Consider the following 144179-nt stretch of genomic DNA (forward strand, 5'->3'; position numbering starts at 1 on the left):
TGTTGAGGTTTGAGCATGGTTCCTGTGTTACTCCCTGGTCCTCAGGGTGGAAGTGTTGAGGTGGTGTCTGTGGTGGAATATTCCTTTACACTGTGTGAAGCTATGTCACTGTGATTGGTTTAACAAAAAACTAAATGATTGATAGCTAGGCAAGATTATCAGGGCAGAAAGAACTCTGGGAAGAAGAAGTGTGGAGATGTGAGGAGACACTGAAGAAGCAAAAAAGCAGGATGGACAGTACACAGTGTTGAGATGGCACATAGATTAATAGAAATGGGTTAATTTATGTCATAAAAGCTAATTAGAAACAACCCTAAGCTGTTGGCTGAGATTTCATAATTAATAATAAATCACTGTGTGGTTATTTGGGAGCTGGCTGGCCAGACAGAGAATGACTCACTACAAGTGTCCTGTGCAGGAGGTACAGCATAGATCAGTGGAACATTCCTGGAACATAAGGAAATAATGCTAGCCTGAGCATTCCTGGGAAGGAATTAATGCTGGCCTCAAGGACCGTGTTAGTCCTGGGAGTGAATTGTTAAAATGAGGCCAGTCTCTGTGGTTGGCTTTTTGCATGCAGCCATCTCACATTGAGCTCTTCATCTTGTAATGTGACCAAGAGCCCCTCGTCAGAGCTGGGCTGATGTCAGCACTATGCTCATGAGGCAGCACGATGAGTCAAATTAACCTCTTTTCTCTGTAAATGACCCAACCTTGGGTGTTTGTGATAGCAACAGAGGAGGAATAAGGCAGCCAGGTTTGAGCAGAGGACAGAATAGCCAGAGAAGAGACTAAGAGAAGTAATGAAGATGCCCATCAAGTAAGACCTCTGTGACATGTGACAGCTTTGATTTTTGCTAAATGCAAAATGGAGTGCTTTGAGCAAATGAATGTCATGATTTCCTTTGGCTTTGAAACCGCACTGCTGAAATACGGTTGCACACTGGTTGAGAGAGGCCATGTGGTTGCAGAAAAGCCATTAGGAGTATAATGCAGCCCTTCTAGTGGATGGTGATGACTCCGTGGATAGCCATGGAAAGTAGGAATTTCTGGCCATGTTTTCAATGAGCAGAATGTGGAAAATAAGGAAAGAAAGGAGTAAAGGAAAATTACAAGATTTTGGACTTAGCAATTGTAATTTTCACTAAGTGACACTGCTTAATACAGTTGTGAATGCAAACACCAGCAGGGACCTGCAGCCAAGGTATTAGAACTCACGTGAAATTGAATATATTGCCAGGGACAAGTCAACCCATGAAAGTCACTCATCAAAACTAAACAGAAAATGAACTTCAAAAATGTCATAATGGTTGCATTCTGAGCTGGGATTAAGTCTAGATTAAATTTGGTCAACAGCTAGAATTAAATCTACATAATAAAGCTTGTATATAATTGCATTAAGTCTAATACCTCCAAGAATACTATAGAGATAAATTAAAATATCACTGAAGATAAATTAAAAGTGACTTAAATAAATGATGTTCCATACTTCTAATATGAAACTCATCTCCCAGATCTGTGTATTCAATGAAACCGAAATCAAAATGTAAGCAGAATTGTTTTATACAAATCGCTAGTCTCCTTCAAACTTCTCATGGTAAACAAAGAAGAAGGAACAGCAAAAATAAACTTGAAGAAGGTCAAATGGAAAAAACTAGAGACTAGGTAACTAGTCTTTCACAAAGCTGTCTTTATAGACAATCATACTTGTTAGCACATGACTCGATGGAGACCCACAGAGCCCGTGGAAAGAAAAGCAGGGACAGCCCACACATTCAGACATGACTTGGGATGAAAGGAGCTCTGCCTGCAAAGCCATGAAGAAAGGCGCATTTCCAGTATCATTTGGATACTGATGTGGACAATTACTTCACAAGATAAAGGAAATTAGTCCTGTTTACACCATAGACATGACAGAGAAAGGTGAAAACTAATGTCGACTAGAAAAGTTAATTCCATGGCTATCTTTATGGTGCTGGGCTTAACAAAAAAAGAATATAAACATTGTAACTGCCAAGGATGAGGTTTTTGTTTGTTTATGTTTCAGCTTATTAGAATTAAGAACCTCTGTTTAAAAGCTTGATTAAATTCCATTTGGCTTTTTACTGCTTCTGTCTTCTGTGCCCTTGGGGTCTTATCAGAAACTTCTCGCCCTTACCAATGACCAAAATTCTTTCCTTACATTTTCTTCAGATCGTTTCATACTGTCTTGTTTTCACATTTAAGTTTTCATCCCATTTTTAGTTGAGTTTTGTAGCGATGAGGTAGGGTTCAGTTTCTTTGTCCTGTGTGTAGATATGCTATCTAGAATTATTTATTGAAAGAACTATTTCTTCTCCAGTGTACACTTAGTGCTATTGCTGAAAACAAGTTGACCATATGTGTTTGAGTTGGCTTCCATATTCTCTGTTCAGTTACAGTGCAGTCTGTTTCTGTTGTTAAGTTAATACTATGGAGTTTAGTGATCCTAGCTTTGCATATATTTTGAAGTTAATTGGTATGATACCTCTTGGTTTGTTCTTTTGTTCAAGATGTCTTGGCCAGTGTGTGTGTGTGTGTGTGTGTGTGTGTGTGTGTGTGTGTGTGTGTGTGTGAAGAATATGAGTCTCAGGATTTGTTTGTTTTTCTAACTCGGTGGTCAATACTGTAAGCATTATAATAGAGATTGCATTGAACCTTGAGATCACTTGGAGTGTTTAAATATTTTATTGTTTTTTAATCCATGAACACAGGCTATCCTTCTATTTTTTGTAGTTGCTTTGATGTCTCTCATCAATGTGTTATGTTCTTCATTATAGACTTTTGCCTCTTGTTTAGTGAAATTCATAGATATTTAATTTTATATTTTAGCTGTTATAAGTGGATTCAGATAATTGTTGTTGGTATTAACACAGCTAAGCGGTAGAACAACTTATGCAATCTGTAGAATTTGATTTATAGGGAGTTGTAGACAGGCAAAGAATATTTATGGTGCTAGAAATAAGACATAATTATTTTCAGTATACTGAGAAAACTGCTGACTCACAAGGGGTATCCAAAAGGCTTCTGGGTCATGATATCTATTTCTTATATATCCACTTTGCATATTTATTCACTGGGTGCTAATTATTTATGCTCTGCTTGTAAAATAAATTCTCTTTTTAATATTCAGACAAATTTAACATTCAAAAAAATTAAAAGCATCTGATCTGAGGTTTTCACACTTCCTATAATGTTGTCTGTCTGTCTAAATGTGTATTAAGTAGACAGAAGTAATTGATGGTCCTTGGATGCTCAGTAAAATGATAATACATTCAATGACATTTGTGCTTGAAGGTTAAATTTGAATTGAGACCTGCATCACAAGCCCCAAAAGCACAGAGTGTGTGCAGGTTTTCCATGTGTTTCCATTATTTATGCTATTCTTTTTGACTTCTTTTAATCAATAATTTTATGAAATGATTGACGCAAGAGCCTAGAAAATCTTCATGTAAACTGAATTGATGATTCTTTCCTTGCTGTAATGGAGGACATCATTCTTCTTTTATAATGCTAAATGCCAGTCAAAGACAGGAATATTTATACTTCGGAACACAGCAGTCAGTGCTGTTACAGGTTCAGATAATTCCTCTCATCTTTTAAAGGTTATAGTCTGGACATGAGGCTGTTTTTCAAGACATACATCTTGGTGGACTGTCTGAAGCAATTGCTAAATCAAATCATCATTTTGCAGCAAACACACCGAGGTCTTAAGGACATGCTTGTTATTGCTAAGACACATCTAATTGTTAATTACAAAGCTGGGGTAGAATTAGGGGGGCAAAACCCACATTTCCACATCTGAAGATTTTGCTGTACATTTTTTCTTTATGATATTTGATCCTGATGGAGTATATTTTTCTCTATTGAACTGTTTCTTTGGTTACAGGACTTTTTATCCAATTATAATATATTATACAAGCATTATAAACATTGCATATCCTGTGAACAATTAACAAAATGCTCACTGGCTGAATGACCACAGACATCAGAACTGTATTTCCTCATGGTCTCTACACATTTAAAAAAAAAATGTGTTCCTTGATTTCTTTGTATGCTGTAATTTTAGAGAATTAGACCTTATGAAAAAGGGCTAGACGAAAGAGACAACGGTTATGTACTGTGATTTAAAGAGTGTTAGCGACATTCTCATACAAAGAAAAACTCAGAATTCCAACAAGCTATCACTTTAAAACAGAACATATACAAACAAGGCCATTGTTCAAATGAGAATATTTTATCTATTAGGGGTTAGCATAGCTATATATTTTGCTTGTCTCATGATTTCAATCCAGATTAGAATGAGCTAGAAAGAACCTGAAACGAGGACTGTATAGGCATTCAGGACACAGAGCTGTCTGCAGTGGTTCCAGGCACCTTATTTATCTGTTTTCTTTACTGTCTTGGCTACTTTTTGCCTTATAGTGACCAAAGACCTGGTGCGAGGCAAACTGAAGGAGGACAGGTTCATTTTAGCTCAAAGTTTGTGGATCCTGGCAGGGAAATCATCCTGGCGGAGAACTCATGGCAGCAACTGTGGCTCGACACTGTGACAGTGGGTGCTCACTCACATCTAGGTAGATGGCACAAAAGTCATGATGCACAAGAAACTTCCAAGGCAGAATTGTCATGAGGCCCCTCCCTCCCTTCTCTGGGGATACATGGACAACAGTCTTCAGGGCAAGGGGAGACTTGTTCAGTAGTATAGGCACAAGAAAGCCGCTCATTGCCGCAGCAAGCCAGACCAGTAAGGTTGTTCCTTTGGTCTGTTGTCTTCCCTTTCTGTGGTGACTAGATTTACATCCCCTAGGAGAAACCACATAACACTCACCCAGAGCCTGGGTCCCAAACATCTGCTGCCTCTTCTGTTCTTTCTTTAGCACTTATTTTTTTTTTCCTCAACCAGAGTTTATTTAATGGCATCTGCTTTGATTTCTTTCTTTATATATCTAGATCCCAACTTAGTGCTTGACACTGGTCATGGTAAGCAAGTGACAGATGAAATGGGATCTTCTAGAAGTCTTGAAGCTGTCTATGAAAAAGTCGTTTATTATAATTATCAATCATATTCTGTGGTTGCTATGATTGTCCTAATTTAGGAAAATATTTTACCTATGAAATCCCTCATTACCTAGGGCATGTCATAATGGTTCACAAACACCAAATAAAAGCTGCTCCATTTTCCCAGACCATACCAATACATGGCCATGGAGGTCTGCAGAAGGACACGAATTCAGACTCCTTCCTCTCTTGTGCCTTTACAATGTGGCAGTGTGAAAAGATATGTGGAGTAGATGAAATAAATGTTAGCACCCATAATGCCACGTGACCCTTGTTCTTCAGGGTGGAGAAAGGAGGTCATTCCCAGAGCATCACATAGCAGTCTCCCTGGCAACCAGAATCAGTTGATCCGGTGTGATTAAAGGCAAGTTATTTAAACAGTCCACAGTTCCTTAAGTGCTAAGTGATCTGGAGACAGTCTATTGATGGCTTTTCTACTGTGTGCCTTCGCAAGTAGGTGAGCTCAGGAAGGGGAATTCGGGAGTACTTATATGTTACACATACCTGGCTTCACAGTGGGGTGGAAATCAACCTGTGAACTGCACCTTAATCTCTTTAACCTCCCTTTTCTCTTGGTTGCACAAAACCATGCCCATGGGAAGGATGCTCCAAGGGATTCCCCTTCATCTCTCCGCTGTACTATCCTCAAACATCTTCCTGTCAGTCTTTGAACTGGACCTCTCACTCAGCCTTGCAGACTTTGCTTGGCAAACAAAAGTTTAGCCTCTGCTTAGGCAAAGTCTTGTGGGAAATCAGAGGGGAAGATTCAGTCAAATCCAGTAGACAAATCCACTGGCATATGCATCAGAGCAATTTTAACCTATATGGTTTAATTCTATCTTTGAGGTTTCCCTGTAATGACCAGTTACTCACAGAATCCAGTTGACTGTCAAATTTAGTAAATTCAATAGAGTAGGGGGCTCATTATCATAAATGTGATTGTATACATTTATAGAGACATGCATGCACTTTGTATACACACACACACACACACACACACACACACACACACACACACACACTTATTTCTTGAAGAAAAAAATGATATCCACATTGTGTCATATGGTACCTGGGGCAACTACAGATCCAGCACCACATTATTAAAAAAATCTTACAGGAAGGATTGTTGGCAGTGAAGAGGCCTCATAATTTTGGAGACATTTTAGATAAAAGCCATAATTGAAGCAATCGTGATGTTTTAGGTGACCAGGACCTTGCACTCTGCTAGACTTCAATCACTTCCACTGACATTGTTAGGTTTCCTTCTTCCCTAACATCTCAGGTTCCTCAAAAAGTAGACCATAACAGAGAAAGATACAGGAAGTTGACTGAGGCATGTTTACCTATGGCACCTGGGGAGGGAGCATTGAACAGAGATCTGAAATGTGATGCATGTGTCTGAAGGCTTCAAACCACCATCCATGAGTGTTCTAAAATGAGATAGATGGTCCTTCTAAGCTGCTCTGGAAAGATGTTGGCAATCTACTGTGAGGAACTTAACCTCCACAAAGGAAGCTTTCTTTTCCTTCCTGTGGTGTGATTCAGGTAGAAGACTCTTTAGCACTACCCGAATAGTCAGAGACATGAGTTCTGGATTCTCAAGGGATCTTCTACAGAGTGCTATATGATGATATGTGATTGGAACTCAAGTTTTCCTGTGTCTGCTGCTGTGTGGTATAGTCTTTGGTCTGATGCATTCTTATGCAAGATCTCACATAGATGGATTAACGACTCCCTAAGTCCTCATTAGTTTTGGTTGACATCTTATGGGTAAGAAATCAAAATTAACACCTGGAGTATGTGTGGCCTCCAGGCGAGTGTCTATGCTTTCCAGAATAAATGGATTACAGTGTAAGCCATTTGCTACCCTATGGGTGTTTGCTGTCTTTGATTAGTTTTTCTAATCAGGATCCCAGTATGGGTGTTCCTTGCTAGCAAGTTGAACATTCAGTTGCAGTAGCTAGCCCAGATTTTTTTTTTTTAGTTACTATTCACGTTTGTTGCACCATGTATAATTTTCATCCCTTTCCACAATTCTTGCAATCATTTTTCCGTTTGCTATCACTGGAATGGTATCAGAAGAATCTAACCAAAACCATTTGGCTAAAGCATTGTGCCTATGAAATGGTTCATAAACAGCCTTTCCTGCAACATTTGGAAGGTGAATGGATACAGAGAAGAAAAGTCTCTAAAATTGGGGTACATTTTTTCAAAGCCTTGTTCATATGTCTTTCCTTGGATCTTTCTGCTTTGATCCTTTAGTCAAAGGGGCTTTCTATCTGGACCATTGATGGGGGAATGTCTTTCTGTATACTGTGAAAATATGTTGCTCTGGTTGGTTGATAAATAAAGCTGTTTGGCCAATGGTGAGGCAGAATAAGGTTAGGCAGGACATTCTAAAGAGAGAGAGAGGAGGGAAGAAGACAGAGCAGGGAGACACTGCCAGCCACCACCATAAGAAGCATGATATAAAGATACCAGTAAGCCACCAGCCACATGACAAAGTATAGATTTATAGAAATGGGTTAATTTAAGATATAAGAACTAGTTAACAAGAATCCTGCCATGGCCATAGTTTAAAAATAATATTAGCCTGTGTGTGTTTATTTGGGTCCTAGTGGCTGCAGGACTGGCTGGTGAGAGAGATTTGTCCTGACCACGGGCCAGGCAGGACATAGGAAAACTTCCAGCTACAGACCCTTAGATATTATGAGCATAATTGCTTTCCTTTCCTCTTGCTCCTATGTTGAAGTTTTAGTTCATCATGATTAATAATATACTTGCATTTGGATATAGAGCTTTCAAAAAAAAAAAGTTAAACTGAAAATACTTGGGTGGGTTCTCCAATGTGTCTGGGGTCTTCTTAGGAAACACAAAGAAACACCAAGGGTGTGTAGGTACAAACTGATCAACTGTCATTTGTCAGCAAAAGAATGGTCATCTGTAAGCTATAGACAGACATCTCAAGGGAAAAAAACAGCTCTGCTGGCACCTTCACCTCTGACTTATAGCATGTAGAACATTAACAAAGGTGTATTGTTTAAAGCTAGTCTATGATATTTTTGTATGACAGTTCTAGAAAAACTAAGAAGGAAGCTAGACAAACAGCATAGGTCATTGAGCACATTATCTAAAAGTTTATGTGTGGTGATATTCTGTCCCCCAATATATTGTGCACCCTGATAAACTTATCTGGGGTCAGAGAACAGAACAGTCACTAGATAGACATAGAAGTCAGAAAATGGTGGCACACATACCTTTAATCCTATCACTTGGGAGGCAGAAATCCATCTGGATCTCTGTGAATTCAAGGCCACACTGGAAACAGCCAGGCATGCTGACACATGCTTTTTTTTTTTTTTTTTTTTTTTTTGGTTTTTCGAGACAGGGTTTCTCTGTGTAGCTTTGCGCCTTTCCTGGAACTCACTTGGTAGTCCAGGCTGGCCTCGAACTCACAGAGATCCGCCTGGCTCTGCCTCCCGAGTGCTGGGATTAAAGGCGTGCGCCACCACCGCCCGGCCTGACACACGCTTTTAATCCCAGGAAGTGATGGCAGGAAGCAGAAAGGTATATAAGGTGTAAGGACCAGAATCTAGAGGCTTTAAGCTTTTAGGTTTTTAGCAGCAGTTCAGCTGAGATCCATTTGGTTGAGGACTCAGAGGCTTCCAGTTTGTGGAAACAGGATCGGCTGAGAAGTAGGCAAGGTGAGGTTAGCTGTGGCTTGTTCTGCTTCTCTGATCTTTCAGCATTCACCCCAATATCTGGCTCCTGGGTTTTTTATTAATAAAACCATTTAGCAATTCGTCTACATCTGGCGCCCAATATGAGGCTTGAACCCACGACCATGGGATTAAGAGTCTCATGTCCTACCAACTGAGCTTGCCAGGCAATAAAATATCACCACATCCACATACATCTCAGGCTACTTGTGTCTCCAAACTGATGATCAAGTATACCATCAAAAGTAGATGAAAGGCAGGACTTTCCCTCATTGCTATAATTCAAAGCCACTTCTGGTTAGTTCTGTCTCACTTCTCACTTGCATTCTGAGCCAACTTACTTCTCACCTAAACTCACTCAGCTCTGGTTCCTCTCTCATTGCTTAATCATAAAGTATCACCCATTTGGTGACATATAAGTGTGTGAGAAGAAGTCTCAGTGGGTGACGTAGGAGTCTGAGAACCTACACGTTGGTCCACTGGCTTACCTTACTCTCTAGACATGCTCATGCCAACCACAGATAAATCACTGGATGTATAATTTCAATGAATATACTTGCCAATTGCCTTTGTTCCCATATTGTTGCTTTTAATCTGAAGGACTAAGACATATTTTGAGGAGCAGGCCTGATGAAGGAGCCCTTCCTTTCCCTGCATTGCACTTACAGCCATCAGTCTTCTGCATTACTTAATGAATGGATCAAGAATTGTCAAGTGTGGGATATGTTGCCTTAAGAACTCAGACTGGCCTATCAGATAATGTGCTTCCTTTCTGCTGGTGAAAGAATGCAATAAACAATTTTGTCTTTTCCTTTGGAGTGAATGGATATCCTGCTATGATTAAATCTTTAAAATCTTCACTAATATGTTTGATTCTGAATCTCCATAGTTTATTTTCTACTATCCAACATATAACTTACTGAAGATTTGAGTGCAGTTGACATGATCTCACTGAATTAGTGGACCCTGTGATATTTTCTTATGAAAAAAGAATGATCCAAATCCCTTCAGACTGTGTTATGACAGAGATCTATAAGGTTACCAGTCTTGAGATTACATTATAAATCTTGTTAATGAAAGCTGCTTCCAGTCTTCCTTCTTGATATGGATATGAAAAAGTAAGTTTCTCAAATCTGTGCATTGTATATCATGTTAATGTCTTTAAACAATGATGTTACATATAGCATGACAGATATAGTTGATAATTTTACTTAAGTATGCATATAAGAGACTTCTATTGTCACTCAATTTTAGGGGAAGTATGCTAGTGAATTAAATTAGGATACAACAGGAATTATTCCCTTAGCCTTCCTTAGGTCCTTAAATTATCTGTGAAGTCTGATATTTTTATTGACTAGAGTGAGTTTATTTTGGGTATGACCTTGCCATGACAATGGTCTAATCCTTCAGATAAAAAGAAGCATGTGCCTCTGCATGGTGAGACAGTTGTGTAGCTTGATCTGCCTGGGGGCCCCCCCTGGCAATAGGATTGGAATCCATCCCTAGTTCATGAATGGGCTTTTTGGAGCCCACTACCTATGATGGGACACCTCATGCAGTCTTGAGACAGGAGGAAGAGCTTGGACTTGCCTCTACTGGATGTGCCTCCTTATGGGAAGCCCTTGCCTTCTTGTGGGGGGGGAGAGTTGGGGGTAGGTTAGGAGGGGGAGGCTGGTGGGTGGGAGGAGGAAAGAGTGGGGTCTTTGATTGGTGTGTAAAATGAATGAAAAAAATTCTTAATTAAAAAAATCCTGTAAAAAATAAAATAAAATATTTAAGTTTTTACAGTGAAAAAAAAAGAAGCATGTGAGGAGATGCTAGCTGCCAAGTGAGCACCTAGTTATGCAAGACAGGGCCTGAGCAATCATCACCAGAGTGGGCATGGGGTCTGTTGACCCAGTAGATGGCTGTGAGCAGGAGCTAATGCTAAGATTTACTTATTACTTGGCTCCTCTGAGCTCCAATTTCATGACAAGGGAAGGATCATGATAGTTCTTGTCTCTAGGTATCAAAGCTGGTAAGAATCTCCCCGATAGTCCTTCCGATGTTTGAGTATTCCCTTTAACCATTCCAAGCTTATTCAAATAAATAACCCAAATCCTTCGAGGAAAGTGGGAGATGCCAATCTGATTAAGAAGAGTCCTTCTACTCAATGGCTGACCAGTTAGTGCAGTCTATGGAGCTGAGCATTGGTTGGGATTTGGAGACTATGTAAGCAATCACTACTTTTTGTTAGCTTGACTGATTTCAGATTTTTGTTCATCTACATTTGATTTCTTTTACATTCACTCTTTTGGGTATGGATATGTCTTAACCAACAATGTCTCATTTACATACCATGTCCACAGCTCTCTGCAGCTCAGAGTTCATTAGACATCACCCTTGCTTGCCAGTAATTTATGACAAAAGCACCCATCTTCTCTCAGTTAAATAATAGCACTTAAATTCTATTATTTTATATCATTTAATCCAAACTACTACTTGCTGGAACCATCTGGAAAGTTTTTGTTAACAATCCTTATGCTGCACTTGCAGCCCACTGAAATGACATAATAATGTCTAGGATGGGAGCCAGGCATCAATAATGTTTGAAGATCTCCAGGTATGGAAGACACCTGTGATAATTGAAATTGCTATCATGCAGCTTACTTCTACAACAACATCTCTACAAACAGCCACAGACTGCTCCCCTATGGTGTAGAGTACCTCCAGGGTATTCTGCTTGCAGACACTTTTCTTGTCCTTTTGTTAAATGAGTCTCTATCAGAACCTCTGAAGAAATTTCATCATTGATTGGTTTTTAGGACTTAGAAGATCCACTTATCACATCCATGCCCTTGGACCATTTGATTCCTGTTTACCATCTGTGGTAGCTTCTTTATAGTTTCTACTTTACAAAATGTGGGCTATCACTTTCTCTAGACTTCTGAGATTTATTTCAACAGCATGTCATCCTAATTTTCTAAGGTCCTTGTTAGAGTATTGTGACATGATCCAAATTATTGATGAAGCATTAATGCAAGGAGTGGTTGGTTGAGCCTACTGAGAAAGGAAGAGGAAGAAGAAGGTTATGTTGCTACTAAGAGGTTTGTATGTTGTCATTGGCCAACAGGGAAGTGCTGGAGAAGCTGGGCTATCTGACAGGCTCAAGAACCTCGACATTGACGTTTGTTACCTGTAGTGAGCCAGCTATTCCCATTGCAGTCTCACACACCTGTCGCTTCCTAGCCGCTGCTCATAGGTTGGTAAGTAGCCCCTAGCCTAGCAGATTAATGGGGACTCAACCTCCCAAGTTCTCCACTATACCTAATAATTCCTAGTCCAGTGACTGACAGATTTAGGCCCTTTGGGAGATCTGAGTCTTCATGTGCTGCCTAGTTCAATGGTATTTATATTTTGCTAAATTGGTTATAAATCAAGCTCAAACTTCCTTTTTGTCATTCTAATATATAGATGACATCCAGTAAAAGTGTTTATATTCAACTGTCCTCATAATTACTACATTTTTATGCCTTTTCAAAATTATGAAATGGCACCTATCACCATATCCTTTTTCAAAGATATACTATCCTTGTTTATAGTCCATGAAAGTTGGAGTAATAATGTCACTGTAGAATGGCTTAGGTGGCATGAAATAACTACCAGTACTCTTGTTTGTCACATCACTGGGTCTCACTTAACATTCATAACTGAATCCACCTTCAGCATCACATCTTAGAATTTCTCATTTGAATGGTTTTTGGCACCAAACGTCACATATGTTATGAAACAGTGAGGAAACAGAAACAAATGTAGAAGTACCTTAGCTCCTGCCACTGTTAGGTACGATCTTGTTTAGGAAGTGAACACATTTCTGCAACATCTAAGCAAGATGCACATTCTGAAGCAACCATCTCTACTTGTTGGGGCACAAAGGTCCTTACACCCACATAGGAATATTAAACATGCAGGGTCCTTTTGGAATTAATTTTCCCACCCAGAAGGCTGGGAATGAATATTGTCAATGACCTGGTGACCGTTTCGCTATCTGAGGACAGACCTCACCCATGTTGTGCTACAGAGGCAGACTTTACTCAGAATGTTTGTCTCAGGCTCTTCAGTCTCTAGACTGTTTTCCTTAGCTCCCAGATAACAGGAGCTCCCATCCTTAGGGGGAATGTCACATATACTACTGACCTCTCTGTTATCTTTGCCAGAGACCATATTAGATTCTAGGTCTTTTAGCTACAGAACCCACCCTCTTGGTCAAATGTACTTTGTAAAGGAGTTTGTAAAGAGCTGCACCTAGGTTTTACTGTGTACCTGGAATTAGAATGATTGTTGCCTGGAAACTTTTGCCCAAATTGTTCTTTGCTTTAAATATGCTGACAGTGAACCACCTGGCATCAGATTCCCCAAGTTTGATCCAGGTTGAAGTCTATCTGAAACAAGTTTTCCTTCTCACCTCTTCACAGTTCACTTCCTGGAAAATTTTCTCAATTTTCCCTCACCGCTCCTTTCTAAAAATGTCTCCATTCACACTTTTGAATATTAACAGAAAAGTTTACTCAGTTGAAACTTTATGTCATTGAAATGGGGTTGGAAGTATTTAAATACTGTTTTAAAAGGGGAAATACTCATGGAGAGAATGACAGGGTTGGTAATTGTTCCCACCTACACTGAGAGGATGAGATTTGCTTATGATCACACTTCATAGCAAAGAGAACAGAAAATGTCTCGCCATAGAGACGGGGATCCCACACTTTGGCAGAAGTTAGAACCTGAGTCGACAGACAGCTAGTGAAAATTTCCAGGATGAGAAAGCTGTGGTGTGTCACCAGGGAATGTCTAAGACATAACTGTAAACATTTTTCCTTTCTCCCTAATTGTAAGGTGGACCCGTGTGCTTTGCAGTGGTCAAGTTCTTAGAGAAATGTCAATGATGGCGAGGACAGAGGTTCTAGGAGATGAACCCAGGAAAGAAACTTGCCACCAGTAGTAATCAGAATGTCGACTCTTTAAAATGCTGGGGGAAAAAAATTTCAAGACACCAGCCATCCTGCAGGACATAGAATAATATCTTGAATGGCACTGAAGGAAATCAGAGAGACACGAATTAAGGTAAAATGAAATTCTAATTTTTCTCTATTAAACTAGAACTTTAAAAATTATAAAGAACTAATGGTGATATCAGGTAAAGACAACAGATAAAATGATCACTCAAAATGTTGGTGGACATAGAAATTGCTGCAACTGTTCTGGGAGGGGATTTTGTCACATTAATCAAGTCTTGAGAAAAACTGTGTATCATGTAACCCAGGAAGTCCACTTGTGTGAATTTCTCCTCCCATCTAAGCAAGCTATATAAGGGCCCATTGCAGCACTGTTTAATTCAAAGTCAGAAATGTCCTAATTGATTTTTGTTAAAATGAATTTTTATAAATTACATAGGGTTTAGTAGAACAAAATAAAGCTACTTCTTTTAATAAGCAAAGCTTAAAAGCGAGCTGATAACTCAATGCCAGCTAACATAACTTGTGTTCCTTGGTTAAACAGTAACAACTGAGTGGTTCTCACTAGTGCAGTCTCCTTTTTGAATACCTTGTAGCCTGCTGAGGACATTGCAAGCAGAAGGAAGGCAGCCAGTTTGCTCTGAGGTCTGCCTCTCCATTCTGTACAAATACCTCATTATCAGCCCCGTACTTCCATGGGGAAGGCAATCCAGGAAGAGACTCTGGTTTCATTGCCTGTGATGGGTTCCTGTGTAATGCTGTCATTGACAGGAAATGGAGAGAAAATCTTTAAGATTAAAAGGAGGGCCAGTTGCTTGGAATTTAATCTTCCCAGCAGGGCCTTGCTCATGCCCAGCAGCAGAGGCATGCTTTCGTGAACTTCACTGAGTCCTAAACTCAGACTCCACCAATGCCAAGATTTCACAAAGACCTGATGTTGCTACAAAGGGGATCACAGGGCACTCTAAATGTGGGTTCAAAACTGCATGCTTAGCCAAAGTGATAATTTTCTATCTATTGGAAGAGGTAAGAAAAAAATACTCAGCATTTTACAGCTCAGAAGTCCTCAATACATCTGATTTACAGCTGAACTGTTTGCTGAAATGGAAAAGCTGACACCAAAGGCATAAATTGAGTAGTTTCCAGGAAAATGGCTTAATGTAGACAGTATTATGGATGATTTAATTTTTTGATGTGATGACTTAACTGTACTATGAAAGAATTTAATAAAGGCAGTCTTAAGGTAGCATAACATTAAAAATGATTTTTATTTTTTATTTGGATTTTATTCATGTTTCTAGGATATTGGCAATTAGCTTTGTATGCAAACCAAATACTTTTTGTATGCCACAAAACTCAATATTTATGCAAAATTATTTTGTAAGTTAGCCAATTCTGTGTGTCAATAAGAATTTGTGTTAATTTTTAAGTGTGAAGAATTAATTCCAATTACTTTTACACAGCCATGCTTCCCTGATGAGCAAATTTGTTTTAGAAATGCCTAGACTTTTTTTTATCTGAAATCCTACAGGACAGAAAACATTTGCTAAGTAAATGTTCAAACAATATCTGATATTTGATATTTGATATATGCATCAGATAGTAATACACATATATAATATATATGTATATATTACACACACACACACACACACACACACACACACACACACACACACACACACACACGACATATAGTAAACCGTGCTCTTAGGAAAGCCCAGGGACCAAAACCACAAAATGAAACCTGTTTTGTTTTGTTTGTTTGTTTTGTGGAAGGGGTCTCACATGTAAGTACATGTGCAGGTGTCTGTATTTGTCCTTGCATTTGGAGGACACAGGAGGATCTATCTATCGGGCACCTTGCCGTATTATCCTCTATTACCTTATGCCTTTGAAACTGGGTTTCTCACTGAACTTGGACCTAGGCTGGAGGCCAGCAAGTCGCAGAAATCCTCCTGTATCTGCCCCCAACTGCATTTCAGGTGCATGTAGTCTTGCCTGGCTTTCTTGGTGGGTGTTGTGATCCAAACTCACATCCTCATCCTATGCACCAAGAGATTTTATCCATTGAACCATCTCCTCACTCACTTATATTTAACTTAAGAACTGTGTTTGAGACAAACTTATTTATTACTTTTATCCTAACACCAATACGTCCTCCTCAATGAGTATGTGCACAAATGCACACATTTGGAGGTCAAAGGCCAACCTTGGATGTCATTTCTCAAGCATTATCTATTTTGGTTTTGAGACACTGCTCTGGAACATGTTGAACAGGCTAGGCTGCCATCAAGCCCAGGGATGTACTTAAAAGAAGCCTTTGTATTTGTTGAAGGGAAGTATTGTGATAGGTGATTAAATAAAAACTGACTTGGTAAATTCTGCTTTGAAAAAGATTATATTGTGGTCTATGTCATAGACTTAACAATGACTACAAACTTTTAAATTAATAAAATGAATATAAAGAAATTTCAAACTACCCTAGTTCTGTAGAATGTATAACTGAATTTTTTCTCCTGTGCTGAAAGTGTTCAGGTGACCTTGACTGGCCTTTTTGACTTGTGCACTGATTTCCAACCCTCTGGGTCCTTTTGTTTATAGTACATGCAGTTCCTTTGTTTGGAAGAAAACGTTGATAATGATTTATAGGAAACACGTTTGAATTTCTAGATCAGGCCACAGGGCTACTTTCATGGAAATAAACAAACAGAATTTTCAGTGAAAATTAACAGAGAGGAAAAGGGAGGAGGGAATAGCCAGAAGAAAATAGTTTGGATTGTCTTGATGCATGTAATTCTTTGAAAATGATTAATAACTTGATAAGATCCAAATATAGTGAGTTGTTTACGCCTTGGCTCAGACCACATTTCCATTAGCTATGTAATCAACAGGATGTTTTTCTTTTCGTCTTTTCCTCTTGTGTGCATCGCCATCAGAAATTTTGTTAAAATAGGCCAGAGATAAGCTGAACAATGCAGCGTCTCCTCTAAGAAAATTGGCTTTGTCTTAGCAGGACACCACCATTTTTGGATTGGCTATGTCAAGGTCATTATGGTTTTGCAAACTGGGCATGATGTTTTACACTGTTCTTTCCACCAAGTTTTAGAAGCCTTTCCCCTGGGGTGGGGGTGGGGTGTCATTCTGGATCAGTCCATGAGCTAATTGGCTGGAGAGAGTGGAAGAAAGATCCCAGGGGGAAAGATTCTTATTTTCTGAACATTGTAGCCACCTGGATGATCATTGCATTTTCAAATCACCAAGAGGAAGTAGTGGGCAGTGGGTTTTATCTGGGTGCAGCCCTAGCTGAAACTGCTGCTCTGATGCCATGATGGAGTGAGGGAAGGACCTGGCTTGTTGCTGGCAAGTGTTATGAAAACCTTGTTCTTCATAAAAGCAAACACAAAGGTTGTTTTTTTTTTTCTGGGCAATTGCAAATTAGCAATGATTTAATAGTTTCCCCGTGTGGTTTACAGGTAGACTATTCTCAACGTAAGTTTTCTATCTTGTTAAGGGCCTGATGAATCTCTCTGGCTTATATTTCTCCAGACCCTTTACCCCTAGCAACCAAGCATCTATTAGACATCTCCCTTATTGTTGGTAGGTTCCCAAGACAATTGGCCTATGGTGTTCATCCTAGAAATAATTCACAATTCAGATGGAGATATCTGGCACCGTGAAAGGGGTCCCCAGAACACTGTTTATGCGATATGATGAAGACTCGGGGACCCTATATGTCATCAGACTCATTGATGTGATTTCTTACAATGACAGCATACAGAGTAGATAGCAAAAACAAAACTCTCAGGTAGCCAAACAGAGAAAAAACCATGCACAGGTTTCCCAAGCTTCTGTCACCCTGGATGTTCTTAGTTACTCCAGTCACCATGAGGGGCCTCCCAGGGAAGCTCCCCCAGTGATTCACTGGTGACCAGCCATAGAACACTAGTCACATAGACTCTCTCTGCCTACTACATATCCAAACCCCAGAATGTCAGAAGGAAATGGTGTTCAGTATCCGCTACAACATTTGAAGAAATAGTCTGGGCACAGTGGGTCAACCTTGTAGACCAGGTGTGCTGGAAACACTCTTGGAATTCACTGTAAGATACCCTGAAGAGTTGTAACTCTGAAGCAGAATTTTCTAAAGATATTAACATTGGGCCTGCAGTATTATTTTTTCCCCTAGAAAAACACAGTATTTTTTTTAAGTGTGAGGATTAAACAGAAGATAAATGCGTGACAAAGTTGGCATAAGGAGAGAGATGTAGATTAATGTAGCAGGATAATGAATCTAAAAATAGACTCATATTCAGTCACCTGGAGGATTTTTTAGAGCACTGGAATAACTAAGGGTTCATACATAAAATGATGAATCTCTCCTCTTACCTAGCATGACATTTGAAGACAAACTCAAAAAGTTTCACAGGCCTAATATAAGAACTAAAATTATAACATTTCCTGAACATACGGAAGAGAAAAGTTTTGTGAAAAAAGTTTTAGACAAACACCTTCAACACCCAAAACTTGAACTGCTAATAACAAATGATAAATTGGGCTTTATCAAAATTTAAACTTCTTTGAGAGACACTGGGGTGCTCAAAGAGTGAGTTACCAGGGTAGAGAGTGTTTGTATATACAATTAGTAATGTGTGTAACTATTTGATTTTAAATTTACAACTTAATAAAACAGTGCAATTTACATTTGATCAGAGCAAAGGAGTTGGGAAGAGACTGCCAGTGGTACTTAAAATATGCAAAATATTTGGCTTCACAGAAGATATAAAAATATCTTTAACCACATGAAAAATTCTTAATGTTAAATTAAATCATTAACTCATTTAATCATCAAAAAACTACGGTTACAAAGAAATTGAATGAGTGCTTCTTTATGTCTAGTAGATTAGCTACGACTAAACAGACATTACTAAGTGATGCTAAGAATCAAGAGCAACCGGGACTTCCAGACATTAGTGGTGGAGCCACAAAGTGATAACGGTGAGCAGAAACAGGTGACAGCTTCTAATCAGTTTAAACACAGACAAGCCATCTAATCCAGAAGTGCCATTTTCTGTTTTAAAGAATTATTTACTTAAAAGGATTGACAACTGTCCTGGCCAGCGGGATCTTCAGCAGAGACCCTAGAAGGGGGAATGGCGAATGAAAGGGACAAGAGACACAAAGAATTGACGGCAAGACCGTATTCTGATCAAGCTGCAAAATTTTCTTTTTCTCAGTGGGTTTTATAGTAAGCAGACCAGGAAACTTTCTTTGGGAAAAGATCAGGGGACTGTTGAGTTGCCAAGCAACCCAACCAAGCAACCTAACCACAAAACATTGTTTCTAATGGTCACTGTAGCAGAAAAATAAGGAAATGTTAAGTTATTTTCTAATAACTCAGGACTTGTCCAGGCATGTCAAAAGTCTCTGGTTAGTGGCTCAATACTGGACAACAGAGACTTAACTCAGGCAGGCACTATGGCATGGCTCTGAAAATGTCCTCGGCAGACAACCACATAAGGACTTGTATGCAAGGGCTGAGATGAATGGAGCTCAGTGGTAAAACACTTCCTAGGATATGAGAAGTCCTAGATGCAATCCCTACCATAGACCTACAAAAGAATTTTTGGCCAGGCGGTGGTGGTGCAGGCAGATCTCTGTGAGTTCGAGGCCAACCTGGTCTACAGAGTGAGTTCCAAGACAGGCACCAAAACTACAAAGAGAAACCCTGTCTCAAAAAAAAAAAATAGAAAAAAAAAAGAATTTTCAAGTAGGAAACAAAGCCAATTATTGCTTAGAGACAGGGCTGAAGGGCTTGACTGCAAGAAGGCATAAGGCAATTTGGGGAGGTGTTAGAAATATGTTCTCTGTTTGTGGTGGTGATTATGTAAGAGTACTCAGACGACCACATATATAACAACCAGATAATTATTTATACAATTGATGATTCTGGACAATTAGATATATATTTGTGAAAATTCTTCATATATTAATTTACATCATACAAACACCTATCAGAAGAATGATATTTTATTGTGGAGAATTTTGGGGTGTCTTTGGAGCTACAGAACTTTCTAGGTTCTTGGTGAGTTTAGCTCATGAGTCATGATGCCTGACACTTAGGATCACACAAAACTTCTAATGAGCCTGCGAATTTCTGGCTTTTGTCTGACAAATTCAAAGAATGAAATTCATGATATTTTAATTTTTTAGGAGTCTGAGAAGTCTTAATTGCTACTAAATCTTTTTTAATTCTTTTATTAAACAAATTCTTTTCTCATACAATACAATTGATTTGATAATTTGATTACAGTTTCCGCTCCCTCTACTCCTCCCCGTTCTTCCCCAACTCCCTTCCCATCCAGATCCACTCCCCTTTTCTGTCACTCTAGAAAAGAATAGGCTTCTAAGAGAAAACAAAAACCATCACGTTGAAGTTGGATAAGATAAGCCAAGAGAAAAATAAAAGAGCCCCAAGGGAGGGCACAAAAATCAGAGACTTACATTCAGGAGTCTCGTAAAAGTACTAATCTGAAAGTTATAGTAGTTATACAGAGTACCTGGTGCATTCCTGTGCAGGCCTAGAAGAAATTCATATTTTAAAAAGAAGTATTTTACCATGAGGAGCTTAAGAGAAAGCAAGAGACCTCTTGCACAGGAGTTGGTTCTGTCATTTTTTGGGGGGTGGGGGTGGGGGGAGCCACTGCCTTGGAGCTAACTAGATGGAGACATGGGGTGAGAGCATGTGTCCGTCAGTTTCTACTCCCCAGGCGTCCAGGCACCTTTTGGTTACAGTCATGTCATCCATCACATCTGGTTTCTGGGAAAGGGTTGCTTGCTCATTTTGAGGTGCGGGGAAGAGAGAAAGAAAAACCACATCCCCATCTTTTGACATCCCCAGCCTCTGGTCAGGGCAGAAACAGACATTTTGATCTACACATTGCTGGCTTCCAGTAAAGACAAAGCTGTCAATAGGTCAAGAGTATTTCAGCTTTTAGTTTAGGTGTGTGTGGGGGGCAGGGGTCCACTTTTGGGGTTCTGTATTCTAAACAGCCCAGATCTCCTATTCTCAACTTCTTGAATGCAAGTTGCAGGTACGAGTTGTTATGTGGTCACATTACCGCATGTGGTTAATTTACAAATTAGTTTTTAGAGCCCTTGAAGGAGGTCTCAGTACTTGGCTTCACTATGGCCTCTGTGAGAGAGAATGCTGGTTCTGGAAAACAGCTTGATTTCTCTGAAGACTGTGAAAAAAAAAAAAAGGCAGGGAAGAGCTAGGCTACCCTGCTTCCTTCACATATCACCCGCACCTCCAGAGACATCTTCCCACTTCTGATAATGCTGCAAACTCAAGCCTGTCATACTGCTGCTGACATATGAACAGTCAGTCCCAGACTCCTTGAGGCCAGAGAGGACTCTTTCACATGACATGCACATCATCAGTGGTCTGGGCCCCCTATTGTGAGTCCTGCTTCTCGAAGCATTTTTCTTTACTTCTCAAACTAGCAGTAAATTGATGTGCTCAGCCAGTGGCTCTTCAGGGCAGAAGTGTGCCAATCTCCAGGCTATGAGCCACAGCAGGCAAACAGGCCAAAATGCCAAGCCAGGATCTTGCTTGGGAACAAGGAGTGTAGTCTAGGTTGGAATTCAGAAGCACCATCAGGGGAGACAATACATCTTATCAAGTTGGATGCCCAGGGAGGACTTTGGCTTCTGTTGGGAAGAGCCTCTAATAAAATGAGCACACTGGAGGAGAAACTGTGAGCCCAGAGGTCAGCTCATAACCTTCTGGTGTAGGGTTAGCACAGGGGAGCCAGCAAAACCCAGAGAAAGAGGCTGAGAGAACGGCCCCTAAGACTGCACTCCCTGTCCACCTGAAGGGCTGGGGCTCTGCGGTCATGCAAATAACCTTTGGAAGCCTAAGTACTCCCCTTTTATCAGTAAACAATTAAATCTGATAATGTGGGAGCGATTAGCCATTAGTACATAGAGAGTCTGGAGTAAATGGTATCATAAGGTTGAAGCAGGACTTCCTAGCAACCCTGGTACCCTTTTATGCAGCAGAAGCAATCTGAAAGGTACCAGTCCCCACCCCGGCCTGTGAGAGCACAAGAATATAGCAGTCAGTCAATCAGATGTTACATTTAGATCTGGGAAAGCTATAGAGAATGGACAAGGGGCTAAAAAAGCCTAACACGAGTTGCTTCACCTCTCTGAGCATCAGTTTTCTTATCTATATATAAATCTGGATTTGATACCATTTTACAAACCTTTCAGCTCTTACACGTTATGACTCTATAAAACGGGATGGATTGTTGAGTTATGACAGGAATACTCTCTCACTTTATATGACCTTGGAAAAAGATGATACCCTCAGATGATTTGACATTTTCCAGTTCTAACTTGCCTCATTAATTTAGGATGGAAGCAATAACAGATGGGAATGACAGTAAAACTGAAAGAGAAATTAGCACATAAACTGCACAGGAAATCATTAATGTGATGTAGCAATCCCACAGACATTCGCAAAGTTTGGAATAGTGGTTTGTGGGGAAAACTGTGCAGTAGTTAAAAGTGTATCGGATTAGTGCTAGGGAGGACGTTTTCTGTAGGGAAAGGTGTCTGGGAAGTACTGTCAATGAGATGGTGGGACTAAAGCTTTTTACCTTCATCAAGTTTGACAACCACTCACACAGGAGAGGAGCTCTGTGGCACCCCAGTGGAATAGTTTCAGAAAGAAAAAAACAAAGATATATTGAAGAGGGTGAGAAGAACAGCTTGGACTTTATCCAGATGATACATCTCCGGGTCTTGAGAGGCCAGTTTCCCCACAACTTCTCCCCCAGAGTAAGTGAGACAAGAGTGGGTGAGCACCCGGGTCACCTGCCCACAAGCCCCGTTTCTTTGTCTTTCCACAGAGATTACTGAGATAAACAGCACGAGTGAGAGGTTTGCCTACCAGGGACAAGGAAGAGAGAACACAATGCTCGTGACATTGGCACAGACTCCACCAGGACGCCAGGAACACCAGGCAGGTGAATGCTTCCCACCTGGTCCATGGGAACCTCAGATAGTTCCCATCCTTTGCCTTTCCCCCTGTTTAACTCCTCCAGGATGCTCCCATTCACAGTGAGTAAAAGAGTCTGACATAGATCAATGCTACGGGATGGGGGACCCAACTTGAGCATGTGTGACTGGATAAAAGCACACACTAAAGAACTCACCAAGAAGGAACATGACATGTATGGTTATGTCTATAGAGACGATCAGGAAAGAGCTTCAGGTACCTTACTGGTGCCCATTAATGAAATGTTTGCCTTCTAGTTCAGTCAGTAAAGACTAGAGGAGGTATCTGCTTTCCAATGTGTGGACAGCAATGCAAGAGTTTATGGAACATGAGAAGTCAAGCAATGCTTACAGCACCAGTAATATGTAGTAATGTTCCAGTCCTTCACCCTCAAGAAATGGACCTCAACAGTCTGACAAAGAATTCAACATAACCAACTTTAAGGGAGCTCAGAATACTACTAGCGAGTATAAATCAACTCAACAAAGCATTGGAAAAACAACACATGAGCAGAAAAGTCAAAAGAATAGGAAGAGCTACTAAATGTGATCAAAACACATTATATATGTGTCATATCATAATGAAACTCATTTTATACAACTATCATGGGCTATAAACTTATTGCCAACTGAAAACATGAACCAAAGTAATTACTCATTAATTCATTATAAGAGAACTAGGGTGATAGCTTTATTTCATTAACATGTCCATTTATTTATTTAAATTTTAAATTTTATCTTATTTAATTTGCATGGGTATTTTGTCTGGAGGCATATTTTTGGATAGTTTGTGTCCTGGTGCCCACAGAGGCCAAAGGGGGCATCAGATCCCCTGGACCCATAGTAACAGATGGTTGTGAGTTGTGATGTCTGTGTGTGTGGGGGAAGGTATTTCTAGAAACATAATTCAAGAGGGAGATTTCTGCATGCGGTTGCAGAAATTCCTGAATATGTGCCTTAAAGTTTTATGAAGAAGATTGAGTAATACTCTAAAAATGGTCTCAAGTTTTGCAAAATCAGATTTGTGAATTTTGAGGGAGATGTGTTTCAAGGACAACAGAAAACTGGCAAGAGCAGGGATTTCCCCTCTGTTTCTGTCTTTATGCTAAATAAAGGATTAAAAAATATTTTTAGGAATATCTAAGGAATACAGAAATTCACTAGTCTGTCACATGAAACCAGAGAAGAAAAGTTGAGCATAGGGCAAGAAACACAATAAGAGTCAGACTCATGAGAACATAAGCAAGGGACAATGAACACCTGTGTTTAAAATCTCACTAGCCATCCCTGTACCCCGTAACACAAAATGGCAGGCAACAAGCTCAACGTTTGAGGAAGTTGGGAAGCCAAACAGCATGGTCTTAGGAACCAGCAGCACTGTGGGTGTTGAGGGAAAGCTAGGAGGGAGAAGGCTGAAAATTGGGGCTAGTATACAAAGAAGAAACTGGAAAACTGATCTTTCCCCAACAGTCAATTCTGAGACAGACAGTTGTCACGACCAGCACACAGAGCAAATGAGGTCTGGGAGCCAAGATCTAGACTATTGTAGCCTCTCTAGAGACTGTTCATCTCCTTATGAGCTGGAGACCTGACATCTAACATCAGAAAGTCAATGTTTAGGAGCAAAACAGGGCATGCTCCTAAGGAATCCTCAGGGGTGATCCTCTGTACCTATGACTAGAAACTTGAGAGCTTAGAAAACATTGAGCAAAGTCCCTAGGCCTCTCCATTCTTAAACTTTTAAGAAAAGTGGCTGGGCAGTGGTGGCACACACCTTTAATCCCAGTACTTGGGAGGCAGAGTCAGGAGGATCTCTGTGAGTTCGAGGCCAACCTGGGCTACAGAGCAAGTTCCAGGAAACGCACTAAAATTACACAGGGAAACCCTGTCTTGAAAAACAAACAAACAAACAAAAATTTTAAGAAAGGAAGGGTAAGGATGTCTGAACAAGAAATAGTTAGGCTGGCTGATGCTACACACTGATAGTGAGAAACATTACACTTTCTGCCATTTCAGATAACTCAGGGGCCACTCAAACTCAGTGGTCAGACAAAGGAAAATAACTCAAACCAACAACAGCAAATCAAAACTGTCAAAAATAAAAACTCTCAGGATAAGTCTCTAGTGAATCCTGGCTGCCAGAGGCAGTTCGTAACTCAAAGAAAAACAGGGTAATTTAAGGGAGTTCAGATCAGTAAAAGACAATAACAATCTTCTAGGCCTGAAAAAGAAATCAAAACAGCTATATTTTAATAGCTAATAATTAAGACAACAGCTCTTGTCATGACTTCAATTATTAATTACTGGTCTCAAGTTGGAAGAAATGTTTTAGTACACAGAGAAAAGATAAAAAGCTGACAGTCAAGGGGGATTTGGAAGTTATCATCAGTAACCAGAGGGATACACAAACAAGAATCTAGAAGACAAGGAGCTGGAAGACAGGAGCTAGTGATGGAGACAACAACTGAACCGAAAATAGAAGAAAGCTGTCACCAGAGTGACCCTTGCTGACAATCTGAAGTTTCAGATCAAAGGTTATTGTATAGGATAAGCTGCTAAAATAGAGATGGGAATACAGTCCACTCAGAAAGCAGTATTATTGAAACACTTAGAAAAACTTAGCAAGATGCCTATAAAATCGTAGGCTCTTTATGCGACAAGCTTGGAAAACCTAAACACATGACGGAAATAAATTGGACTGTCTACCTTTTTTTGGAAAAGATGCTGCAGTATCATAATAACTTAACTGTAAAATGAACACGCAAGTTAATAAGATTTTAATAAGAGTATTGATAGTATTACTTTTTTAGAAGTAAAGATTTATTTTGGTCTATTGTTTGAAAGGATGCAGTCCATCACTGGAAAGTTGTGGTTAGAAGACTGTCAGGTAGCTGGTGACAGTGCATCCTTAGTCAGAAGGCAGAGAGAGGGATGCTGATGCTCTATAAGTATCTCTTTTTTTCTTCAGTCTGGACCTCCTCCCACGGCATGGTGAAGCTCACATTCATAGTTGTTCTTTGGGGTTGGGGATTTAGCTCAATGGTAGAGCGCTTTCCTAGCAAGCACAAGGTCCTTGGTTCGATCCTCAGCTCAAAAAAAAGATGTGCACCATAGTGGTTCTTCGCTCCTCAGTTAAACCTTTCCTGAAATACCTGCATAGACACACTCAGGAATGTGTTTCCATGGTGATACTATAACCAGTCAAGTTGATGAAGATGAGTAATTGTGGCAGACTCTTAGGTTATGTGTCTTCATGACTACCTGGACCACAAGAAGGTTCTGATTTATAATAGAACTGCCCTGGCATAGAAAAAGAGGCTGTGATTCTACGCATATTTGAGGCCAGATCACTCAGGAAGGAGAAGGAACTGTTTCTAGTAGGGGTTCTTAAGCTGCACCCTGAACCTCTGTCCACTAGCTTCTACAAGCCCTGCAGGTATGACAGATGTAGATGTCTCCAGATACTGTTATTTGCCACTAGAGCCAAAATCATGCTTCATGGAGAACGACTACTCTAGGTTGCTTTCGACTTTCAGGTATTAATTATTTTGTAAATCAGCTCAATTTACTTCTTAGTAAAGATATCTCCTTTCGGTTGTCAGTTATAAAAGCCTAGATTCAGCTGCTAGTTCTGCTCCTGGCTATCTCTAAGATCTTCATCTTCTCCCAAACTTAGCCTATGCATCTGCAAGATGATAAATTTCAAATTCATGGGATTGTTGTAGAGAATGACTGAGATACCAAATATATATACATAACCCAGTGCTTGACCCATTACTCGTCTTCCAGGATTGTTGTGGAAAGAATGACATACCAAACATACACAAATCACCTAGGAGTCCTCCAGAAAATGTGGCTTTTATTTTTGCATTGTTGTTTTGGGTTGTTATTGGGCCAATGTAGTGATAATATTCTCTTTAAAGATTTGTTTTCATTTTATGTGTGTGAATATTTTGTGTGCATCCATGTCTGCTGTGGAATAATCCTTCTGTACACTGTGAAAATGTGTTGCTCTCATTGTTAAGAAATTCTATGCTTCCAGGTGTATGGTAGTGTGGATATGCAGCAGATAGTGGCTTTTGATGAGGATCTGCTGTTTGAGTTTGTAATTTATACAGCCATGCAGAGTATCCCTGAGTGGAGAGGGAAAGAGAAATAGACAAAATGTTAACAGAAAGAGTACAAAATATATCCCTATAAAGTCCTGGTTGTGTTCAATTATGTGAGCATGTACCAGTATTTGGGAAAAATTAAGAGGAAATTAGACAGTGTGGTATGAATGCCTACATCAATTTATGGTCACACAAACCATCAGACTGAAATCCAAGCACACGACAATGAGCTCTTGGGCCCCATAGTCTTAAGTTCTCTACAGCACAAATGCTCTGCTTTGACAAGCAGATGCCTAGGTTTGTATATGATAATTTTCTGGGGACTTGACCCACATGGGAAAGATTTGGTGACATTTCAGATGAGGTGTCATACAACACGGTGGCTCCATTATATGCAATTGTCTTTGATGAGATCTGCTGCATTAAATAGCATTCTTCTGTGGGCTGCTCAGGTTGGCCCTCATGCTCACCACCCTCATGTTTTCCCTGTCATTTTCCTGTCATTAAAGACACTTGCAATCTAGGACCGATGTCATTCAAAGAGGCTGTCATTTGCTTTATCCTTCCAAGTCTAATGGTGATTGAACTGAGAATTTTTTGATTAGTTTGAATTCCTTGGGTTTGGAAAAGCTAATGATTCATTTTGATTCATTGCTATTTCTTATTTATCACCCTTGAAAGCACTTCCTGAATAGGCTGCTCACTTAATTCTTCTTTTACAAAAGAATTAGCATTTTCTTACCCTTTTACAAAGGATCTTGAAATGACATTTTGTATCAAAGCAATTCTAGGAAAATCACAGGAGGGAAAAAAAAAACTGAGACTACATAAAATGAATTATTTCTTGAAACATATTTTTTCTAACTTTTGTGTTTACAGATCACTGGGTTTGCAATCATGGCTTCTCATTGGAAAAGAAAAAGGAATTTTCATGTTATTTTTAACAAGGAAGGAAAAATAAAGATATGATTTTTCAATGACCTTGAAATGATATTTGTGTATCAGAATGTATACTCACATCATACCCACTGGTTTCATCACATCTTTACAATCATATGTTTTTGAAATAATATAATCAATGTATATACAGCTTGTAACCAATGTGAACATCAGTTCAAGATGTTTCTAGTTGTAGATCTATGGGGAATCATTCAATCATTTATTTAGCAGTGCTAAGGAACACTGAATTAATTGGAATTTCTGTGACAGTAAATGCACACAGTTTAGAGGTAGAGAAACACTTTTAAGAGCTTATGAAATTAAACTGTAAGGAATGTCATATATGCTTTTAAGAAGTCTCTGTTTCTCTAAGCCTCTATACCATGCTGAAGATGTTTAGGAAAGTCGGGTTTCTTGATGTCCTGGTTACAATTACTATTGCTGTGATGAAACATCACTACCAAAAGTAGGGGAGGAAAAGGTTTATTTGGCTTACACATCTACACTGTAGTCCAAAACTGAAGGAAGTCAGGACAGGAACTCAAACAGGGCAGGAACCTGGAGGTAGGAGTTGATGAGAGGCCATGAAGGACTGCTGTTTACTGGCTTGCTCATTATGGTTTGCTTAGCCTGCTTTCTTATAGATCCCAGGACAACCACCCCAGGGATGGCACCACCCAAAGTGGGTTGGGCTCTTCTTCATCAATCACTAATTAAGAAAGCTCCCTGGAAAGTTTTCCTTGAGAGAGTGAGTCTCCATTTAAAAAACTGAAGTCTAATGTGCTTGAGTAACCAAATAATTGACAGCAGCAAGAAAGAAGAGAAAGACAAAGACTAAGAGAAAGTTGAGGAGGAGAAGGAAGAGCAGTGAGGAGAAGGAAGAGTAGCGGGGAGGAGAGGGAAGATGGAAGGAGGGATAGACGGCAAACAGAAGCCAGCACACAGCTGAAAAGACTCAAGCTTGCATGTCTTGCTCTTCTTACCACATTTTCTTCCATCTGGGCTCCTGGTTGTACAATACAGGCTTGCTCACAGCCAGAGCAGGTGCCTTCCCAGACTACAGACTCACATTCTGTCTGGAGAAACTCCTTCAGAGACACACCCAGAAGTGTGCTTTATCAAGTGCTTAAGTGTTTCACAGTATAATGAAGTATAACAAAACTAAGATTCACTCACCATGGAACCAAGAATTCTGAAGCCCAGCTAGTGTTCTGAGAGACAGGATAGACCAGGTGACCTAAAGCTATGGTAAGATAATAGTCATTTTCCCCAAAATGATGTGTCCTGAGGAGACCAGTTCAGGTCTAGGTTGATAACAACTTGTAAAGTTGAGATATGCTGGTGCTAGCTGATTGTGTTATCTCTACAGAAATGTTCAGATTCTTCTCTTATTTGTGGTTTCAAATCATATTCTACTGAACTTGTGTGAAGTTTTAAATCTTAGTCTGTGTAACATTTTTCTGTCTGTCCTGTTTGGCATATTGTGTGCCTATGCAACAGAGTGCTCATGAGTCTTTCTTTAATTCTAAGATGTTCTAGTTAATGATTCTTCAAACTTTTCTGACCTATATGCATATTTCCCCCTTTCCAAAAGCCAAATAATGCAAGCAAGACTTCTAACCCTAAACCCACTGCATCCATCTATGTGTGTGTATATATATATATATATGTAATATATATATATGTACATGCATGTATTTCTATTTAACATTTCCTTCATTTTCTCCATCTTTTATCCTGTGTTGAAGCATTGTAAGAGTTCTTCATCTTAAACATCTAGCTCACTAGCTCATGCTCACTGTTTTATAATCTTCCATTTAACCCATTTAGTCCTGTCTAAATAATGATGCTTCATTCTAATATCTCCCATGGACCCCTCTCCAAAACTAGTATTACATTATGCTTTTTACATCTCTTCCTATCTCTCTGGGAATGATGCTGTATTTTGAATACCTGTTTTTTACATTGGATTTGTTAGTTTCTGGATATAAGTTTTTATCTGTAGTGGGATTTTTAGTTCTTTTCTGTGCTCAGCCTTCACAAGTGTGTTAAGTGGCAATATTGAATATGAAAGGAAAGAAAAAGAGCCTGGGTCTTGCTTTTTGTTCCAACAGTCACTCAGGTTGTGTGGAGGAGGTGTGTGTTTAATGCCTATAATACTGCATTCTGAGTTCACATGTCCTGTTCCTCCATCCACCTCCACTCCATTTCTCCCTTCTCAGCCAATTCAGGGAAAGACTGAGGCTACTTAGAGCCAAATAGGTAAGCAGTCCTTCTTGTAGATGACTCTACACCGAGGTCAGTTAACTGTCTGTTCTGGTGCGACCTGTCTCTGCCTGATGTTGCTACTGCACTTCCTGCCCAGCCAGAATAAATAGGAACAGTCCAGAACTTTGGATCTCAAGGCCACGGTACAGAACAGGTGCAACCACAAGACTCTTCCCCCACTTCACCTGGAGAGACAAGGCCACAATTCCCCATTAAGTACCACAGTGAGTCAGTCTTCTTGTGGCTTCCTCTTGGTGGTTTATAGAGCAGGACTTTGAGACCGAGTCTCCACGGTCAGGTGGGTGAAGAGAAAAGCCATCAGTACTGTTTCAACTCTATGGAATCAACTCCAGCCATTAAAAATCTATCTGTATCTGTGATCAAGGCTCCTGTCCACAGACAAATGTGAGTAATTTATCTGTAATCTCCTCCAACAATTAAGTTTAACTCTCAGAAACCTCCCCGTCCTTCTCGGAATTGTTTCTAAATACCTGCTCCCAGACTGTTTAACTCGTAAATGTGAATTCTGTGAGTTTTCCAAGGAACAGGCACACCACATTTCATAGGAAACAACGTGATATTAATTTTCCCTTATAGTTCCTGTTTTCCTTCATATGATTCAGATGTTCTGACGTGCCTTGCACAAATGTTCATGAGTTTACTGGGCATTTAAAATATGCATATATGCATATACAAATATATTCACTTGAACTTAGCAATGTCATTTTATATGTAATTTTTTAATAAATCATTTCCCATTTGCCTTTATGAAATATTTTGACTTGACTTAAAGCTATCTCTCAATATTTTCAGATTTTTTTTAAGAAGTGAGATAACCACTCACTTTCACATAAGAATTTAAAACCTTAATAACCACAAAGGTCTGATACACATAGTTTTACTTTGGCTTTAAGTTTTTTTTTCTTATGTTTCATTTGACAATGTTCTGTTCTCTGTCTTTTGCCATATGGTCTTTTGATTTGCTAGCAGCTGTGGTTTTAAGTTCACCATTAATTTTTCAAGAAATATTTCTATTATTCAAAGGTGAAAAGAGTAAGATGAGGCACCCATGTATTGTGACTTCTCACTCTCCCACTTTTTAATTATTTGTTTATTTTGAGATATAGAGAGGTTTTGAGTGTACCTCATGATCCGGCTGCCTGAGACTCAAGATCTCATGACCCTTTCTCTGCCTCCCAAGTGGGAGATTATGGGCAGGGGCTACCATGCTTCCATTCTCCCAGGATTTTTAATGTGATGTGAATTTTTAGACTCAGACTGTTATTATTTGCTGCATTTTATTTATTCATAAGGAATCATTTTATTGATAATAATACACTTAGATCCAGAATTATAACAGCTGTTAGATTCTGCCAGTTCTCAGCTCATAGAAAGGTTGATCATCATTTGTTTTGGGCATAATGTTTCCATTCTCATTAAACTGAGAGAACAGCATACATTTTCAGGGATGTTAAAATTAAGGATTAGTCATTTCAAGTATAAACACTCTGCTTGACAGAATCATCACTTAATAAAAGTAATCATATTTATTTTCACTTGGTAGAGAGTGAATGTTAAGTTGGAAAATCGTATATAAAACTACTATTGCCTTTACTTATAATTTAACACATCAAAATGCATATCTACTTAAGTTTTTGTAATAAAACACATAGAGTATAATTCCCATATCTTGCATGTTTAAAATATGTTTGTCATTTTAATGTACAAACTTGATTATGTGCACAACCTTGGTAACACTTTTTATAATACTGCACACTCTTATCTCGGATTTGCTTTGCATCTCTTTTGCAGTGGGGAAAGGCAAGGTGACCTATGTTAGTAGCCGAGTCGTCTGCCTTCTCATTTCATCTTCCGCCTCCTTCTTCTGATTTCCTCCACGTTGTACATGGTCCACGTCTTCACCTTGGTGTAAATGTATTTCTGTTCATTTTGTCTGAGATATGGTTGGCCAACTTTGATAAAACTCTGACACATAATAATAATGATTCAATTTTGTTCCGGAAACCTCGGGTCAGCTGGGTAGTTGTGCTGATCTGTCCTATGCCTGGCTGCTCCCTTCTCGAATTGCTTGTGTTGGGAATTTGTGTGTTAAGGTTATTACAGTCAGCTCCGTGTAAGATGATTCTTCTCTGCTGCATGTCCCTGGGTGAGCTACCACAAGCTTGTTTTCGTGATCGCAGTGAGGGGAGAGGACAGGAAGCACAGATGCCTCTTGTGACCTGGCACAGTGCCATTCGCACCTGTCCTACGGGCCAAAGCCTGTCACGGGAGCGCTTTGCATCTCGGGGAGTGGGGATAAAATCTACCTCATGAAAGGGGATCTGTAAAGTCACACTGGAATGTTCATGGAGATGAGGAAGAAAAGGCTGGAAAATGCCTTTACAACATACCAGGATGTCCACATGTTGAAAATGTCCTCAGTTTTGCCTTTGAAACATATTTGTTTTCAATGATTGTTTTTGTGATTCTTCCAAAATTGGAAATCTTAACCACAACTCAGCAAGAAGTTCAGACTTTCATCTATATTTTGTAAATCATTATTTTTTTTCTCTAAGCCCACCCTTCAGTTTTCCTTCCTGATTCCTGCTTAGTCTTTCTGTTCTGTCAGTAGGTGAGTATCTTTCATTTGTTTGTAACAAGGTGCTCAAGCCTGGGCATCTTATAGAGAGAAGTTCATTTAGTTCAAAGTTTGGGAAGGTGAAGAGCCAAGATTGGGGAGCCCCATGTGTTCAGCCAATGTTGAGCACTTGTGGTACATAAGGTCACAATGTCAAGAGCAGATGGACAATAGATCACGGAATAGGAGAGATCGCTAAAGAGGTTCTGGGCTAGGTAGGCCTGTCTTCTTTTGACCACTTACTCTGGCAAGACCTAATATACTCAGGGAGGCAAGTATTAACTCATCCTTTGCTGATGTCCTTATGGTGTAATTAACTTGCATTGGTCCACATATCCAAAAGGTTTCACTGCCTCTCAACACTGCCACTCTGGGGACCAGAGCTCCAGCATATGAGGGAACATGCCCAGCCATATCCAAACCTCAATAGGCAGCAACGTCCTTACACAATCAAAGGAATTATTTCATTCCTTTGCAAGTCTTTCTTTACTACTCTTCTTTTATTTGATTTTTGTTGCTTCTCACTCATATCAATGCCCCTATCCCAGTTTACAGATCTTAAGTTTTAATTCATCTACTAAGGGGAACACTCAAGGAATTTACTAGAAATCCTACATCTATTCTAACTTGAAATAAGAGCTTGCCAGGCATGATGGCACACACCTTTAACCCCAGTACTCTTGTGAAGCAGAGGCAGGCCGATCTCCAGGAGTTGATGTCATCCCAGTCTGCACAGTCAGTTCCAGGACAGCCTGGGGTATGGAGAGAGACCCTGTCCTCAAGAAAACAACAACAACAACAACAACAAACAAATAACAACAAAAAACAAAAGAGAGAGAAAGGAAGGAAGGAAATGAAAAGAGAAGTGTTTAGGCAGCATTGTACTTCAGATCCTGCATATAAGTTTTGGCTGTGCCTGCTCTCTCTCTCTCTCTCTCTCTCTCTCTCTCTCTCTCTCTCTCTCTCTCTCTCTCTCTGTGTGTGTGTGTGTGTGTGTGTGTGTGTGTGTGTGTGTGTCTGTGTGCATGCATGCATGGTGTGTTGGTACATGGTGTGTTTGTACAGGTACACATGTCAGTGTGGGTGCATGTACTCATGCATGTGGAGGTCAGAGGACAACCTCTGACATCTTTCCCGAAGCACTGCTTACGTCATTTGCTTTTGCAATTCAGGGTCTCTCTTCAGCCTGGAACTCACTGGGGAGGATGGATTGGCTACTTATGGAGTCACAGACATCCACCTGGCTCCAGCCCTGGTGTGTGCCACCAACTGTGACTGGTACTTCTGTGGGGATTCCAGGGATCAGATTAAATTCCTAGTGCTTCTGAGTCAAGCATTTTACTGGCTGAGCCATTGCCCCAGCCTGCTTCCCTCTTTACATGGAGCAAGTCTTTCTTCAGCTTGTTAGTTTGTCACGACGTCCTACAATGACACTGAATTTCAGTTGTAGTTTGTCATTTCATGTGTGATTCATGTAATATATACATTATATATCATCTATAATATATTACTTAATATATTATACATTATATTATATATATTAAACTTTGCTGCATATGCCATGGTGTATGTATGGACATCAGAGGACAATTTGTAAGAATCACCTTTCTCCTTCTACCACCTGAGTTCCTGTGAGTGAATTTAGGTCATCTGGCTTGGTAACAAGTGCCCTTCTCCACTGAGCTGTCTTCCTGGCCATACTAGTGGGTTTTTCAAGTACCGGCAATAAATGGGAAATAAAATATTCTTGATGACCATTGTTAAAATTTTTTTATCTAAAATCTTGGAGAGTGCATCCTAAGCAAAAGGAGATAGCATTTCTAGAAAAAGAAAATGTGGTACATATACACAATGGAGTACTACTTAGCAGAGAAAAACAATGACATCATGAAATTTGCAAGCAAATGGATAGAACTAGAAAGTATCAATCCTGAGTGAGGTAACCCAGACTCAGAAAGACAAACGTGGTATGTACTCACTCATAAGTGGATACTAGAAGTAAAGCAAAGGATAACCAGACAACAACCCACAACTCCAGAGAAGCTAGCTAACAAAGAAGACCCAAAAAGGAACGTATGGATTGCCCTGGGAAGGGGAAATAGATGAGATCTCCATGAGTGAACTGGGGGTAAGGGGTGGGAAATGGAGGGTAGAGGATGGGAAATGAGAACATAAGGGAATGGGATGGTCGAGCTGGAACAGGGATGGAGTGGGAAAGCAATGAGAGAGATACCATGATGGAGGAAGATATCATGGGGACAGAGAGAAATCCAGTGCTAGGGAAGTTGCCAGGAATCCCCAAGGATGACCCCAGCTTGGACTACTAGAAATAGTGGAGAGGGTGTCTTAACTGAACTGGCTTGCCCCAGTGATCAGATCAGTGAATACCCTAACTGTCGTCACAGAGCTTTTCTCCAATGATAGAGGAGGCAGATGCAGAGATCCACAGCCAAACATCAGGCAGAGCTCCAGGAGTCCAGTCAGAAAGAGAGAGAGGAGGGATTCCACGTGCAAGTGTATCAGGATCATGATGGGGAAACCTGCAGAGACAACCATACCAAACTAGTGCTAACTCATGGAAGTTGGATCAATGGCTGTGGAATCTGCATGGGACTGGACTAGGCCCTGTGCATGGTGAGACAATTGTGTAGCCTGATCTGCTTGAGAGGCCCCCTGGCAGTACAATCAGAATCCATCCCTGGTGCATGAGGTGGCTTTTTGAAGCCCACTATCTATGATGGGACACCTTGTGCAGCCTTGAGGCAGAGGGAAGGGCTTGGACTTTCCTCTACTAGATGTGCTTCCCCAATGGGAGGCCTCGTCTTCTTATGGGGGGAGTGGGAGGTGGGTTGGGGATGGAGACTGAGGGTGGGTGGGATGAGGGAAGAGGGAGATCTTGGACTGGTGTGTAAAATGAATGAAAAAAATTTTCTTAATAAAAAAAAGAAAAGCAATGTGTTTTTCTTGTAAACACTATTTTAGCTACTTGTTTCTGTAACAAAATATGCCCGATAATATCAACCTAAAGAAGGGAGGGTGTATTTTGGCTCAGAGTTTGAGGGTACAGTCCATTGTGGCTATAAAGTCACAGCAGCAGGAGCCCAAGGCAGCTGGCCACACTCTAGCAGTAGTCTGGAAGCAGAAAGCAATAAATGCTAATGCTTACCATTCTTTCTCTTCCATATGCGGTCTTGGAACCCAGCACATGGATAGGGGCCACCCACATTTAGAGTCTGTGTAAGTGTCTTAATTAATCTGATCTAGAAAGTCCCTTATAACAGTGCCCAGAGCCTTGTCTCCGAGGCACTTCTGATCTTGTTGGCAATCAAATCTATTACTTTGAAGCTAATTCCTCTATCTCTTGTCTCCATAAGTTCATGGGCAACTCATAAAGCCAAATGCATTCAGTTCAACTTCAAGAGTTCCTATCATTCCCAACAGTTCCAACGTTGTGTAAAAGTCCAAAGTCTGGCCGGGCGGTGGTGGCGCACGCCTTTAATCCCAGCACTCGGGAGGCAGAGCCAGGCGGATCTCTGTGAGTTCGAGGCCAGCCTGGTCTCCAAAGCGAGTTCCAGGAAAGGCGCAAAGCTACACAGAGAAACCCTGTCTCGAAAAACCAAAAAAAAAAAAAAAAAAAAAAAAAAAAAAAAAAGTCCAAAGTCTGAAGTCTCTTCTGATGCTCAAGGCAATCTTTTAATGCAGTGGCATAGATTAAATATTTCCATTCCTAAGTGGAAGAATAAGAGCATGACAAAAAATGATCAGATCCAAGCAAGACCTCAATCCAGCATGGTAGATACCACCTGTGGCTTGTGGTGGGGCTCCACAAGGCCCCACTCTACCCTACCTCTGCTCCCTGGAGCACATCTCACTTCTTTCTACGCATGTACTTTGCTGTAGTCAATGTCCCATGGTTCCGGCATTAACATCTTGGGCTCTTTATTGTAACTTAAGCTTCATCTTTCTGGATGCAATGGCCATCCAAGGTCTCTGTAGAGTCCTCAGTCCTGGCAGGCATTGCCATGTGTTGCCTGGCCTCAGCAGCCCTCTGAGAAAGGCACAGCATCATGTGACTCTTTCATGGTCTAATCTTTTTAATGATTATAGCTATTTCTGCACATCTGTCTTGTATATAATTTAAAGCTTCTGTACAGTCCTTTCCTTGCCCAAGTTCATGTTTCCACATCTTTCTGCTGTCTTTGTAGACCTGAATAAGAGCAGGGAGCAGCAACCATTCAACAGCCTAGCTGCTATCTTGTCTTGTCATTCTTTCTACCAAACACATCACTCTGTTATTTCTAATGCTGCCCATTCGAGTTGTCTGGACATGCACAGAGTGCATGCAGGTTCTTTGCCAAAATGTAACGTAAATGACATCCACCCTGGTTCTCTATAGAGTCCTTGCTCCCATCTGAAACCTTGAGCCAGTTCTCCTTTGTGCCCATGTCTCTCAGCTCAGTGATCTTCTGAACTTCCCCAGAGTGGCTTATTAAGCTCTGCTTACAATATTCTGTGAGTTCTTTAGACTGCAACTTGGAACTCACCCACAGTCCTTCCCCAAACCTTTCCTTACATCCCTTCATGTGCGCATGTACACACTAACACTGATGCCGAAAGTCTATGAAGCACAAGGTCAGGTTTACCCCAGCAGGGATCCATTTCTCACAACCAATTTTCTGTATTAGTCACTTTCCCATTGCTGTGACAGAAGAGACTTAAGTAATAAAGGGTTTATTCGGACTTGCAATTTGAGGGTATGGTCCACCATGGTAAGAAAGTCTTGGTGGCAAAAATATGAGGCTGCTGGTTACATTGTTTCTGCAATCCAGAGGCAGGAAGAAATAAATACAAGTGCTCAGCTCACTTTTTCCTTTTTATTCAGCTCACCTTTTCCAAGCCCATGGAACGTGCCACCCACATTTACAGTATATCTTACCACCTCAGTATATTCACTCTAGAAAATCCCTATCATGGCCAGAGTCTTATCTCCTAGGTCATTCTAGATTTTCTTAAATTGATAATATTAACCATTATAGATGGGAAGAACATTCTTTCCTATATCACATGCAAAAAAATTATCTGTGCCTGAAGAATAAAGTTTTCTCTATAAAGTAAACTTTAAAGAGAGGGGATACAAAATACTCATCACTTCAACTATACAAGGGCTTAAGAGGAAGTAGTCTCTGAGAGGAAGGGGACGCTCAAGAGATATCCAGTCTTCCAGGAACTTGATCATGGTCCTCTAGCATTAAGAGCAGAGGGAAATAAATTTACGGTGTTTATAAACCTCTCTGTCTTGAGTAATGCTTGCATAGATGTCTGGACAGATTATCAACACTGGTGAGCTACATGACCACACCTAAAAGCCATCTGCTTGTTATCATAAGATGAAATGTAATTTAGTCATCAGCTTCTGCAATTCCTCTATGTCACCTAAGAACAATGAGGAAAGGTTAACATTTCCTCTTCCATTAAACAAACAAACAAAATAATGACTAAAGCCTGAATCATAAATTTTATAGGAAGTATGTCCAGTGGCTTCATAGAAAGCAAAATCAGTAAAGGTGCAAAGAACTGATGGATGTCTTAAGGCCTATGTACTTTTTAAAAAGTTAGCCTAGAGCATAGAATCAAATGGCAAAATTTTGAACCAAGAACTGGCTTTTGAAAAATCAAGATGTGTCAGAATGAAGTAATTGTGATCTCAGACTAATAGAGGCTGCTGAGGTCTGATTGGTAAGTTACTTCTATTGCTAGCCTATGTCCTCCTGGCTTTAGGAGATCACAAGTATAGTCAATCTTTTTTTTTAAAAAAAAAAAGAAGGAAAATACATATTTAAAACTACAACATGAGCATAGACTCCCAGAATAACACAAGAATTCCCCAAAGAAAATAATTGTTAAGCTGTGGAGCCTCCATGGGACTGGACTAGGCCCTCTGCATAAGTGAGACAGTTGTGTAGCTTGATCTGCTTAAGGGAACCTCTGGCAGTAGAATCAGGATCCATCCCTGGTGCATGAGCTGGCATTTTGGAGCCCATTACTTATGGTGAGACATCTAGCACAGCTTGATTCAAGGGGGAGGGGCTTAGGCCTGTCTCAACTGAATGTACCAGTCTCTGCTGACTCCCCATGAGAGGACATACCTTTTTGGAGAAGGGAATGTGGGGTGGTTTGCGGGGTGGAGGTGGGGGCTGGGGAGGCAGTGAGAGGAGGGAAGAGAGGGGTATCTGTGGTTGGTATGTAAAAGGAATAAAAAATTTCTTAATAAAGAAAAAAACTACCCCAAAACAAAAACAAAACCAAAAAAACTCACTGAGAACAAGTTATAGGCAGCACACTAGGTTTCCAGAGTGGGGTGGGCTCTGGGATTCTCCTCAGAAAGTTCTTGTCTGTGCCCGAGGCATGGACTGATTTCCTTTAACAATTCAGGTTTGAGATTTTTAAGTAAGGCCTTTGAGTCATCTTGAGGGTTGCTTCTACGTAAATTTTCTATTTTTTCCCCCAATAATATGAAGAATTCTGTTAGAAATTTCTTGGGAGTTATGTGGAAACTCTAGGTTACTTTTGGTAATACAGCCTTCTTGACTATAGTAAATACAAAGGAGTGGACACTCTGGGGAGAGATTATACCATGCTAGGCAAATGTTTTGTCTTATTTATTTCATTTTTATTTTGAGCTAGGCCTCATTGTGTAATCCTGGCTGGACTTGAAATTCGAGGCAATTCTCCTGCCTTAGCTTCCCAAGAGCTAAGATGACAGGTGTGCATCATAATGTCTGGCCTTGAGGAAAGAACCTGTGAAAAGCAAACTGGTAGAACATAGGAAGAAAGGAATAAAATGAAAGCATACAGAGTTTGAAATAATCGAAAATTGTATAGCTGTCGGGGTTATTTAAAACAATATGAATAGAACAAATGTGATTTTAAATGTTTTGAATGATTGTATTCCAGACATTGAATTACAATTTTTTCCTTTTCATCATTTTTCATTTTGTATTGAGTAATTTTTGAAATAAAAAATCAGCTTTACTTTCAAAGCAAGGCCCATGATTTTTTTTTCAGAAGGCTTAATGTCAATTGCTCGTTTACACTTATAATTCAAACATAAAGGGTGTACGCTTATATGTGTTACAGCAGCCTCAGTCAGGACTCTTATCTAGCCCATTAGGGAAAAGCTATGTTTTCCTGGTCAATAGAATGACATCTACCTGGGGTCCTGGGGGAAGAGAAGGAACGCAAGATTGTTTCTTCCCTTGAGAATTAATTCAGCTAGACCTGTCAATCACCTGCCTTAAGCAACACCTCTTAAAAAGGCAGACACATTTAAAGCCATGCTAAAAAGATGAAACAATTATTCATTTAATGAGAAAGCACACTTTTCCTTCCCAGAATCCCCACTACCAGGTTCTGGTCTGTCTGCCCAGCGGCCATAATTCTACCTTTTTCTTTTGTTTTCTCTTTCTTTGGAATTCCAGCCAAAGTGCAAGTCCGGCAGCTTTCTCTGGTACTCCGGGCTTTTTAACTCGTTCTCTGAACCTGCCTCCTTTTTGCTGTGAGGTTGTTTGTCAAACCTCTCTGTGCCTAAATCAAGAATATATGTCTTTCTTCCTCTTTTCCATGTCCCTCCTCCAGACAGCTGCTGAGATCTCCCACTTGCCTGCCCTGGGTTGGCTAGGGTGGGGGTGGGGGTGGGGGATGTCTTTTAAATTCCCGTAAGATTGTTCCCAAGCTTCCTCCTAAATCTGTTCTTAATTTTTTTTTTTTTTAATTTTAAGGAGACTAAAAACCCAGAGAGGAAACCACAATTTCCCCAGTAACAAGGAGGTTTTCTAGGTGGGATGCCTCAAAATTTCTGGTAACATATGTCTGTATTATTATATACACATATGAGGGTGTGTGTCTACATGTGTGTGATTGTATTTCACCATTTCATTTCATGGCACAGATGGAATTTGGGAGCAAGCAAATGAAAATAGTAGTTACAATGTGCTCTCTTTGGAGTTATTTCATGGCCTCTTACGTAAGGGGTTATATCTACATGTTGGTTCTTTGTATAGGTAGACACTAAAGTTACTTGAAAGATTATCAGGATGTTCTGTGATTTTTGGTGTTGAATTGTAGACCATTTTTTTCTTATCTGATTTTCTATATTTTTAAGCTAATAGGAATTTTTTGAGGGGATTGAGGTAGTTGAATAGACAACTCCTCTTCCATTGCTGAACAAATGGAGATAGCTATTGATGGTTCTTAAGAAACGCTCATCTCTTACTTTGTTTGTACATGAAAATTTGCTAAGGTGAATTAGGTCATTTATCTGGTTCCCTGGTATCCTAAAAGAATGCTCTTATATAGGGTGAAACAAAGAATCATACAACAAATAAATCCATTAGAACTCTGCACAATAACTTTCCACTTTCCTTAATTTTTTTGTTTGTTCTTAAAAAATACATATAACAAGAAATGCTTTAATGGATGTGAATAGACTAGAGGATTTTCTAGTTATACAACGCCAAAATTTTTATGAAATCTCCTCAGGCCAACCAATTTGTTCTTTTCACTTACATTGTGCCCGGGTTTGCATTATTATTTACTAACTAGATTACAGCCTACTGCTCTTTCCAATAAGTCCCCAGCCCCTTCCTTTATTTTCTTTATTTCACATGTGGATTTCTTTTCTTCTAGCATGCTAGTGACTCATTCATTCAGATTTCAGTGTGGAGAAGAATAGCCACAAAGCAATCTGAAAGCCACAGGCAAATGTCAAAGGTGTTTCTTAATCTGTTTCACAAATGATTATAACTATTGAGAAGTAAGTCACAGGCAAGAAATCGCCTTTCCAAGGAGGAATTTATTGTCCATTTGGATCCAAGAAAAATCCAGCTCAGTGGGAATGATTACATATTTTTTAAAGTCTAGAAGATTAAAAGAGACACACAAAAGAAAAATGCTTAGCATTGTTCTGTGAATATTTCAATGTGGCCTGGTTTAGAGAACTTAGGTTTGCAACGGACTGTAGTCACAAGACACAGAGAAATATTGATATGGACATACACCCAGCTTGACTCAGGTTATGCTTCTTCTCTTGTGTTTTATTTGTGTCCTTGTTATTATTTTATTTTAGGTAATACTGTTTGGAGTTAGATAGTCCTACTCAATGAGGCTTTAGTTTCCTGACTTAGGAGTAGAAGAAATAATACAGAACTTCATCACACAAGTATGGGAAGAAATATTTTATTCCTATGACATCGCTTTTTATGGATAAGAGATATTCTTAAAGAATGACATATAGTTAAATATGAGCATGCCTAAAGAGCAACTGCATCTTAATACTGAAAAATTGGTCTAATTTGAGTATTGCTTTTCACACAATCAAAATGGAACTTGTGTGATGTTCACATCTTCATTGACTTTTATCTTTTCCTCCAGCCATTACTGCAATTCTGAACCTGGTTTGACCAATCCAGCCCCTGTGCCTCACAAAGCCTCCTTGAGCTTCCACAGGATATGTACTTGTTGCTTTCTGCCCTAAGGCTTCTCCAATACAGTGAGGTGTGGGTACTTGTGGGAACTCACATGGTACTCATTCATAATATGGATATTTTCAAACAACGGAGGATGTACTCTAAGGTCACAAGTTATTGCCTTTCTTCCTACAAACGAAAACGTCAGGAACTCATTTACTAATGTCCCTTACAAAGTGTGGTGGTTTGAATGTAATTGGCCCCCATAAGCTTTCATAGGGAATGATGCTATTGAGAGGTGGGCCTTTATTGGAGTAGGTATGGTCTTATTACAGGAAGTGTGTCACTATGGGGGTGGGCTTTGAGGTCTCATATATGCTCAAGCCACGCCCAGTGTCTCGGTTTTCTTCCTGTTCCTTGTAGATCAAGATGTAGGATTCTTAGCTCCTTCTCCAGCACCATGTCTACCTGCACACCTCTATATCCCACCATGATGATAATGGACTAAATCTCTGAATCTGTAAGCCACCCCAGTTAAATGCTTTCCTTTAAAACAGTTGCTGTGGTCATGGTGTCTCTTCAAAGTGATAGACACCCTAACTAAAACACAAAGATTATCCTCACCAGCACCTGTAACTTGTAATATATCTCCTCCTTCTCTTCCCTACTTTCCTGTTCTCTTAGGAATCATTTTCTAACCAAAATATCAGAAACAAACCTTCCTTTCACTATGTTCAGGGAACCACAAGTTAAAACATATATCGCAAGGGCAGTCCCAGAAAACCAGCTAGTGATGATGATTGAGGGAAGCAAGCTTAGCCCTGTGGGAACATCACAGGAACCAGGACTTTATCCCAAGCTGGACACGTGTCTGTGACTTAATTACAAAGACAGAAAAATTGCAGAGAGCAGTCATTATCTCTAAAGTCACCACTAGTGAGGACACCCTCTGAACGGAAAGGAGTGAGACTCTCGGCGTGGTGCTGACAGGGGGAGGGTTTTAGATGGACATGCTAGAGGTCCACAGCAGCCCATCTGTATTCTCTAGGCTCACATGACATGTCTCCTTTCTTTTCCCCCAGTAATTGTAATTGGGTAGCAGCTTCACCTGAGCCACGTCCTCACAGGAGGACCAGTGCCCTTCCAGGGATCTGCTCCTGGTTCCCTGAATTGCTGCTATATGCTGAGATAATTGACTATGCTCTTAAGGATATTTCCTTATGTGATTTACTGTTCTATGCATGAATAGTCAAGTGATGAACAGTCATCTCCATGTTGAAAGGACTTCTCTGAACACTTGCTGTCCACTGTGTTACAACACAAAGTCATGATGCAAAGGTGCAGGAATGAAGCTTGAACTGTGACGTGAAAGTGGCTTGTAGCAACAGCATCATGTAGGTGGCAGAAAAGAAATGCAAAATTGGATGAGTGGTGTCTAGATGATAAATCCAAATGCAGGTAGCATGTTTCCATGCTCTTTTCCATGAGCTTCATGTGGGAAGTTCATGTCTACTTTTATTTTTAAATTTTTATCTTCAGTAGCTGTTCCAATGTTGAACATGGTGAAAATATTACTTAATATTACTCAACAGGGAATACTACTCAACAGAACATATGAATAATCAAATTCATATAAATATGAAAAACCTGAATCTTATAATTGTTCTCTAAGTACAAGTCAGCAGGTATGTATGTTTGCAGATACATGTATGACTAGATATGTTTTGTGTATACATATATATGATACATATTTTATTTCTCTCTCTCCCTCTCTCTTTTCTCTCTCTATCTCTCTCTTTGTGTGTGTGTATGTGTGTGTGTGTATGTGTGTGCTCTCTCACACTACATTGAACACATGGAGTACAGATTTACTTATGTATTAGACACATGTAGCAGCCACAGCATCAAAAAATTTCTTCCGAACTTCACATAATTTGAGTTGGAGTAACTGAAAGAAAAAGAGAAATGTATACTATGAGTGCATTCCAGGAACTCTATTTTAAGTTTAACCATTTTATAAATTACATCAAAGGGCTGGAGAGATGGCTCAGGGGCTAAGAGCACTGAGGGCTCTTCCAGAGGACATAGATTCAATAACCAGCACCCACATGGCCACTTACAACTATCTATAAGTCCATTCCCAGGAGATCCAATGCCCTCTTCTGGCCTCCACAGGTACTGCACACATGTGGTGCACAGACAAACATGCAGGCAAAACACTCAGGCACATAAAAATAAATTAATTAACAAAACAAAACAAACTATATTGAAATGCTTAAGTTGGCATTTCACTAATGATAAGGTTATCTAGATTCTCGATATCAAGAATAAATCACCAAAGAATCAATAGTAAAGACACTCAAAATGAAGTAAAATGGACTTTCCTGACAATCATGGAGATCATGGGAGTAAGATAATTTAGAAAGAAAAGCTAACTATTACAACTTTATAAAAGTTCAATGACTTCCCCCCTAAAACATGCAAAATCTTGAATCCTGAAGTAAAATTATCAGTGGCAGTGGGCACAAGTCAGTCACACAGCTCCATACTACCACACGCAGCAGCATCAGGTTCTTCACTGACGTGAACGTGGAATTCTTAACTATCACAGAGAAGAATTACAAGCCAAGTCAATGTGAAGCAGAGTTAAACTTGACCAGATTGGAAGTTTAACAAACACTTCTGCATGAGGGTTAGTAGAAAGGTACTCTGGGAAAAGATAAGATAGACTTATCCCACTGAATGTGGGCTCTCAAGGGAGAGCCATGGTTACATGTCACACTAATATATGTAATTTTGGTGACTCTCAAGCAAGTTACATCTCAGTTGCTAAGAAACATCTTCTCCTTTTGATAGGTCAGCCTCTAACGGTGCCTCAGATAGGATTTCAACCTGATAAGATAAAAACAGTGCACATTAAGACTCATTTTTTTTATTGTGAATGCAGATTCTTGTGAGATTCCTGGAAAAGTGTAGGTTTATAGCTAAAAATCATAAAAGCTTTAAGCATAATTTATTGCTACTTAATGTTCTTAAAAACATCTCCATATGAAAGGAATCAGGTTTCTGTGTTGGCAATTTTCGAGCAAACATTAATTGTACTGGAATTCTCTTTTAATATTCTTCATTTATTCTTTAAGATTTTCATTTATATGTATTTAAATCATACTCAGCCCTTACTCCCTGTCCAACTCTTCCCAGATTGCCCCATGTCCTCATCCCGACTTTATGTCCTCCTTTTTTCTTTCTTGTAGCCCACTGAGTTCAATTACTGTTGCCTATATAGGCATGGGCACAGGCCCATCCACTAGAACATGGTTAACCTACTGTGGATCACACTCCTAAGGAAACTAACTCTTCCCCTGTCAGCCACCATCTACAGTCAATAGTTCCTCAGCCAGAGTGAGGCTTCATGAGCTGTCCTATCCATGCTGGAGTGTTTTCTGGCTTGATCTTGTCAGTCAATGGCAGCTGCTGTGGGTTCCTGGGTACATCCATCCTGCCATAGCATAGGATGCTGTTTGACCCCAGTTTTCACTAACTGCTGGCTCTTATGGTTTTTCCTTGGGGTTCAGTATGTATCAATATCTGGTTTATGGCTGAGCATTCCATAGACAGTTATTCTCTGCCTTTTGACCAGCTGGGAGTGTTAGATCCCAAAGAAACTCAGGACAAGTGGCTAACCAAGGTGCCTATCAATATGTCAAAGTGGACACTGGCTGCCAGGCTCTGACACAGGGTAACCTAATACTTGAATGAGGAGCATTTATGTATGTAACTTATGTATATGAGTTTATATATACTCAAGATTTAGAAATAGGACAAAGGAGAATATGGCATATTCTTTTCTAGACACAGTGGGGTATCTTGTTAACAAGTCTATCCTGGGAGATTACTTCTTTTTTTTCCCAGAATACACTTATGCTAGACTTCATTATTTACTGCTCAATGGAAACCCAGAAGCCCTGAAATACTATTATTTGGATTTCCCCCCAGAAAATATTTCCATAAAGGTGGAAGCATTTCTGCCCTGTTGAACCCCATCTTTATGTCTTACCTAGACAACCACTTCTGTGCTTTCAAATGTCCATATAACTGGTTCCTGACACATTTTTTGATTTGACTTTGTCATTCTTCTGGTGACATAAATAAAGAGTTAGGCCAGATGTGACTTGTGTGTCTTTAATTTCAGAATCAAGGACACAGACATAGGAGAATCACTGTGAGTCCAAGACCACTCTGGTCTACATAGAGAGTTCTGGGCCAACCATAACTGCATAGGGAAATTCTGTTAAAAAAGGGGGTGGAGGGTAACACCTGTACTTTATATATTTATCTTACACTTGTGTAAAAGATTTATCTTCATTTTTTAAAAAAATACTTCAACAGAAACTATAAATTCTTATTTATCTCACCCAACAGCTTTGGCAACTGAAAAGGCTCAGGTGAGCCAAGGAACTCAGGACAGGAAAGCTGGCAAGCTGATGACATCTTTTGCAGGAAGTCAGGATGTGGACCCTCCTGATAAGATCAACATACCAACAGCCTCCACTGGTATTTATGACTCTGAGACTGCAGGAGAACAGAACTGCAGACCCAATCTTCCACCCCAAGAGCTCCCTTTCCTGCCCCATAAAACCCGGAGCCCACTACCCGAGCCCAGGAGACTTGGGAACAGTCTCCACTGTACTTTATTTTCTGATTGAAGGGCAATCTGCTGCTGGAGAGGCTGCTCTCCTCTTTTCTGGCTTTTATTTTCATGTCGCCTCCATCAATCCTGATCTAACACAAGACACATATGAATACATTTTACAATGAGTGTCTCCTAGAGCACACCCCCTCCCCCACTGTTTTCCTTGCTTATAGCTGTTTGTGTGGTGCTACGGATCCAATCCCGGGCTTGTTTTAATCACAGGTATGCAATCTGAGTTACACCCCAACCTTAAAGACCAGCTTCCCTACATTAACAGAGACACTCGCTCCCCCTCCCCTGCATGGAGAGAATGCCTTAGCTTCACAGCCAGCCACTTTCATCTTGTTCATTTAGCAGTCAGATGACCCTGGTGGTCCTCTGGCACATACTGTGGGTGTTGGCTGCTTCAATTGCTTGGATAGTCTCAGGCTTTCTTTCCTCTCCATTGGTATTCTTCTGAAAAAGTGTACCAGCATTTGAAAGACCGGAATCCAACAGGCAGCCCACTGAAAGGACGCAGTAAGCTCTTGGAACTGCTTATTTCTTGAAAACGTAAAATCTATGTTCAATGTGACAGGGTCACCAACACTAGTGAGTTCTTACCAAGGCAAGAGACCCAAAGGGGTGGTAGTAACAATGTCTTCTAAAGCCATCTTTTGGCGCCTCTGTCCCTGTGAAGCCAGCACACCATCTGGAAGGTAGGCACAGTGCCACTAAACAGATGGAACCAAGAGGAAGAGGGTCTGCCACCACACAAGGCTTTCCACCCTGGGCTGCATGGGGTTTTCAGCGGAAATATGCAGCCAGCCCTTTTCAACTCACCCCCTAGTTCCTCAGAAAGAGAGATTCTGTCCTTTTTCTTGAGGAAAAGGTAGGAAGAGTCTTCCTCTTTGGAAGCTGGTGTGGTCTCTGCAAGTTCTCACACGCGCTATTCCCACAGTTACAATAAACTGACTTTTTATTAATTCTCTTCCAAAACAGTTTACAACAGCCCAGTTTTTAGGATCATAATTTGGTACACATATAGAAGCTTTTGATTTAAGAGCAAAATAGTCTGACAAATTTTTCTCCGTTTGATGTCTTAGAATGTGCTTGAATTGAAGGCAAAAAAAACTTAGCAGTCATTTGTTGCTTGCAAAATTTTTAGTGGGCATTTTAATTTATGGATAATAGTATATGTTATGATCCAAAGAAGTAAGTTTAGTAATTCTTGCCCTCCAGAAACTTATCAGCTTGTTGGGGAAATAGAACATATACCTAAAGTGACAATAGTCTTCTCCCATTACAAAATGTTAGAATCAACATTTCTTCTTCTATCATCATAATAATAGCCAAAATAAAGTGTTTTGAAAATACAGGGGCATAGAAGGAAAATACCATAATTTTGTGACTGATAAATCATTCCCAGTAATACTGTGGCATGCTAACCTCGTGTATGTCTATGGATGTGTGAATGTGAATGTGTATGTGAGTCACCCTTTGACTACTCTGTTCACCTGGAAACCTGAGCTCAAAGCGCATTGGCTGATGGTGGCGGCAGGGCTGAGGACCCAGCACTCCCTTCCCGGGCTGATGGCAAGTGAATGAGTGTGGTTTAGAGCTAAGTGAAGGAGGCCAGGTTCTTCCAATCTTGCCCGATGGCTTCTGGCCACAGCAAGTCTTGGGTGGTGATGGGCAACAAGGGAGCTGAAGAGAAGGAGAAAGCAGTACCCCTTGATAAAGGTGGAGAGGTGTGCAGCCCCGAATTCCTCATCCAAGGCCAATTTCAGAGAGAGGGAAGCTTTACAATCTAAGCTTTGGCCAAGGGTGAGAGAGGAGGGATGGGGCGGGGAGATGGTGGCTTGGATAAGGCATTACTTAAGACTGAAGAAAGCAGGGGTACAGCCAAAGCACCCCCAAGCCTAGCAGTAGTTCCACGGTTGCTACTTGAAGGCTTCCCATCTATTCCAAGGGCCACCATGCAGCTGCGGCAGGACAGCAGGGTGGACAAAGGCAGATTCAGGCCAGGTATCAGCAGCAGGTGATTGTGCTTGTTCACAGTTGTGTTAGCTGTGTTCAACGCTCCCAAAGGAAACCGATTTCGATACACCTCCATGATCCCAGACATTCAACTAGGCAGACAGTGGTTACACCCCTGAAGTTGTGACACAGCACAACTTAGGTGTTTCAAACGGGCAAGACATTAGTATCAGGTCAGTGTCTCAGGATGATGTCCAAGTGAAGCTTCCTCTCCGGTACTTTGAGGTCTACAAGATATATCTATAAAATTCACTACTGTGGAAAATGAAGACTTGGGTTGGATGGGGGAGGGGAGGTCAGGGCCTTGATGACCAATTGGTGTAAATGTCCTACTGGCAGCAGTGGCAGTTTCACGTTCTCTGTTGTCAAGCGCCGAAGCTTCTGTGTGACGACTTTGACACTGTGGGAATTCGCCACTTTGCCCGCGCTATTGTGGTGCTTGGTTCAAACTACTCGAGGGGCTCATATTGACTTTTGTTACAAATCTTACAGGTTGGGGGCTGCTTCTTGATATTTGGGCCCACGTTCTATTTCAAGGCTGTATATTAGGTTTTAATAAATTATTCTTGGAGGCCCAATTATCATCCCTGCCCATCTTGTATCATGTGATGTCCTAGACCCCAGCTAACGATGCTGTTGCCCACTCCCTTCTGGCCTTCGTCCAGCTTTTCCAAAAGTAGGAAATTTAGAGGGACTTTTACTCCCAAGTCTGTAGTCTCTGCCATCTTGCATCACTGTCCTACAATTTTCTTAGAAAATATTCTTAGAGGTGTAGTTTCAGTATCAGAGTGAGTAAAATTTGATTTTTTAAAAAAAATTATTGATACAGGGGATAGAGAAATGGTTCAGTGTTCAAGCATACTGACTTTTCTTCCAGAGGACTTGGGTCCCAGTCCCAGCACCCACATGGTGGCTCACAGCCATCTGTAACTCTAATTCCAGGGAATCCAGTATCCTATTCTGGTCTCTGCAGACACCAGGCACTCAGGTAGTACACAAACATACATGCAGATAAAACATCGATATTAATGAAATAATAAAATTATTTTAAAAAGATTCTTGCTACATGACAAAATATCTTGTTACATACTTATTAAGTGTAAAATTTAATTCCATATTTTGTGAGACATTTATATTCTCAAATCTTCCCTTAACATTCACAGCCTCCATCATAGATCTGATATTTTAAACTCAAATTTAATTGACAAGACAAGTAAGAGTCACGATTAAAATTCAAGGATCATATCTTGTCTCTGGCTTTTACTTCAGATTTTCTTACATTACCTTTTCACTGTCTCCTTTAGATTAATGTATTTGAAGAGGACAATACTTATTTTTCATCTACTTTAAAAAATTCAGCAGCATAATTTACTCATAGATAAATAATTTACTTCCAATTGGTCCTGGTGCCTTCCTACATCTCTATGTGAACCATAGTCTTGTATAGCCTATGTTAGTTTTTCTTACAACTTCCTATGGAAGTAGCCTATGGTTAGGGCTATATAATCTTGATGGAGGAAAGAAAAATTACTGCTGCTTGTAGTAATTTGCATACTGGATGTCACTGGAGGTAGTAATTTGCATGCTGGTTAGCAAGCTTCCCGGAGAAGGGAGTTGTAAGTTTACTATCATAAATAATGCTATCTTTCAACCTGGTAGCTTTGAAGCAGAAATCCATTAAGAGGCTGGGGAACTGACAGTAAGAACTCTTGAATATTCTAACTCAAGCCTGAGTTTTATTTTCTGTATTTCAGGGTTTTCAACAAACAAAATTGGGAAAATGCATTTGATTCCCTGGTTTCATTGTCACGTTTCTGTATGTGCTGTGAGTATATGTGACTTGTTTCCTCTCCTAGTGGTATGATCTTGAAGAAGGAGTAAGAACTCACTCGCTGCAGTTGCCAAATTGTAAGAGGCACTATGTTCCGGGAGTGGGTTAGATGACTTACATCTGACGATTTTCTTTTCTGAGGACAGAAGGGGAACAACTGTCTCACCATGATTCAGGTTCCAAAGACAAGTATTCTTTTGTTGTTGCTTTTTGATTTTAGTCTTAAAATACCACCAGGCTACAAAAATATTCAGATAGCTTTTTATAGAGAAGTATTACAGATAACGTGTTTATAATAATTTTTTTTTCTTGCTAGATGAGACTTGCACTGTTCTTTGATTTCTTCTAGCAAAGCCTGATATTTTGTTAACTCTCAGAAGGGCAACTCTCTCAGGCTTCCCCCACTTCTGCCTGGAGCCATATAATGTGCATATGTCATTTGTTCTGGAGATTAACCTGTTGAAATATATACAATTGGTGATTTAAAAAAATATTTTGGTAATACCAAACCCCATCATGTTACAAAATGATTTGGTGACTAAAATATACATTTGATGTTTTGTTTTAATTATAGGAGCATATAAACTGAAAATGATCTATAAATGATCATTAATAGACTGTAAAATCTTTGGGGAATGGAATAAAATATAAGACATTGCTTATTTCTCCAGTGGGCTGAGTTTATTCTGGCCATTACTCTCCCATGACAGCAACAGCCACCAGCTTTCATTTTTAATCACCCAGACAGAATAGCTCCCCAAAGCTCCATTCCTGAAATTTGTCAAACATACACTTTTGCTAGTGGGAAAGAAGATGTTTGCTCACATTCTTGTATTTGCTCACATCTTGTATTGCAAGAATGGTTTTAGAATGCATCCCAAATGACTCAGAATATTGAATTAAAAACCTCTTAGAAAGTACAGTAGGATATCTCCAAGAAGAGATGAGAAACTGAAACCCAGGTTAATAAGGACGTGCACACAACCAGTGCCATCAACTTCCTCTCCAGCAGGATGCTGCCAGTGATGAGTGCAGAGGAATGGGAAGAGGGTCTTGCTTGAACAGTAATGTGTCTTCTGTTACAGAATTGTTGAAAGTTCCTCTTCAAGGACCTGTTCACATCTCTATAAAGACTGACTTCATCCCCTTATGAAGGCTATTTAAACAAACAAACAAACAAACAAACAAACAAGCTTTGGTGAAAGCTTTGAATTGTGTCTTTAAGTGCCAGTATTCACATCCCAGGGAAGCTCTTCTGCAAGTTTGTACTGTTACTTCACAGTTCCTGATAGAAAACAAGCAGACCAACAATGAAACTTACAACAAAAATGCTTTCTAAGTACTAGATTAAAAACAATTAAAATTTAAGTTTATGATGAAAATAAATAAGTGTAAGTTATATTTGTTTCAGAGAAAATTAAACAGCCAAGAAAAAGAAGGATCTATAGCAGGAATAAATCTCAAAAGTGAATGCTTCATAAAAAGCACACCACACATGATGTGAATCCACTTGTATGAAGTTGGAAAATAGTAACATTGAATGAGTGGTAAAAATATAAATAATAAGTATGAAATACTAACTCAAAATTAGGTATTTCTGGATCATAATATTACCACGGTAGTCAAAATTTTTTATTTCTTTGTATGTTTGGGTGTGCATATATTTGCACTGGTATATGCATGTGTGCGTATGTGTGTGTGTGTATGTGTGTGTGTGTGAATGTGTGTGTGTGTGCATATGTGCATAGCGTGGGATGAGATGTGTTCTGCTACTATATCCATACCAAAACATTTAAGCACTGGCTGCTCTTCTAGAGGACCTGGGTTCAATTCCCAGCACCCACATGGCACCTCAGAACTGTCTGAAACTCCAGTTCCGGGGGACCTGACACCCATGCCAAAACACCAATGCATATAAAATAAAAATAAATAAATTGTAAACAAAGTTCAGTAAAAACAACAACAAAATAGTATCTTATTGAATAACTTAAAATAATGTGTATCATGATGACATGTGAATCCTGGAAAATTCTCTAGAGAGCTAGACTTAGAAGTCAAGTAGAATTCACTATTGCTACAGACCAAAAGAGCTCTGGGCTCTTCTGACATAAATATCAGAAGTGTGATATATTATATAAAATACAATATCAGAATATTATATATGAACTACATATACATGTAATTACATACATAATCAGAAAATTGCTCTTACTGAATATTATGATCATATATGTACAGATAGATAGATAGAGATATACTTTTCTTTTGAAATGGAATCTCACTATAGCTCTGGCTTTCCTGGAACTTATTATTTAAACCAGGCCAGCCTCAAACTCACAGAGATCTGCCTGGCCCTGCCTCCCAAGTGCTAGGATTAGATTGCATACTTGGCAATATTCTGATATTCAATTTAAGAATAATTTCATAGCTTTTCCTGTGTGACAGAATTACTGTTAGGTTCAGGTAAGCTCTTGAATCTAGTGGGAACATGTGTAGCACAAATGCAGAGTTAATATTTTTTGTTGTTAATTGACATACAAAACCCTAAAACTATTCATTTTAATGAGGTGCCGTGTTGGGTGCATGAATACATGGTACAATGTTTAACTGGATTAAACATATACATACTCTCAAATATTCTCATTTCCTTATTATTAATTGATCAATATTCATTGATTCCTCATTATGAATCTGTAAATATGGATTTATAGGACATGCTTGTACAGTATATTGGAAAAGGAGTATATCTGAAACTTTTAAGTATGCTGTGAACTTTGTGCAGCTGAATTTATAACTAACTTTTTATGGGTCAAACACAAGTGAGTTTTTGCTTGTTGTTTAGGGAAAAAATGATTGCTCACTATATGGCTTATGCAATATTGATTATAATGCTTCTGGAAAAGCAGACACCCCAGAAATATAACTAATAAATGTATTGAATGGCTAATTTTCTGAAAAATCAATTTTGTGAAAACTACTCTGCTAAGTAATCAATTTTTAAACTGGAAAATACATTTGAACTAGGCAAATATCCTAATCTCTTAGTTTGTTTCAGAAAATGTTAGTGTTTTCCTCAGATGATTAAATGAAAGAGTATTATAATAAGATTTTAAGGACTATATAATTTATTAAAAATTACTCAACATTGAGTACTTTAATCTGATTTTAAATTATGGCCTATTCTTATTTATTTCTTTTCACTGATGCATAAAATAGTAAAAATTATGGGGTAGTATGCAATGTTTGGATGCATGAGTATATTGAATAAAATTCAAATCTGAGTAAAATAGTTATTTTTTAAATAATTGTTCTTTATGATATCAAATGCATCTAATACACACACACACACACACACACACACACACATATATATATATACATATATATATATATATATATATATATATATATATATATATATATATATATATATATATATATATATTTGAATAAAAACATTCAGGACAGTCAGTAGAAACAGAATTTTAAATATTTTTGAAAATGAAGTGTTAGGAAATCTGCCAGGTTGGTTATTTACTGAGTTGATGCTTTGGAGACTGACATTTTGATGGATCAGCATGCTTCTCTTTGGCAGGACCAGACAGGTCCCACTCTGCTTTATAGCAGGACAGAGTGCTGGAAAAGAAGTCTGTGTGGGAAGAGAAAAGTTCCAGACAAAGGAAGTTAAATCTTCCAAAGCCAACACGGGAGAGACTGACTCACACTAACTAGAAATTTTAGCTAGGATCAACTTTCCTAATGAATGCAAGGATATAGGCAGCCACACAAACTCAAGATGAATATCATGTCCTTCCTTTGATGGTGGTCATGTATTGTTGACCCAGCATAGTGGGCATAGTAGAGAAGTTTAGATTGCAAAGTATCTACATGCTATACCCCAGAGAACTGATTTGTTGATACAATGTACTTCATAGAGCTATATTTCAAAATCTGCAGATCTTGAGCTACTGTAAGTAATGCCTTGACTTGGGATGTCTTGCAAATAGCATTTTATAGATATGATCTTTTCATACTGTGAGTCTTGTTCATGTATTTGCATATACCTTGTTGGAAAAGCCTTTGGCCATATTTCTGGCTATCTTTCTTTCAGATCAATGATCTCATACTAGAAAGGATGAAGGGAAAAAAAGAAAGAAAAACCAACCTGTGGTAAATTTAAAGTGAATGAAATGCAAATAGAATCTGGTACATGTAATTAATGCCTGTAATCCTAGCCTTTGAGAGGCAGAAGGAACATGAGTCTGAGGCTGTCTTGGACAATTCAAGGAAATCTGGTCTCAAAAAAGATGGAAAATTCACTACAATTAGAAACCTGGGCACAAACTAAACTGGTGCATGCAAAGTAGGTAGTGAGAAAAGACAAAGAAAAATCAGAAGAAACCAATAAATCCCTTAAAGAAAGCCAAGAAAAAACAATCAAACAGGTGAAAGAAACAGTCCATGACATGAAATTGAAATAAAAGCAATAAAGAAAACACAAACTGGGAGAATTCTGGAAATGCAAAATCCGGGTAAATGAACAGGAACTACAGATGCAAGTATCACCAACAGAATACAAGAGATAGAAGAGAGAACCTCAGGCATTGAAGATACAATAGAGGAAATAGATTCATTGGACAAAGAAAATGTTAAATCCAACAAATTCTTAAGATGAAACATCCAGGAAATCTAGGAAACCATGAAAAGATGAAAGCTAAGAATAATAGGGATAAAAGAAGGAGAAGAATTCCAGCTCAAAGGCACAGAAAATATATTCAACAATCATAGAAGTAAACTTTTCCAATCTAAAGAAGGACATGCCTATAAAGGTACAAGAAGCTTACAGAACATCAAATAGATTGGACTTTAAAAAAAAGTCCACTCACCACATAATAATCAAAACACTAAACATACAGAATAAAGAAAGAATATTAAAAACAGCAAAGGAAAAAGGTCAAGTAATACATAAAGGCAGACCTATCATAATTATACCTGACTTCTCAATGGAGACTCGAAAGCCAGAAGGTTCTAGACAGGCATTTTGCAGACACTAAGAGATAATGAATACCAGCCTAGACTACTATACCCAGCAAAACTTTCAATCACCGTAGACAGAGAAAACAAAGTATTTTCGTGACAGGACCAGATTTAAACAATACCTATCTACAAATCCAGTATACAAAGTAATAGAAGGAAAATTCCAACCCAAGGAAGCAGCTGCACCCACAAAAACATATTCAATAGATAATCTCACACCAGCAAAACCCAAAGAAGGAAAACACATAGATACTACTACCACTGCCAAACCCCCAAAATAATAGGAATAAACAATCACTGGTCATTAATATCCCTTAATATCAGTGGACCACATGTGCCTATAAAGACACAGGCTAACAGAATGGATATATAGCAAGGTGACAGCCAACATCAAATTAAATGGAGAGAAACTCAAAGTGATTTCACTAAAATCAGGAACAAAACAAGGCTGTCCACTCTTCCCGTATCTATTCAATATCGTACTTGAAATTCTAGCAAGAGCAATAAGACCACAAAAGGAAATCAGGGGATAGAAGTTGAAAAGGAAGAAGTCAAACTTTCACTAGTTGCAGACTATATGATGGTATAATAAATGACCCCAAAATTCTACCAGGGAACTCCTACAGCTGATAAACATCTTCAGTAATGTGGCGAGATACAAGATTAACCAAAAAAAAAAAATCAGTAGCCCTCCTATATACAAATGATAAACAAGATGAGAAAGAAATTAGAGAAACAACACCCTTTATAATAGCCACAAATAATATAAAATATCTTAGAGTGACTCTAATCAAACAAGTGAAAGATCTGTATGACAAGAACTTTAAGCCTCTGAAGAAAGAAATTGAAGAAGATATCAGAAAATGGAAAGATCTCCAATGCTCATGGATAAGTAGGATTAACATAGTGAAAATGGCAATTTTACCAAAAGCAAGCTACAGATTCAATGCATTCCCCATCAAAATCCCAACACAATCCTTCACAAACCTTGAAAGAACAATACTCAACTTCATATGGAAAAACAAAAGCCCAGATAACTAAAACAGTCCTGTATAATAAAGGAACTTCCAGAGGTATCACCATGCCTGACTTCAAGTTCTACCATAGAGTTATTAGCAGCAAAACCAGCTTGGTATTGACATAAAAACAAACACTTGGATCAATGGAATTGAATTGACGACAAGACCCTGACATAAATCCACATGTCTATGAACACCTAAATTTTGAAAAAGAAGCCAAAATTATAAAATGGGAAAAAGAAAACATCTTCAACAAATGGCACTGGCATAACTGGATGTCAACATGTAGAAGATTGCAAATACATCCATATCTGTCACCATTCACAAAACTCAAGTCCAAGTGGATTAAAGACCTCAACATAAATCTAGTTATACTGAACCTGATAGAAGAGAAAGTGGGAACTAGCCTTGAATACATTGGCACAGGAGAATGCTTCCTGAATATAACACAGGTAGCACAGTCATTGAATGCAACAACTAATAAATGGGACCTCCTGGAACTAAAAACCTGTAAAGCAAAGGATTCTGTTAATAAGACAAAATGGCAGCCTACAGAATGGGAAAAGATCTTCACTAAGCCCACATCTGACAGAGGGCTGATCTCCAAAATATATAAAGAACTCAAGAAACTAAACATCAAAAAACCAAGTAATTAAATTAAAAAATGGAGGGCAGATCTAAACAGAGAATTCTCAACAGAATCTCAAATGCCTAAATACCCTTAAAGAATTGTTCAACATCCTTAGTCATCAGGGAAATACAAATCAAAACAAATATGAAGTTTCATCGTACACCTGTCAGAATGGCTAAGAGCAAAAACACTGATGACAGCCTATGTTGGAGAGAATGTGGAGTAAGGGGAACACTATTCTACTGCTGGTAAGAGTACAAGCTGGTACAGCCACTTTGGAAATCAATATGGTGGTTTCTCAGAAAAAAATGGGAATCACTCTACCTTAAGACCAGCTAGCTATACCAAATATTGGGCATATTTCTAAAGGATGCTCAATCATACCACAAGGACACATGCTCAGCTATGTTCATAGCAGCATTATTTGTCAAAGCCAGAACCTAGAAACAACCTAGATGCCCTTCAACTGAAGAATGGATAAAGAAAATGTGGTACATTTACACAGCAGAGTATTACTCAGCTCTAAAAAACAATGACCTAATGAAATTTGCAGGCAAATGGATGGAAATTGAAAAAATAATTCTGAGTGAGGTAACCCAGACCCAGAAAGACAAACTTGGTATGTATTCACTCATAAGTGGATATTAGGAGTAAACTATAGGATAACCAACCTATAATCCACAGTCCCAAAGAGGCTAGATAACAAAGAGGGCCCAAAGAGGGATGCATGGATTTTCCTGGGAAGGGTAAATAGAAGAGATCTCCTGGATAAACTGGGGGTGAGGGGGATGGAGGAGTGGGAACTTGAGGGAGCAGCAGGTTGGGCAGGCTGGGCAATGGAGGTGAATTAGGAGAGAGACAGAGGGGGAGAGTAAGGAAAGAGGTGTCGTGATGGGGGGGTGCATTTCAGGGTTAGGGAGAAACCTGGTACCAGGGAAACTCCCAGAAATCCACAAGGATGACCCCAGCTAAGACTCCTAGCAATAGTGGAGAGGGTGCCTAAAGTGGCCATCTATTATAATCAGATTGGTGACTACCCTCATTGTCATCAGAGAGCCTTTATCCAGTAACTGATGAAGCAGATGCAGAGATCCACAGCCAAGCACTGGGCTGAGCTCTGGAAGTCCTCCTGATGAAAGGGAGGAGGGAATTGTATGAACCAGGGGGGTCAAGGTGACCTCAGCCTGTAAGAACACATGGATTCTGTACCAACTTAGGGAGCATGTACAGGACTGACCTAGACCCTTTGAATGTGGGTGACAGTTGTATAGCTTGGTCTGTTTGTAAGGCTCCTAGCAGTGAGATCAGGATCTGTCCCTGGAACTTAACTGGTTTTGGGGAACCTGCTCCTCATGTTGGATTACCTGGTTTCAATTTAAAATATAGTTTCAATAAAATACTGCTGACTTTGACAAAAAGAACTGTAACAGTGGTGCAGTCTTAGTTACTGTTTTACTGCTGTGAAGAGACACCATGATCAAGGAAGCTTATAGCATTAACTGGGAGCTTGCTTACTGTTTCAGATCATCATGGCAGGAAGCATGGCAGCCAGCAGGTAGGTATTGTGCTGGAGCAGTAGTTGAAAGTTTATATCCTGACTTGAAGGCAGGAGTCAGAAAAAATACAAGACTTGGCCTGGAGTGGGATTTTGAAACTTCAAAGCCCACCCTCAGTGACACACCTCCTCCAACAAGGCCACACCTCCTGATCCTTCCCAAACAGTTCCACCAACTGGGAACCAAACATTTAAATATATGAGCCTATGGGAGCCATTCTCATTCAAAACACCACAAGTGATAAATACTGAAGAGGAAACATGTTTGTATTAACTATTCAAATATAGACTGAAATTATTGCAAACAGATGAATTTTTTTACATTCAAAGTTAAGTATAATTGTGCTCAGAATTCAGATTCTGGCTGTAACAGAAGTTATGTTAAAAACGTGAACTTAACATACACAGTGTCTGACACTTTTTCTGTTCTCTGAAGATCTTGCTAGTATCTTGGGCGATATCTCAAATCAGTCCTTTCACCTCTAGTAACCAGAAAACATTTGAAGATTCCTAGGTTACAGTTCAATATGCAGATAAGCTTGGATAATCCTCATCTAGTATTTGTGGAAAAGGATCCAATATAAAGTACTTTCCAGGACAATAGGCTTGGGAACTTTCTCTAGAGAAACATGAAAAGATAGAATCAATTAAGTAAGGCTAAGTCTCATCAATCAGTGATCTATTTGGCAAACAGATTTGTTCATGTATTTTTGACGATGCTCTAGTGCACAAGGGTTCATTGATTTCAGCTTTGTAGATGAGCACAGCAGATTTGGTTTTTTGCTGTTCTGGGCTGGCTCTTCCACTCAAGACAATTGTGACAGAAACTGGCTGAAGATGGATGGGTAAAAGATCGGGAGCTCCTTAATCAACAAATATGCTTTGTCTCAGTGAGTAGTAGATATTAAAACATAGTGAGCAACTCAAAACTCTGTCCATTGCAACTAGCAGTCCTCACTGCGTTCTGGAAGCAGAGGAGACAATAAAGGTTCACGGCCAAAGCTGATTGTGTGACACGATGTGCTACAACACTCACCAGAAGTGGAGCTTTACAAATGAGGTAGCACTGAAAATGTGGAAATAATAAAATCCAGCCAGAGCTAAGCAACAGCTATTCATTTTTTCTTTCCTCTTTTAAATTTGTTTTTGCCACAGACTTCCAGAGAAATGCCCTTTCATAAGTTTCGATAAAGAACCCAATGGAACAAAAATGGTACCGGGGAGGAAGGAGGCTGCCTCCACTCAAAACCCCAGCACTCAAGTTTCTCATAATGTGAGAGGACTTGCAAACAGCCTCTTTGAAGAGTTAATTTAGAAAGAAGGCACTAGGTAGGGTTCTAAACGCAACTGGACTTTTGTCCTCATAAGCAGATTAGAGCGTGCAAAGAGCTGTCAGAGGCATATGACACACCCCAAATGACTAAGCCAAGACACAAGAACCGTAGCTGTAGCCACGTCATCTTGAAGAGAAGCCTCCACTGAAACCACCCTTGCTGGCACCTTGAGCTTGGATTTGCAGCCCTGTGGAAAAATGCAGTTTTCTTGGTTATGCCTGCTGGTCAGTGTCATTTTTGTTATGGCAACCTAAGCAATTGGAGATAGAGAGCTTTCAGGGGCCTTGAGAACAATGCCAGGTCAGGGCCCAAAGGAAAGCTGAACTTCTTTGTAAGCCCTTAAGGAAAAAAAAAATGTGCACAAGAGAATTTTTCTAAGCCTGACTAGATACCTGACTAGGGACATCTTGAAGGAAGAAGGAAGAGATTCAGTGTGTGGAACCAAACGTGCACTTGCTTTCTGTGTAGGGAGGGAGCATGCACATCTATGCCAGTACTAGCTACAGAGACAAAGCTAAGCCAACCACTTTCACAGAAAAGGCCAAAGCCAGTAAGCGTACATGCCAAAGGGCATAAACGTAAAAATCAGCACGCAAAAGCAACTTATCACAATACTTTCTAGTTACATTTTCCAACACGAAACCTGCCCATAATGCTAAGGTCTGAGGCTTGATATTCACAGAAAACATCTGCCAAATGAATGGCATGCTTTCCCATCTAGCCTGTCCCTAAGCAGCTTAGATTTTGCTAACATTCTCAAGTTCAAAGCTGAAACCAGATCAAATTTTTCATTGTAATAAATGACCTCAATCATCACATAATCCTGGCAGATTTTAAATACTGTATCAATCCTTTTGGAATAGCTCCTCTCCCCACCACTAGAACCTTACTCATCTATGAAATAAAGCTAAGCTTGCAAAAAAAAAAAAAGTCTTAGAAATGAGACTGTAAAGAAAGCCTAGAGGGGAAGCCAGCCATCTGTTTAATCCACGAAGCAACACTGTGCAGCAGGATACCGTCAGCTGCTGAAGAAGTTATGTGTAAAATTCATGGGCCAGTTTGTCTCTAAGCCCCTGTGAGAAGAAGACATATCCTTCAAAGGTTTGTAAATGGTGACCTGTTTCAGAGATCTGGACTGGGTTCCGAGTAGGGAAGGAATGATGAAATCAGAAATGATGACAAATTCCTTTCAGAGTCACGTGGTAATGTGTGACTTAAGCCAAGGCCCTTCTGTCTATCAAGAGGAATGTGCATTATCTGTCTTTAGACAACTCTCCAAGGCACAGTAAGCACAGAGCAGGAGGAGCAGGAACCCCCTCTGACATCAGATATCTGGCATCAGGAAGAATCATCCTGTGACAGTAGTTGAGAAATGATTCAGGACTCTTAGCCTGCTTGGGCAATACCTACCAGACTCTTTCAGGAAGTCTAAAATCTGATTTTATTGAGTGCTTAGCCCATGCCAAAGCTGCTGATAAGGGCTTTATGTGGATTCCCTATTTGTCATTGAATGAGGAAATAAGCTCAGAGAATTAAATCATTTGACCAAAATGTGGTACTTGAAAGGTACAGCTAGAGGACTGGACTGCACCCGTTTCTGTTCTAAAGCTGTCTCCAAGTCTTGCCACTGTAGCTTTGTCTTCCTGATAGGCTAATTTTTTTTTAAAGTTCCTTTTCAACATTTCTATACATTCTAATTTAAGTACACATTAAATTACATATTCTAATTTGTATATATTATGACTAATATCTCCTAAACAGAAGCGACAGACATAGATTCAAGCATCTTTATGTTATTTTAGTTGTCTTCCTATTCTTCTGCTTAGATTCCAGCCATTTACTTGGGAAACAAATAGATAATGAAAAGCCTTGTTTAACTGACAGCTGAAATGTGTCTTCACCAGTGATAGGCAACTTTGTGTGATCTAAACAGTACTAGACACAGTTCTCAGCTAGTATGAGGCTAGAGGAAAGCCAGAACGAGCATTCACAGCACACAGTTATATTTTGCAAGGGGTAGGGACTTCAAGGAAGGAGTGATGGCGTAGAAAGAAAGAGGTGGAGCCATGAAAGGATGAGGTGTGGTGCCGTCTGCCACGATGCTTGACTGTGGGTCAGTCCTGCAGGGAAATGCTCAAACTTGACCTCCAATGTCCCTCTACAAATGGCCACAGAGCTGGGGCACTTGCACTTTGTATGACAGCTCTGGAAACCTGGCTGGTCACAGGGAATTAGCTCCTAGTAGCTGTGTGTGTACACAGTGTCTTTGAATTTCTGGGTGGGAGGTGCCCTCTGACACTGAGGGGAACCACAAGTTCCAAAAGATGAAGGTGGAGCTAGGGCAGCTTCCTTTACCCAAGAAAACCTTTGTTCATGTGCTAAATTCAGAGAGTCCTGTCTGACTGCAAGACTGTAACTATGAAAACGGTAGTCGGATGAAATTGGAGGGCTAAAGAACAAAGGAAACTTTCACTGGTAAGGAACATGGGTGAAATATTGAGTATTTAAATTCTGGAGGGAACCAAGCTTTGTCAAGAGACTACTTCCCGTGTTTTTTGCGTTGCAGAGCCCTCTTCCTCCAAACCACTGTTCTCTGCTGTAGTGTGGAGGGAACCATGGACTAAGAGGGTCCTCACAAGCCTGCAACTTCCCATAGAGTAGAAACACTCGTCAGTAGCTGCTTCACAAATATAAAAGTTCATTGAGCCTTAAGAGGTTGAGTGTGTGTGTGTGTGTGTGTGTGTGTGTGTGTGTGTGTGTGTGTGTGTGTGTGTTGGAATTGTGTGTATGGAAGCTGTTACAAAACCACAGTGGTTCAGGTGTCTAGTGGGGTAGAAACAAATCAAACACCACGGGCAGAGAAAGGGACATGCACACGTCTAGAATGATGATGCTACCACTGTGATGCTGGCAGATGGACACAGATAGTTCAGAAGAATAATGAGAGAGATGGGGCAGAAGAAAGATGAGTCATCAAGACAGATGTCGAACAGGGAAGAAGGGCAACTGACCACTTTGCCCATCTCCTTGGCTGGTGCCTTCTACGTGCTCAACCCTAGGCATCTGGCCTCCCAGTTCTGAGTCAACTATGTGAGTCATGCCCCATCTCTGGGCCTTGGCCCCTGTTTCCACCACCTAGACCACTCTTCCTTATATCCTCAGTGTTCTCCTCCTTGCTTCCTACAAGTCTCTGTGCACATGACAGCGTCTCCAGAGCCCCAGCACCCTCTGTGCCTTGTGTCTGCCATAATATATAACTTGCAAATCTCTGTCCATCCTGTCATGACTGAATCCTCCATGAGGGCAAGAAAGGTTGCCTGGTGTGCTTGATGTTGCTTTCTTAGCACTTAGCGCATTGCCTGACATATGGCAGGCCCTTGGTAAATACTTTGGAAATGAATGTGTACCTATCAGCAAATGTCTGCCATTTGGTTGTGAACTTCTGTTAGCAGATGCTTCTTCCCAGGACAGTACTTGGGTCTAAGTAAGAGTCAGTCCTCAGCTCACAGGCAACACATCTCAGCTCTTGGAGCCGGCAGACCTGGGTTAAATCAAATGCAGTCTAAGGCCAAGAAATCAATCTCCTTCTGTGAAATGAATGTGATCATTCTTACTTCATGGGTTATTGATTCCTTTTAAAACTGACATTTACTTACTCACTTATATGTGTGCACATGAACACATGTCTAAACTCCTGGGGGTTCAGAGGACATCTTGTGGGAATCAGTTCTCTCCTTCTATAATGAGGCTTCCTGAGCTTGAACTCAGGTCATCAGGATTGGTGGCAAGCCTCTTTACCCACTGGGCCAGCATACTGGCCCCTTGAGAAAATTGGCTATTGAGAACACTGAGGTAACTAAAGTACTATTGGTAATGGTGTGCATAGGACTCAAAGTTAGAGGTTGTTGTTAATACCAGTACTGGATCTAGAACTGATGAAAATCATCCAGTTATTATCTATTTATGATATTATGCTGGCGCCTATTATACAGTTTCATTCACTAGTGCTTGAAGGATGATGCCATGGGGCTATTTTATTCTCCAAAGTGGAATTGTGCCATGACTGTGGTATCTCCTTCTAGAACCTAGTCAAGGGCCACTGAGACAATAAGGACTCCAGACAAAAGATTCCTTGGCAGGCACTGTCCCACGTGAATGTCTTCAGCATTGAAAAACCTTAAAATATCTTGCCAACTAATTTATGCCTTTCTATCCACCCTCTGGTTTATAGGGAAGAGAGAAACCCTTTCTTCTACACTCTCAGTTTCTAGAACTGATCTCTCACACTGTCAAAGGCAGATTGATAACAACAGTTATTGCCTGCTAAATGAACATACACTCAGGGGAATTGTTAGAATTGGGGCCTTATACATTTAGTTAGGGTTTCTATTGCTGTGACAAAACACCATGACCAAAACACAAGTTGGGAAGAAAAGGGTTATTTGGTTTACACTTCCATGTTGCTGTTCATCACTGAAGGAAGTCAGGACAGGAACCCAAAGGGCCAGAACCTGGAGGCAGGAGCTGATGCAGAGGCCAGGGAGGAGTGCTGTTACTGGCTTGCTTCACATGGCTTGCTAAACCTGTTTTCTCATAGAACCCAGAACCAACAGTCCAGGAATGGCCCCACCCATAATGGGCTGGGCCCTCCCCTTGTCAATCACTAATTAAGAAAATGCTCTACAGGCTTGCATACAGCCCCATCTTATGGAGGCATTTTCTCACTGGAGGTTCTCTCATCTCTGATGGCTCAAGAATGTGTCCAGTTGACATAAAATTAGCCAGCACACACACACCATCCAAGCACAGGATGGTAAATGGAACTGAGCAGACAGAGCAAAGGGAAGGCCTGGTTTTTTTAGGGTGAGGATTTTAGAAAGCTGGCTGAGAAATATGTGGTAGAGACAGATTGTTTAGTGAGGTCTATCAGATGCCACCTTCCTTCTGTTCCCTGTGATGAGGACTGTGCTGGTACAGAAGACAGGATTGGGAACACACTCAGAAAGATAAGTTCCTGTTACTTTTTCAAAGGGAGTTTATCCCTTGTGGTGAAGGGAGAGAACAAGAAGTTATTACGTTATTTTCGATTACTAGCAGACAAAAATAGTGATTGGTGCCAGGGCGCCATATTTGGCAGTGGCATTTTCTGCTCCCTTTCAGACTCTTACCCCATGTCAGCAGGGATCGCTTCTCCTGCTCCCTCACAGAATGAAGGGGCTGCCTTGCTGTAAGTCCGCAGAGGCAGCTTCCTCCCTCTGCTAGGGTGGAAGTCATTTGGAAGACTGCCAAGTCTTTGAGCTGGGGAGAAGTTGTTTTGGTCTCCAAGTATTGCTTGGCTACTTTAGACAAATACCTGGCTTATTGTCAATAATGTTTTTAGGCAAATCAGTGACAAAGTCAGGAGGAATTCAAAATATATGTACGGTGAGAAAACTCTGCTTTTAGAAACACAATCACTATCTAAGAGGCTCTAAATTATTCGGGCCACCTGGGGCATTGTGTGCCACTGCACTGATGTTGCCCTTGGACAGAACAAGCCCTGGCAGCTAACGTTCTAGTTTGAAATGCATGCCAATCTCTTGATCTCCAGAAAACATTTCCCGATATTCAGGACCTTTCCCATTGTTCCTTGCAGTTTTCCCTAAAGGACCCACCAGGTTTTCCTAGACCCCTCGACGCCCATGTAACCTTCACATTCTAGGTGAAGGCAGATCACAAATCAGCCACAGTCATGGCAGACTGGGATTTAAAAATTATTCCATAGACTTTTCTCCAAGTTTGGACATGAAGAAAGGTTCTTAAAATTTTTGTATCAAGGGGAACCTTGTGTGCAGTTATAGCACTGGTGAAATGACATTGTCACAAAGACATTCTGAGTGGAAAGCTACTGCCACAAGAGAGGCTCCAATTTCATGTAAAGCCAGAGTAAGCATGTGGCCTACGGCTATCACCCTTTCCAAGTTGACCAGCTGCCGCTGCTTGAGGTTGAGCCCCCTTAAAGATGTATCATCCGGCCCACCAGCTCTGTACTGGAAGCTTTCCCCATTCTCTAGTAAAAAGGGAGGTGATTTAGTGGCAGGCCTCCAAACTTCCTTCTGGAGGTTAAGACCTTGAGGTGCTTAGAAGGAAACACACAGTCAGTGCTAGAGTATAACCTGGGGTTACGTCAGCCAAGCCCGGCTGCAAAATCAACAGTGTCCATTATGCACAAGGAAGAGACACTGACAACGTTTACACACACACAACCTACAAGAAAGGAGACCACAAACCTGTGGGGGCTGAAGCTCTGGCAGGCCTGGCTTGCCGTGTTTAAGGAAGTAATTATCCACAGATACAAAATGGGGTCACTATCTCATGTCAATGAGCTGGCATTGGTTTTTGTTTATCAATGCTTTATTTTTGTGTGACTCTTAAAACAAACAAACACACAAAAATAACTTTGATTAGAATTCTGTTGTCCTGAGTAGGGTGCAGGGAGGGATTCAGAGGAAAGGGTATAAAAATCTTTTACAAAGCCTTTTTATTAGTGTAATGATAGTTTCAGTCCCAGAAGCAATCTAAAAGTTTCCAGTCTACCTATATTAAAGAGGTCGGTTGGGCATCTTGTCCAGGACACCAGCTGATCAGTCACTACTCCATGAAAACAGGCTGGTTTTGAGTCAGGCTGCAAGCTGGTCAGAAGAGGAATCTGAGAGTGGCCATCTAGACTTCCGGAAGGTTCATTGTCAGGGTTCTGCTTGAGCTTCTATCCCAGCATGACTGACAGGCATACTTCTAAGATGAGTACTGTTAGTGATCACCTCAACCACATTTATTCCTGCTCTGTTGTAAATTACTTGCCCCTCTGAAAACAGCTAGCGTTTGGGTCCCAGGATATTTGCCTTTGCCAGTGGCGGGGTTACCTGGGCAAAGTCTGAGCTGGGAAGGACAGTAGGGAGGTTCCTGCCTAGCTTACAGCCTCCAAGCCTCAAGTGTGAGCTGCTATGCAGGTGAGGACTAGGTGCTGTTGAAGGCTTTGAAGATTAACTTTGGGCAGTAGTTCTATAAGGTAGAAGCTAGAAGTGGACATGTCCTCTTTAGTCACAGACTCCTGGGGCTTTCGGCACACGGAGGTCAATTTTTACCACAAAGCCTCCAGGGAAAGGGCTCCAAATAGGGCTGGGAGGAGGTCCAAGAACGGAGGAGAAGATGAACCCTCTTTCGTTTTACCTTCAAGGCAGAAAGCCAAGGAAGCCTGGTGCAGTTGGCCACCTTGAGGTTTGTAAAGGTTGCACAGCCCAAAGATAATAACCGAGCTGATGTTTTTAGAAGTGTTGGCGGGTCGGTGGTGTTCACTCACATAAGCTGATGTGGAAGGAGAAACAACCATAGTCCCCCATCTTGGTTCATGGATTAGGTCCCTGTATGGAGAGACAGATCAACAAGGGGAAAAAAAAAAAACAACAAAAACATACTCAGTCTTTTTGTGTATGTTTTACATGAAACAAGAGCCTCCTGAAATGAAGATCCAAAAAAGCAGGGTTACCTCTGCAGTTTTATTGAAATTTAAGTTTGATGTGTAATAGACAATCTCACAGAATGTCACTACAGAACAAGGGTTGTCTCAGGGTAATGAATGGCAGGGTGGCCTTGCCAAGGCTTTTTGGATAAAGTTCTCTGAGTCCCTTGAGAGATATGACTGTTCTTTTTCTCAGGAGGGTGGGAACTCCCTCACATGTAAGTTTATGACCTATTTCAAAGAAGAACTTGAGACGCTCAAAGAAAGACCCCCTGCTTTATAGCCCCCTGCAGAGATGCCCAATAATTGGAAGATGCCAGTTCATCTTTCTGCTTCTGTGGTCCTCCCACGGGCCTGGTGCCACACTTAGGGGTACATATCCTATATCTCACAGGGAGCAAGCACCCATGCTTTAGATTGTTCCTGTGACATTATGAGATCAAACAATGAAGACAGAACTCCCAAGGTTCTGCTAAAATCTTAGTAATAGAAGCCAGTCAGGTGGGACAGCAGTATCAAGGGATTCCTATTTTCCCACAGGTCCAGTAGTTTGGGAAGGTTGGATTAGACTTGGGGATGCTAACATGTAAACCTTCCCCAAGGAATTTTAAAGTGCCTTCCCAAATGAAATAAGAACTTCATTTTTTCTCATATGACCACTCACTCACATTGTGGCTGAACAAACACCTCAAAAAAGTTTTAATAAACCATCCACCTCTAATTCTGCTTCATTGTTTATATTGTAAGATGTATTTGAAGTTAACACTCTTCTCTCCACACATGAAGTCTGTACTAAGGGCCAGTCCAAGCAATTAATTAAAATATAAAGAATATATTTCTAACCAATGCCAGAATGTTAAATTTCCCTACTTTCAATTGAGAATATTTACTACAGCTAATTTATGCAAATAAATGTTATGTATATTGCTTTTGATTGAAATCGAGAGTATTATGAGGTTAATTTTGCTTATGCATTTTTTTTGTTGTTTTTGGAGACAGGGCTAGACTCAGACTCACCTCAGACTCTGAGGATAACCTTAAATTCTAGATCCTCCTGCCTCCACCATCCAAGTTCTGAGTACCACCACATCCAGCTTAAAGGAAGGAATCTGTGAAATGTTTAAGAATGTGTCTTTTCAAAGAACCCCTTTCCCATGCCATTGGGTGCATTCCCTGGTATATCTCCTTACTCACTCAGTGCCCCACCTTATTGGCATGGCTCTCTCTCTGAACCTTAATGGCCCCTCTGAGACACTGAAAGGTCAGAGCCTCCTTGGCTTTTCTCCTAGATAGAAAATTTTCCCAGCTAAAGGGCTTGAGCTATAGCAGCACTGCCCCTGCCTGCAATGTGGCTGACTAGCATTTATCATGTGACAGATCTGAAAGATTCAGCCCTGATCCATCTTTCTCTCAGCTAGGCTTAACTTTCACCTTTGAGGCTCAGGTTTCAAAGGCAGAGGCCCTGGGTGTGCCTATGACACCACCACAGTTCCCATGCTGCCAGAAACCTGGGCTTGCCTGAGCCCTCAATCCTGACAGCCATGCAGATGCCACACATTCCAAGGCCTGCCCTCACTACTGGCTTCTGACTGTGTTGTTGCCGCCCAAGGCCATAAGTGCAAGCATCATTGAAGGTGCTCTCTCCTCTACTTTGGGTGTCCTTATCACTTCAACAGCAATACATCCAGATTTCATTGTCCCTTGATGTCCCAATTCCTGTGACTCAGTGAGTCCATTATGAAACACACCACCATCCTGCGATGTCTTGTCACATACTATATCCCCATTCTGGGTTGGGGCTCATTTTGCCGTGGCATTTGCTCATTTGTCATTGCTGTTCTTTCGTGGGGCAAACCTTTCTTGAGTTTATGGTTTATGTGCAGGTCAGCTAATTTGTGAAACTCTTCATTGACATGTTATTCACAGTATTAGGGACGTTCCTTAAATAGCAATCTTGGCTACTGAGTGATGTGAACCCCTGTCACTGTATTTCACAGCACTAGGCTAGCTGAAGCCATTCCAGATGTTCCCCGCTGTAAAACCATGCGACTCCTCAGAATTAAATGCTACTTTACTATCTCCTGATGTAAATGGAATGAGGTCATTTAATCCTAAGCTGGTTCGTAATTCTTTCCCAAACTGTGTGCTGAATCATGGCTGACTTAGTCTTTGCCAGCGGTCCTGACAGAGCTTACAGACAAGTTTGACTTCCTTCCGTCACCCGGGGCCGGTGTTTCATATAGTCCCACCATAGCCTGTCGCCCCCCTCTGGTTGTCAGTATCCACACCCGCCCCTGGCTCGCCCAGCACCCTGACAACGCCATTTTACGTAAAGTCCTCTTTAAGAGAAACCCTCCTTAGTGCTCTGTGCTTCTTCCATCTGCTGTCATGGTTGCAGTGAGCTCTCGGCCTCCGCTGCTTCCCTTTCTCATTCCTGACCGCTGCAAGGTGCCCCCGGGTCTTCGCTTAGCTGTATTTCTCTTTTCTGTCCACTGTCATCTTCTCACTTGCAGCCCTTTTCCTGGTAACCAAGAATGTTCTGGGGACCTCAGCCTTGAGCAGTGCCATGAGGTGTTGAATTGTCTCTTACCAAAACTGGCTGACACCAATATAACCACACGATTGAAGTGATTGGTGGTCCTTCAGCAATCATGGGATAGACACATCTCATGTGTCTCCAGAGATGGTGCTCTGAGGATGAAACACCACTAGTGTGACAGTCTTGCTATGTAAATGCACAAGGGGAGTCTCCTTGTGAACAGCATCGGATGAATCCTCACTGAGACACTGCCCTCAAAAAGGTCAATGTTGTGAAAGAGAAGGAAGGACGGAAGAACTCTTCCAGGGAAAGAGGCTGAATGAAGGGGCACCTATGAATGATCTTTAATCGGGTTGGGAACGCAGGAAAAGAAAAACATCTATGAAGGACTCTGTTGAGATAATAGATAGAATCTGAGTATGGATGGCATAGTAACAGTGCTTTGTAGGACTAGTTTCTGGTATGTGATAATTAGATTGTGATTGTGTGAGGGTGTAAGCTTGTTCTTAGGGAATATTTACTGAAACGCCCTCAGAAAATCTTCATGATACATTCAGCTTACAGTGAAATGGTTTGGGAGAAGAATGGATAGAGAGAGACATGATAGATGATAGATGTGGCAAAATTATAACCACTGATGAATTTTGGGTGAAGGTACAGGAGTTTAAGGGGCAACCCATTCTACACTTTTAAAGGTTGCTGTTATTTCAAAGCCAGTTAAAAATACAGTCCTCAAGTCCTTCTCAAATTTCTGAGGATGGGAAGGCGTAAAATTTGAAAAATCTTAAATTTCTGCCCACCTACTAGCAATAATCTGCCCCATGATGATTCCTGTTCCTGGAGGCTGAACATCGGGCAGCTCCTTGCCAAGTCTCCCAACAGTCCGTGCACGCCCCACAAGAAAATGGTTAGTAGCTGCCTTCTGACTGCTCTAGTACTTATCCTCATGCCAAGATGCTCTTTCTAAACTTCCAATGTCTTTTTGCTTTGGTAAATTACAGCTCGGTCCTTCCTGCACTGGCCTTGCTTCTCGGAATTTCCCAGCATGCCCTATAAGGGCTCAAACACTTCCACCACCCTCCTCTCTCATAGCCACAGAGTCTGAGGGACAGGCTACCTTTCCTAGTCCCTTCCTGCTTTCCTTCTCTAGAAATTTGTGTTTCCCGTGAAGCAGTTACAGGCACAGTACACCCCACTTCCTTTCCCTTCATTCAAATCACCTCAACTTCCCCTTTGTCCCTCACTCAGCCCAGATTCTCAACTTTTGCTTTGGTGACTTGATATCAGGAGCTCCTTAACTTGGTGCATGAGAGGTGGTACCAAATTAATTATCATTTTTGCTTGTAGAGTAGAAACAGTATTAGTACCATTCAACCAACAAAGTAGTAAAAGTAGCCCCACTTTACTACTTCTGTACTAGTCATTTCTCACAATTCCTAGATATTCTTATGTATGTGTGTGTGTGTGTTCTTTTTCTTCCCTTTTATCCTGTCTGTCTGTCTGTCTATCCTTTTCTTCCCATACATCATCTCTATCTACATATGAATATCTACATTTGTGCTCTTTTCTTCCCTTATACCAAAGCATATCTGGCTCAGCAATGCCTATAAAACTTAGATGTGTTTTCCAAGAATCTTATGAAAAGGAGGCAGTGATATTTTGGAGAAGGGGTTTGGGGCCTCCTCCTGGAATTCTGGTAGCAACATGACCAGTAAGGAGGTGACTCATCCAGACATAGGCTTCCAGCTCAAGCTGTCCCAGAGGTGGGGATGCATTGTAATGGCTGTGTGTGGTGTCCGGTGTAGCTGGAGTTTTCTCCAGTCCCACCCAGCACCACAGACCCTGCAACCACTTATAAAATAATCACTCAGAAACTTACATTAATTAAACTGCTGGGCCATTAGCTCCAGCCTACTGCCGACTAGTCCTTACACTTAACTCAGCCCATTTCTGTTAATCTATATGTCGCCACATGTTACGTGGCTTTTCCTGCTGCCTTTCTTTACATGCTGCTCCCTGGACGGCAGGCTGGCGTCTCTTCCGGGCTTCTACCTCCCAGCCTATCCTCTCTGTCCTGCCCATCCCATACTTTCTGCCTGGCTACTGGCCAATCAGTGTTTTATCTATCAATCATAGCAACATATACTCACAACATACAGGACATCCCACAGCAGTCCAGCACACGGAGGCAGTGGTGATTCTGTTGGGCCTCTAACAGAGAGCTCCCCAGGTTCTCACAGATCGTGTCTCTTGCTCCCGTCATATCTGAGCATGAGTCTTGACTCAGCTGATTCTCTGAAGTCCCATCCTTCTAGAAATACAGATTTGGCTAAGGTCACTGAATTTTATTTGTATCATTTATTTAATAGATCCAGCTTGTATGAAATTTTTAATGGCGAGTATGATGTCCACAGATACAATCTGGTCACTACTTCATATCAGGTGCATGTCCCAGTCAGAATTTTAATTCCAGTATATATGCTTCAAAACTGTTCTGTGTTACAAAGTTATTGTTTACATTTTTGTTTCTGTTTTATTAGTATTGTGGAGTTTGTGGGCTACTTGGCCATTATACTGAGTGTAAAAGTGCATAGGGTGCTCTGTAGCTAAAATCCAGCCACCACATTCTTTGTGTGCATTTTAGCATGCTCTGTAGCTAAAATCCAACAGCCACATTACCTCTCAGTAAACTGAACTGACTGTTGTTTGGACACATGTTATTCTGATTTCTCTACACTCTTAAAGTTAATTCATTCCCTCTGCTTTCCCCCAGGTGACCTTGGAGCGATTGTGTAACTGCAAATCCTTCTGTGAGGAGATAAAGATGTTTCCTGGTGGAGTTTTTTCTGTTTGGCAGTCCACCTTGATATTTCGACATTGACCTTTGTGAGAATGAGTCTTTTTCTCCCAGTACAGAAAATGAGTCATTAGAAGGAATGAAAAGGTGCTTTATAATATGTTTGATCAAGGAGCAGGGGCATGAGTGTTTGTCTCTTTCCTTGAGTGCTTGTGTAGGTGTTTCTGGCCCAAACAGTTCTGACATTCTGCTATCCTGAAGAATTGGACACGTTACTTCCAAAAACATTGCATTGTGGAGCTGTGGAGGAGGAGCTATTCAGGTCTCAGGGGCACCATCTGTGCATCTCTTCAAGCGTCGGCACCCTGGAAAGCTTTGTCCCACCCTCTGCTAACTGGGAGGATGTGTGAGGTGCTTTTCCTCTGTCCCTCAATGACATGGCCCTTTGAGAGGCAGACTTAACGGTAGGAGAAGGCTCTGTCCGTGTGCAGAATCCCTGAGAATAATAACATACTTCTTGACAGGGGGGAAAAATGCAAATCCTAGCTGTCAAAGGCAGAGTTCCAAATTAAAGTGGACAAGCTCTCCTTCGTTTGTACACAAATAGGTCAAAGTAACTATCGAGAGGCGGAAGAGCGCCCAGTGACCACGGTGAGGATTTTTTTTCTCAGTTTTAGCTAGTTTGTCTTCTTTATTCCTTTCAGATGTGATAAGGGTCAGAGGAGACCTGATTGGGGAAAAAAAAAGTGATTTAAGAAACTGTTCTAAATCTTCTGTGGATGGTTCTGCTACTGCCTCACTCTAATTCCTTTTCATTTGCGGTGTAAATTTTTAAAAATAAGTATATTTTAAGAAATCATATATTACAGCCAAATATCTCAATGGAATATATCCAAGGTTTGCTATCCTAAAATATTATGTGTCTAAACATAAACAAAATTTTATTGTAACTAATAGTTTTTTTTTTTACTTCAGCCTTCAAACACCAATTTTCTTTGTTGAAACAATGTGGCCAGGCATCACTGTACAATATTTATTGAGCTAATTCCACTTAGCATATTTGAAAATCCATACATATTCCCAGAATATATTTATCAGCAACAACTGAAACAATATAACCACTCCTAATGAAGACAGCAAGTCACTCTCGCTTCTGAGTAAGATACTTGGCAGAATTTATTTGTAAAATTAGAAATTCTGGCTTTGATATTAAGATATAATAAACTTCCTCCCGGTTTTGGTTGGAGCCATTGAGAACACATGATTAACGCTGAAAGCCCTGGGTCTCTCTTCTACCCTGGGATGAAGTCCCTCAGCAAGGTCTGCTCATAGCCTTGAACTGCCCTGTCAATTAGAGCACTGTGCTCTCCAGGACATGGAGGCTGCATTGTCTGTGTCTTTTGGAGCATGGCACAGTGTTTAGCATGGCACTTAGCACACAGCAGGCATGCCATGCTGCCAATGACCAGCATTTACACACTTCCTGCGCCACTGACAAACGGGTTCTTGTCATGTAGCCTTTCTCTACACTTCTGGCTCATTTGTGCTGTTTTCATGTCAAAATCTACCCTTAATATCACTCTCTAAATATCTATCGACAGATTTCTGCCAGATTATCTTTCTAAGCTTATAAATAAACCTTATAAGGTTTATTCAATTCAGACAAAGCACTTAGGATAGTTCTCCTGTTTCCAAAATGGAGGAGTCATACAGAATGATCTCTGAACACTCCCCCAGACAGGAATTGTAGGGGTATCCAGTGATATCAATCACCAAATAGCTGTCTCTATCTCAGTGTCTCATGGGCACATTTAACTTAGCAAGTTCCAAATTTAAACTCCAACATCCCATTCTTGTCTTATTTCCTTTGATGGAGTTGAAAACTCACTCTTCTTTCCATCTCTTTTCTACTGGGTGTTTTTACCCAATCAGCTGCGTGGTCTTCCAGCCTGTCTGACAGCTTTATCTTTCTATTCACAACCAACTGTTCAGTGGGACTGGCAAAGGCATTATGGCTTATTTAATTAGACCATTGGTTTTCCTATATGGAGTTCCCTTCCTGCCCAAATCTACCCTATGCATTGCTGCTGACCACACCTCTGAATGATGACAAAATCTCCACCGATCACATGTCTATCTGCTGTCCTTTGGAGCATGATTCCAAAGCAAGCACCTCCCCAGGCACTTGTCCCCACTCTTCAGTGGGGTTCCACCTTCAGTCAAGTAGTATGCTATGCTTTCCTGTGACACATTTCAATTTTCCTTCTTCCAGGCACTTCAGTTGACACCTTCTGTCACTCCTTCCTTTGAATTTTTATTCTTCTTTTTAACTTTTTCTCAACTTTGCTGCACCTTCTTTTTGATGAATTTCTCAATAGTTCATTCAGATTTACATGGTTTCAGTATTTTATGTCATTATAGGTTTATCTTCACATGGAATTTGTCTACTTACCTTTCAATAAGCTTTTAAATACTATCATTCCCTCCATTGTGTCTTATTCATATCTTTATTCTTTGAGAATTCTTTAATAGTATCATGCACACAGAAATCTAGGAAGAATTTTTATGGCAAATAAAGTTTAAAAGGGTTTTATCAATGATCATACAATTACAAACTACAGAAATCCATATCAAACATAAGAAGCAGAGAGCTTTCTGAATCAGAATGCGTCATAGAGTTCACAGGCAGGCCGACATCTCTCTTTGCAGTGGGATAAATGCTACTTACATCTTTGTTCCTTGGCTTTCCAGACTCTCAGCTTCTGTGTGCTCTTCTCTATGCCATCATGACCCTGGGCATCTACCAACCTAAGTAACATCCTCCTTGTCCAAATCCCCAGCAGAAACCAAATAAAGTCTGAGCACCACACCACCTCTCAGAAAACTGCGGCTGAATGCCTCAGTTCCTTCAACTTCAGCTGGCCCCAAAGCGCTGAGTGGAGCTCAAAGTCTTGTCCACATTTGGTCTCTTAGAACAGATAGTTGAAACAAACTTCCTGAGAGAAAAGGAAACTAAGATAGTAGGCAGATATTAGACATCAGAGAAAAGGATACAGGCCAGCATATATCCTAAGAAGAATCACTATTATTGTGACTACTTAGGATTTAAAATAAATTTGTTCTTTCCTCCTTTAAAAACAGGAAATAATCCGAGGAAGCTATGTAACCCTCAAGAAGGTATATTTCCAATACTGTCTTCATGTGTGATCAATAATGATCATGGGAAAGGAAGGACTTTCTTGCATGTGCCTGTAGTCAAGAGCCCCTCCAGGGTACACACTCTGTGGAACAACTCTAGGAACAAAGTTGGGTGAAATTACTGAACTGTTAAGAAGAGTATGGTAGTGCTCATCTGTGAATCCAGGACTCGGTAGGTGCAGGCAACAGCAGAGCAAGATCAAGTGTAGGCTGGGCTACATAACAAAATCCTACCTCCGATACCCAAACTGTTGTGTCAAGTAGCAATAAAACAAAAGAGGAAAGATGCTGGGATGTGGTGGTGCACTCCTTTAATCCCAGCACTTGGGAAGGAGAGGCAAGGGATCTCTGCGAGTTTGACAGCCAGAGCTATACAGAGTAAACTTGTGTAGAAAAAGAAAGAAAGAAAGAAAGAAAGAAAGAAAGAAAGGAAGGAAGGAAGGAAGGAAGGAAGGAAGGAAGAAAGAAAGAAAGAAAGAAAGAAAGAAAGAAAGAAAGAAAGAAAGAAAGAAAGAAAAAGAAAGAAAGAAAGAAAGAAAGAAAAAAGAAAGGGAGGGAGGAAGAGGAGAGGGAGAGAGGCAGGCAGGCTGGGGCTCTAGTTCATTTGGCAAGGTTCTTGTTGAACATGCTAGAGCTGCTGGATTTGATGGCCAGCAACACACCACATCAACTTGGCATGGTAGCACATGCCCATAATCTCAGAAGTCAAGCTATAGAGGCAGGAGGATCCAATGTGCAAGGTTATCCTCAGCTACACCTAGAGGTTGAGGCCAGCCTGGGCTACATGCAACCCTGTCTCAAAAGGAAAAAAGTTCCGAAGTGCTGTGGCCCGGTGACTGGTGTGTGCCTCTCTTCCTTTCTCTTACTGATTATCTCAGTGTGTTTATCTTGCCATCTTACCCATTATCCACCTACCAAAGGTATGTGACAGTGGACACAAACAACTTTTGCCTTAACTCTAGAGGCTTCTACATCTAAAGCACCTCCATAGGACCCTGCTGTATAGAATATTACAAGAATCTAAGCTTGGTGTTGTGATTGAATTGAAAAGGAGTTTGGAGTCTTGAGTGGAGAGAGAGAATGTGTGTGTTGGTATCAGAAGAAAGGGGAAAAACATATCATCAGAGTGCAGAATGGGTAAGTGTTGAAGGTATGTCCTTACCTCTCTAATACTTTTTCAGAAGTCTTAGACATGCATGTAGGAAGTAGTTCTCACTGTGCTCAAAGGTCACAATGGCTGTATGACTTGATTTAGTCAATGAAATGAGAGGGGGTTAACATAAGTCACTACATACATAAGCATCGACTTCTGTCTCAAGGATTTTCTCCTTATGTAATAGCATGTGGGTACTGGCTTCTTCGGTTTGGGTCATAAAATGAAGACAGCATGATGGATTGCCATCGCTTAGTTTGTGTAGGATATGGAATGCAAGAACAAATAAATACACGTTATAGTTACTACAGGCCACTGAAATTACAATAGGAAGCATGAGACTTGGTGATTTATGCACCCTGGCTTATGAAGCGCCTTGTAAAGTAGTTTATAAATGTCCAATCTCTTCTGGACTTACCCCCATGAAGGAGAATTAAAGCTCTTCACATCTAAAGAGATGAAATAATAAAGTCACAATGGTGCTTTTCAAATTTATTTCTTTATATTTTCTCTTTCCTTTATACTTGTTTCTTCTGTCTTTCTGCTTATTAAACACTGGCGTAAGTTCCTCAAAAATCATTTTTTAAAAAAGATTATTTGTAGATAAGATACATGAGAATTGAATTTCTTTGGAGGTAGAATGGGGAAGGGAGGGGAATGAGAGATGGGCACTTTCTCCTTCACTTCATCACAGCCTTACTGCATGCTTTGATATGCCAGAGGTGAGCCTTTGAAGCCGCTCCTTTGGAATAAACTGCAGACATGGTTTAATTTCAAATGGAGGAGGAAACATGCCTACAAACTCACATCTTGTTTACCAGCTCAGCAGGAGGCTTTAAATGCAAGGAGTTTCAGAATGAGACAGACATGGGCTTGACTCTTGCTCTCCCAAGGGTCAAATGTGACTTTGGGCTGCTTTCTCAGCATCTCCAAGGCTAGTTCTCATCAGTAAAGTGGGCACATGGAGCTCCACCTCCTGGAACCACTGAAAGGGTAGAGCGAAACAGTGTGCTTGTGTGACGGCATGATTATCCTGTTCCCTTATACACACAAGACTTCACTTGAAACCTGGAAATTTTACTAAAAATAATATTTTTGAAGTGGTTTGTTCCTCTGTCCCTTTATTTAATAAGGTGGACTCTAGCTTGCCTATAGTGGCACGGCTAGAAAGACCTCGTCTCCTGCCCTGTGAGAGGGTCAAGCTGCAGCTGAGTCTGTGAAGGTCTTTGTGTTTGGAGTTGCAGGAAATCCTTTCGGATTTGCGAGAAGTTCCTCCTTACACTGGACTGAGCAGCTGGAGGGGTTCATTTTTCTTTCTTTGACATTCCAAGACGGAAATGTTTCCGCTTAGCTCAGCAAAACCCAGCAAAGCATATCAAACACTAGAAAACTGTACTTTGGGGTTTACTCTGCAATTGATTAGGGAGTAGTGTAAATCACTGGTATAAAAGAATCGGGACCCCATTTCGCTGAAGGCTTTTCCTTCCCCAGTGGCAGTGGCCCGGAATGAGGGACATGAGGGACCTGAGTCCAGCCATTTCAAGAACATTTCCACATCTCTTCGATAGGGTAAGAAGTGTGGATGTGACCCTAACATCAAAGAGTTTCCCACCATCAGTGAGAGGGCCCTGGAAAGAAAGCCACTGAGCATGTCAGGTGTCAGTGCTTTGAATGGGTACAGGACTCACAGGGTTTGAAACCCATGTGCACCTGACCTGCGAGCCTTTTTAGTCTTGTAACAGCAATATTTACTTTCAAGCCAGCAAGCAACAGCATTTGGGTGTGACCAAGCAGCCATGGCATCAGCGTTTCCCAGTTCGCTTTTTCAGATAGTGTAACCCTGTAACTTTGGGGTATGAGCAGGCTTCTGGAAAGGAAATCCCTGAAATTACGATTGCTAGAGGAAGCCCCGCTCCTTTTGCTTTATCTTTGCTCTCTCTGAGACTTTTCTCTCTCTGAGAGTTAGCAAAGTGCCTAGAAAATCAAGGAGCTCTGAGCTAAGTGTGCTCCTGAAGTCTCATATCCAAGTCTATCACTGATAGATAGACGGATTTATGTGGCTCTGCCCACTTATACTTCAGCCTTTTCCAGAATAAAACAAAATTGAGAATCCAGCATAAAAGGACATATCAAATTAATGGGGGGTGGTGTTTCCAGTGGTTATGAATAGTGAGTGATCTAGTCCCATAACTAGGGACATTTCACCAGCACATTTAGGCTGCGGTAATGTGTTTGCACCTCTTGCTATTGAAACAGGTCAAGCATGTCGGACACGGAGTGAGGTGGCAGAGGGAGGTTGTAACGACTAATTTTCTCTGTTGACTGGATTTAGAATCACCATGGAGACACACCTTTGGGCATGTCTGTGAGCGCGTTTCAAGAAAGGTTGAACTGAAACAGATATATGCATTCCAAATATGAGATGGGGGCCCAGACTGCATAAAAAAGAGACCACGAGCTTAGCACCAGATTTCTTCTCCCTCCCATTCTGACTGTGGATGCAAGTGATCATCCACTTCACATTCCAACTACCATGGGGTGGTGGTTTAATGAGATTGGCTTTCACAGGCTCATGTATTTGAATACTTGGTCCCCATTGGTGGAACGGTTTGGAAGGAATAGGGGGTGGACTTTGAGGTTTCAAAAGCCCACAACACTTCCAGGTAGTTCAATTTCTCTCTGCCTCCTACTTGTGATAAGGATATAAGCTCCCAGCGACTGCCCCAGTGTCTGCCTGCCTGCTGCCATGCTCCCCACCTTGGTGATGGTCACGACTCTTAATTTTCTGCAACCCTGAGTCCCAAACTGAATGCTTCCTTTATAGGTTGCCTTGGTTATGAAGTTTTGTCACAGCAATTGAAAGGTAGCTTAAGAGACGTGCCTTCCCCACCAAGCTGGACTGTATCTTCAAATTGTGTGCCAAAATGAACCCTCACTGTGCTGTGTTGCTTGTATCAGGTATTTCATAAGAAAAGTAACTAATGCGGAGGTTCCAATGGCTTCACACCCCCGTTTAGGCCATTTAAATCAAGCTAAAAAGTGGTAGGATGTCTTTATTTTCCAAGATCTTACTAGCATAAGTCACAGATGACCCTGCATGTTATCTTACATCTATTTTTGAAATCTAAAGGAGAGATGACTCAACCTGAGTGTTCTGAATGATGCTTAAGAATTTCAACCCATTTGTCCCCAAAGGAAGTAGATGTCACTAGGTTCAGAATTACAAGCTGTTTTTATTCCTGTGCACAAAGCCTAATAATAAGCCTGGAAGAGGTCCAACACAATTTCATTCAACTCTATATTTACTTACTTCAATAAGCCTTTGTATTTTCTTTGGAAAACCGGGGGAAATATTCATACCTCATTACTGGGTCTGTCTGATAGATAGTGAACATTTTTAAAAACCACCAGTTCAACCCCTTGGCTCTTTAAATGGATGATCAAAATGAGTCCAGCAGGGCACGCAGTCTGGAAGATTTTTAGAGATATGCCATAGTAATTTACTTTTAGTTTATTCTACTCTTTTACCTTCTTTCTCATTTTATATCGGAACATGATTTTTATAATATACTTAGGCTTTTGTATGGTTCTACAATGTTCTTTCTTACAGTATAATTTGCTTTTTTAGTGTACTGGGCATCCAGTCTCCAGTGGCTATGGTCTGGTTTCATTAATATAGTGTACAGCATAGGAAATCCTGGCTGCTTTACGTGGTGTATGAGTTGGGGTTCTCTAGAGGAGCAGAACCAATGAGATGACTACAAAGATATACATTTAGGTACACATACATATGTATACATATATATATAATTCACAGGCACACATGCTTGTGTGTGTGTGTGTGTGTGTGTGTGTGTGTGTGTGTGTGTGTGAATTAATTAAGCCAACTTTAGAATAGTAACCACAACAGAAATCACATTTGAGAGGCTGAGAACCTTGTAGTTAACTTCCTGGAGGATGAAAACCTCAGTAGTTGGAGTAGTCCCACAATAGGTGTTTCTCATTGAAGAGGGCAACAATCAGCATTTATTCATTCAGAAGGCTGGGTTCCTCAGTAGTCCCAGTCTGCCACTGAAAGGCTGGGAGGTTCCTGGAGAGCTCTGGTCCCTAGTCAATGATGAAAGCTTGGAAATACTGGTTCTGCTATCAACAAGGAGATGGCAGCAGCAGCAGCAGCAGCAGGGCAAATTAATTCACCATTGGAGCAAAGGCCAAGCCAGCAAAGGTCAAGATAATGTTCCTTCCACCACATCCTTCTTCTCTGGGGTGTTACCAGAAAGTGCACCCACAATTGGAGTAGGCCTCCCACATCAACCAAGGCAATAAAGACAGTTCTTCAGGTGAGGCTGTCTACTGAGATGATTCTAATTTGTGGCCAGGTGGCATAAAAATCAACCACAGTACTTGGAATACAGGCCATTCATGTTGCATCCAGGCAGCTGCAGAATTAGTGTGCTATGTAGTGTGAAAAGAGTGTTAGCCAAGGGGTACTGTCCAGAGTCTAGGGTTTCACTGAGCTTCTCAATAGAAAGGGAAAATGATTTATGCTCATTTTTAATAAATATCAATTCCAGAATTCCTTAAATTAAAACTGTTTCAACAGAGAAATCCTGGAATCTGATTTAAAGAAATAAAACTAACCTTTGAGGAGATTGCTTATGATTATTATTATTATTGACATAATAGTTGATGATCTATTTGTTAACTGTCTGAACTACAGGACCACCTTTTCTGTGTCTAACAGCATGGGATAGAACCAGAGACGGTCAATGCAGTCAGTAACTTATCCTTGGTGTTATCCCAGGGAAGAAACAAGACTTTACCTGAGAAACATGGGGCATTTGCCTGTGTCAGAGGTACTTTTCTGGTGCTGTGATACAACACCACGACCCAAGGCAACATGGAGGAGCTGTTCATTTGGCTTCTAGCTTACAGTCCATCATGGAGGGAAAGCAAGGTTGGAACTCAAGGCAGGAACTGAAACAGAGCTCATGGAGGAACATCACTTACCAGCTTGTATCTCATGGCTGCCTCTGCTTGTTTTCTTAGGCAACCCAGGACCACCTGCCCAAAGGTGGCCCCACTCAGGGGCTGGTCCTCCCACAGCAATCATTAACCAATGATTAACCAAGTGCTGCCTCACAGACTTTGTCCCCAGGCTGATTTGATGGACAGCCATTCCTCTGCTGAGGTTCCCATTCCCCAGGTAGCTCTAGATTGCATCAAGTTGACATAAACCAACCAGCACATGCCAGCATTTCAAATATACACAAGCTTTTGAAAACAGAAATGAAGGGCTTTGCAATAGTATTGTCATAATTGTTAAGATGGAGTTATTAGGGAGCAAAATATGAGATTCACATTACTTAGTAAAAATACCTTCAAATCAGTACCAGCTAGTGACAAGAGTTTTTAGACTTCCTAGCAGAAATCCCACACAGCTCCTCACCCCTCCTGTCGGGACAATTTGCAGCTGGACAGTAGACTCCCCTTCTGCAGGGTCATGAAATCAACAGCAGCTGACCCTTCCAAAATGCTTGGTAGCTCTTTCCTATCAAAAATATTGAATTTTTCAGCACTCCTTTATATTGCAAAGGTGAAGATCAGTTACCTAAATTAATAGGTAGTTTTAAAAATAGCTTTTCAAGTTTGGCTGGGAGACAATGAGATTCAATCCAGTATCATCTGTCTTCTGCACTTGTGACATTTTCCAAAGGTGGCTGAAGGCAAACAATGTCATCACCTGGCGCACCCTCTACAAGACTTTCAAAGTGGATTAGTTACTTCCTTCCTTGCTGTGATGTAATACCGGCAAGACGAAATGTTAGGAAAGAAACGTTTGTTTGGGTCCACAGTTCAAGAGCTTGCAATCCAGCATGGCAAGGGAAAGTATGGCAGCAGAATCAGGGGAAGTGTGGGTGGGCAGAAGTGGGAGGCTTCCCATTGTGTCCGCAGGCAGGAAGCAGGGAGTGGGCAGTGCCGGAAGACCTCCAGGTCCCCAGTGACTCGCTCCGTCTGGCAAGGCTCCATCTCCAAAAAGATCCTCAGCCTTCTTAGGCAGTGCTGCCAGCTAAGGATCAAGAGTTTAAACATATGAGCCTCCAGGGGACACTTCACATTCCAATCATGATAGAAACCGACACCTGTTTGGGGACTCTCTGCCCTGAGTACATAGCACTTTCTTCCATTTCGAAGAGATCATTTTAAAACACAAATGCGATGCCTCCCTTTTTGTCAGTGTCAGTCACCACCATAGTATGTGAGAACTGGTACTCCGTGTGTGAGATGGTTCTGTCCCCTCACTCATCCTAAGTGGCTTTTCTATCGGGATGCCTCTGCTCCCTTTATAACTCATTATTAATGATCACTTGCAGCATCTCAGCCTTGTCCTGAGCTTTCATGTCTCTTTGCCTGCACATGTGTGGCTTGCCCAGAAGTTGTCCCCCCACGCCTTATGGATGAGCTATTTAAATTGCCTTCTCACCAAAGCTTGTTTTGATAGCATCTTTCTTCCCACACCCAGCTATTAGTGGAAGTTTCTGCTATCTAGTCCCCAAGGTACTGTCAAAGTGACTGTTGCATGGAAACAAACACTGTGTGATCCAAGCGTTTAGTACTAATGAGTCACTGTTTTGCTGGAAATATCTTGAAGGCATTATTACACAGAATTATTATTATTTTTCTATCTTTACAGTGAGCCCAGAGGTGAGCATTTAACAATTGCTCAAAACTGTTGATTTGATAAAAATTCACAGCTGTCAGTTTACTTTACATCTATACATAGAGGCAGCAGTAGTTTGTGTCATACAAATATTAGATGAATGGGATGTGGTGACACACGCTTATAGTCCCAACAGTGGAAGGGGGCACCCAGCCTGAGGTACACAACAAGTTCAAGGGCAGCGTGGGTTATGATAATAAATAAGACATGCAAAATCAAACAAGATATGGCCGTTTGGAGGGAGACCGATGAGTTTTAATTTCATTTCCCACACACTTTGTAGTTCTGCCGAGCTCACTATGCCCTTCTTCTCCCCTATAAAAAGTGTGAAAATAATATATATGTCATCAGGCTGTACTGAAAATAAATAATACTTAAGACATTTAGCGAATTTGCCTGTATAGTCAATAACTCCTACTTTCTTTTTTCCAAAGTTCTGAATAAATAGTGCATTTTGTTTTTCTTTGATTAATCCATAGTCAACCAGAAGTAAATGGAAGCTGTTACCCAACCCGCTCTGAGCATGGTGGCTAACATTGCTATGTGTGTTCCGATAAACCCAGAGGTGAAAGGCCTGTGCTTGTGCTGACATGGAGCTGGGCCTGTCAGATCTCAGAGCTGACAGTGCTTTATGGCCCATGGGAGCATCCTTATCCACCAGCCAGCAAACTTCCTGTGTTTTCCCTACCCTGGCCCAGGTCCCAGAGCTCACAAGATACGATCCGAGTTAAGTCTGTAATGTCTCAACTATGTCAGTGTAAAAGTGACTTTGCACACAGCTGGCTGGGGGACGTTTCCTCACTCAAAATGCTTCCAAGCTCACTTCCACCCATGGGGACTGGAGCGACCATCAGAAGGAAGCAGCATTAATCTTGACCATGTGAGAACATTGGGTGTTTCAGGAGCTGAACTTCTCCATACAGTCATTTAGATTATTTTGCTTACGGGTTAGTGTAGCCCAGGTCTTGGTCTGTTTCATTTTAAAACAGAAACAGTTTACTTTTCTGAAACATAAATTTCCAAGGATTTGCTGACCATGTCAATTGTTTAATGCAGTTGGAAACTTGGGTGAGAACATCAGACAAGTAGGACCTGCATGGAACAGATGCATTTAGCTGGAAAACAATTTGGTGGGACTGGAGTTAGTGAGCTTTTATCTTAAGGGAGGAACTGAGGGCTAACTTTCGAATGAAGATTTTGGAGCAATCTAGATGAACTCTAAACTTCGAAAGAACTTGCTGAGCTAGTGTTTGGCTGTGGGAAATGAACGCAACCGGAACAAGAAGATAAACAGAGACATACTGACATGCTATTTGAGCCCTAACATTTTGACAATGGCATTTGGGCATCGTGGCCATGTTGGACTGAGTGAGATGGCTCACTTGTTTCTTATGCATTAGTTTAGAAGTGAGTCCCTTGGGAGCTGGAGCTGCTACAAAGTCCTAGGGAATGGCAGAGACAGCTTCAAATGTCATAAACTTCAGTGGTCACAGATGCCTGGTTCTGACGATGTGGCGGAGGCTGGGATTTCATTTCTAATACCTCTCTGCAAGTGAGATCTTTCACCCAAACTCATTAGACTTAATTAGAAGTCACAGAAGAGCTATCAAAATGATTTGTCCCTTAATGTAAAACTGAAGTATCTTCTTGAACATATATGTGGTTCTATCTTCACAACTGTATGCCATGCATTTACTTTTTATCTGTGTGTATATGCGGGTGTGTTTGTCTGTTCATGTGTGTGCAAGGCAGACAGTCAGTTTCATTGCTTCCCTGGGGAAATGTCCATCATGTTTTTAGAGACAGGATCTTTAACTGGGTGGGGCCTGGGGATCTGAGTAGGCTAGGCTAGCTCCGTCAAGCTCCAGGGCCTTGCCTCTGTCAGCCTCCTCAGTACCTGGGTTACTCAGATGCTGTCAGAACATGCTTTTAAATGTGGTTTCTGGAGATAAAATTCAGGTCTCCCTGTTTATACTCATACACTTTACCAACGAATCTACCTCCCCAGCGCCTGGTCTTCATCATTGTAACTTACCTCATCAATTGTCTACCTTGAAGATTTTACTGACAAATATGAGAGATGATGAATGTAGCCCACATTGGCCTCTTCTTGTACTCTCATTCTGTTCATCAAGTTCATTCATCAAGTTCATGTGGAAGCCAACTGGACAGATGTTATATGCACTGATTTCTCCACTGTCAATGTCTTAGCCATCCTAGATGAGAAAGTAAAAGCATCTTCTCCAACTTCTCTGCCTCCCCAGCTGCAGCTGGGCACAGTTTCTCTTTTCCCACGACAGCATTTATCCCATGAATTATTTGTTATTACAGCTATTTGTTTGTTTAGTGTGAGTATGCATGTATGTGTCCATGTCTGGGTTCATGTGTTCCACAGCACACCTGTGGAAGTCAGGGGACAATTTGAAGAGCTGTTTCCTTCCCACCATGTGGGTCTGGGACCACTCAGGTGATCAGGCTAAGTGGCAAGCTCTCTCACTGCCTGAGGCAGCTCACCCACCCTGTTCCTGAGTTCTGTTTTACAACTAGAAAGACCTTTTCTACTTTCAATCGATTGAGAAATTAATGAGCACTATTCACAGTATGTTTGCATTTGCAGGAACTAAACAGTGTGATTATCCTTGTAGAAAAGAATGTGTGATCCAGTGTTAAAGCTTCTGCCTGAACAGGAGTGTTGTATGCTTCAAAGTCAAATAAAGAATTTCTTTCTTTTTTTTTTTTTTTGGTTTTTCGAGACAGGGTTTCTCTGTGTAGCTTTGGAGCCTTTCCTGGAACTTACTCTGTAGCCCAGGCTGGCCTCGAGTTCACAGAGATCCACCTGCCTCTGCCTCCCGAGTGCTGGGATTAAAGGTGTGTGCCACCACTGCCAGACTTAAAGAATTTCTTGTAACAGACTACATATATGGCATAAATTATGACAGATTTCATTTTGTGCTGCGTCTTTCTTGAACAATATCTCGTTTTCATTTACGCAGGAGTTAGGGAAGAATAAGTTACATGGCGACTCCACAGGCACACCATTGGCAAATGTCTTGATGTCTGCTCATTCCTGCTTTCTGACTTTGGCATCAGCTGAACCCGCTGGGTCTCCCTAGGAAAAAGTTCTCCGTGTGGATGACACCTGTGTGTCTTCAGAATAGTCTGTCGTGGGGTCCAGTCATCAATTTGATTTTATATGCATTCTTTCCCCTAAGAAGTTACCAACTTCCCAATCTGCTGATGGACCCTGCAAGACACACACACACACACACACACACACACACACACACACCTCACATCACACATAGCTTTTTAGACATATTAGGCAACTTATGGAAAATTAAATACATAAACTGCTAGCTGTTATTCAAGACAGCAATATTTTTCATATATAACAGCTATAACTTATCTATGTGGTAAATACGCATGTAGATATATCAGATATCTGTGTGATGAGGCGCTGACTCACATAGGGAATTACAGGATGTGCAGTCAGGAAGTTTGAGACCTAGGAAAACTGAAGTAAAAAGTCTTCATTTTAGCCCTGTTCAGAACAGAAGAACGTCGAAGCTAAAAGACAGTCAGCTGTGGTGCGAGTCTCCTTACTCAGACATGTATTTTGTGTAGGCTCTTTCTAAATTGAGGGACAGACACCTACAGCCAGGAAGACAACCTGCTTTATTCAGTCTACAGATTCTAATGGAAATCTAATTCCCAAACATGTTAATGGACACCTAGATTATCACATAGCCAAATATTTGAGCACTGTGTGGCCCAGTCATTTGACATACAGTCCCCTTTCTCCTTTCCTCCACTACAGCATCTTCTGTGACAATCTCGTGAGGTTTTGGAAGTCAGAAGAAGTAAACAGAGTTCAAGCTTGAAACCGAATTGGGATAGGAAGATGGCTCAGTGGTAAAACAAACAAAAAAACAAACCACCCATACCACAACAAAAAAACCAAACAAACAAACAAATAAACAGAACGCTGCTTCCTCTGCAAGCCTTAAGACCCGAGTTCTATTCCCAGAACCCACATAAGTGCAGAAGGAGATAAGTGACTCTATAGATTTGTTCTCTGACCATCACACACGCACAGTGGTGCATGCCCCCACCCACCCACACATTAAATAAAATTTAAATGGTGAAAAGAAACAGAATTGCTCTTGGTGTTGGAGTGACAAGGATGTGGTTGCTTTTCTTTCTGAATGTTCCTTGCTATTGCTGTTTGCTCTCTTCTCCTGTGTTTTCTTTTGGATTAAGGGGCTGGAAGCACAGAAACTGCATTCCTCAAATTCTCTCTGTGGCTGGTTCCTGCTCAATTGGGCCTGCAGGAATCCTGTGTGAGTATGTGGCCTCAGAGGGCAGACAGATCCCTGTTTCTGGCTCCAGTAGAGGCAGTGGCCAACAGTTTTGGGTGATGGTGGGTGGCTGCAGCCTTCACCTGCCTTCAGTTGTGTCTGCAGATCTGAGAATGTCAAGAAACACGAGTGGGTATGTCAGGTGACTGTGGGTTCCAATGGTGCCCATAGCAGCCTCAACAGTGAATACATATATCAGAACTTGGAGAGGGCATGAGGTCCTTGTACTCACAGATAAACACTAGGGACACCTAGTTAATGTTTAACAGGAATGTCAAACATGCAGGGTTGTCTCTTCAACTGAAGAGATATATAACATGTTTTTTGCCCAGAAGGCTGGGAATGGATGTAGTTAATAGCCTAGTGACCTGTGCTATCTGTAAGGCCAGGCCACACCTGACTTGTTCAGATTTTTATGTTTATTCTAGATTCTTCCTCACTAGACCTTTATCGTGAGTGTCATTTCTCAGTCAATAGAACCCATCCTTATGGGAGATGTCACATGTGCTTTACAAATGGAGCAGAACCTAGGTGACCTCTGTGCTCTCTGTAGGGCCAGGTCACCCCTGACTCCCTCAGACTTTTGTTTATCTCAGTCATTCTCCTAGACCCTTGACCATTGTTTTCCAGTCAATAGAACCCATCTTTATGGAAGAGGTCTTATGTACTTTGAAGAGTTTCAAGGTAAACTTGTCTTAAGCTTTGTTGTTCACAGGGGATTGAGTGAATTATCATTAGGAAACTTTTTTCCAAAATTGTGCTGTTTCAATACGCCTAAAACAAACTGCCCAGTGTCAGATTCTAGAAGCTTGAACCAACACCAGCTATTGAGTCGTGTTTAACCATATTTCCTTCTTACCTCACATGGATCATTACTCATTACTCTGCCAGCCTTGGTGTTTACAGAGATCACATCCTCCAAGAACTCTGTTTACTGTCTGTAGTAACCTAGGATTTTTAAATATACAGAACCGAGTAGTTAACATTAAAATAACAATATCTGGATCACACCTGAGGGGCTGAGAACCAGGTATGTGCTCTGTCCTTGAGATTAGGTGCCTCAGCGGTTGGAGTAGTCCCCCAGTAGGTGTCTCTCACTGAGGAGGCCAACCCGTAGTTGCTCCGTCCAAGAAACTGGGCACCTCAGCGGCCCCAGTTCGGCAGCGACAACCTCCAAGATTCCTGGAGAACTGTTGGTCCTTCGTCCATGACAGAAGCCTAGAAACACTGAGCTTGTCTTGTTACAAGGGAAGGAATCAGCAGCCACAACAGGCCAAATCAACTCAGCAGCAACAGGAAGTCAAGAGAGTTCTCCTGCCACGCCATTTTCAGGTGGGTTGCTACCAGAGGGTCCCACAATCCGGGTGGGTCTCCCCACATCAGGCTCCCTACTGAGCTGATTCTAACTTGTGGAAATAATACTGTCTCTTCTCTTCCAAAATTTTGTAACTTGCCTTAAATTCATCTCTATTTAAAAGATTCGATCATTTTGGTTTCTGTATCTGGCCCAGAATTGACATGCTTTCAACGTTTGTGTTGCTTGCCTTTGTGTGAAATTATGTGATATATCTTTAAACTACAGTCTCTATGCAAAGGAAAGATTAAAAGTAAGAAGTGGTCACTGACTGGGATTTAACGCTCATGTTTTTTATTCATATTAACTCTGAAATGAGCTTTTGCCTCATTTTATTCAGGACAACAGTGTTGGATATATTTATTTGATCCAAAGCTACAGTACAAATTGACTTCCAAATCAGTTCTATGTTCTCACCTGAGTAAACCATGATGTTTGAAATGAATTCGAGTAGCTTGACATCTTCCTCCAGAAGCTTCCTTCAGTGAGAAGCTGCCCAGTCACTTTATATTTGGAGACTTTGGAAAGATACTGGCCTTTGATGAAAACATCCCAGACGAAGAGCTCTCAGACAGATCATTCAAATGGAAGGTGATGGTGGCTGCTTTCATAATTTCCAGTTATTATTGTGCTTTACTATCATCATTTCTAATTTTAGGTCATAATACTATTGAAAAAGATAAACTTTTCTTAGCAGAGTTTTCTCTTTTGGTTCAAATGTAGGGAACAGAGAGGGAAAGCCTCATGTGCGGCCTCACAAAGTAGCCCCGTTCTATGAAGCTGAATGGGGCAAACAGATGTTCACCTGCTTGTAGGTTTCAGGTGTGAAAGACAGGCCCGAGATCTAAGCTAGGGTGGCATTCCCTAGCTGGATCCCCCCTCACCAATGATAAGGGGAAGAAATCAACTTAGGCAAGTTTTATCCTTCAGGAGATGTTCTCAGAATTGCATTCTAGGGAATTTTTAAGCATTTCTTCTAGTTGCCAGCACTTGGTGTGGTAGATTTTATAGGACTTGGTTACCTTTGGTGGAACAGGAAAATGATCTTTCTTAAAGAGATCTTTTAGTATGGATGTTCCTCAAAATGTTTAAAATAAAACTGCCCTGTGGATGAACAACACTATCCCCAGGCAGACATCCAAAGGAAATGAAACCGGTATGTGGAACAGACAGCTGTCCTCATGCCTCTTGAAGCACTATACACAACTTGAAGATGGAAACAAGCTGTGAGTTGCGGGATTGAGAAAAATGTGATATATGCTATATTATAAATATAAGTAAATACTACTCTCCTGCAAAAAAGTCAATTGCCTCAGTTGGGCCAGTTGTATGGGATTAAAGACCATTATGTCTAGTGAAATAAGCCAAATATAACAAGAGCACCCATGATTTTACTAGTCTGAGGAATTTAAAATGGGTGAGAGGAGAATGGTCATTGCCAAAGGCTGGCGATACTTGTGTGGACAGCAGATGGAACAGGGTAATCATGGGGCACTAAGTTATGGTTGGACAGGAGCAGGAAGTTCTGCTGTGCTGTTGCACACTCGGGGAATTTTTAATTAGCCATAACATACTTTACATTTCAAAATCCAGGAGAAATAGCTGGGCGGCAGTGGCGCACACCTTTAATCCTAGCACTCAGAGGCAGAGCCAGGCAGATCTCTGTGAGTTTGAGGCTAGCCTGGTCTACAGAGCGAGATCCAGAGAAACCCTGTCTCCAAAAACAAAAAACAAACAAACAAAAAAAATTCCAGGGGAAATAAGTTGAATGCTTTTACTATAACGAAGCAATAGTTATTTGTGGAGACATATATAACTTGATTTAAGCATTAAATAATGCGTACATATATTGAACCATTGCTTGGTACCCCACTAGCATGCATTACTTTCATGTTTCCATGGACCATTATGTAAAAATTTAATTTTAAAAAAGGCACCCTTGCAAAAATAACACATTCTTGACTTTCCTGCCTGTGTTTGCTTTCCTCTTCAGGCAGCCCCAGGTGTAGGGGGAGCCAAATTTTGCTCTGAGATGCAGTGGTTTTCATTTGCATGGCAGCTGTTTGACCAGCTTCCCCTCTGAGAGCTGAGAAATTCCAGGATAACTAACTGAAATGTAGCACTGTACAGTCTATGGTTTCAGCTACCAAAGGGTACCCATGGTGCAAAGCTATCAAATAGAAAATTCTAGACATAAGAAATTTGTAATTTTAAATGGTACCTTTATTGTCAATAAGCATGACAAAGTCTCACACCATATCTCTGTCCTTTCCAAATCACATGTTAGTTTGTCTAATTTCTATATGCTACCCTCCCAGTAGTCACTTGTTAGACACCTCAGTTTATTACAGAATTGTAATTCATATGTTAAGATATATTTATTTTGCTTAATAATGGCTTCAAAGTATCAGGACCATGATGTTAGAAGGAATCAGTGTATAAAACATGAAAGAACAGATGCAATCTGGTGCTAATGGACATGCTTTTGACCCTTATGCTGACCAGATTTGAGTGACTACGACACAACGCTTGAGACAAACAATTTAAAGTGAGGAAAGGTTCAATTTTGCTTTTAGTCTCAGGAGTTTCGATCTGTGGTAGAAGAAGCTGGTGGGGCATAACATTATAATAAATAGTTGGAATACCTGCACGATCCCGTAAGACAAGTAGAATGGGTGAGCTGAATAGTTTCTGAAAGTTTATTTATGGCAATTTCATTTTGCAGAGGTTGTGACCATGGTCTGCTGGGGTTACATGGCAACTATTGAGCACTTTTAGTGACAAAATTGTTTCTTTTCAAACACGGGTTCATTATGTCATTTTCTTACATGTCTATCATTGTACTTTGGTTATAACAGCCCCCCTCTCATTCCCTCTCTGGTTCTTTTCTGGTAATTATCATCTCTCTTATTGTGGAATATTAGTTAAAGATGTGTTACATTCTTTTATGTTGCATTTATTTAACACTGTAAAGCTGTGTTACTTTGCCTGTCTAAAACACCTGATTGATCTAATAAAGAACTGAACAGCCAATAGCAAGGCAGGAGAGAGAAACAGGTGGGGCTGGCAGGCAGAGAGAAGAAAGAGAGAAGAAGAGAAGAAGGAAGAGTGAGAAGAAGAGGAGAGAGCCATGGGGGCCAGCCACCCAACCACACAACTAGCCATGGAGTAAGAAGGCAAGGAAGGAATAGAGACTAGAGAAAGGAAAAAGCACAGAGGCAAAAGGTAGATGGGATAATTTCAGTTAAGAAAAGCTGGCTAGAAACAAGCCAAATTAAGGCCGGGCATTCATCAGTAAGAATAAATCCCCATGTGTTTATTTGGAAGCTGGGTGGTAGCCTCCCAAAAGCATTATAAAAAAGCAACAACAACACCCTCTCTTCCTCCCAACTGGTTCTCTTCTGGTCATAATCACTCCCCTTTTATCCCTGTCACTGATTCTTTTCCTTGTTCCAAATTGTCCCCTTTACATTCTCCTCTTTAAATTTAGAACTCTTTTAGATTAAAGCTGATTTTTGTTGTAATTCCACATATGAGAGAAAATGTGATCATTATCTTTTCATATGGTCTCCAATTCTCTTCATTTTCCTGTAAACAGCATAGACGTGGCTGCCTGTGAAGTTAGTGCATTAGTACAATATTGATGTTGATGTTGATATGGTTATAAACTTGGCTCCAGGGGGAAAAAATCTCACAGTTTTGGAAGGAGAAGCATGGGAAGCTAAATGGACTCACGACAGAGAGAGAGAGAGAGACAGAGACAGAGAGACAGAGAGACAGAGAGACAGAGAGACAGAGAGAGAGACAGAGACAGAGAGAGAGAGACAGAGAGAGAGACAGAGAGAGGAATACCTGTCTGTTTCTGGCCACTTCAGGTCACCCAAGTGAAAGTACAGGTATAACCTGTAGGATTAAGATCTAATCTAATCTAATCTATCTGCCTATCATCTATCTATCTATCTATCTATCTATCTATCTATCTATCATCTATTTCATATCTCTACCTCTCTATCGTCTGTATCTATGTACACATAGATAATCCCAATGAGTCTTGTGTACTAGAAGATAGCAATACTTGTACTGCACGTTTTTCTAATCCAAAATCAAGACACATTTTATGGAGGATTTGAGTACATTTAAGACTACAAAAAGGAAAAAAAAAAAAAAGCCTCCTATCTCAAACCAGAAGTTTTCTCTGCAGTTTTGGACAGGGAAGTTGCTTGATATAGCATTGGTCTTTCCAGTCCATGCTGTACTTATCAATGTGCTCCAAATGTGTCTGATCATATGAGGGGCAAAACAGGGTCAGGGTGGTTAGTGCTTTGGGAGAGGGGTGTAGACAGTCTTTCCTTAACTTTAAGTTTGGCCTGAAGACTTCACAAGGTGGCTGAGAACAGGAAAAGTGGATGAAAGTCCTCTCAGGCTTGTGCTTTCCAGCAGTGACTTGCAGTGTTTTACAGAGGGGAGACTCATTGTTTACCACCAGGCCACTGTTACAGAAGCTAGAAGAGATACTTAAGAAAGGATTCTGCACTAGGATGAAGGAGAGAAAGAGTGAAAGCAAGCTGAAGAGCGGGCCCCGATCTCACGAATCAAGATAAATATTTTGATGTGATATTTAAGAAGAGTAAACTTAGTCCTAAGATTTATCTATCGGGGGCTGGTAAGATGGCTCAGGAGGAAAAGCACTTGCCATGTAAGTCTACTGAATTCAACCCCCAGAACGCACATTCCATCATGCTACCGACAGCTGTAAGGAGAGAGTCAAAGCCACAAAGTTGTTCCCTGACCTCCACACATGTGCTGTGGTACATGTGCCCACACATACACAACATGGATGCACACGTGATAATATAATTGTAATAATAACAACAATAAACAATGAATAATAACAATAACAGCAACAGTGAACATTTTAAGTGAATGAACAATCTAGGACCGCAATTCCACATATCGCTCTCCCTGTTTCACTCTGAGTCTGACTTTACTGTCGTGATTTGAAAGTTGGATGTTTTATTTATCAGGATTTCTTATATTAAAATTTAAATTGCTGCATTGCAGATTTACTTATCGTGGTTCTCTGTTTTGAGTTTGGGGTGCCTCTGTAAATTGTGAGCTGTGGTGACGGTCTAACCACGACACCTTTTCCCCTGGGTCCTGACTAACAGGGTGACCTAGAACAGACTTCTGAAACACAGCTGTTCAGTCAATGGCTGTGTGGTGAACAAATTAATGGATCAATTAAACCACCATGGAAAGTGTCTTCTACGGCTCTCTCTAATCCTCCTCCCCACGCTCCTCACTGGAAGAGACAGAATGCACCATGTGCTCCTGCCTCCTGATTTCAGCAGTTCCATCACTTTCGATGTTCTGAAGTAATAAAATACATAATAGGAACTTTGTGTTTTCTCTTGCTAAAATCTTCTCGTTATAATTGATTAGTTGTTGTCAGGTTATTATCAGCACGTGTGGGAATTTTTGCTTAAAAGACAACACCTTAGCGTATTTCTCCTTTACTCTCAAGATAATCATCTCTTCAACTGAAGCATATGGGGGCTGTCAGCGGGATGGTATGAGGAAGCCTGGTTCCTCACTCATATTCAAATAAGAGTCGGCCAATAATGAAAGGCCAGAAAGCAGAGCAAGAAAACAAATAAGCAAACAAATAAGAGTCATGAGGGAATTGAGGCCATTTTGACAAGTGCTTGGACGAATGTCTATGTGCACATGAGGTGCATTTACTCACTCAGCAACCACCCCCATGGAAGAGTGGAAACTTGGAAACATTAGCTTTAGAGCTGAAATCTTTTTCTGCTCTTGTTTGAATTACTCAGCTAAACCCCCTGAGATCAGCTTCCATGTGAGATAGGGAGGTCGATATGGCCAAATTAAAAATAAAACAAAAGAACAGAAATGCACTCTCTGTGTGCCCCAACAGGATGCAGGAGTCTTGTTCACTGTGACCCAAGTTCTCATCAAGTGGGGGGGGCATGAGGGGTGAGTTCCAATCCAAATGCCAAATCCTTTGTCCTGCATTGAGTCCTAGAATGCAGGGGGAGTCCCATCACAGTTAGAAGATGTATTTGTCATCAATGTCACATTCCCAGCCTCAGAAAACCACTCAAAATATGATTTCTTGAAGGGAAGGACCAGGTCCCTTGATGACTCAAGGGATGGAGTGGGTTTATCTCTTTGGACTTGCCTCTGAATATGTGGCCTTAGAACTGTTTTCATCTCCTCATCCTCTTGTTTGCTCTGAAAGTAAGTGGTTCCCTTTAGCTAAGATTCAGAGATGTTTCTAGACTATGACTACATGCCAATGGAAGGAAGAAGTTATAAGGCTACTGTGGTGGTTTGAATAAAAATGACTCCCCCTCCCCACATAGTCCCATAGGGAGTGTCACTATTAGGAGATGTGGCCTTGTTGGAGTAGGTGTGGCGTTATTGAAGGAAGTGTGTCACTGGTGGCAGGTTTTGAGGTTTCAGAAGCTCAAGCCAGGCCTAGGGTCTCATTTTCTCTTCCTGCTGCCTGCTGACCCAGATGTAGAGCTCTCAGCATCTTGTCTAGCTGCATGCTGCCATGCTTCCTGCCATGATAATGGACTTAAACCTCTGAACTGTAAGGCAACCCCAATTAAATGTTTTCTTTTTTAAGAGTTGCTATGGTCATGGTGTCTCTTCACAGCAATAGAAACCCTAAGACAGAAGTTGGTACCAGGAATTGAGGTATTGCTGTGATAGGTTACCATGTTTTTATTTGGAGGAATGTGGACTTTGAGATTTTGAGTTAGGAAAGCAGCTGAATACTCTAAGTGGAGCTCAATGGGCCTTACTGTTAGGAACACAGAAAACAGTGGTGCTGAGTGTGATTTGAGCTGTGGGGAACAGAGGAAAATATTTGTATGTAGCCTAGAGATCATTTTTGTGATATTTTGGCTAAGAACATAGCTATTTTTTTGCCCTTCTCTGAAAAACTGCCTGAGGCTAAATTGAAGAGTTTTGGATTAATTATGTTGGCAAAGAAAAATCTCAAAACAGCCTAGTATTGACTCTGATATGTGGTAATTAGCGTTCACTCTTACGCATATCTATAATGAAAAGGAGCAAGCTAAGCAAAGAAAAATAAAAAATGTACAGATTAAGGAGAAAAGGAGCACCAGGAAGTGGGATGAAACTAAATTCTGTGTTCAAGGAGAAAAGCATGGCATTAAATGGAATAAAGGGAGTGGTGACCTGGCAAGATCCCACCCAGCTAAACTTCCAACTTGTGAAAGGAATTAAAGAAAAGTTTAGGGCCTGGTGCGGTGGTCTACACCTTTAATCCCAGTGCTCTGGAAGCAGAGGCTGGCAGATCTCTGGTCTACAGAGTGAGTTCTAGGATAGCTAAGCTTAGACAGTCAAGGAAATCACTGAAAACAGAAAGCTGGTGAAAGTGTGTTTGAACAAGGGGGCCATGTTCTAGTCCCAGCAAGCAACAGAACTTGTCAGCTTTGGCCTCATGATTCTGGCTTTAGGATCAAGGATAGAAGAAAAGGGTTATAGAATCTCCTCACTGACTAAGGAAAGCTACTGAGACCAGGCATGTGTCAGTGTTGACCTGCAGGGAGGCCTAGAGAGGCCATTGTGTGAAACTGTGAAGGTGAAGCCTGGATTGCCTAGGAGACTCCAAGATGTTGGAGATGCCAGAGTTGTGGGATACCTGCTGAGGAAAGCTGCTAACAGGGAGTGAAACTAGTCCAAGAGAGAGAAGTGTGTTTTACCTGAAAGGAGCCGGAGATCTGCAGAGTGCTTTGACGTCAGACATGGAGATGCAGAGTTTGGAGTTTGCCTAGCTGGTTTTTGGTCTTGCTTTGGTCCAGTGTTTCCTCACTATGCTCCCTTTCCTCTCTTTTGGAATGACAATGTATATCCTGTGCCATTGTTGCAAGTATGTGATCTGCTATTTTATTTTATTTATAGGGGATTACACTTAAGAGATTACATGAATCTCAGAAAAGACTTGAACTTTGGGCTTTCGAATATATTTAAGACTGATAGACTATGGGCTTTTGAAGTTGGACTAAATGAATTTTGCTTTACAAAATGGCTACCAGCCTGTGGAGGCCAGGGAATGGAATGTGGTGGTTTGAATAAAAATGACTTCTAAAGGGAGTGGCATTAATAGGAGGTATGTCCTTGTTGGAGTAGGTGTGGTGTTGCTGGAAGAAGTGTGTCACTAGTGGCAGGCTTTGAGGTTTCAGAAGCTCAAGCCAGACCTAATGTCTCATTTTCTCTTCCTGCTGCCTGCTGACCCAGGTGTAGAGCTCTCAGCTCCTTGTCTGGCTGCATGCTGCCTTGCTTCCTGCATTGATGATAATGGATTAAACTCTCAAACTGCAAGGCAACTTCAATTAAATGTTTTCTTTTATAAGAGTTGCTGTAGTCATGGTGTCTCTTCACAGCAATAGAAACCCTAACTGAGACAGCTACCAAAAAAAAAAAAAATAGGACAAAGACTGAAAAAGTCTCTGGAGCCTTCATGCAAAGTATCTCTTGAATTAGTATAGCTGCAAACCGGTCAGGTGTCTATATTTTTCGGTCAGCTCCTCTTGCTCATTTGGGCTTAGGCAGAAGAAAGCATACATCATGGCATTTGTGCTTCCTCCTGTCACAGACAAGTGGAAGCAATGAGTTCAGACTTATATTGGAAAGTGCTTCCAATAGAGAGGTGGTGCAAAAGTGAATCAATCAATTCATCTGTCAGCTAATCGCCTGAAGCCCAAGATGAAAAACAGCTGGATTTCTAAGAACCCTTAACATGTAAGCTAATTTTGCCAAGCTATTTTGTGAAGCATGTATGACCAGAGATTAATGTGATGAGTTTTTCTCTAGTTATGATTGTATTATAAGGCTAAGAACAAAGATAGTTAAAGGCGTCACACACTGCCTATAGCAAGGCAATTCCTCACTGTCAGTCTGCAGGAACAGGGTCACTTATTAAACTCAGAGGCAAATCTAGGCAATTAATTTAAGGTCATCGGCCTTCCCATGTGTTGTTTGGAGTTTTAAACCAGTAAAACTGAAATGATGAAGGAGGTTATAAAATAACTTTTAATTTTTACTTGTAAAATCCCCCCCCTTCCCTTCCCCCACCCTTCTTCTACCTGCTCTGTCATTCTCCTAATTATTAGGCACATGCATTTTGGTCTTTACTATTCCTTTCCTTTTAATTCTTTGAGTAAGTGATTTTGGTTTTATTACCCTACACTTTGTATTCTCCCCAAATTGCCTAAATGTATGTTAGTAAGATCTTGCAGCTGTTCAGTGAACAACAGGTTTCTGATGAACTACTTGATACTTTTTCCTTATGAATTACCTCCTGGAATGGAGCCTTAGTTTTATTCAATGGAGTTTATACAGTTGAGAACACGTGTGAGGTCTTTGAGGTCAGTCACTCAGCAAGACAAAGCCATCAAAAATGTTCACTGGGCATTGACTTTGTTGCTAATATAAGGTACTTGAATTGGTGCTGGAATATATGGCTATTCTCCAAAGAAGGCATTTTAGCTTAATCACTTTCAATAATCATCAGTTCTTCTATGTGAATATTTAGGAGATATTCAGAGGAGGTGATGTATAGTGAACAGGTTTCGGTGAAATAGATTTAGCATGTCTTACTGAGTATCAACACAAAGATAAAAAACATGCTCTCCAGTATCAGAAACTCCTCCCTCCCCCAAGTAGAGCAAAACTGAGCAAGCAACAGAGCAGATAAGAACATCAAAAGCTTCTCTTTGGAAGTGGAGTGGTGTCTTTCAGTGAGTTCAGCTTCTTGATGGACGCAAGGGACAGGGTTGTTTCACTAACGTAGAACCAACAGAAGGAAAAGGCAAAACAAGACAGCTATTTGAAACTGACAGTGCAGGAGTCAAGTCACAAACTCCATGAACGTCCATGAGAAGGTCCCAGGTGTCTCTGCAGCCTGTGGTGTGAGGGACATCTTTTGGCTCTTGCTATGCAGTCGGAGCATTAAACAAATCCATTCCTGTCATAATTACAGCCACCTTGTAGTGCTGGCCCAGCAGCTGACATTCCCAGTAGATTTAGCAAGTTTCCCAGTGGCAACCAGGTATAAAGTGGTAAAGTCAGAATTCCAGTCTTTGTTTAACTACATGTCTGTGCTCATACCCACAACACACAATGTAATCAGTGTGTCAGCTTACCCTATTCAAAGCCAAGTGTGGTTCTATGGGCAAACTCTTCAGATTTATGTAATGTCTGGGGGAAGCATTTAAGAATATCACACTTCTATTCTGTGTTCTTCCACAGCACATTTTATTTCTGTGTGGTTATTACTTTATAGCTGTCACTACGCACTTTGATCCCACTTCCTGTATGGAAATATTCCAATAAACACATGTTTACTAAAAAGAGGATGAATGAATATTTCCCAAAACACTCTTCAGAGCTAGATACTGATACATCATCATTAATATGACTTTTTTGCTCTCTACTTAGCGCTTGGCTATGAGACAAGTTAAAAAATGATTCAATTCCTTGCAATTTCTAATTTAATATCCATATAATGCCAAAGTGTCTGCGACTGGGCAGAGAACTGTACAGTTATTCTTAAATGTATTTTCCAGCACATCTTAGCATTTGACAAACAGCATACTCAGCTATTATTTCCTGAATGACCTCATCATAATTATCTGAAAAATAACGAGCATGTCTTTAGTTAAAAATACATGTGAAACATGGGGGCATTAGTGGCATTCAGGCAAGCACAGTGGTGGTTGGGATTCCATATGCTGGGCCTTATGCCTGGCACTTTTTTTTATGCAATATTGCATCAATTCTTCCCCACCATTTTCCCAGCAGTGTCTTCAATATTCTACATTTGGGAGCCAGACTGAGCTCCCAGAGGAGTTAAATAAGTTATGCTGTTAGTTTCCCAAAGTTTCCTACTAAGCAACAAACCCTGGATTTCAATGTATGCTCCAAATTCCAATTTTTAGGACCCTTCTTCAGTATCTGTTAATTTCATTCTGTAAGTTATCATAACAAACAGGGGCATTTGATTTTCTTCTGTTAAGCCACATTTGCTTATTCCTTTACAATAATTTCCTGTATGTTGCTGTATTTCTGACTTCCAGGCTCTGGAACGTTAAGGTAGGCCTCCTGTGGTAGACTACTAGCAGGCCAGAGAAGCACAAAGACACCACCCACCCCCAGCATGTCTTCTAGCAGTACCTCAGCCCTTATATTCAGTGCCCATGGATTCTATACAGTGATCCTCACAACAACCTGAGATCACAGTTCAGATCACAGGGCTCCTCCCATCTCCTCATCAAATTAATCATTGCAATCTCTGGCAAACATCTGACTTTCTGTGCTCCAGGAATGGTGGCTACGGTCTTCAATTCTGGGCTTGTAAGAAAGGAAATGGATTCGAATTCCCAGAAGTCTCTGACAGTGACTTACTCCCTTGGAAGCTGGTTTTGGGCCACTGGTTTTAGTAATTTGTATCAAGGAAAACCATATTGCATTGAAAAACTAAATTTATAATTATTTAACTATGGAATATACACACACCTTAAGTATCAGAAATACTATATTTCTGTAAGAGATCTTCCTTTTAACTCGATCCTCTGCTACCAAGCCCCTCTCAGGGAACCATTCACAATTTCCTGTTACAAGGAATGATTCAAAATGTATATGTAAATGGTCTGACTTCACTCACCAGTTAGGTGAATAACCACGAATACTGAGGACAAATATTTGATACTATTTGAGCTGAAATGTTACTTCAAAAGATCTGGTTTTCTGGAATCCTAAAATCTGTCAACCTAGGTTTGAAAAAATAAAGAGTGCTAACATAAGAAGAAGGACATAGTCCAACATTTGAATCCCAAGAGATGTACTCAGGTGTATTTTCATCATAATTAATTGGCCTTAGGTAGCAGTAGTGTCATAAGATGACACAACTAAAATATAATACTTTAGGCTAGCTTTTAAAAACAGGTTAAATTTTTATATCTTTATTCAATTGTAAATTAATAAGGAATCTTTTTTAAAAAATTGTGATTATTATTTTATTCTATGTATATGGATATTTGGCCTACATGTATGTCTGAGTACCAAGTGTGTACTTGGTGCCTGTGGAGCCAGAAGAGGGCATCAGATCTTCTGGGACTGGAGTTACAGAAGGTTGTGAACCACTGTGAGGGTGCTGGGAATTTTACCCAGGTTGTTTGGAAAAACAGCCAGTGCTGTTAATTGCTGAGCCATCTCTTTATCCCATCAGAAGGTTCAGATATTTTGAAAGATCACAAAAACCCAGTGAATGTTAACTGGATAAGGAAGGAACAAAAGATGGCCCAAAATGGTATAATAAGGAAAATCCCTATAGATGAGGCCTTCGCTTCCCAAGAATAACATCCCAACCACATGTGATGTACTATCAAGGCACTTTATTATACTTAAAGGCAATGCCACACGCAAAGCCCTACAACCTCTCAATATTCCAGAAATCAATATGAGTACAGATAATTGAACAGGATCCCATTAAAAATCCATGTTGCAAGTCTTTGGGAATAATGATGTATCCTTTCATATGAATTTTATATGCACTTTAAAATAAAACGTAATTGGTTAATTGTTGTGGAAGTTCAGAACCAAAACTTCTATGCATAATTAGAAAACATGACTGGGGAGCCTAGTTCTAAAACATTCTGAGAGCAGCAGTCATTTTTAATATTTGATGCATGTTGTTGAAGAGTCAAGGAATCTCTGGGAGGCATAAGAGAAAAATGACAAGCAGCTCTTTTAAGAGGTCGTATACGAACATTTTAGCACCAATTTCCAAGGAAAGAATGTGCCCGTAAGCACTTTCAACTAATATCGCAGTGCTTTGCATATATTATGAGTTTTGTTGAAGCATCTATGTATTATCATTAGGTAAGAGAAAGAATGCAAGGACTTACATCTAATTTTAACCTGATAGCTCTCATGTGAATCTCAAGATTCCCATGCATGCGTTAAGTGGAAAGCTTTGCTTTTTAATAAGCAATATGGGAACACAAATTATTTTGCCTGTGCCCTTGGCAGGTGTCCCCCCGGGGGGGGGGGGGCGCTGATTCTGCTTAGTTCTTGGGCAGACTTTGTCCTACTTCGAATCAGAAATGTCTCCCCAAAGGCCCATGTGTTAGAGGCTTTTTTCCCCAGCCAGGTGTCTCAGGAAGGTGGTAGAACATACAAGAAACCTTCAAATGGTATTGATGTATTTGGCAATTCTTGTATACAAAGCAAATGTATCCTGGTGTGGGGTGGAAAGAGCATGACTGAATTCCAGAGAGTTCCCCAAACTCATTTATTAATTATCTTTTTCTGCCACTCCACCTTATCCTTTAAAATATAGAATTTCCCAAAGCAAAATTCAAAAACATGCATTTCATATCTTTTCATTTTTCATATTATTCTTAATTCCTAGACATTAAACAAGCAGCAGAGAGAGGAAGCAGCTGAAGATGCTTAAGGAACCCACATTCTAGATTTAAAGTGCTTTTGAATATTAATGGTTTGATTAAGATAATGAATCTCATGCTATGTTTACTACATTCTGAACATTGTATATTGTGAGTGTTGCTGATTGCCACATTGAAAATAATATCTCGTGTCTGAGCTGCAATGCTCCGACTTTGTTGTGACCATTCTTGTCATTATCATCATTATCAACGTGAGTATGGAAAGTCACAGTATGCACATATTATATGTGACATTTTTCGTCCTTGTCTGGCTGAATAGGCATGTCCATTAATAGACAACATTCCTCTCCACTTTTGTATCTTCTAATATTCAGAAGATGGTCTGTATGACTATAACACATTGATCTTGAAACTTAGAATCAGGAATCCCTGGTGAGCAATGAAACATTTAACATATTTATGCCAAAACATGAATTGTTTGGAATAAAACAAACACAAATAAAATGAACTAAATCAAAGCCATGCAGAACCAAATCATGTGATCAGGGATCATGCTGGGTATAGACTGCCAATCAAGCAGGATCTGTTTGTTCCCTCGTTTTGAAGAGACTATGCATCACCAGGAGGGAGGAACAGCATCACCGGAGGGAGGAACAGGCTCTGACAGGGATTGTTTGGAAGTTTGTGCAAATATGTAGCAGATCAGCTGCCCTAGGCTTAGCAGGTAGGGCATGAGGAAGCCTTTCTCAAGGAAGAGCTACTGATTTGATCCTGAAGTCTTGGTAAGAGTTAGGCAGATGTGAGAGAGGGTGGAATGAAATGGTAGTTCTGGAAGAGAAAGCACTCTGTCAGACGTGCAGGCTTGAAAATATTAGGAGAGTGCTAGGGAGAAAGCTGAGCAACAGGAGCATTCCCTGGAGAGTCTTGGCACTGCCACAAATCAAGTTGGCCTACTGCATTTGGCAATGACATTGGTGACTCTGAAAAGAGCAAGATGAGTGAAATGATATCAGCAAACTTGGAGTGGGAAGCAGGAATGGACACAGTAAACATGAAAAGCATTTTCCAGAACTTTGGGGGTAAAATGGAAAAGAGTTGTAAAACAAGTAAGTTCTTTTATACAGTAAAATCCTTCACAGTATCAATTAAACTAAAGTACTATTAGCTACTGTATGATATAATATTAATAGGTAAAATGTATGATATTATAGTTAAAATGCTTTGAGAATATTTCAAAGGAAATACCCCTTTCTCCAACTCTTAAATATTTGAATAATATAAATATTTGAATTTGTGCCAGTATTCAATATTAAAAATTCTTATTTAGCATATTCCTTTTCAACTTCCTCCATTTCTCTTAACTGACAAAGTAAAATGTCTCTCCTCAGGGCAGATCTGGCTCCACGCCTTCATGGCTTTCAGCCGTTTTTGTTATCAAAGGCCTTTTAGATTGCTGATTTACACAACCCCTAAAGAAAAAGTATTCAAACTGCACTAAACCATGAGAGCAAAAGTTTAGATAGGCCTTTCACTTTCCCCAATGTTTCCTTTTATTTTTTTGGCCTCCAAACTCTCCCATGTGGTTCCCCGTGCCTTGTTTTCTTTTAAATTCATGGTCTCTTTTTCTTTAATTGTTGTTAGGAATGTGTGTGTGTGTGTGTGTGTGTGTGTGTGTGTGTGTGTGTGTGTGTGTGTGTTTCTAAATATGTAAACACAGCATGTTCAGTGTTCCATCTATATGTTATTTGTATACACAAAATTCTTCAGAAGCGTTAGTTCACTGTTAGATAACCAGTTGGTGTGCTCCTCCCTGGGCATGACTGTTTCCTCCACTTCCAGCATTCCTTAGGTGCCCATTGTTCCTTGTCTAGGGTTGAAACATGTTTCTTTTTTACTGAGAGGGAATTGAGTGAGTGGCCTTAATATCCAACAAAGTTGATCCAAGAAATTTGCAAATGATATAGGAGTTGAGGAATGATAAAGAGCCTAAGAGTTACTGTGTGTGGAAATAGAGCATGAATGTGATAGACAGTCCTGCCCTGACATCTGAGACTCCTGAACCCATCTTTCCCCATTGCCGACGGTCCACTTAGTGCTAATGTGGTTCCTTTGTCAATGGAAGAGTGAAATGTAAAAATATGAAGTGAATTCTATCTCTTGTCTAGTAATTATGAGTGGAAACATGAAATGCTAGACCCCGGCATGCATGATCCTGGTAGGGACCTCTGCATGGAGGCAGACACAAACTGGTATACAAGGCTGCTCCTGAAGGTTGATTTCAACATTTTTTATCTTCCTAATGAAACTACATTTAATATTCTATTTGATAAGCTAACCAAGAACTTAAATGGAGAGCTACGAAAGTCCAATATATATATATATATATATATATGGCTACACATGGTTTAAAATACTTTAAAAATTAAAAAAAAATTATAATCTGAAATTCCTATGCCTGGCCTCCTTAAAAACTTTAAAGGAAAGAAGAAATGTTCTCTGTGTGTTTTCCTCCCAAAGAACTCCTTCTAAATGTTCCACATAACTTTTTTTTTTTCTAATTTTACATTCGGGCTCCAGTTTCCCCTCCCTCCTCTTCTCCCAGCGCCGCCCCCCCCCCCCCCCCCCCCCCCCCCCGCCCAGTTTCCATCCCCCAATCCACTCCTCCTCCAGTTCCTGCTCAGGAGAGGGCAGGTCTCCCATGAATAGCAGCAAAGCATGGCATATCAAGTTGCAGCAAGACTAAGCACCTCCCCTTGTATTAAGGCTGGGCAAGGCGACCCACCCAGTATAAGTAGGGTCCCAACAGCCAGCAAAAGAGTCAGAGGCAAGAGATAACCCCTGTTCCCACTCATGGGAGTCTCAGAAGAGGACCAAGTTACACAACTGTAACATATGTGTAGAGGGCCTAGGTCAGTCCCATACAGGCTCCCTGGTTGTCAGTTCAGTCTCTGTGAGCCCCTATGAGCCCAAGTTAATTGATTCTGCGGGTTTTCTTTTGGTGCCCTTGATCCCTCTGGCTCCTACAATCCTTTCTCCCCCTCTTCTGCAGGATTCCCCGAGCTCTGCCTAATGTTTGCTTGAGGGTCTGCATCTGTTTCCATCAGTTGCTGGATGAAGCCTCTCTGATGACTGTTGGAGTAGGCACCAAACTATGAGTATAGCAGAATATTGTTAGGCATCATTACATTGACATTTCCCCCCACTCCAGTCATGTTTGGTTCTATCTTAGATCTCTGTGTCATCCAGCCTGTGGATCCTGGTGCTCCAGGCAGTGTCAGGAGTGGGCTTACTCTCTTGGCAAGGGTTTTAAGCTAGAGGCCAGAGAGACCAGATAACAAGGAGGGCTCAAGGGAGGAGGAATAGAAAAGATTTTGTGAGTGGACTGAGGGCAGGTGGGAATGGGAAAATGAGCGATCAGGTTGCGGGGGAGGTGGAGGGGGAGAATACTGAAAGAGACTACTGGAAATGGGAAAATGAGCGATGAGTTGGGGGGGGGCATTTCAGGGTCAGGTAAAAACCTGGCACAAGGGAATCTCCCAGGAATCTGTAAGGATGACCCCAATTAAAACTCCTGACAATAGTGGACATGTAGTCTGTACTGGCTGTTTCTCGTGACCAGGTAAGACTTCAAGTGGAGGTATTAGGACACCAACCCAGCCACATAACTTTTGACCTGCAGTCTTACCTGCCTATGGAATGTAAGGGTAAGGGTGGCCTAGAGATTGAAGGAGTGACCAACCAATGACCAGTCTACCATACAACACTTATCCATCCCACAAATGACATGGACAGCTAAAGGCAACAAGGATTGACATTTTATATTTTAAGGTAGCTTCCTGCTTGCTTTGAAATTTAAAAGCTGTCAGAACTCTTGTGTTATATTTACATTCTCCATTTTTGCTTTGGATTCTATAGCTTAAACTAAATATATCTATTTTCTCATCAAATCCTTCTATTAAATACTACTTTTCATCAAAAAGTAGATAATAGAAACTATGTACTCATATAAAAATGAGGCAAAATGAAATCATTTCCTAGAAAAAATAAAGATGGCAAAAAGTCTACAATTCAGTGTGAAATGTAAAAGAAAGATCACGCTACTTTATCTTCTTTTAGAGGTATAATCCATGGCCCAGTCTCTCATTCAATTGAACATTCATCAGACAAGCTGGAGATGGAGGGAAACTGAGAACACTCTTTGTTTTGTGTCTTGTTAGTTCAATGTGAGCTGAGATAATACACAGATCAGTTCTAATTCATTATTTTCTAAAGGATGAATGTGCACAAGAGTTTTACTTGTATAAATTTTTGAATAAGAAGAGAATAGCCCTAGAAACAGATAAGATTGCGGAAATGACAAAGCCAAGCATTTCACAGAATCTGCTGGTGATGTTTTAATATGTATGAAACACCCAGTAAAAGAAACTACCTAGGTCTTTGTTTGCTATTATTATGAAATATCAGCTCCCACTGCACAGTGCACTCCAGTGTGCAGAATGCTTTTGTTGCCATGGCTTGCTATTCTCACAGCCGTCTTAAAAACTAGTCCAAAGCCGCTAGCTATCATTGCTATTTCTCAGATGAAGAAATTGAACTCAAAGATTAAAGATTAAAAAAGCTACCTGAATCTTAACGAAGAGTTATTTGCATGTAACATTGTGATTCTATTGTGAGAAATTTCACATTGCTTTGGACTTAATTAATTTACTCTGATTATATTAACTATATCAGAGTACATATTGACACAGGATTGAAATGAAATATAATGACATTAATTATGCTCTGATGAAATTTATTCTTTATTTTTGAATACTAAAATCATACCATAAAATAACAGTCCACACATTTTTTTCACATGTGCCCTCTTATGAGTAGATAGCCACTCACCCTGACATAGCCTTTGAGTACAGATGATACAGAAGTGGGTTATCTATGAAAGATTAGAAATAAGGTTATGATGAGAAATCAAGTTGCATCTCAGGATTCCTTTTATTATCTGTATGCTACAGCAATTCTAAATAAAACCAACTTAAAAACAGCCTTCCATGCCAGATGGATGGATCCCATTGTCCAACCTCTCCCGGCAACTATTGTTCTACTTTGTATCATGTGACACTTGGATTTTCTTATCAGAGCCACCCCATATAATACATTATATAGCATAAAGTCGTAAGTAGGATTTTCCTTAAATTTTCTCTGATAATGAGAAACTAAGCTCATGGGAAATACACATTTGTGTGATCTTGACTGTGCATCCTCTTTCACCTTTATCCAGTGTTCATACAGTAATTTCACAACACGTATCTGACACAGCTTGCAAATTTGACAGAAAATAAGGTATGTAATAAACGGCAAGAGCCCTGCCTTTTGTCCATGGTATATGTCTGTTGTTAAAGCCACAACCTAGAGGGACAGGTAAGGTTCACACAATTAAGTCTAAATGATAGAATTAAAAAAAAAAAACTTGAAACTTGAAAAACATATGGAATAGCAAGACATAGCCAACACCCAACCTTGCAGTCAACAGAAGTTGAAGGAAACACTGACATGAATTTAAGTCTCCATTTTTTTTGTTAAAGTTAATGGTATTCTTATTTTATAAAAAATCATTAACACGTGTTGTGATGTCAGTTAATAAATTAATAAACATGGACATTCCTGTACCTGGTAATTGTGGAATAGATAATTCAGTGAACATGAATGTAAGGACTACTGTAAGAGCTGAACAAAATATAAAATTGTATCTCATAGCATTTGGGAGTTAGTAAAATAATAACAAATTATTACAGTAAGATTTGACCAGTTTACTCACGTGCACAGAAGTGAAGTGAAAGTTCTGGAGCTGTTTATCCTCTGGTACCTTTTCTGGTTTCTATGACCTTAGATAAGAGTCTGGTATTTAGCAGTATTATGAAAACATCTTTAAGCTAGTAATGTAAGCTTAGATTTCCCAAGGGGGAAAGCCTGGCGAAAAGACCTTTGTAGACAGTTAATCATGAACACTGGGAGACTGGATTGGCTTCCAGATCTTGGGGTCTATAGAAAATAGACTTTAATACAGTTGTACCATGTTACAGTTATAGCAAGAGATTAAAAAAAAAAAAGACAAATTCAAAGTCTCAGCTGAAGTCAGGAAAGTACCAAAAACAATCTCAAAGTAGTTATAAGAATGAAAGATATAATAACTAGAGCTAAGAGGTGGGTAAATGCTTCATAGTAAATTATACCCAGCAGAATAACTCACGAACAAGAAGTGAGAGACAGAGCTAAATTGGTGACTCAGTAGTTAAGAACACTCGCTACTCTTACAGAGGACCCTGGTTTGATTCCTATGGCCCACACAGTGGCTTACAAACGCTGGAGTCTCAGTTCCAAGAATCAAGCATGCCTTCTGACCTGTGTGCATAAAATATGTATCCATGCAGACAAAGCACTCATACACACAAAAGGAATACATCTTTAATAAAAGAAATAAGAGAGGAAAGGACTAAACTGAGTGTGGAGAGGTTACAGGACAAAAAGCAGAGCTGTGGGGAGGCAGAGTGAGAGGAGTGAATGCGTGTAGTGAATGTCCATTGTATCAGGAGACTACTGAATAGGGACATGCTGAAAAAAAAGCAACGGCTATAGATCCTTCAAAACTCATTAAGATATTTACAAAAATAAATAAATAAATAAAAGTGAAAGAAGCACCCAGACAAATCATGAACCAATCAAGTAAAGCTGCTAAAAAAGGGGAGGAGTTAGCCTTAAAAGCAGTGAAAATCAGAATGCAGAATGAATCTAATGAACAGAAACAACTGGCATTGGCAACTGAGGATTTCACAGAAGCACTTTGAATTTGTAGAACATGGAATAATATTTCAGAAGTCAGAAACACACAAACACACAACCAAAAGAATACTTCTGATCTACATTCTGTAATAATCTGTCCTTCAAGAATTGCTATAAAATAAAGTTATTTTCAAAGTTTTCTTTAAATAATGTAAAGGCCAATATTTATATAAATCCTACATATTTCAGTTTTAGTTCAAGGAAAACAATCAGAAACCTAAACTGAAAAGAATTCAAGGGTCATGTCTATAGAGAAAGCAAAGGAAATGGCAGTATTGTATTTTAAATAATTAATAGTGATGGTTTGAGGGTTTGTAAGGTTACACAGACTTTAAACACACGACAGCAGCAAATTGAGACTGGAAGAAATGAACAAAGACACCCTAGGGTTACTTAGACATCACTGTTAAAGCACTTAGCAATTACCTCTTTAGATCTTAGTGTGCTGATTGATTCAGGCTTTGATAAATGAAGGGTGCATATTGTAATGTCCATGTCACTAGGGAAAATGTAAACATAGTATATTTCGAGGGAGCTGGGAAGGTGGTTCCCTGCAGAAAGTGCCTGCCTGAAAGAATGATACATGAATTCAAGATCCCAAGCACCCAAGTCTACAGCCAGGTGTTGCAGCCCATGTAACAGCAGTGCTGGTGTCGGGGGGGGGGGGGGGGGGGGACGGGACACAGACATGCGGATCCCATGAGCTCATTGTCCCAGATTGGCTGGTTAGTGAACTCCAGACTAGAGAGACCCTGTCTCAAAAATAAGGTGCAAGGTGATAGAGGAATACAGCCACCATCAACTTTTGACTTCATGTGCTCCCAGGCACACACGCTGCATATAATAAAGGGGACTGTATATCAATGCAAAAGAAGATAACCAGTGAACTGAGGGGACAGAAAGCATTCCACAACAATGAGCTGAGTTCTAGAATAGAAGAATGAGAATTTCCAAACTGAAAAACAACAAAGGATGTATCAATCACATCAGCACACAAGAAAGTTGAAAGTAGAATAGAAAAAAGAAACACATGTAAACACTAGAAATATGTTGTTACACTAAAATCAGAAGTAGACTCTAAAGAAGTATTGTGAGGTTATAAAACAGCCCATGACTATAAAAGATTCACTCGGAAAATAAATTCTAATTTAAATGTACATAATTGGTAGCTCTAATATGATTGCCCAAAGCATGAGGTGTTATAGTTACAAATGGTTCCACAATTATAATGTTGAATTGTAAACACACCCAGTTTCTAGATTAGCCAATGAAATACATGATAATATGATAAGAAGTTGATAAAGTTATTTAACAACAAATTTAAATAGTAGCCAAATATAATATTGCCCAAAGGTTTTTTTAAGTAGGATGTGAAATTTACAGGAAATGGTCTACTATAAAGTGAAATTCAACAAGAAAAAAATTTCAACAGAGTTCTAAAGTTTAAGAGTTTTGTGTCTATTAGTCTATTGTCTATAGTCCACTATGTCTATTGTCTATAGTATCATTTAATATATATTAGCTAATTTATTCTAATTTTAACACTTGAAATCACCCCAATGACAAAGTTTAGCTAGATAGAAATCAATGCAAAACCTCTAAAATAATTATGTGTATGTGTATGTGTATGTGTGTGTAAACCCAGAAAGACAACTAATTAATGCATCAAAAGGCAAATTCAGTGAAATGCCAACCACAGATGAGGAATCTCGATCACTCCCCTCCCTGAGGATCAGGTGCTGCTGCAGAAAGGTGGGCAGAAATATTGTAGGAGCCAGAGGTCAAGGAGGACGGGAGAGAAGTAGTGTTTCCAAGACCTGACAGGTCCCCCCCCCCCCCACCCCCCCACCCCCCCCCCCCACCCCCCCCCCCCCCGCACCATGAACTCATAGCTGCTGATCTGCAGTTGACTGTGTAAGATCTGCAGGACATCAGACCAGTTGACACTCTGGAAAGGAAAGGGGAGGAGCAATTGATAGTTGATGGCTTCTTGGGGAAGGAAAGACAGGTTTTTAAAGGGTGTGGCCCCTGGCAAGTTGACTGTACTCCCATGGATGGCCCACATCTAAGTGTGTGGAGTCAGCACATATTAGATTCTGTGAATTATTTTAAAAAGTAAAATAAAAGAGAATATATAAAGTTGACATAAAGTGGGTGTGGGGACGTGGGGCATAGATTCAAAAGGAGCTGGGGGAAGAGTGGGGAGTAAATATAATCAAATAGATCATATGAAATTCTCAAAGAATAAAAATACTGTATTAAGAACAAATGAAATTTCCAAGATTAAAATATTTTAAAATAAGAACGGAGAAAACTACTAACCAAAGGACAGTAAGAAGCAAGAATATTGTGACAATGACTTTGAATATTACGTTCTGAATTTAAAAAATATAAAATAAATTCTACAGAAATTTCTACAAGAATTGAAGTTGATTTTCAAATTTATTTTGTGTGAATTTGTGTATATGAATGTGTGTGTGTGTGAATGTACATACCAATGGTGTGTGTGCAGAGGTTAGAGCAGGAACTCACCTTCCGCTGTATTTGCATCGAAGTCTCTGATACTGTTCTGCACACCCCAGGCTAGCCCACCCACCCGCTTCCAGGGATCCTCCATCTCCATCTCCCACCTCCCTTATGGAGTTTTGTGATCACAGATAGTGCTCCACACCTGGCTTTTTGTGTGTCTCAAGATTCAAACTCAGATCTTTACATTTGTGTGGCAAGTGCTTACCCCACCTACTCATTTTCCTAGCCTGAGATAGACCCTGTAATTGAAAGTGCTTTCACTAGTAAAATTTCCCAAATTGCTTCTCCAATTTGGGAAACACCCAGGGAATAGAACGACATTGATCTCAGAGATGGACAGTAGGAATATTTCCTAACTATCAGGTCAATAGAACCTTGACTCTAAACCTGATAGCAAGGAGAATTACTAGGTATTCTCAATCATGAACTTAGATGCATAATTCTTTTTTTAAAACTAGCCATGTATTTCTATGTAATTTGTTATTTAGTAATATTAAATTAAACACTTTTTTGTCATTTGCTTCTGTTCATGGTTTCTTGATAAATTCTTCATTTTACCATCCTGAGCTAAACTTGAGATAATAAAGAAGTTTTAAATATCACAGCTACTAAAATTAGACATTCACCTGCAGATACCGCCATGTTTGTTACATGCAACTGTAGTCCTGATAGCTTATTAAATACCCTTTTACAATGAGTTTTTGGAAAACATTAAACAGATAAGTTTTTGTTTTGTTTTGTTTTGTTTTGTTTTGTTTGTACCTGGAAGAACTGGGTGATATGATGGTCCTCTGTCTTCTGGGGCCTCTGCTCCCTAACATATCACTCACACACCATGCACTCTTGGCAGCTGCTGGGGGAACAAGGAAATAGTAGAAAAACTCTTAGGCACAATTTTAATTGAATCTGAAAATGTATACAAAGGTGACTAAGCCAGAACTTAGGTTCATTCCAGAATTTACAGTTGCTTTTACATTAAAAAAAAAAAAAATCAAACAAAAAACCAAAGTTAATCAATATAATCACCACATAGGTAGAATTTTTTAAAAAATCTGCTTTTCTTAAGGGATATAGAAAGAATACCTAACACAGAACAATGAAGATTCATGGTTTTTAAAATTAACCCTTGGGAAAGCAGACTGACTGGGGCTGCCTAGAAAAATGTACAGCAGACATCTACTTATTTCTAAAATATTGTTTTCTGTTCTTTTTGATAATGGTGACAATTCAATGTTGTCTGTTGTAACTCCTTCTCTTAACACTGTGTTGGAAAGCCTAGCTGAGAAAAACAAAGAAAACTAGGCATGGTGGCACATGTCTTTAATCCCAGCACATGGGAGGCTAAGAGGCCAATGGCAGATCTCTGTGAGTTTTGAGGCTAGCTGGGTCTATATAAGTTCCAGGACAGCCAGAGCTGTATCATGAGCCCCTGTCTCAAACAAACAAACAAACCCCTAAAAAACAAAGAAAAAATAAATTTATCTGAACTAAAAAATGAATAAATAGTTTTTCAAAATCAATTTGTAAAAAATCATTAAAATTGATTTATGACTTTTGCAAGTATGCCCGATGAAAATGAAATGCCTCAAAATCAATTGCTTTTCATTTTTTTTGTTTGTTTGAGACAGAGTTTCTCTGTGTTTCCTTGGCTCTCCTGGAGCTCTCTATATAGACCTGGCTGGCCTCATACTCACAGATATCCACCTGCCTCTGCCTCCTGAGTGCTGGGATTAAAGAGGTATGCCATTATGCCCCTCGTATCAATTACATTTTAATGTACAAAAAACAGAAAATAAGATCCAGGAAAGTGTATGTTATTAATAGGAGAAATCCAAGGTAACCTAAAATATAGTAATAATACCATGCTTGTAGTTTGAAAGGCTCAGGATCATATGGACAATGTTCTTCATGTTGAGTCAATCAAACACAAAATAAAATCCATCATAATATTGTTGATTTATGTTGTCTATAAACCACTATGATTTTTTAAACATTGCTGTTTGTGTAGTGATGACAATTAGGTAAGCCTCTGAAGAAGAGGAGGTGTGGGAGGGAGGGGAGATGATAAAAACAGTTCCATCATATATCGAGTTCTATAAGTCTTAGTAACTAAGACACTATAGCCATTGTACAGTGAAGAGTACATGAGTGGCATAGGTTAGGAATCAGAACCAATCCCTCTTACGCATGGATGCTTGATTGACAACAAAGAGTAACTACAGGACTGTGAGAAAGCATGGCTCCCCAGTCAACAGTCCTGGGCTACTGGATATTCATGGCGATAAGATGAATCATGGTCCCTACTTGGTGCAATGTCAATTCTAAATACACCCAAGATCCACATGTGCAAATCAAAATGGGATAAAGCAGCAGTGTACAATACAAGGTTATCTTCATGATCTGAACAGGGCAGGGGTATTTGCCACAAGAGCAAAAACAAAGCAATATCCAAACCAAGATCTTCTGTTTATCAAAAGACATTGCAAAGGGCAGGCTAGATGCGAACAAAGGCATTCTGAATGGTACATTTATTCAAACCTGGAAAAAAACACATCAAGCTAAACACCAGAGGTCAAACTACAAGGCAAGATACTAACTTCCATAAAATACTGAGTGGAGGGGAAAATGAAGTTCTGTTTGCAGCTGGGAATAGAGAACATGAAGTTTACTGTTCTGGGGAACTTTTTAGTATGTTACATACTTCACCATGTTAATTGGGGGCATGAACTGGTAGAATAGTCACAATGAAGTATAGGTAATTAGTTGGTTGATATTTACTCTGGGAGATCTAGTGTATTTTCAGTTGCTGATTTGAAATGCTAACTTTATTCATTCAGTTTTCATGACATCACCATTAAGACTTGACTATGATGTCTTGAAGCTGAGATAAGGCAGTGTCTTTAGAGGCAAGGAATTTTTCAAGCATCCATGAGGACAGAATCAAGATTTCAGGGGCTCCTAAGATGTCCATCTCCTGATGAATGGATAATAAAAATGTGATGTGTAAAGCAAACAAATAATCTCATTTGCAACAGACATTTGAGTATAAAATATTTGGGTTAGTAACACAGCTGCTTAGAAAATCTTTGGAAGTGTTCCAAAAGAGACTGAAGAAAAAGGCATTCTTCTGATGATCCTTCAGAATGATCCCAGTCGACACAGAAGGGCATCAAGGAGTTCTGAGCTCCTTTCTAAGGCCATGACTTTCTGAAGTCAGGTAGAGGCCTGAGTTCAGAGTTCAGCAACACTAAGCTTGCAGCGTGCGGTCATTCATGTCTTCAGGGGTTTAACTGCAAAAATGGACAGCAAGGGATCACTGAGCTCATCAAGGATTTGATGAACTTCATTATCAATTTCTTCTCTTGCCAGCAGCAGATCAGGGGAAATCAAGAAAGGGGATGGAAAGGTTATTGGAAGCCACAGGGGACCTGGAGGAAAAATAGAAAAAGCCAGGAGAAACCCATTGCTGCACTGGGCTTCCATAAATGCTGGAAGCAACATCTTCTAGTCACCTATTTGATGATGGCAATCCAGTTTACAAGTGATAGGTCTTCAGAGAAAAGTAAGCAAGCAAACAAACAACAACAACAAAACCCCACAAAACAAAACAACAGTTTCCCTTCCCTCAGCATCAGAAGCCCAACAGTTTCCCTTCCCTCAGCATCAGAAGCCTACCCTATAAAGTCTTTCAGGCTGAACTATCATAATTCTTAAATAATAGATTACAAATAAATACAAAGTATACAATACACACACACACACACACACACACACACACACACACACACACACTGCACACACGAACAATCAGTGAACCTTTAAGTTTTGTTTAGACAGTCACACAAAGGAAAAACATTTCTCCTACACTAGGAAAAAGACTTGCTCATACATACTGGGATGGAATCTCTTACTTGATAATACACAGACTAACACCAGAAGAAATCCTTTCAGGATCATTAAGCCACTTCCTTTGCTCTGAAGTTCCTATAGTAATTATTAAGATACATTAATTCACTTGAAAAAAATTTCAAAAAAGAACCACACACTACAATCTACATCAAGCAGCTTAAAAAATATCCCAACACTATAGCTTTGGTATCATTCCAGTGGACCCGGGCAACCCCCAAGCACTACATGCTTTCCAAGGGGACAGACAACTGTTATGCTTTTTTTTTTTTTTTTTTGCCCAAATTAATGTACAGGTGGGTATATCCAGGGCAATTTTCCTCAGCTGCCCAACTCAAAAATGGAAGAAACAAAAACTAGAGGATTGGGAGCTACTATGTAAATGTTTGAGAAGCCTAGTGTTGAACAGTTAGTAAAGACAACTAGTTAGATGTGAATCTCTAATTCAGCTTTAGTTAGTCTGAGCAGACCTTTATAACTTTAAATTTCTATCATTATATAAAAATCCATACCAATCTAAAATATTTGAGACATTTTATTTCCTTAGTCTAAAAGGGGGATACAGTGAAAAACAGAAAGCCCATTAGTTCTAAGAAGTTCTATAATTGCTGCTTTATAGAGACACTGCCAGCCGCCACCATGACAAGCCGCATGTGAAGATGCGTCTTCTTAAGATGGTGAAGTCATATTGCATTTACTCTTTAACCTTAGTAAAGATGGCTGCCAGCCACATGGCTGCTTATACCTAAATGAGGTCATCTGTAGCTTGAGTTTTCCTGACTGGTCCACAGTCAGGACAAATCTCTCTCACCCGCCAGTCCCACAGCCGCTCAGACCCGACCAAGTAAACACAGAGACTTATATTGGTTACAAACTGTATGGCTGTGGCAGGCTTCTTGCTAACTGTTCTTACAGCTTAAATTAATCCATTTCTATTAATCTATACCTTGCCACGTGGCTTGTGGCTTACCGGCATCTTCACATGCGGCTTGTCATGGTGGCGGCTGGCAGTGTCTCTCTGACTCAGCCTTCCACTTCCCAGCTCTATTCTCCTCCTTGTCCCGCCTACACTTCCTGCCTGTCCACGGGCCAATCAGTGATTTATTTATTGACCAATCAGCAACACATTTGACATACAGACCATCCCACAGCAGTCATCTGCCAAGATGAAGGACAGCCACATGGTTGCTAGTTAAAAACATCTATTTTCCTAAACAATAGTTGAATCCAAGCTACATATACAGTATTTTCTAGACAAAAGTTGAGTTACATATATACCCATGTATAGATTTTTAATTATAAGCTTTTTGCTATAAGTTTAAAGCCAAATTTTGTTACAGATTTCATAGATTTTTTTTAACCACGCCCAATGAACTTACAAAATCCTGAGATAGAGTCTACAGCATAGTCTTAAGAGGTTTCTTTGAGAGCAGAGAAATAGAGATAAAAGATTTTTAGGGCTTGGAAGTAGAACCTTAGAGACAAGAGACTTTGGGGAGCCTACAGCAGAGTAAGTTTAGATAGAAGAGATTTTAGAATCATTGGCTCAGTGGCAGTGTTTACGATTTGTGAAAAGTTGGAAATCAAGTGCATCAACTTTTGGTCATTGATCTGTGTTGAGGCCAAGACATTTGAGCCCAAAGAGTAGTTGGAAAATAAAGTTCCACAGGAGGGAATTTCTATAAGCTCTCCACCAGAGGAGCTCCACCTGAGGGAGGAGGCATGGGGGAGAGACAAAGCAGGCAGCCCCATGGACAGAGAGGGAACTTCAGGAGGAAGCTGAGAGACAGGAGGGACAAGGTCTCACAGACCTAGAAGGACTAAAGGAAGCTGGGGGACTAAACAGGCAGCTCCTAGGGGAGGCAAGGTTCCTGGTTCCATGTTGGATTTTTGCACCAGATAAATGATGAAAGGAAATAAAAAGGAAAGAATGTGATTGCTCCTAGGTATGGTGGAGGAGAAAAGTTTATTGTAGATAAAAGGAAGAGCATAGCCATTGGCAGAGTTATCTGGGAGAGTCCAGAGTGGACATGGCCAAGCTGAGTCGGGCCGCAGGGGAGTAGGGGAGGAGAATGGAGTAGGGAAAGAGGGAGCTAGGAGCTACAGCCAAGAGGGCAAAAGGTAAAAGAGAGAGGGTAACCAAAATGTCTGAATTACACAGGGAAGAGCCTGGGGAGGGGGCAGCCCAGCCCCAGAGCTGGAGAGTTTAGGGTAGGGGTGGGGTACACCTGCCATACCCTGTAACAGCTACTGAATACTGGGAGAACCTGGCTGCCAGGGTCTGCTTTGATATGTTAAGTAGGCATCTCAGCCCTCTGTCCCTGGTTTGAGATCTATCAACAAGACAGCTTTTACAGGACAGTAAAATTTTGGAAGAAAATACTAATAAAAACATTTACTTCCGCCAGGCAGTGGCGCACACCTTTAATCCCAGCACTCAGGAGGCAGAGGCAGGAGGATCTCTGTGGGGTCAAGGCCAACCTGCTCTACAGAACAAGTTCCAGGACAACCAGTGCTACATATAGAAACCCTGTCTTGAAAAACCAAAGCAACAACAAAATTTACTTCTACCTTTTTAGTCCCACACCCTTTTTTACTTTTGATGAAATATATTTATGCAGAAAATTGTGATATTGAAAGCATAAGGCTCATTACACTAGCAGATAGAAAATACTGTACAACTCGCATCCAGATTAAATTAATATTATTTTCAGAAACCAAAAGCCTTTTCACCCTACTTTCCTAAACATAGGCCTTTTCTACTTCTGGTCTTTGAACTTCATAGTATTTGCTCTTTTACCATTTTGTGTTTTGATAGTTCAGTTCAATTTTATGGTTTTGAAGTAATGGCTCTCAGGACCTAAGAGTAACTTGTCATGCAAATAAGAGCCCAGCAAGTCATGGGGGCAGACACTGAACTCAAGCGGAGCCTACTCTAGGGGTCAGGAAGTTTTCCTCACTAGATCATTTCCCCTTTAAAATATGTATCTACTATACAAATAACCAAAGTTACAAAACAGCAGCATCAAATATATAAGTTAATAATTTATTGTTTGTAAAGCCAGTACCTTGAATGTCCAGTTTTGTCTGTTTCATTTCCATGTACTCCGATGCAGGCAGAGTTTTTCTGTGTCCCAGCAGTTACTCCCAAATAACCACACAGAGACTTATTATCAATTATAAATGCTCGCACAATAGCTTAGGCTTGTCTCCAGCCAGCTCTTACGTCTTCCATTAACCCATTTCTATTCATCTATGTGCTACCCCAAGGCTTGTTCACCTCATCTATGAACTTCCCAATTCGCTTCTCTCCTCAGACTCCCGTAACTCCATAACTCCTCCCTTCTTCTTCCCAGTGTCCTCTTAGTTTGGGCTCTCCCACCTAATCTCTTCCTGCCTAGCTATTGACCAGTCAGCTCTTTTTATTAAGCCAATCAGAAGGTGCTTTGGCAAAGACACCTCTTCCCAGTGTACAAAAGGATTATTCCACAGCACTCTGTATATAAATTAGTGTTTTGAAAAAACAAAAACAAAAACAAAAAAAAACCTTCAATCTACCTTGTTTTCCTACACAAATGGATTTTTTTCCCTAAGTGTTCAGTGTTCTAAAAGCTAAGTTGTCTGTAGAAGTATGACTGTGATAAATTCTTGGCTTTGTATAGGCTGGTGTGACCTGTGGCAAAAACATCTGCTTAAAAAAAACAATAGTAAGCTGACCCCGGAGCAAAGGTCCTGATCTTCACATGGCCCTGGCAGCAGAGGCCATGCCCCACAGCCTGGTTGCCACTTACTTGTTTGCAGCATCCAAATATTAATAGTATAATATACTTTTGGAGACAAACTAAAATCAGTAACAGAAATTGTCTCTCTGAGGTACCAATTTAAACAGATTTATTTACAAAATGCAAGCATTCCCAGCTGGCATGCATATTTAGAAATAGTTAAAATTCTTCCAGAGAAACGTTTGAATTAATTATGCTGCACGTTCCCTGGTGAGTCCGCCTCCTTTCTGGGAACATCAGTGCCTGTGATAATCCACAAGGCTCCTTTTTAGGTTTGTGATTCATCGTTGTAAAGTTCTTTCTTTTCAGCTGGCCCAGGTCAATGCTGCACTTAGAAGGAATTACACATGTTGTTGCTTAGTGACTTAGAATAGTTTCATGACGTCATATCACATAATGAAAAGCAATAGTAAATTATATGTTCCTTAAATGTAATAGCATAAAGTTAAAACAGCAACTTTGGCCAATGCCTATAAAAATCAATGTGTCCCCAACGGAGTATCAGAAGAGTAACAGTGATCACATGTATCAAGTGTAGAAAGGGCAATGGGATGATGCCTAAGAAAACAGCCACTCACATCATGTAACTAAGCAGGAGAAAGGGAACATGTATAGAAATGGATCCATTTTCATTCTCCACTCAGAGGTCTCATGTGCAAGATGATTCAAAAGGAAGTGAGTTGCAGGCTGCAGTTAACCCTGTACTGACGGTGTGTCTGTGTCATGTCCACATTCACAGCCCATGATTATGTGAGAAGCATACCTAAACATGTTTGTAGGTACAGATTCTTATGAATCACCTTAAATCACTCTGGTGCATGGAATATTCATCTGAGAGGCATTTAAGGTAAGACCTTTCAAATGTGTTTTAAGCAGTGATTGACTTCAGCTAAGGATTTAAACTTAATTTTACTTGCTATTTGTCTTTAAGGTCTCCATGGTAATCTCAGGATTCCCAAACTTTCTACAGCAACATGACAGGGGATCTAAATTATCTCAAAGGTCTCACAAAATTCAAAAATCCAGATTGATTTCAATTTGAAGAACAGTCAATACTTGACCTACCAAATATGGAGTCTTCCGTAGGCTGAACACTGGCTAAGTTATTAAACAAGTTGGTTGAAAATATGAAGCAATTTTTTTTCTCTTAAACTCAGGGACATCATTTCACTATTTGGTAACAGCATGTCACTGGGACAGCAGACCCTGTCTTGGCATGACAGGGGAGGGGCTTTGAGGATCCCTGCTCAGGAACATCCCACTGTGAGCCTAGGAAAGGATGCCATTAGAAACTCACTGTGTTTCCTTACATAGGTTTTCTGCTTGCAAGGTGAATGCATGTACAGATACTGCTTGTCATTTCACTGTGATTCAGTTTCCACATCTATAAAATGGTGTCAGAAATGGCCATCCCCATTCCCCCAGCCCCAGATCCAGGCTTTGGTGTGGGTGTGGGTGTGGGTGTGGGTGTGGGTGTGGGTGTAGGGGTGTGGAGGGGATATTTCTCTCTGTGGCCCTGGCTGTCCTGGAACTCGGTCTGTAGACCAGGCTGGCCTGATGGCCTCCCCCCTCACTCCTCCCACCCCGCTTTTAAAACCTAGTTGTGGATACTAAAGTGAATGACAGCCTTGAAATGGAGAAAAAAAAAGAAGCTATGAATTCTCTTTTCACATCTTCCCTGGTTACTTCCCTGGTTACATCCACCCACTCTTAATGTGGGGTCATGGTGGGAGAGAAAAGAAGTAGGAGAAAACAAATAGACTGTCTAAGAAGGATGAGTGAACCTAAGTCCGCCAAAGGAAGGAGAGGGATACAATTTTCCTAGCTTCCTGTTCATCTTCCAGGGAAAACACCCGGCAAACTGGCCACCAACACTGGGCTCATCTGCTTTTCCTCAGTCTGCAAATGGAAAGTGAAGGTGGGTAAGGAAAGAGCTGCATTGCAATGGAAAAGGGTGGAGAAAGGTATGAGGCTATGCTCTGCTGTTGCCTCTGGATTTGTCATGCTTTCTCTTGTGGGAGAAAGAGGAGATGGGTCCTCCTGGATGATGTGAGTCAGGAAGATAATAAAACTACACCAGCCACAGCTGGGTTGTTACTGTTTGGCTTATGACCAAAATGAGACCGTAGCACGGCAGGATTAAAATGCACAAAATCATCCGTGAAAGGATTTGCTGCACCAGACATCCTGTTAGGTCTTTTTAAAAAAAATGGCCCTAATGTGTTAATATTGAACATAGATGTGTGTCATTTGAGAGTGAGTATAAAATACCACGTGTATTAAATTAATAATGTTTCATTACTCTCCCATCACAGAGTCATTATTTTAAATAACCATATTTCATTTCAGTGGACAGAGTGTAAATGAGTATGTATTTTTATGTAAAGTGGACCTGCATCATTATTTATTCATGAGTTTTAAAAGGATCATTATTTTTGACAGACAGCTCCTGTCAAAAGATTTATGCATAAGAGCTCGTGTTTCCCCACAATAATCATCAATCAATAAACTTTAGAACTTGGTACTTAAAATTCAGTGTTACAGAGATGCACATTTTGTTCTAATTAAACACATGTTTGCATTTGGAAAATAAACTGCAACCTCAGTTCAATTATATATAATCTGAAATATCAATATTACATGTGCAGGGTGAGTCACGCTTTCAGTTTGGGAATGTGTCTGGTTACATTTTAAGTGATTGCTTTGTTTTCCTACAGCAGACTCTTTGTGTGTGTGTGTCCCTGTGGGGCAGGAAGGGACACTTATGAGATTTGACATTTAACAGAGTAATTGGTTATTACTGATGGCGGTTTTCAAAGCAAGGACGCCATCCTTTACTGCCTGATTTTCAGGGAACTGGGAGGGCAAAACCTAGGCATCTACAAGTCCAGCAAAACCACTCGGCTTTCAGCATAGGGCAGGGGCCAGGTCAGGAGCAGAGATTCCAGGAGACCAGGATGTCAGCACAGAAAGGCAGCTGAGGCTGAGCTAGGGCTGGTGGAAGGCAGCTTCCGAGTCCTCCCGCTGGAGCAGGACCACACAGAGGTGCCGCCGTGATGTAAAGTTACTGCTCAGATGACAATCCCAGAGCCTCTGTCACCCAGAGGAAATGCCTAGGAGGCTTCCATCACTGAGGACAAGCTTTCCTCCTGGGATGAACATGCTTCTCTCAGATCACCGGTCTCCAGGGAGGCTGATAATGTTCCAGGCTCATCCTGGTTTGCTCTTCTGAATCTGAGAACCTGAATTAAATAGACTTTCCTCCCTGGCACAGTCCATCTTCATCTAGAATTCTAGAATTTATATTATCCACTACTTTGATGTATCGCTTGACTATCAAACACTCAACACATGCACAGTCCATCTTCATCTAGAATTCTAGAATTTATATTATCTACTACTTTGATGTATCACTTGACTATCAAACATTCAACATATGGTCTCTCTTCTCAGGCGCTGGAAGCAGAAAGGCTACATCTGATTCTTAGGCCATCTATAATGAGGCCTGGGGCACAGGCAGGGAGAAAGACTGTAGCAAAGAGAACATGTAATCTTTGTCTATGAGTTATACAGTTTGTTTGGTTGGTTCACTTTTGTTTTTTGAAAGTAACTAACTACATAACTATGTTGGAGACAAAATGTTAGGCCATCCCTTAATGAGACAAGTTGGAAAGAGAGACAGGGAAGAGCAGGAGACATGAGGGGACCAGAAACGAAGCAAGAAATGGCTGAGATCTTCAGACAATTCCAGCAATCAGGGTACCTTTATGTTTTTCATTAGAATAAAAATGCAACCTTGGGGGCCAGCAAAATGCTTCAGAGAGTTAAGGCACTTGCCACCAAGCCTGAGCACCCAAGTAGCTTCCGAGAAAGCCAGATTGTAGAGAACGACAAAAATTGTCTTCTGACCTCCACATGCCCATGCAAGGCCACGTATACATAGACCACACACATACAGACACACATACACAGACACACACAGACACGCAGACACACACTAAAAAGCAATAATAACAATAAATGTAAACATATATTTAAAAATGTACCTTTTCTAGCTATACCCAGACTTTCCCTCTTGGAAACAGTTTAGGAACACATGAAAGGGTGACTCCTGCTACTTAGATCTCCCAGCTTCCTAAGCAGGGTAGAAATTAGTTAAGGGACAGAGGAAGAGCCAGAACATAGAATCTTTGTCTATGGGAGCTAAGCAATGTTGTAACAACTGCTAAAGGAGCCAGGGGAGAAACCCCACAATCAGAGAATCAGCGTCTTGAAAGAAAAAGCTTGTGAAAAATATCCTTATTGTAGATTGTGGGAGAGGCCAAGAGCTGGGTGTTTATTTCCACAAACAAACATTTAATGGTGTATTTATGGAGAAATGAAGATAGGGTTCTGCCATAAATGCTACTGCACAAGAGAGAATAGCCAGGGTATTGGAGGAGTCATCCACACAAACGGAAAAGGAACAGGGAAGGAGAGAGGGAGGAGGGAGAGAAGTTCAGAGGAGTTTTGGAGCTGTGGGTACTGAGTATGGAGAGGGACAGCCAGCTTCTTATTGTATAGATGTTTTCCAACAACAAAAAGAGCACATTTATCTATTTATACGGCAGGGAAAAAAAAAACCCATATCTTAAGTAATCATCATATAAAATTAAACTTTTTTACTTTTGTATTCAGGTGGCATTTTCAATACAAAATGCATTATTGAGATGTTTGCCAGTTCATAATGACTTGTAAAACTGTATATTGTTGTACATACATTACTTTCTGGATAAATTTCCAGGAGACAGATTGCAATCTTAAGAAACATGAAAAGATAAACACATGACAAATCAATGTGAAGTATAGGAAGCCGCCAAGGTCGGATGCCTGGGCACCTGGTCATCTGTAGGTCACAGGCCAGACGCTCCTCCCTCTTCACCAGGAGAGAGCAGTTGAGTTTACAGACCCATCCAAAGTCCTGGAGAATCAAGATTCTGAGGCTCTAGCAGCTTCTTTTTTCAATAAAGGGAAAGGCCTGGTAGTTGATTGGCCAATAGGTATGTATGTATAGAGAATGTAGCATGTCCATCCGAGTAAGCATATGCATTTAAATCCTGTCAATTATTTTATAGCTATGTATAACTCTTTGTACTCATGCACTTGACAATATTGGAGATATTGTCCTTGCCTTTTTCTTGAGTTTAGATTGCTTTCCTTTCTTCCTACCCAAACCTTACTCATATAAATTCTCAGTGGATTTTGCGATTTTGAAGCAGAGCAGGGAGTGTTCTGCTTGTCTTCATGTTTTCCAACAACAAAAAGACCAGTCACTTGTCTTCATGCGTTGGAGTAGGTTCCAAGACCCCTGTAAATGCCTGAAACTCCCAGTGTTATCTCAACCCCTAAGTGTAGTGTGTGTTCATATTTTATCACACCGTCCTGGAGCCCACTTTGGTTCGGCAGCTTGACGTGACCATCCAAGCTAGCAGATATACCTCCGTCTCCTCCTCCTTCCTCTCTCTGTCTGCTGCAGCGCTGAGACTTGAATCTACAGTCTTGCACATCCTGGGCAAGTGCTCTACCATGAAGCCTATTATTTGTTTGTTTGTTTGTTTGTTTTCTTTTGACCCAGAGCCTACCTAAGTTGTACACACTAGTGTTGAATTTACTTGGTAGCTACTGGCAATCTGGGAACTTGTAATTCTCTCAGAGGGGGGCTCCCTGAGTACTGGAGATGCCCAGCTAATTTCCTCCTGCACAATTAATGAATTTTAATTTTACCAAAATCTTGGCTTACTCTTTCCTCCCCTATTAAATTGATATTATTTGATTTTTTATTTAAGGGGATTTGTTTGATGTTTTGTTTTGTTTTTAGCTTCTCTTTGGCATATTCAAACTGTTAGTATCATGACTCATGAGTTACAGGGCCGTTAGTAAGTAAAATAAGACTTAGTAGAACATAAGTACCATGATTCTACTGCATTGGATCTGATGGCCAATTTCTGTATTAAGTGACTACCAGTGAGTAGCATAAATAGTGTGAATACACTGAGCAAAAGATGATTCCTGTCCCAGGAGCACAGAGCAAAGTATCATGGGATTTCATGTGATATTTAGAATGGTATACAAGTCAACATGTAAGAATATTTAGCAGTGTTTCCCAATCTTCCTTATGCTGTGAACCTTTAATATAGTTCCTCATGTTGTGGTGACCCCCAACCATAAAATTATTTTCGTTAATACTTCATAACTATAATTTTGCTACTGTTATGAACTGTAATGTAAATATCTGTTTTCCAATGGTCTTAGGTAATCCATGTGAAAGGGTTGTCTGAACCAATGATTTGCAGTATTTTTTGGATTTTCCATTTAATATTTTTGTGCTGTAGCTGTTTCAAGGTAACTGAAACCCCAGAAAGCAAAACTGTAGAAAAATGTACACACTGTATATATTTGTTTTATGTTCACTCTTACTCACATTCTCAGGCCTCACTTGAAAGTAATTCTTTTAAATTAAACTTTTAAAATTGGACACATGGAGAATATACACTTAACATCACTGTACATATAATTTTGGGTACATTTCCACCCAAGAGATTATGCCTTTGGAACTTCCATATAAAGAAAAAAAACCTGGAACATTGCCAATGACCCTCAGGCACCTCCTATGCCTTCTCCTGGTCTTCCTCTGTCTTCCCCAAAGAAATTATTCACTGACTTTTATAATTCTGAAGAGTTTGGGGCTGTTTTTTTTTTAACTTTTAATAATATAAGTGCTCATAGAATATATCTTATTTATACCTTACTTCTTTAACCCAACTTTTTATTGTGAGCTTCATCCAGGTTGTTGGGTGCAGGACACATGTGTTCATTTTGATTGCTCAGAACTGTTCCATTGTGTAACTAAATGATAATTTCATCCCATTAACAGTAGCATCTGGGTGGCTTCCCATTGTGTGCTATTATCAGAGTGGTACTATGTGCATCTGTGACTGTTGGGAACACACTGTACCTTTGTCTCAGATATATACCTCAAAGGTGAATTGCTGGATGACAGGGTGTGTAATTTTCATCATTAAAGATGTTGTCAATTTTCCAAAGTGGCTGTATTAATTTATTCTCCCACAGTGAGAGACCCAGCTGCTCCATATCACCATCATTAGCATGAAGCCCTGCCAGTAATTCTTATTTTAACCATTCAGGACTGCATGTGGTGGCATGGCATTGTGTTTTGAATTCATATTTTCCTGCTTTTTAAGGAGTCTAGGTGCCTTTTCAGATCACCATCCACTTTCAGTAAATGCCTGCTACAAATACCAGTTTGTATTCAGTTTGCCTTGCTTTTCCTGTGACTCAGAGACGACCTTACAAAGCAGTGTTTGAGTGGCTGACTTAGACTGAGATTCTACAACTCATCAAGCAACTGCTGTAGAATAAGGACTATGCATATTTTTACACTCACATTTAGTAGTTTTCCTCATTCATAATCATTAGCATTAAGAACAACTCTAGTTAACTCAAGGGACTGAGTCAATAGTTCAACAAAGGTTCAGTTTACTGGGAATAAGACAGTTTGAGCTTGAAGAATGGAACCATTACAGGACATTCTGTGTGTCAGGGACATGGGTCATCATTCTGCGTATATATGTCTTTTGAAGACATCAAGGATGACTTGGCCTGGTTTGGCCAGTAAGTGGAGACTGGCCACCCAAAACAATGGGTAATCATTGTGGAGACTGTATTAGGAGAGTGAGCTTTGTTTGATTCTGACGTTTATCTTAGGAATGCAGACAGCTTTCTCCACCCTCCGTCAGACAGCAACTGCAAAGACAGCATTTTTAAAGGTGTGGATTTTATGCCGCAACATTACAAACTTAGTTTAGGAAGGAACTGCATCAAATTACCTCCACAAGTTACAGCTTCTCCATCAGTAAAAGGGATAAAGTCCTCACATAAAGGTGAAATCAAGTCATGCATTTAAAGTATGGAACACACAATTTTATATGTTGGAAATAATCAATAAATTTTATTTTTAAATCACTGAAGAATTAATTCAGGTCGCAACCCGATTGTGAGGATGTAAGAATACATTGTCAAGTTATCTTTTAAAATGTGTCGCTTCCCTTGACTTGTTAGCACGACTAAGATTTATTTTCTCTCTTCAACACAAACCTCTCAAGATGCTGGAGAGAGCACTGCTATTTTGCCATCTGCTTTTCCAGCATGTGTTCCTTCCAAAGGCAGAGTGATGGACTCCACGACCACAGACCAATGGTCTTGAACGCAAATCAAAAGCTTTACAAAGGAAAAGACAAAACAAACAACAACAACAAAACAAAGACCCCACACACGTTAGACATTTCATCTGGACGTATACATTTTTGCTTCGTAATTTTTGTTGTAAGTCTTGTAGTGACTCCTCTGCCCCTAGGGCGCAACATCACCATTGTCATCTTGAAGTCCATGAGGCTGTGATAGCCTACACAAGACTCTTACAGACTGTAGCTACCAAGGGTCCCTTCTAGAAGGGTGGGGGTCATCAGACTCTCACCTGAGATTTCAAACACCACTGCCTCTTGTCCCCAACTGAATGTGCTGTTGGGGGAGCAGAGTATAGAGGTGGAAGATTTACTGGGGATGGGAATCCAGAGATGCATCTTCCATGACCTGTCACCCATGCCTGGGTGGGGCTTTTGGTGACAGACCTGCCCCAATTCCCTGTGCTCCTGTTATCTCCCCGACTCGTGCATCTGTAAACAAACCCCAGAAGCTTGTCCGTTCACCAAGTTGGACTTGGTTCCTTGGTGTCTTATCTTGAAATTAATGGGGATTTCTTTGGTTTTGAGACAATTATCTACCTCTTTTTCAGTATTTGGAGCCTGTTTGGTTGGTTTCTTTGGGTGCTATTTTTTGTTTGCTTGTCTTTTTCTCCATTGAGACAAAATGTACATGTGGTAAAATACAGAAACAAAAAAAAAAAAATCCTATGACCACATAACACTGGTTCATTCAAGAAATAGAACATTTCTGTGACTCGAGAAAATTGCTCTGTCTCCCAAGTTAGTGCAAAAACAAAGTGTTCTGATTCCCACCATACCTTAGGCTTTCCCTTTCAAGAATTTGGCTGGCACAGTTTTTCATGTCCACACTGTCTCCATGCTTTCCCCTTCTCAAGTTTGGCCAAATCATTGAGGCCTCCCTCCATGTACACCACACTGCTCTCTATATTTTACCCCCTTTAATCTGGACTCTGCTGTTCCAATTTCCCATTCTGCCTTGAGATTTCTAAAGGAACCTGTCCTGTTAAGGGGTAAGACATAGATACCCTTTGAAAGTCACTGTAAGGCTTTGCTAGATCACATTGGTCAGAACATTTACATGCTACTCAGAAACATTTGGTTTTGTGTACTTAACTCAAGAGAGGAAACTACACTGTTTCTTACACGAGCCAACTTAGAGAAGCTAATTATCATTAGGAAAGAGTAAGACACTGATGGCTGGATCTGCACCACCAAGCCATTTGAAAAAAAAAAATCTAAACAGATTCCAATAGCTTGTCATGGCATATCACCCATTTCCCACAGACTAAGAAAAAAAGCGGCAGTGTAGAAAGAAATGCTTAGAGTTAAGGATGCCCCCCTTAGCATGAAAAGATTTATGAATTGGTGAGTGCTCCAGAATGTGTGGGATGTGTGTACCCCATAAGCTGATGCATATTAGTTGAAGCAACATACTTACTTGTTTCTTTATTTTTTTTCCAAATTCCAGTACATGTATATGAAGATACATACTCTTTTCCAAGAGCTGAGGCTGAACCCATGGCCTTGTGCTTGCTAAGTAAATGCTCTACCACTGAGCTAAATCTCCACATGTGGTGGACCCAGATGTGCACTCTCTACCTTATCAGGAAGCTCATTTGTCTCCACAGATGACTAATGAGGTTCTTTCCTGTACGACATTTGCTCCCCAAGAGATTTCTTCCTTGTCAAAAGTGAGTGCATACCTTAAATATTTTTGACAAACTGAATTTTTGTCTTATTTGAGGGCAAAGGGGAGAACAGACACAATTTGGAAATCCACAAAATCTTTATATTTTCATGTTTTTCTAAACTTTCTGTTTTTATTCTAAACTTTAAGATCTGAGGGCCTTATTTTCTGCAATTAAAAGTCCCTGTAAGTATTGCTTTGTGTGTATGTGTGTGTGTGTGTGTGTGTGTGTGTGTGTGTGTGTGTGTGTGTGTCTGTGTGTGTCTGTGTGTGTGTGTATGCACTGCCCATTCTACCATTCTCTTCGGCACCTCTCTGTGGAGGGACTTTGCTAGTTTCCATTTGGCGCTCTCTAGAGAAGGAGGTAGTTCAGAGTTAGGGTTTGGATCTTACCTGCCCCAAAGTCTCACATGCTAACTTGTGGCAGTATCAGGAGTAGTTTGGACCTTCAGAGGGAAGGGCTTAGTCAGAGGAAGTTAGGTCAGTAAAGGGATATCTTTGAAGAGCATATTGGGAACTTGGCTCCTTCCCATGTGTTTTTCTTTATGTCCCGTCTGCCATGAAGAAAGCGGCTTCATTCCACCACGTTCTCCCTCTCCAAATGCTCCGCTAAAGCTACAGAGGCAGCTGGCTCTAAAGGAGCCTGACACAAGAGCCCAAGGAAACGTTTCATCCTTCTGAGCTGATTTAGCTCAGGCTTTTGTTACCATGATGGAAAACTGAACAGCACAGGTGCTCCCAGCAACTGAGTGTTGGGAGTAACCAGAGATCAAAACGCACAGTTCAACCTTCTGCAGAAATAACCACCATAGTGACCAGGATGGGAGTGAGCATCCCCAAGTCTGGCTTCAGCTGTATGGGAGATGCCAATGATGCTGTCTTAGCATTTACACACTTTCTCATTACCTGGATACTAAAGTTTTGTTTGCAGAGTCAGGAAAATGTCTGCTTTGTTCAAAAAGAGAGAGATGCTAAAATGCAGCTTTCTGACAAGACTAAGGATTAAGAAAAGTTATCATGGCCTTTGATGTAGCTAAATCTTAAATGAGTTTGATAAAATATTAGAAGATATATTTGTGTCAAACAAGTGAAAGTCAGATATTCCTGGCTAATGCAGAAAGAATATGCAATATTTCATGTAATGATGATGACAATATAATAACACCAGTAATAATAAAAGCACCAGTAATGACTTCATTACTGTTGATAGATTTATCTATGATTCTTTAATATCTCAAATGGGAGATATAATAGGTTAAGAATGCACATCCAATGGCCAAGGGGAATGAATGTTCATTGTAACCCATGGAACCTACATTTTGTTTAGATCATGAAGCTTTAGATGTTGAAACAATTTCATGGTATGGTTGCTATATAAGTGTGTGATGCATGCATGTGTGGGTGTGCACACCCATATGCATTCATGCTGAGGCCAGAGAAGGACTTTGTATGTCTTCTTCTATCGTTCTCTGCCTTATTCCCTTGAGACAGCATTTGTCACTGTTTCAGAAGCTTGCACTTTCAGCTGGCCTAGCTTGCCAGCAAGCTTTTAGGATTATTGCCCGTTTGTCTCTTCTCCCCAGCACTGGAGTCGTAGGCACGCACAGTCATGCCTGGCATTCTACCTGGGGTCTGTGAGTTCTAACTCAGGTCCCCATGTCTGCAAAGCAACTACTCTTCCCCACTGAGCCATCTCCTCAGCTCATGAAAGAGTTTTAATCTAGAAAACCCTTGCAAAGGCACAGGAAGCAAACCACTACCCCACAGCCCATGAACTGTGCATATCTTCAAGAGACCTAACAGGAGAGGATCTGTGGTTAACGGAACCACATATTTCATGAGATCTGCATTTGCATATTTAACGAGATCTGCATTTGCATATTTCCTGAAAAACCAATGGCTCCTGAGCAAAAATTCTTTTGTTTAATCACATCCACGATCATTAGCAAAAGTGACTTGGGCTGCATTTAAAATCACAGTGATGCTTTGCTCTTAAAGAAGCAACCCCAAATTACCTCTGTTTCCTTCAAACCAGTGAAAACATTGATTAGAGGCAATTGCTCCCTGGAGCATGCTGAGAAGAGAACACTGCGGGATCACTACAGAGAAAAGGTAGCTTTCAGAACTCTGTACGGGATTATGTAACTCCACATTGCAGCAAAGTGTTCCCACTCCCTGCAACTCTTTGAGCTGCGGGGAAGAGAACATGAGCAGTATCTTGGCCGGTGCGTGCAGTTTCAGGACCGGTGCGTGCAGTTTCAGGACCGGAAGGATCTGCCAGGCTGTTTTCACTAATGGACTTCAGGAAGAGAATTCTCAAACATGGCATGTTGAAAGCAGATTTGATGCGAACATGCTGTGGCTCTCAGAATGTCAAGCCCTTTGGAAATGCAAGGCACTCAAGACAGCCCCACCTGATCAAAAATGGCACCAGCATCAATTAACGCCAACAACTGCAATTAGGAAACCACAGACGAGCAGGGACATGAGAGCTTCTAATTTCTCTTTGCCCGGATATCTGTTCTTGGTGACACCTGTCATGTTTCATTGATGTGAATACTTTTGGAGGCTAGTCACCATCTTCTTGAAAATTGCATTTCAGGCCAGAGCTCCCTAGGCACAGTATCAATTTATCTCCATTTGCAATAACTCCCTAGATAATCCCTAAGTATATCCAGGCATGGAGCTTTTCCATTTGAGGAAGGGTGCAAGGCAAGGGCTAGTTGCAGCCATGTAGTTGAATATTGACTTTTGGAGAAATAAAATTAGTTGTTATGTAGGGTAATAGATTTCACAAGCACTGAGACAAAATATGGCAGCTGTGCTTGGGACCACCTTCGAATTGCCAGTCAAGGAATTAGGACCAAGGGAAGTGGTCTCATAAGTCGCAAATGTCCCCCTAAGAGACTGAGAAGTGACTAGCATTATTTTCTACCATGCTGAGAATGCTATGCAGAAAAGTTGATCAAGACAAAATCACCCTTTACTGCATATATCAATTTTTAAACTGTCATCCATATCTATGGTTGCAAACATGTCTGTCACCTTGCAAGAAGCTGGAGGGTGGGACTTAAAATAAAAATACATATTCTTAGATAGACACACAGACAATGCACATACTTGACATTCAATACCACCTTGTAAGTGAAACATACAGTGAAGGAAAGTGTGTGGAGACTTCCTTGCTTTTAAAGTCTGGAGGCTAATTGCTTCCCTCTTTTACCTGCTCATAAGATATATTTCTTTAACAACATAAAACTTCTTTTCTTTGATGACCTTGGAAATCGGAGAAGTCTAGCCAAGTGCAAGCACAAGCTTATCCCTGTTGTTAGCTTTGGACAGATATATTTGAGGACTCCATGATGGAGAGATGGGATGTTGTTTTTGCCTTCTCCCTTTTTATCAGAAGTCTATTGAGAAAATGCTTTTCTAGATCTTTTCTTTCAACTTGAAGTGATCCACAAACTTTTGCTACTAGGGTGCATATTGAATGTGTACCTTTATCTCAGCTTCCTGGTGTCTTCCTTACCTAATAGAATCAAGCTTAACACATGAAATCTTGATGGATGATCCTGGGTAGTTAATCGAATCTTATCCTTCTATTAATCTAATTTTTTGTCATAGATGGAGTCTCAGCAGTTTATCTTCAGCAATAATCAGATTTCATTTTTAATCCAAGTAACTTCAAATGGGTTTTAACTTCTAAACCTTTCCTTTGTTCTGTCAATATTTACCTGGAGAAGATTCACCATCCACAAGCACTTTCCTTGTCTTGGTAGTTGTCTACATACTTCTCTTCCTGGGTCATATGCATGACCTGTAACTAAGATGAATATGTGGTAGAGGTTGGAGAAAACTTCGTGTTTGGAAGATGATGGCAGGGGGGAGAGGTGGCAGAGTTTAGAACCTCGTGGTTCACCTGAGAGATTCCTCATTTCTACAGTGGAGAGTACAGTCTTGTGACTTTGTGACTGCAGTGAGTGAGGTGGATGTGTGATTCAGAGTCGACACTGAGAATGATTACACTCCTGTGGAGTTCTAACATTTGACGCTAAGCGCTGTTAAGAGCTAATAGTCCATCATGTCTTGAAGAAGAAAGGATGAACATTTTGAGAGTGCATTCTGAACTGTCATTCTTTCTCCACCTGGAAGACTTGTGGTCTGTGAGAATAGGACACAGTCTAGTGTGTTTACGATATTTTGGTAAGGGAGGGAAAAGAATGGTGGTTGATGGGGACTGAGTAGGCACTGTAGAGAAGGATACAGTGGGCAATCCGCTCCGGCCTGCACACTTGGGGTGGGGGTAGAGGCCCAAAGGCTCACTACTTGCACCAAGTTGGTAGGAGCGCCTCAGACATCCATAGCCCAACATGAGTGCATTTCACTGGCAAAGAAAAGAGGAAGGTCATAAAACCAAAGAATATTCGATTCAGGTGTTCAGGACAGCATCTTGCTTCCGCTGTTATTTGTTTGTTTAGAGTTGGACTCTCTGGGAACCTAGCAGCTGTGCACATATGGAAATTTATATTTAAACTAATTCAAGATAAATAAGCAAGATGATGCTTACTCAGGATACTGGCTACATCTTGAGTGCTCAACAGCTCAGCAACTACTTGTGGCAAGTGACATTGGACGATGTAGGTTTAGACCATGTACCTGATTCAGCAGGCCCATTATCACCATGGAAACACTGGGTTTAGTTTGGGGATACTAGCTCCATTGTGAGCTCACAGTAGGTTGTGCTACTTACCCTTTGAGCTTCGCTGTCCTTGAGGGTTAGGTAGAGATTAAGAACACTCATTTTGCACATTACAGAGAACAACCAAGTTATGAGAAACTCCAGCCTGGTATACAGACCAAGAAATGGCAAACAAATAGCATGTGTTTAATAAGAATAATAGTATCAATAACAATAACTCCGACATTGTAAAAAAAAAAAAAGAAAGAAAGAAAGAAAGAAAGAAAGAAAAACACTGGTTAAAGACACCAAACAGTGGAGACTCCAGTGTAGCCTTTCTGGTAGGGAACACAAGGCCAACACTCAAGGACCTCTTTCCAGCAAAGTGTCATTCAGCTCTATCAAGGTGAGATAGCCACATCCAAAATGCAGCTAGTTAAACTGAATCTATCTTCATACCTATTATACAGATTCATGGCAGTTAGATTTGGACAGTAAGGGAGAAATTTAAGTATTAGGTGATTTTTTTTCCACAAGAAAAACAGTCACTGTAAAGGTAAATCTTCATCTAAATGCACGTTAAACCCTGAGCATGAATGCCCTTTCCCTATCAAAAACACACTCTTTTGTGCAGTTATTAATACAAGATTAGTTCCCCCCTACTTAATATTCGGAGTGTACCGTGACAAAAGGTGGCCCCTAGGCAGACTGAAGAAAAAGAACCAGCAGCAGGATCGCTCATTACAATGACAATGAGATACTGCTTTCTAGCAAACAATGTTTTCTTTTGTTTTTCCTCTCCTGATAGGAAACCATGAAAAGCTATTCAGTGCATCCTCTCATGTTCCATTTCAAATGCATCAGTGACAGACATTTCAGAGGCCCTCAAGTTGGAATGAATAGTCTCCAGATTTGAAGAACAGCAGCTTGTATAAGTATCATAGTATAGCAAAGCTATGGGGAACTGCTGAGCTTAGGAGTGAATACTGCAAACTCCTGGGTTATTTCCGGTGGGCTATTAGGTGGTGGTGTCGCCTCGGCTGCTGCCAGCGGCAGCGGCACCTCTGTCTGCATGGGTCCTCTCTATATGAATGCTGTCAAATTCCTTTGCAAAATGTCTCCTCTTTTCTTTTTAATAAGATCGAGGGACACTCTGCACTGTGCAGCTCTGGCTGTGACTCCGGGATCTCAATGGCCCTGATGGGAACAATTCAGGCTCCATCTGCTCTGAACCACAGAGGGGCTCTTTGGTCAAGCTAAGGCCCTGTATGGGTGCATCAGTGACTGGCATGCTGTCAAGACTGGGCTTAAGAAGCATATTTGTCCTGCTGCTGATGGTGACAGTTTATGAATGAGTGGATTTTGATACTGGTTAATTAGAAGGAACTTGATTGCAGCATCTGCCACACAGCAGCAAACAATCCCTTCTGTGTGTTGTTCAGACAGTTTTCCTTATGGTGTACAAAACGGCTAATAGAAAGGGCCATTGATACTCCAGAGATGAAAAACACACTTAAATTTTTTTTTTTCTGACAGCATAAGGTCTATCGATATGGTGCCATCTTATCAAAACGACCCCTAATTTCTGAGAGCAATACTAAACCTGATGTTTGCTAAATCCTTACACTGGCTATTGTTCTAAACCCTGTGCTGGAGTTTACACAATGGGTGGACAAACTTTCTAATATTACAGATATCCACAATACAATATGTTCTCTTACAATGTAAGGTGGTAACAAAACTCATTTTTAATGTTGTGAAACTTGGAAGATGAGGCAATATTCGGGGCATTCCTATGGCTTCCCAGTCAGCTCAAGTTGGGTGACAAGATGTTCACAAAGATGCAAGAGCTAGAAGAACAGGAGGTTTGCTGTGAGATTGTGTCTCCTAGAAATATCAGAAAACTACACCCATGAAGCCTCACCAACGTGGCTGCCTAAATAAGACCAGAACAAGGATGACATCAATAAACACGCTAACACGAATAACCAACTGGCAAATGATCAGCCCTGAAAACATAAATACAAGTAATATAATACTGATTGAGTAGGTTGTATCTATGTATTTAGGAGTATATGTATATGTGCACACACACACACACACACACACACACACCAACAATTAAAAGGAAAACAGCCATGAATTTCAGAGAGGGGGACACATTAGGGTTTGGAGGGAGAAAATGATAGGTAGAAAAGAATGTAATTATAATATAATCTCAAAATATTATCATTAACAATAATAAAAAGAAAGCAGGTTTGTGTTCTGGTCAAAATGCAGGTGATTAAAGGCTCCTGGTGTTACACTGTCAATTCCAGCAAATCCCTTCTGCTTGAGTGTCCAGGTTTCTTGACTTGCTGGCCTCCCCAGGTATGTAGTTGATTTCATGATGTGGTTGGTATCAAAGTCTAGCCACTTACAATAGTGAGCAAAGGCAATCCAAATGCCACAAGCAGACCCTGGTAGCAAGGGATTCTCTGCAACTCCAAATAACAGATCACAAGTCCTCTCCTTGGCTTTTAATCTCATCTCCTATACTGGCTGGTTTTCTGTGTCAACTTGACACAAGCTAGAGTCATCAGGGGAAGGAGCCTCAGTTGGGGAAACGCCTCTTTGAGATCCAGCTGTGAGGCATTTTCTCATTTAGTGATCAGTGGGGGAGAGCTCAGTCCATGGTGGGTGGTGCCATCCCTGGGCTGTTGGTCCTGGGTTCTATAAGAAGGTGGACTGAACAAGCCATGGGAAGCAAGCCGGTAAACAGTTCCCCTGCATGGCCTCTGCTCCAGCCTCCAGGTTCTGGCCCTGTTTCAGTTCCTGTCCTTGACTTTCTTCAATGATGAACAGCAATGCTGAAGTGTAAGCCAAATAAATTCTTCCTCCCCAATTTGCCTTTTGGTCATGGTGTTTCATCACATCAATAGAAACCCTAACTAAGACATCTCCCTTCTGTACCACGTTTCTACAACCCATGACATTAGACACTATTCCAACCACATGGTACAGCTCATTCCTACTCAGACTCCACAGCCAACCCAACCCCTTTGCCTTCAGATCTTGACACTACCCAAATATCAGCATATTTCTGGATCTTTCCATGCCTCCATTTTATCATGTGTAACATGAGGGTGATGGCAGTAGTGAGTATCTCCTAAAGCAGTTGTGATGATTAAATATCTTAATGCACATGAGAGACTTAGTACAGTGCCTGGCACTTGGCTTTTTGAATTATCAACTCAACTTATTGCCCCAGCCAGCGGGGTCTTCAATGGGGACCTGAAGGGAGGGCCGGCGAATGAGAGGGACAAGAGACACAAAGAATGAGAGCAAGACAGGATGTCTGATCAAGCTCCAAAATTTTATTTTCCTCTTAAGGCATATATAGGCGGGGGGCAAAGGGAGGTGCAAGCAGGGAGGGGACTTTAATCATGGGTTGTTCAGCCAGCAGGGACTGTTGCTATGGGGATTATCTATCTCTTCTTGCCTAACTGCCTAACTGCAGCACAGTCACCTGATTTCTGAGAAGAGGTTCTGGTGTTTATTAGAAGAGGTTCTGGTGCTATGGAGACTTAAGCAAGGCCTAGATCTAGGAAAAGAGGAGAGAAGCCCAAATATGGCGGCCTGTGTGTCAAGGGTTGCTTAGGCTTATGACTCCCGTCAACTTATTATTTCCTGTACTGACCCCATTTTCCCTGCTTTCTGTCTCTGCTTGGCCTCTTTATTTCACCAGGGACAGTAGTGGGAAGCACAGCTGGACAGAACTTTTGGGAGGTGGAGTGCAGATGCAGCTCTTATTTTCTGTCTCCAGAATTATTTTCCCTGGAACTATAAGACTCTCTTGACTCATTTCTTTCCTAATTCACCTTTTTATATTCAACTAACATTTAAAGAACTAGTAGATCATGCATGAATTCTAATCAAACCAGGGGTGGTGGAGAGAGGGAGAGGGAGAGGGAGAGGGAGGGGGGGAATGGGTATGGGTCAGGGAGAAGGAGGAAAAGGAAGAGGAGGAGGAGAAAAAGAAGAAGAAGAAGAAGAAGAAGAAGAAGAAGAAGAAGAAGAAGAAGAAGAAGAAGAAGAAGAAGAAGAAGAAGAAGAAGAAGAAGTTATTACAAAAAAAGTGAACACAAATATAAAGTAAAGGAACCAGACTGAGTAGGGCAATGATAAATATCCTCAGGACCGAAAATCTAGTATAAGGAGCTTGGCTTATTTCAGTCTTTGTATAACTAAATTTGTGAGTAAGTGAAACTCGGTGTCAATGGCATGATCAAACCGGCAAGTTCAACATATTAAGGGCTAGATGTTAAATGTCAAAGTATTTGTAGCCTAATTTCTTCTGACAGAGAATCTATGCCAGGGTCAAGCCCATGGTTATTTTTCTTGTTGCACTAGCAAAATACTCACAGAAGCAGCTTAAATGAGGAAAGGTTTTGGCTCAAGGTTTCAGGGGATTTCAGTCCATCTTGGAGAGGAGGGTGTGGGATCTAGAGACTCAGAACAAGCACAGCTCTTGAGAGCTCTCTGGGATCTATTCCCTTTCTGAATGTGGCATGTGGGCCTAAAGCGTAGGATGCATAGGGGATTTGGGTGTCTATTTTCAGTGTGTTGCCCTGTGTCCATACTCTGCAGACAGACAAAGGAGCATTCAAGGGGAGGTGTGCATTGTCACCAGTGACTTTAGTTAATATGAGATTTCTATAAAGTATCTGCACCTGCCATTAAGATAACACACTTTCAAAACCTAGTCAACCCAAAACTTTGCCAGGTAAGCACTTCGTGTGAATTCTGCTCCTCCCACATGGGCTTCTGATTAGTAGCCAGTGTAAGCGGTTGCTTCTGAATGCATAGCGAATGCAGTTATACTGAAGAGGCTGGCCTGCATAAACAGGGCATTGTGCAAGTCTACTGTTTCTCCATGCTGCACCGAGGATGGCTCAGCATGGCAATCTTTGTCTCTTCCTCTTAGAGGAGACTTGGCCTTTGTGAGCCCTTCGATCATTTATCTCTCCTACCCTCAACAGGGGGTACACACTAAATGATTTCCTCCACAGTGGCCATCCCACCCCTGACTGCTTTTTCACCGGCTCACATCAAATCTATTTGTGCTATGCAGATGCCTGGACAATTAGAGTCAGCGGGTCATCTGAGGAGAGTAAGATGGCAACATTCACAGAGGACAGTGGCCCTCTGCTTCTCAGGCACACCTATGTACAATGGGCCTTTGTTGGTTTGTGTAGAAGAGACTTTCGAGTGCTGCGTTGATAAATACAGATCCTTAGGTGAACTCCCTTTCTAAGACAGCTTGGCTGGAGCTGCTGCCTGGCTTCTATGAGCAGGCTGAGGATAGGACTTCCTATCAGAGCTGTGATGGAAACAGAGAGCTTGACAAAGGTCTGCTTCTGTATGGCCTCGAGATGCCAAGACACAAGTTCTTCGCATCCTGTTTTCCATCCAAAGATAGCAACCCTGCAGAGCCAGACTAGAGTAGAAGAAAACCAAGGGAGTAGAACATCCTCAGCAACTGAATGGTAATCTAAGGGAATAGGGTGAGACAGTGTATGTGGAATTGAAATAGATCGCAACATCAAAGCAACGATGTTGATTGTTAGGCAGAGACTGACAAGGCTGAGGGCGAGTTAATGCTTGGAATGCTTTTGTCAGATGTGCTCCATATAGGATGAGCAACAAGAGCTGGACCCAAAGTCCTCATGGTCAGCAGGACATCATTGACAGGAACCAAGACTAGAAGAAACGAAGAGAAACTGCAGTCAGCCTGGCATGACTATCTGGAAAAAGCAGGGTGTGGTGACTGGAGGAAGAGTCTATAGCTAGACTGCCCTGGTATGAAATCTGCATCTGGTCCTTATTATCTATTCACAGTAATAGTTCTCTGTGCCCCAGTTCCTTTGGCTGTAAAATGGGAATGATTGCCCTAGAGCTTACCTAACTAAGCTACTATGAAGGTTATGTGAGTTGAACTGATTTTCAAACACATTTAACAAATTATGGCTGATAACAATGTACCACATCGATGACTGATGAATAAATAATGAATAAATAATGAAACTTTCTAATACTCCTTTAATATTTGATTGTACATTTACCGGGGATTAATGTCTGAATAAATTGAGAGCACCTTTTAGTTTCATGAGAATTGTTACTTCACTTTGGCACTGTGAAGATATAGCAAAAATCTGGTTGGGGAATCAGGTCATGAAGATATAGAAGTTTGAATACTCCAAATAGGGACGATATCATTCAAAACTTCATGTTAAAACATGTACCTTGTAAGGTTATCTTCTCAGTAGGAACACTGATGTACTGGTAACAGAGATCATCACATCAGATCTGTCTAAGGAAGGTTCCAGAAGGGGGAAAGTTTCACTCCAAGCAGCCAGGTGTCTATCCAAGAGTAATTCATGTGTTGGGAAAGCAGGTGGCTCCAAGTACCTTTTTACCCCACACAGGTTGTCCTGGTCATTCATTCACACACCAGCAGTGCCACAGACATACATCTCTATCTACTAGTGCACGTTTTCTACCAACTCATTCCCAAGGGTCTGTGAGTACAGACAAAGATTTGCTGTTTATTTTCACAGGGGTTTTGTCCTCCATCCAAAGGAGTACATCCAGCTCATAAGGCATCAGTCTTCGCTTTCCACGTCACCAGAAAAACAGCAACACCAACAGGAAACTTTTAATGTTTAAAAACAAAACCTGCTTAAAATAAAGCCAGCTGTGGCTGCTAGCAAAGAGAAAACAAAGCATGGAAAATGTACAACAAAGTAAGATGCTACATTTGTCCATGCTTCTGTCAGTCATTCAAATCTCAAAGCCAGATTCACCACAGTGGGGTGAGGAGGCATCAGGAGACTTCACTGCTGCTGTGTACTGCTGTTTCCTCCACTGCCATCCTCCTGTCTCTGCCTGCCCCCTGTTCCTTTTCCTCACCCTTTCTTCGTTTGCATAAGCCACCTATTTGTGTTCATTTGTTTAATTTTCTGTATGTTTTCATAGAAAACGGGAGTATAACCAGTGTTTCCCACATACTGTTGTTTTTTATTTATTTGTTTGTTTGTTTTCTCAACCATTTTCTTGATCTTGGCACATTTATTTTTCCTAACTATTTAGTTTATAGTTTGTGTAGTTTATAGTTAGGAAAAAAAGCAAGCTAGGATCAATATGACTCCTTGATAAGCATGACTTAAAAATTCAATATTTCTCTCAAGGCTCTGACTGGTATTAACAACAATATGTACCCACAAGTTTCACTGATATAAAAAAACAAAACAAAACCATGACATTGTGACAGGAATCTCCAGAACTAATACACAGCCTGAGGACAAGTTTGGTTGGAATGACTTGGCAAAGGAAAACATTGTTTTTGCACATTACAGTCACCTTACTCTATGTTGTATTCCCTTCTCAGGATACGTTAGGGATAGTGGGTCACACCTTTAATCCCAAGACTTGGGAGGCTGAAGAAGGAGGATGTCTATGACACTGAGACAGTGTGAGTTACAGGGTGAGATTCTGTCTCAAAAAAACAGTTTTTACAATGTACATTTCTTCTATCAGGAGCAATTAAAGTCAGGGCAATACAAACTCAGTATATAAGGCAGACACTGTGAGCAGAGCCAAAATGAAATGAAATAGCTATGACCTAAAATCCACTATGATGAATTGTTTAAGCCAAGCAATAGATGTTCTGATGTAAGTATTTGGCCTGGATTCAATAAAACAATCAGTTCTCATAAGCTAGCCCATAAAAGAGCCACAATGTTAAGATAAAAACATGAAATCCTAGATCATATCTATAGCTCACAGATTTATGAAACACATTAGCCAAAGTTCTCCTTAGAGTTGTCCTACAATTTTTTTTTTAAAGAGAGAGAGATGGAAGACATACACAGAAGAAACACCATTTGCAATGGCAGAACTGAGTGCTTTTCATATGGTTTTTGCAACCATTATGACTGATTCTAATTTTTTTTTATCTTCAAAGCTTAATACACTTTAATAGTCTATCTCATTTCATCCTTTTTTTTAAAACCAACCACTGTCAACCATTAATCTACTTTTTATCGCCATTGACTTGACTGTTCTAGAAATTTAATACAAAAATAATTATGTAAAAAGTGATCTTTTATGTCTAACTTCTTCTTGGTGTAATATTTTGAAGTTTCTTCATGTTTCATTCTTTTTTATGGCTGAATAATATTCTACTGTGTAACTATACCACATTTCATTTTGCTCATTCATAAATTTATGATGTAATGACATTTGGATTGCCTTCATGGGGGTGACTACTATGAATAATGTTGCTGGGAATTCCTAGCATCTGGATATACATTTTCATTTCTGTTGGGTACATGGTGACACTGTATAGTATTTAAATGGCTGAAAACTTTTCTCTAGGTGTGCCATTTTATATATCACCACTCATGTCTGAGGGTCCAAATTTCTCTATGCTGTCACGAGCACTTGCTGTGTTCAAGTCCCTCTGGTGGATGTAAAATGGTATCTCACTGTGCTTTGGATCTGTGTTTCCTGATCCTGACCATACTGAACACCGTTTCATGTGCTTACGGGCCACTTGTATCTCTTCCTTGGATAACTGTTGATTCATGCCTCCTTTTGATCCTTTAAGTAGGTGAGTTTGCCTCTCAAGTGTTACTTTTGAAGTTTCTTTATATACTATAGACACCACCCCTTTATCAGATACACAACCTGCTGATATTTCCTTCGACTTTGTAAGTCATCTTATCACAGTCTTACTAGCATGGTCTTACAGTGGATTACTATAAAGTGTTCGCTGGTATTTAATCCCGCAGTTTCTAATGTTTGTCACCACTTGGGACATCTTTTAAAATATCTCAGTACATGTTGAGATAAGCCATTGCCAGGTTTTCCCTTCCCTTGTATTAATTAGATAAGAGTCTTAGAAAATGGATTAATACCTTGAAATACAACACAAGACAGTGGCGCTCAGACTTCTATAT

General features: G+C 40.5%; 1 pseudogene; it reads right to left on the bottom strand.

Moving 5' to 3' along the window:
• Window positions 1–49240: 49240 nt before the first annotated feature.
• On the bottom strand, window positions 49241–49713 carry LOC128100433 (ubiquitin-conjugating enzyme E2 variant 1-like; annotated as a pseudogene).
• Window positions 49714–144179: the final 94466 nt, after the last annotated feature.

This window comes from Peromyscus californicus, unplaced genomic scaffold (genome assembly GCF_007827085.1).
Source record: "Peromyscus californicus insignis strain IS unplaced genomic scaffold, ASM782708v3 Scaffold_7__1_contigs__length_154581171, whole genome shotgun sequence".
In the NCBI taxonomy this organism is placed as follows: domain Eukaryota; kingdom Metazoa; phylum Chordata; class Mammalia; order Rodentia; family Cricetidae; genus Peromyscus; species Peromyscus californicus.